Here is a 144179-nt window from a genome sequence, read left to right as displayed (position 1 = left end):
ATTTGCATATCCTTTCGCCGCATCTCACCATGGCTTGGTAATCACTATACATAGCTACATTAAGAGGAACATTCAACTAGGGGAAACATTGATGAGTACTTGCAGCAAATTCAAGACATCAAAAACTTGTAACAAACTCAGAACATCATATCCAACAAACAAAACTCAACAATCACAAAAACCACACATTGATCGCTTAACGGGATTCACAAAATATGATGGATGATTTTCTGAAGTATCAAATGTTGCATCTTGCATAAAGGTTTGACTATTTTTTCACTTGAACTTTTTGAATTATTAGATCCTCTACATTTTCTCAACAAATGCTTCACGCTAGAGAAAGTCGTGTGGACTCCAATATTTTTTTTTACTTTTCTATCTGTGAGGCGATCATTTGTACTGTGCAGATACTTGTCTTGAGATGTGATTCAAAGCATATCATTAAAGACATGATCCCACATTGCGCATACAAATAGTTTAATCTTGTCTGTTTATACGCAATCCACACTCAGGTCATCCTGGTTCAATTATACCTTGATGCTTGTGCTATCTTGCAAAATCAAAAATCATGTAAATTTTTCTCAAGTCATTATGGTTCAATTATACCATTATGCTTGTATAAATTTTCAACATATCCTGGCAAACAAATCAATGCTCAATAATGATATCTACAAAGAAAGCAAACAACATGTGGCTATACAGGGATGACCAATGTAGAATGAGACTGCTCAAATCAATTAGTTGCATATCATTTTATATAATTAGTTGCATATCATTTTACAATTAGTTACATATCATTTAACAATTAATTGCATATCATTTAACAATTAGTTGCATATCATTTTACAATTAGTTGCATATCATTATCATACATCTCATTTTCAAGATACCTCTCACATCATATTATTATCATACATCTCATTTTCAAGATACATCTCACAGCATATCATTATCATACATCTCATTTTCAAGATACATCTCACAGCATATCATTATCATACATCTCATTTTCAAGATACATCTCACAGAATATCATTATCATACATCTCATTTTCAAGATACATCTCATAAACATTATGCATTAACACATCATACTCAACGCACATATAGCTAAGCATCACATCAACATCATAGAAAAATTAAAAATCATATAGAAAGCATAATCCATAACACGTCACATGAGGATCAAGGAAAATGGTGTCATATATATTTCAAAAATGATCAATGTACAAAATATGTCATGTATGTGCCAATACAACAAAATAATCAAAATACAATAGAGACAACGTCTCTCAAGTATGACTATCTCCTGAAGGAGACGGTCTCGCTACAGATGTCCCAGCACCCGGATCTCCAAGTGGATCATGTCTAGGAGGCCTTGTCACGCCTATGCTCTTTGTCCTCGACCCAGTCTCTCGAGATCGACTGGATCTCGATGCTGTGAAACTCGGCACTCAGCGCTCCCTGGGCACCGCATCCTCATAATGCCTCCTGTAGTACTCCGCCTCCTTGGCTCTCAAAGCCATCTCTCTCAAAGTGTCTCGCATTGGGCTCCCTGTTGTTGCTCTCTGCAAACTCTCTACAAGCTCCTCTGCTCGACCCTGACGCTCTATCTCTGTATCCCACTCTGTGGTCTGCTGAGTAATCTAACGTTGATGCCCCAATAATTGTGTCTACAACTACTGCACTAACAACTACAAAGATCTAATATGTGTATCCTCCCGATGCGTCAGAATTTGCATCTGCAAAGGTACCTGTGAAGGGGTACCCCATGTCCCTTTGCCCATCCTCGATGTTGGTGGAGGTAAAACATCTGACCTCCTCCTCTGGGCCGGTTGTCTAAAATCATCATGCCCTCCCACTGCTGCTATCACCTCTCCAACCCTCTCCTCACCCCTAGCTCCGATAGCCAAACCTCCTCTCCCTCTATCCACCACAGCCTACCGCACTACTCTCTCCACCCGTATCCCTCTGTCACCACCATCTCCACCCCTATCTCCTCTCCTCCCCCGATCCAATCTCCCCCTATCCCCTCGCCGACCTCGGCCACCTCCACCACTGTCTCCACAATCACCTCCTCCACCATCACCACCTCCCTCATCCACCTCCTCACCAGCCTCTTCCCGTCTCCCTAGCCTCTCAGGCTGCTCATCCTCATCATCATCAAAAGCGGGAATCATCTCTGTTGGATTTGATATCCTGGCCACTACATGCGCTGCAAAGAGTGCTGCAAACTCATCAGTCATCCTTGCATCCACTATCTCAGGGGCATAGTCCCATATCTGGTTGGCTAAGTGAAAGAACTCCTCAACTACCACCACACTATCAATAGTGAGTCCCCACTCTAGAACATCCTATCTCCGTCGAGCATATAATCACGCTCCCTGTGGTATCCCCTGCTGTCGACCATACTGCCACAACACCCGGCTATGAAAAAATCTCTCAATAATAAAGGGCATCTGCCCTATCAGATATCTGGACATGTATACATAGGGCATCTCCATCCCATCCTCTGCCCATACCTCACAACCTGTATATGGTCGCCAGATGACCGTATCAATATCATCCAAAACTCTCCTCCAGTGCTCTAGTTTGCCTAGCTTACGCTGGACAACTACCCCTCGATATCCATATGCATAAGCACACCCAACATGCCTATCTTTGTCCGCCAGTGGCCTGGCTGTGGGAGTATGCTCCCACGCCCATACCTGTAGCAGTGTAACTCCAACAGATAGACTGCTATACCCCAAGTACACCACCTGATGCAAATCCCTGTATAAGTGGGCCAACATAGCCGACCCCCATGCAAATGGGTGACCCTTTGTCACCATGTCCTCCAGGACCAACCTCCATCCTATAGCCAGTCCCTTCGACCTCCGGTCGGGACATAAGAAACCACTTATGAAACCTACTAGCACTGATGGTAGAGGAGCATAATCCAAATCTAGGACTTCCTACCAGGAGATCTTGTATCCACAAACTGTATCATCCTGAAGAATCTGGTGAAGCACCTCTATCCCACCCTCCTTAGTCTTCTCATAGGTTAACAAGGCACCTACCACAGGAATCTGTAGAATCCGGTAGCAATCCTCAAGCGTCACTGTAATCTCGCTTGTCGCCAAATGAAAGGTGTTTGTATCACTATGCCACCTCTCAGCCAACTCTGTCAATAAACCCCGGTTAACAATAAACCGGGGCATCTCTAACAAAGAGGATATGCCACACCTCTCAATAATATCCCTGTTAGCCTGTGTCAATCGTCGTATCAATGACCACAGTCTTGGAAATCGCTCTCGTGACTGAACAACTCCAAGGCACTCCTGTCACAAACAAAACAAGTCCAATATCAGTTTCTTCATCAAATCCATTCATATCAATACACAATTCATATCAACTTGAAACTTTGAAAATCTAATCAAGTTCCACATCATATCAATCCATTTTCATATCAAATCATATTAGCTTGTAACACAACTCAAGTTCCACAATCAAATCAACTTGTAAAACAACTCAAGTTGCACAATCAAATCAACTTGTAAAACAACTCAAGTTCCACAATCATATTAACTTGTAACACAACCCCAGTTCCACAAACCATATCAGCTTGTAAAACAACTCAAGCTCCACAGGTATATCAACTTGAAACAATGCAAATCAAATCAAGTTCATATCAAAAACATCCCTATCAAAAACCACATCATATCAAATCAGCATCAAATAATTATCAACTTGAAACATTGGAAATCAAATCAAGTTATATCGAAACTCTTATTGAACAACTTATCAAAACAACGACAGCAGGCACGCAGACTGACACTTTGCACTCATCCCGACAAAACGAGCAAAAACTTACCAATTTTTCTTCATCCAAAAATCCTTCTTTACCCAAATTTTTCCCTCATGCGCTAAACAATCTTGTCTACCTGATAAACTATTGGTTATGTGCTACCCTATCCTCTCAACACGCTACACCATTCACCCTATGCGCTAGCTAGAATCTATGTGCTACCCTATCCTATTTTCGTGTCACCTAAACTACCCTAAGTGCTAAAAACCCCTCTGCAATGTCTTATTTTGGTCTTGCGTTGCAAACCTAACCCTATGCGCTAGGGTATACCTACGCGCTACCTATGCCTACCCATGCAACCCCCTAGGAACCTTATGCGCTAGGTATCTCTTATGCACTACCCATTTTTCCCTATGCGCTACCCTGTTCTCTCAGTGCGCTAACCTAATCCTAAGTGCTACCCTAACCTATCGTTGCACGATCTTAATCTTCTCAGACGCTACCCTATTTTATTAAACCCTACGCGCTATGAAACCTATCGTATGCTCTACGCTTTGACCTCGACATACCAAACCGATTAATCTGCGAGACAAAATTGAAAACATGATAAAAAAATGTCAAAATAAAAAATCCAAAAGGTGTCAAAAAGGCTGACTTACCTTTGGTCCATACACGATGGGCGTCCGATACCTCTACACACGCTCGAATCGATGAGAAGCATAAGGAACCGACATGTTGACTTTTATCCAAGTGTCACTTTCTCTAAAGTCAACAAGCACAAATGAGACAAAAAGAAATCACTTTTTCCCTTTTATAGGGTAAATTGAAATTAGGGTTACATGGAGGAACGCGTAAGTTGCTCATAGGTGTCTCATACAACCCTACCAAACATCATTATCAGGAGATGAATCAAATAACTGCAATCAACGTAGCCAAAATTTTTACAATGCAATGAAATTTATCAAATTTATCCAAAACAAATCAAATGTTCAAATTTTTTGATTCATCTCCAGAGAGGGCATTATCAACATCATTTATCAAAACTGGGACATCATTTATCAAATATGGGACATCATTTATCAAATCTGGGACACAACATGAAAATCTCAAAATGACATAAAAACTAATTGATGCTCTGCAAGAAGGATTAGCAAATCTGTTTGATGGCAACACACACAAGAGCACAAGAAACAAACGTTAGTGTTAGCAACAAAAGATTATCCTAAACAGGCATATCAAGAGAGATATTAAGCATGAAATAGAAAGCATACAAACATAGAATAGATAAACTATACTCCTCCAAATGCTAATCAAGATGCTCATAGTTGCTCCTCCCTTGTTCCTCTCCTCTCCAAGTCCCAAATGAGTGTAGCTCTCAACTTTTAGCACTAGCCATGGATGCCATATGGAGATTCAAGATGGTTGAATATGATAAGCAAATCCTATGCAAGTGTAGATAGTGATGCTATGAGAAAGCTCTATGCTAATGCCAGTATAACAACAATACTCTAATGCTTCCTCCTTTGCTTGAGGAGAAGGGTTCTATTTATAGAAGAAATGGGGAAATGAAGGGTTAAGATTGAGCAATCTTAACAAGGGTTAGGATTGAAAGATATTCAATCCATGTGAAACTTTCAACCCAATCCCATGTTGACAAGTGTCACCATGAGGAGGCTTGAGAGGAGAGATAAGGAGCATTAAATGCTTGAGGGGACATGATGTTTACCCTAGTCAAAGAAATAAATGCTTTGAAGAGACACATGGGTTACATGAGGGTTAAGTTAGGGGTCAAAGTCCTTAACCATGGGTGCAAGTGGAATTAACCATTAATGGTCATGTAAGAGCCATAAGTGGTTTGGAAGACTTTAGAGGTTAATTTGTTGAACACACAAAGCATTAATTGCTTTTCAAAGACTTTGGAGTCTTTGAGAAGTGACTCCAATTTGCTTAGGAATGTGACAATATTTAGGGGATGGATTAAGTTAATTAGGAAGGGTTTAGAAGAATCTAGAAGGGGTTTAGGCATGCAAGTGGATTTTGTAGGAAAATGCAAGTGGGAGGAATTTTGGTAATTTCAATTAAAATAAAATCATTTATTTCAATTAAATGGTGTAATTTGCATTTGGATAAATATTCAAATTTATTTAAATGAGAAAAAGGAAGATAAAGCATTAAAATGCTTGAAGACTTTGAGGGAAACCATTAAAGGCTTGAAGACTTCAAGAAAAACCATTAAAGTCTTAAGAAGACTTTAAGAGAAGCCATTAAGTTTGAAGACTTTAAAGCCATCAAGTTTGAAGACTTTAAGGGAAACCATTAAAGGCTTAAGAAGACTATAGAAGGAAGCCATCAAGTTTGAAGACTTTAAAGCCATCAAGTTTGAAGACTTTAAGGGAAACCATTAAAGGTTTGAGAAGACTCTAGAAGGAAGCTATTGAGTTTGAAGACTTTAAAGCCATCAAGTTTGAAGACTTTAAGGGAAACCATTAAAGGTTTCAAGTGGGTGAGGATAAATAGGATTTTAAATAAATAATTTATTTAAAATAGTTGTGCAACTTGCTTTTGTAGAAAAATACAAGTGGGTGGAGGATAAAGGTGATTTAAATAAATTATTTATTTAAAATAATTGTGCAACTTGCATTTGTAGGAAAATGCAAGTGGGTGGAGGATAAAGGTGATTTAAATAAATTATTTATTTAAAATAATCGTGCAACTTGCATTTGTAGGAAAATGCAAGTGGGTAGAGGATAAAGGTGATTTAAATAAATGTTAATTTATTTAAATGTGAGAGGTGGGATTTTGGGGGATTTAAATAAATATTAATTTATTTAAATGTGAGAGAGTATTTAATTAAATAAATATGATTTATTTATTTAATTAATGGTCTGAATTTGGTTAAGTGAATTAAATCAAATAAATTGAATAATTTATTTAATTAATAGGAGAAGAGGGTTAAGATGAATTAATTAAATATTAATTTAATTAATTATTAATTGATGGTTAAATAATTAAATAACTATTAAGTATTCATTTAATTAAGTGGACAGATTTATGTGACTACACTAATCATAACTAAATCATGACGACACATCATTTTCTTTGAATCAACATGTGCATACACATCACTTCAAAGAGGGGCAAAATGTAGATATACAAAAATGACCATATTCCTAAATGAATATTCAATGTTCATTTTATTCTCATTCCCATATTTAGTTAAATCTAATTTAATTAAATCACCCACATTCTTCTATTTAATTAAATAAATTATTCAATTTATTTAGTTAAATTCACTTAAGCCCTTTACATCATTTAAAATTGAATAAATCATTTTATTTAATTAAATCCCCTCTCCCTACTTTTTAATTAAATTTACATTTAATTAAATAATTTACCCCAATTAAATAAATCTAATTTATTTAATTTCCCAATTTACAACCAAATTGAAATAAAACAATTTATTTTAATTAATCCTATTATCCCTCATCCACTTGCATTTTCCTACATCTCCCACTTGCATCCTAACCCTATTCCTAATTTATTCTAGAGTCCATCTAATCTTAATCAATTAACCTAAATCCATCCATTATCCCTTTTCCCTAAATTTGAGGAGGTCACTTCTCAAATTTGGAGTAAAGTCTTCAAAAGGCATTAAAGCCTTTATCCCTTCAACAAGCTAACTTGTTGAATACCCCAAAATTTGAAAGGACTCTTACAAATTTGTCCCCAAAGTCTTCCAAACCATTAATGGTTAACTAACCCTTAGTGGCATGGTTAGAGACTTTTTGCCTAACTTAACCCTCATCTAACCCAGGGGTCTCATCAAGCATTCATTGCTTTGACCATGGTTATCCCTTTAACCTTTGCACAAGAGTTTATCCCTTGGGTAAAAGCTTTATCCATTGGATAACCCTAACTTAACCTTAACCCTTACCTTCTAAGGTAACCATGAGGTCTTCTCAAGCATTTAATTCTTCTTTCATCTCCTCTCAAGCAGTCTTATGTTGACAATTGTCACCATTTCATTGGTGAGAATTGTAAACATGGATTGATAACTTTCAGTCCTGACCCTTGATTAACTCCTTCAATCTTGACCATCCATTTCCCTATTTTCACTATTAATAGTGCTCTCATTCCTCCATTTAAGGATCCATGCAAGCTTTAAGTATCTCATTTATGCTAAAATTTATCAATACATCTAGCTTCTCTTTGTAATAGGAATTAATCTAATAAGCATTTTAGAGTATTTCCTTTATCATTAGCGTAGATCATTAACTAGTATATCATGTTAGGATAGTATTGCTACTAACCTTGTCATCTTATAATCTAGTTTACTTCATTTGTAGAATCATGCATAGATAAGATGCATTTCATGGTAAAATTAATCTAAAGCATCCCTCGTTCTTGCATTTGTCATCCCTAAGCCACTTTGCTCAGTGATCTGAGAGAAAAGGCATTGGCTTGAGGGACCTTGTGAGATAGAGAACCATGGAACCAACCTTGGGAAGTTGAGTCATTCTTCATGACTCCATAGCTTGCATCAAGAAGTCCTATGGGTGTGTGAACCAGCTCTTTGAGACCACATTTTCACATTTTAAGTTTCATTGGCCCACTTTTCCCACTTATAGGATTATTGTTGTAGAAACAATTCGATTAATTCTTCAAAAGTTTTAATTCCCATAGGTAGGCTTGAAAACCACTCCATAGCTTGTCCTCTTAAACTCCTCGGGAAAAGGTGCATGAGATGTGTTTGTTCATGCATGAGCTCCATACATAAAACACAAAATTCTCTGACATGGTCTTGAGGATCTGCATTTCCATCATATTTGTCAAACTTAGGAATCTCCACTCTTGAAGGAAATGGAGGCATGTAGATGTTTTTGTCAAATGGAAACGGGCATATTGTGTCCAAAGAATATTGCTTTGATGATTTATCCTTGTTTTTCAGTTCTGTGATTTCACTTTGTAACGCTCGCAATTGTTTGTTTACCAACTTGAAATGTGTCTCTTCCTCTTTAGTGATAAGGGTTTCAATGTTATAATCAATAGGAATTTTAGCGCCTTGCTTTGTTAGCGCTAGAAAATGTTCTTCCTTTTCTCTAGTCATGATGATCTTCATCATTTTTCAGAAATGTTTATCCTTTAGACAACTATTTATAACAACTTTTGTAGGTTCAAAGGCTTCAGAATCGCTCGATGAGGAATCAATGTTTGTAGCATGGGTGCTGAGGTTGTCATAAGTATTGTGTTTAGCAGCTTGTCTTCCTTGCCTTTCTCTAGACATGGTGGGAGATAAGGGTTGATAAAAAATTGGTAGATTTGTTGATGAAGATTTATTAGAGATGAACTCTTCTATAAAGAATGGATTGTATTTTGATGAAAAGGATGGTCCTTTACCTATGTCAGCTTTCTTGCGAGAACTTCTGGTTTGAACAGGCATTTATGACTGATATCACCGAGAGCTAGATGTGATGCAGAAGTCAAGATCAAATTGAAGCTAGTTGTTCGTTTAGCACAGTGATTGAGAGAAGTAACTAAGATTTAGTCTGGTCTCAGGAAAGATCTATCTTGTATAAGACATGATCTGAGTAACTTAGTTTTATTTGAGAGTAGTGACTAAGACTCAGTATGCTTTCAGGGAAGATCTATCATGTGTAAGACATGGTCTAAGTGACTTAAGTTTTGTGAGAATTTGCCAAGATCAAGGGCACAATGAAAAGCATGAAAAAAAGAGACAATAGAATGACAAGAACAAACTGTATTCTCATCAATATGCAAATGATCAACTGGATTAACCAATATAATGAATATAGGCTTGCTTATATAGGCAAGGCCATATGGATGTATGAGCACACAATCATGACATGTGGCTCAATGAAAAACAAGGGTAGGTAAGAAATACTAGGGATAGGTAGGAGAAATAATATAATATTCCACAAGAGGTGGATGACCCACCAAATGTGGAGTGTAACAACAAAACAAGACCACAAAAGGTGGAATTTCTCCTACAAGCTCTATCCCTATGTGCACACTTCCTTAAGTGTCTCAAATCCAAACTATGAAAAGATGCATTATCCTAAGTTAACTTAAGTAAAGTGTAATAATATCCATAATGAATATTTATTTACACCAACACCCCCCCTTAAGTGCAACTTAGGGGAATGAAGACTCAAGTCAACAATGCAAGATGGGTCCCGACTACTAGGCCATGATAGGTACCCATGTACAATATGCAAATGCAAGGAAAACTATGCAATGCAATCTCTCACAAACAGAGAAAGGGAGAAAAACCAGTGGGAAAAAACTCCCCCACAAAAGAGAGATGAAAGTACAAAAGATTCTCAAAGAAGAAGGACAAAACCTCAAAGAGGAAAAAGTCCCCCCATAAGAGAGGAAGGAGAAGTCAAATAACCCCCCCTAATGACACATGCCACACCCCCAAGAGAGCTTGCAACTATTGGAACTTACTCTTGGTGAAAGGTTTGGCGAATATGTTTATAACTTGCTCCGCCATAGGACAATACTGCAAATCAATGATCTGCTCCTGAATCAACTCTCAGAAATAGTGCATATGAATCTTGATGTGTTTGGTCCACTTTTAAATGTATGCTTGGTTGAAAAGCTTTTAAATGTATTATGTTATGTTATACATCCCCTTGATACATCCTCTTTGGTCATCCCCTTAAGATATCCCCTTAAAACTGTTAGGTCCCGGAGACATCTGAGAGGGGGGGGGGGTGGTGAATCAGTTGTCTAATAAATTCAAACCAAAACCCATTTAACCAACTTAATGCTTAATATCGGTAAACCAGTTAAGTATGCCGGTAGATAGTGTTAACAGTAAATTGCTATACCGGTAAAGATTAATGCATGAAACATAAACATAAAGTCATCCACAACACATAACACCAATATTTGTACGTGGAAACCCTGTAAGGGGAAAAACCACGGTGGGAAACCTTACCCACAATCAGATGATACTACTACAAATAGTAAGTGTACATAAATGGGGTCTGCACATGCAGAAAGGCCAACAACCTAGAGCTCACTTCTCAATCATAAAATGGGAGTCACACTGACTACAATTGGATGGTTAAATCTAATAAGAATGTACTATACAAAATAAAATCTTCATATGCTGGATTCAGTACCGGTGTAATGCTGATAGGCTTCTACAAAAACTAGGCTTCACCTTCAAATGATGTCTTCGTGTACACCTCTGCTTAATCTCGTATATACCTTCTCACAATTCTTCTTCACCTTTCACATTCGATCTTACAAATAAGATCTTACATTTATACCATATCCTAAGACCAATTTTAGTAGGTCGGCTCTACAAGTTATTAAAATAAAAACATTTTACAAACAATATAATATCTGATGTAATAACTGATTGAACATGTTGGCTTATTGCATTTAAAACAATAATAAATCATCTCCATAGCGTGCCATGCTGATCTGGAAAAGATAAACCTGCCGGTGTAACCCTAGATAACCTTGGATCTATTTGTTGGTAAAAGAAAATATGCAAATATGAATATACCAATGATTAATTCTTCAAAACAAAGTGTCCACATGATGTCTTTGACATTACCAAGTGTCTTCCATATCATTCCAAGTGTCGGTGAACATTATATTCTGCCGGTGAACCATATACCAGTAACTGTGCAATAGTTACTTGCTTGCCGGTGAATGTTGCTGGATCTCCAAAGTGCTAGTGTTCCAGTAGGTGTTGACATCAATGACAAAACCATACCAAAATACCAACAATCTCCCCCTTTGGCATTGATGGCAACACAAGATGGAAAAACCATCAAAGTGCCAAAATAGAAATGCCAAAAACCAAAAATCAACAATCTCCCAAAGAGATCATAACCAGAAATCAAAAATACATAATATCTCTCCCCAAGGAATAAAGTCTCTCCCCCTAGGAATAATAGGTGTTATCCAGGTGTTTTTCCATAGATATCTATCCCCCTTTGACATCAAATGCCAAAGTAATACAAAACCAAATATAATTAGTTTAAAGAACTTATCACAAAATACCAACTCATTCAATATACCAACTACTCCCCCTGAGGAGTAGCTTCCTCATCAAAGACCGGAGTAAAAGATTTGTCTTTCAATTTTGCCGGTTGATGACAATCATCAACTGTCTAAGTCTCTACCGGTGGTGGTATGACTCCAAGCTAATCTCTGAGATATTCAAAAGTTTCCTTAGGCAAAGGTTTTGTGAAAATATCTGCCAGCTATTCTTTAGTATTCATAGAAACTAGTTTTATCTCCTTTTCTTCAACTTTTTCCCTTAGAAAATTCAGTTTGATAGAAACATGTTTTGTTTTAGAATGTAATACCGAATTCTTAGATATATCAATTGTTGCAGTGTTATCACAATATATAGTAATAGGTGTAAACACCCAAAATTGTCCAGTCTAATTAAATAAATATTATTTATTTAATTATCTAAGCTTAATTCTTCTATTAATTAGATAAATCTTTATTTATTTAATTAATTCATTTATCCTCTTCTAGCCTTATTTCTCATTTAAATAAATACATTTATTTATTTAAATTATCATTTTTCTAAATTAAATAAATATCTTATTTATTTAATTGATCTCACTCCTTCTATTAATTAAATAAATCTTTATTTATTTAATTAATTCATTAACCTTTTCTACCCATGACACATGTCATTCATCTCTTAATTCCTACACTACCTACCCCTTTCATTATTTTATTATTTCTTTTACCTACCCTCTAATCATAGCCGACCTCCTTTTACACCTCTCAATCTTATCCCTCCATTTCATATTGTGTCTTCTATATAAGGAGATACTTCCTTCATTATCAAACCCTAATCAATTTTATGCACTTGACTACACTACACTTTGCATATGCGATCCTAGTTGCAACCACATTCCGTTCTTTGTTGAGCTCTTGTGCACATAAAATCTGAGAGCAAATATATCAAGCAAGATCAATGGAGATAGGAAGAATGGAGATCCAAACCCTATTGGACATGTGATGGTATAATCTTTGTGATTTCATTTGATTTGCATTGTCTTAGGTAATCTTCATATGTTATGGTGGATCTTTGTTGTTGTTAGGCTAGGGTATTGTGGTTGAATTCATTTAGCCTTTCAATATCATTATTATTGTTATCCATTTTCACCATATACATTTTGGTATGCCCGGTGGGACTCTTGTCCCTTTTTGCATTTAACATCCTTGTGGTAGATTTTGTGTTTTGAAGTTGCAGATCTGACATTTTCGACAACATTTTGATATTTTCGCGTCTACATACTTTCGGATCGCGTTTCTGATTTTTTGGTGCGTCTGCGACATCTGGAACCGCGTCTATGTTATTGACAGTATTTTATTCTGCAGATTCCGAAAACTGCGTTTGTGTTCTTAAGGCGCGTTTGCAGTGTTTTTAGATGCGTATGTGTCCAGAAGTCACGTTTGGGTTCTAGAGATGCGTATGTGTCTCACAGAACCGCGTCTGCATCACAAAGTCGCGTCTGTGTCTAAGGTAATCGCGTATGTGTGCACCGGTTTCAAATTTTGAGTTATTGATTTAGTTTTGGGTTTTGCATTTAATGTTTCAGATCTGGTTTATTTTGAATTAACATTTTTAGATCTAGCTAACGAAATTGGTGCAGCTTGTCTTGAAAGCAAAATTGTTTTATTGAAGGCCCCTATTTTCACAAAGTCTTTTGTATTTAAAATTTACCTAACTTATGTGCTTGTAGGAAGGGGTGATTATTTGAAACAATCCAAACTACTAACAACTCTTTGTTGCAGGTCCTTGGCAAGGGTTTTTATTGTGTGCCTTGCTTTCATAGACTAGCAAACACTTCAATTGGTGCACTAAAATTGAATCATTGTCTTTTGTGTCTTGAGCAATAGGCTCTTTTTGTTTAATCTTTAGAGGGTCTGTCTTCCCGTGTGGTCATTAGGACTACTAGTGAGAAGAGAACGACCCAAGTGGTAGCAAAAGAAAAGCCATCTTCTTCCAAACCACTATAAATAACTGTATTCATGGTGAAAACTATGAATAACGTGTGCTGATTAGTTCATACTGACACTATGTCTCCCCATAAACCCGTTTGATCAAATTTATTTGATCATTTGTAGGGCATAACCCCTACTGGCTGGGAGCCTTCTGTATTTACAGAGCTGAAAGTGCCACATGTATGGCCACACGAGCGGATGCCCTTACTAGCACCTTTTTGTTTTAGAAGCCCAAATCCTTCTATTTGTTGGGGCAAGAGGTTGGACCTCTAGTAGCAGCCCACACACATACGGTTCTTAGTAGAGATACAAAGTTTGCCATGGGGAGTTTTCGTGGGGACTGATGCTTGGCTGACCCAAGAAGTGAGTGTCGAGGGTGGAGCTAGTGAGGTCAAGCATCTAAGTATCCGCTCTGAATAGCGTAGCCTCGGGGGTAAAACCCCATGTGGGATCAACAACTATTGTCTTGGCCAACCATAACAATTGTCATTGACTTATTTAAACATTCAAAACATTCAAGACCAAACAGCAAAACATTGTGTCTTTTGTGTCTTCAAGTGTATGCAAAACAATTTTACATCAAACAACATACTTTTTTTTGGAGTCTAGACACTTGCAAACATTGGGTCTTCATCAACACTGTGTCCTCTTGTCACGAAAAATAGTCAAATAGTCAGATTTGGTCACAACAAAAATGACTTCATAGATTGGAAAAAATTGCACAAATTTTCCAGAAACGTGTCTGTGTTTGATATAATAGCGTCTGTGTTGTATAACCGCATCTGTGTTGTATAACCGCGTCTGTGTTTCTAGAATCAACAGTGCACTTTACAAAAATCTCAGAAGCGCATTTGTGTTAAACAGAACCACGTCTACGTCAGGAAATCGCGTCTGTGCAGTATACAGGTGCGTCTATGTTCAGAATTGAAAAAAAAAAAGAAAAACTTTTACAGTCCAACAAACAAACATAGTCAGTTTCAGAATTCTTGAGCTTCCTAGGTCATTTCTCCAGGGTTTCATTTAGCATTCAACCTGTCTTTGGGTCTCACAAAATCCATCATTGCTTTACACCTCACATTGCATTCACATTTGTCTTAACTTGAGTCAAAAGGTCACTTGCTTGTCCTCATCATACTTTGTCAACACACTACATACAACAACATTTTGCTAAGTGGTCCCTCATCAAGGTCTATCACCTTTGGATCTCATTTGGTCTTACTTAGAGTCAAGGTCAACTTACCTCATCAAGAGAAACTATCCTCTTTTTGGAAGTCACACCTACTCTACTACATACATACTTGGTCTTACACTTTGGACATTGCAAGTACACTTCAGATTCATTTACATTCCATCCAACCCTTGGTCTTCCATACTTTTTCCATTTTCATCTAGTCTCACACATCTTGGTCAATACCTAGTTCATGGTTGAAACCCATCTTCAAAAATCTAGGAGAGAAACTAAAGAGGCTCAAGAGTCCACAAACATGAGTTCTTATGAGTGACAATGATATCTTTTTCAATTCTGATCATACTACATTACCTGACATGGATGCCTATAGAAACATTCCAAATGTTGAGAACATGGACACTACAAACAACAATGATACACACAATGATGATATGGACAACTTTTTAGTACATTCAGCAGATGTGGAAGAATCCATTATGGACCCCTGCTTCAATCGACTGATTGAGGAAATAATGAGGAGAGATAGACAATACTTCTTACAAATGATGGCACAAAGTGGAGCCAAGATCCCTCATGATTTCGACATGTCTCAAATAATGGAACATAGACCTTTGCAACAAACTCACTCCAACATGGATCAAAGAAGGCCTAATAGTGGAGGCAATAGAGGACCACATATGGTACTTGAATCACCATCATCTTTGTTTCAAAAACCAGAGGTCCTACATACACATGGTCAAGCATATGATACTCACCTTCGCAGACCATTATGGAAGTCTTATGCAAAAAGATATGCTCAATCACATACCAATGCTAAGGATCAACCACCAAAGCAATTGGATACTCAAAGGCATGCTTAAAATTTGGACACAAGGAAACCCCGTGTCAAATATGGGGGCAACACATTAGAACATGACATGCCTGTAGAGTATGGTATACATGGACAAAATAGATATGGCGTTCCTCAACATGAATCTATACCAAGTGGTCCATATACACAGCATCATTATAGACCTCCTCCATATGAACATGTGTATGATCAATATCATCCATATATGCAACATGCTCCTCCTCCAATTGGTGCCTCAAGCATGGGGTATGGTCCAAGAAGTCGATCTCCACCTAAGAACAATTTGGAGCAACAAATCAGGGACTTACAAAAGAAAATGGAGGACATAAATACACCAAAGCCAACATATACAATGAGAGACATATGTCCTTATCCATTTGACAAGAGCATTCCAATGCCTCCATTTCCTACACACTTTGTGACACCTAAGTTTGATAAGTATAGAGGAAAAGGGGATCCTAAGGCACACATAAGACAATTTTTCACAACTTGCATTGAGGTAGCAGCAGAAGAGACATATTTGATGAGATTATTCCCACAGAGCCTAGGTGATCAAGCTATGGAATGGTTCTCCCAACTTCCACCTGGTATTAAGTCATGGGGTGACTTAGCAGAGGCATTTATTCAACATTTCTCCTACAACATAGAGACAGACATATCAGTCACTACTTTGTGCAACACCAAGCAAAAAGAGGGAGAGTCGTTTGCATCATTTTTACAAAGATGGAGGAATCTAGCCAGCAAATGCTCTTGTGAAATTCCACAAAAACAAATGGTAGAGATGTTCACCCAAAATGTTAACAAAGACATTGGTTAAGACTTAAGGAAAGCTTGTTTGTCCACCTTCAAGGATGTCATTGAAAAAGGCTTAGCGATAGAAAAGGTCCTAATTGAACAAGGAGTCATTAAGATATTCAAGGAAAACAAAGATGACTTTAAAGGAAAAGACAAGCCAAGATTTTGGAATAAAAACAAGAACATAGTCAATGATGGTGTTGTTGATGCCAATACAGTGTGACCCAAATTCATTTATTTTGGATCAAATTAGGTGAATACTCAAACAACTTCTAAATCATGAAGGAAGTACACTCCATTGGGAGAACCACTTGAGTCAGTTTTCAAAAAGCTAGTGGCAAACAAGGTAATCACTATTCCAGATTTTCCTCCATATGAACCAAAGGTTAAACCAAATTGGTGGAATGATGATGAATATTGTGAATTTCATAAGAGCAAGGGTCATAAGACAGGAAATTGCCATCGACTGAAGAACATCATACAAGATCTCATTGATAGAGGTGACATTGAGATTGAAGGACACTCATCCAATCAAGAACATGAGATGTTTAAGGAACCATTCCCAAAGCATGACAAGGGAAAAGCTAAAGCCACAGATGACCAAACCAACTATACCAGAGCAACCTATAACTATGATTCAACTATCAATCACATTTCAATGGACAATTATGTTTCTACCATTATCATCAAGGACAAAAACCCTGAGAATTCTACCCGAAGACCCAAGATTGTCCTAAAAGGTGTTGGATCTTCTTCCGAACCTACGTCTGAATGTCATGTTACAACCCGTCGAGGTAAATTCACTTTGCAAAGTGCTCCAGCTGAAAATACCCCATCTTCATCAACCAAGCTTGAGTATGACCTTGTAGAACAATTAGGGAAACCACCCACGCTCATCTCCATTCTTGAGCTCCTACGCATATCCCCCGCACATAAGGCCATTCTTGACAAAATCTTGAGAGACACTGCCATTCCTACTGATCTGAACGTGGACCAGTTTCAAACCATGGTGGGATACCTTTCCATTCCACACTCCCTTACTTTCACAGAAGCTGATGATGCCTCCATAAGTCAGCCACATAATGCACCTTTACACATTGAAGCCTTCATACCCAAACATCAAATAAAACGAGTCCTGATAGATGGAGGAGCTGGTCTAAACATTTGTACATTGAGCACAATTAAACAATTGAGATATTTTGATAAAGCTATGAATTATACAAATCAAATCACTATCAAGGCATATGATGATGAAGAGCGTTCATCCAGGGGCACAGTCACCTTACCTCTCAGAATTGGGCCAGTTACGAAGGATGTGGTTTGTCAAGTCCTAGATCTAGATCTCACTTACAACATATTGCTAGGGCGTCCTTGGATTCATGAAATGAGGGCAGTCTTATCTACATATCACTAATGCATTAAGTTTCCTCACAATGGAGTGGAGTTAACAGTTAATGGTGATCCTAATCCGTTCATATACTGCAATAACTTGAGATCAAAAACTAAGACCATCATTCCCAGTAATCGCGAAGCTGTTCCTTCTTTGACATACATTGATCCTAAGTCATTAAAACCTTCGACATCAAAACAAGGTGAGCTTAAAAGCAAATTTCAGGACAAGGGCATGGGGGAATACACTTTAAATCAGACCATGTACTGACGACAAGTCATGAGTTCACCAAAAGAATATGGAAGACCACATCCTAATAAGCAAGTATCCATCATTGTACTTAAATGGGACCCTACTACCTTTCAAAGATGGGGAAAACTAGAAGAGGGGGACTTATACAAAATGCTTTACAAAGATCTTGAAAATGATACACAAGATCACATCAGTCTACCATGTGAGAAATATGGCAAAGGTTTCAAGATCCTACAAAAATTTGGGTATGATGGAAAAAGCCCTCTTGGGTCATGAAAGGAAGGCATCTTGAACCTTTACAACCTGAATTGACTTTCAAAAAGGAACGCTCGAAAGGACTTGGTTTCTTGACTTCCAAGGTCCACACTCAAAGGACAGAAGAGGCCTTACAAATCAAAGCTGCCAAAATTCAACAAGAGGGTCGCTATTCCACAGACTCCAATGAATGGGAATGGGGTTCAGACAAATCCTCTAGTGACTACGAGCTCACCGAGATATTCAGAGAGCCAAATGAACCCACAAAAGAAGAGGAATTTTATAAAAAGTTTAAAGTTGGTCAAGAAACAACCCATGAGGATTCCACACAGTCCTTGTCTCAAGGTCCTAGGTTGAAATCACATAGGATGAGAACACCTGTCCCAGAATGTGCTACTAGTGATGATAATTTGGATTCGTTTGTGATCGAGACTGATGAGGAGAGTGCCATCGATGACCTTGATAATTACCTTGACATACCTGAATATAACTGCATCTTCACTCTTAGCCCTGCTAACTTCGAAGACATTAAAGGCCTTCCCCTTGTTCACCACCAACTCATTGACTGGGATCATGAAGGACCTGCACAGTTTGACACATTCCAAAACGATGAAGCTTTTATTGACTATCTTGGCATACGAGATGATCTTCCCCCTGGGGACAATAAAGCAGGATACACTATAGAACTCAATAGCGTGGTATATTTTGGTGAGGGTGTCGGGCCTTCCAGTCGCAAAAATGTGAAAATAAGAACAAACCAAGGGTCTTATGGCGAAAACCACACTGTGGCGCTGTCTGACCCCAAAAAAGTAAAAAGAAAGGACGTATCTGAGAGCGAAAACCTCTCTGAGGCACCCAAAGATGGAAGGCTCGACATTCTCCCAGCATCATATGAGGAGAAATCATCCATGTTGGTAGAAGAGACTATCAAAACAAACATTGGTACAGAAGAGGTTCCACACAACATATTCCTGGCTCAATCGTTGACGGAGTCAGAAAGGTCAAAATTCATAAGTTTCTTCAAAGAATGACAAATCAACTTTGCATGGTCATATGCTGATATGCCTGGATTAGATCTGGATTTGGTAATGCATCATTTGACAGTTAAACAGGGGGCAAAACCAGTGAAACAGAAATTAAGAAAGATGCATCCACAAGTTGCATTACTAGTCAAAGTAGAACTTGAGAAATTATTGGATGTCGGATTCATACGCCCAATTGATTATCTTGAATGGATCTCCAACTTAGTGCCTGTCAGTAAACTAGATCGCAACATCAGAATATGTACAGATTTCAGAGACATTAACAAAGCTTGTCCAAAGGATGACTTCCCATTACCAAATATTGACTTGATTGTCGATCTCACAGCAGGTCATGAAATGTTATCATTGATGGATGGATTCTCTGGTTATAATCAAATAAGGATCGCGCCCGAGGATCAACACAAAACATCATTCACTTGTCCTCGGGGAACTTTCTGCTGGAATGTCATGCCCTTCGGGCTAAAAAATGCAGGTGCTACATATCAAAGAGCCATGACTACTATCTTTCATGATCTCATGCACGTAACTATGGAAGATTATGTCGATGACCTCTTGGGAAAATCAATAGATAGAAATACACATTTGGACATACTTTCAGTCGTCTTTGATCGGTTGGAAAAATACAAAGTAAGATTAAACCCCAAGAAATGTGTTTTTGGAGTAACCTCCGGGAAGCTCCTAGGATTCATTATATCCAAAAGAGGAATCGAAGCTGATCCAGCAAAAGTCAAGGCCATCTTGGAGATGCAACCACCAAAAAATATCAGTCAACTTTGGTCTTTACAAGGCAGACTTCAGTCCATACGAAGATTCATAGCGCAACTTGCAGATAAGTGTAATCCTTTTTAGCACTTGCTACATAAAAACATCAAATTCAAATGGGATGATAAATGTCAATAGGCTTTCCAAACACTCAAAGATTATCTTTTGAATCCACCAATTTTGATGCCATCAATTCCAGATCAACCTCTGTTACTATACATATCAGCTACTCCAACAGCACTAGGGGCACTCTTAGCACAACAAATTGCCGAGGGCAAGGAAAAAGTAGTATACTATATCAGTCGCACATTGGTGGGATATGAGCTAAACTACACACCAATTGAGTGTGCATGTCTCGTCGTGGTCTTTGCTTCACAGAAATTATGACATTACATGCTCACTCATAAGACTAAGTTGGTTGCAAGAATCGATCCATTGAAATACCTTCTCAATAAAGCAACACTTACTGGGCGACTAGCCAAATGGGTAATGATCCTGAGTGAATTCGACATCAAGTATGTGGACATAAAAGCAATAAAAGGACAAGCCATTGCAGGTCAATTAGCAGAGGCCCCCATGATAGATGATGTTCCTCTAAGTTCAGAATTTCTAGATGAATCCATTTTAACAATGTCACATGCAAAGCCATGACAACTGTACTTCGACGACTCATACACACAGCATGGGGCAGGAGTTGGCATCCTCTTTATAACTGCTCAAGGGGATTCTATACCAAAGTCATACTGCTTATCATTTCCTTGCACTAACAATATAGTGGAATATGAGGCATTAACAACTGGATTACGGATTGCAGTTCAGTGGAAGATCCAAGAACTTCGTATTTTTGGGGACTCTCAACTTGTAATCCGTCAAGCAACTGATGATTACCAAACAAAAGATGAAAAATTAATGCCTTACAAAAAAATGGTGGATGACTTGAAACAACACTTCACAAAGATATATTTTGAGCAGATACCAAGAGAGCAGAATCGAGCCGCAGATGCCATGGCTACAATTGCTTCACTGATTGATCTACCTCCAAATGAGACCTGCTATGAGTTCTTGGTGGATAACCTTTTGGTTCCTTCATATGAAATCATTCCTACTAAGATGATATGTGTTGTCGGTCCTGAGTCCCAGTTATATGGTTCCATTTTCACATACCTTCGTGACAATACCCTACTCCTGATCTATCAAATAACCAATGTCGCACTTTCATTCACCAATCCTCTCGATATGTCATTTTAGCTGATATCCTATACCAGCGAGGTCTAGATGACACTCTTCTTAGATGTTTAGAAAGCGACGAAGCTCAGATTGCGTTACATGAAGTACATGAAGGGATATGTGGTCCACATGCTAGTGGTCCTACCTTAGCCAAGAAACTCATCAGGACTGGATATTACTGGCCCAATATGGAAAAAGACTCATATCAGTTTGTCAAGAAATGTAAGCAATGTCAAATTCATGGAGACCTCATACATGCACCAGCGCAAGAACTTCAACCAATTGTGTCTCCTTGGCCCTTTTGTCAGTGGGGACTCGATCTCATTGGCAAGATTCACCCTCCTTCTTCCAATGGTCATAAATTCATTATCACTGTCACATAATATTTCACAAAATGGATTGAAGCCATGCCTCTCACACAAGTCACTGGAAAACAGATTGCTACGTTCATCCTCAATTATATCATTTGTCGATACGGTATTCTTGTTTCCATTGTCACTAATAACGGGCGTCCCTTCAAAAATCAGGATGTTCGTGAACTTTGTGACCGCTTCCATATTTCCCATCGTTTCTCCACACCATATTACCCCCAAGGTAACGGTCAAGCTGAGGCATCTAATAAGACAATCCTTAAAATCCTAAAAAAGATAGTCGACGATGCTGGCCGTAATTGGCATATCCAACTTAATCCCGCACTTTGGGCATATCGCACAAGTGTTCGCACACCTACAGGAGCTACACCCTATTCACTTGTCTACGGCGCTGAAGCCATCTTGCTTATTGAGGTCGAGCTACCCTCTTTACAAGTCTCTTTGCAAAACATTATTAGTGATGAAGACTATAGGGTCTCTCGCTTACAAGAACTGGAACTACTGGATGAACGAAGACAAACTGCTTTTAATCATCTCAAGGCTTATCAACAACGAATGAGTCGCAGCTACAATCACAAGGTCAAGCCTCGCACATTTGAGGTAGGTGATTTGGTTCTTAGAGAAAACCCCAAAAATCAGCAAGACAGAGAGAAGAAGGGCAAGTTCGAACCAAATTGGCTTGGTCCTTACATCATTATAGCAGCATATGGATCTGGGGCATATCAGCTCTCAACTACAGAAGGTGAACCTTTGGAGGATCCTATCAACAACATGCACCTTCGCAAGTTTTACACATAGCTCTTCAGAGTATCCTAATTCAAAAATACAAAAAAATAAAAAATTTCAAAAATACAAAAAAAATAAAAAAATTCAAAAATACAAAAAAATTATAAAACAAAAAAAATCGTTACTTGGTGAAAACTTGGCAAACAGGCGCCTTGTGACACAAAAAACATTGAAAAATCAAAAAAAGTAAAGAGAAATAATTTCGTCCAATGGTGAAAACCACTTCGATGGTGCATTGGGCAAGTACCATGGTGAAAACTGGGTCACCACCGCCATGCGTAGAGACATTGCTCCTCCCTCCTTCAGGATTCACTTTCATCCTTTCACTTTGCACACACTCACAACCTATTCATTCATAATAAACTTACCCATTCCCATCATGGCTTGTTATTGATCTACCCAAGATTGGTTTGCCATTCATAATAAACATTCCTTTTCATCCCTTTCCATCCATAATAAATTAGATCCTATCTATGGCTAAGGTAAATCCTATGTCTAGTGATGGGTGTGGAACTGAGAGCATCACATGTTTCGAGGAGTACAGTTTCTTCCAGCTTCCTTTAGTCTATCCGCGCACAATTCGCAATAAAGCAGCATCTACATCACCAATCCGCAATAAAGTATCAGTTTCATGGATTCAGTTAGTTTCAGATGAGACAACAACAACAATGGGCTTCAACAAATCAAATCTTTCAATAGACTCAGACAACATATGGTTCAGTGCTATCTATCCTTTCTGTGAAAGTAAACATTGTGACCACAATCAAATAAGACTTATACAAGTGATAAGAGACACTAAACTTGAGGGCTACAGTGGATGTTGGTGTCGAGTCTTGGTTTTCTTTTGATTTCATCTTTTTTTAGTGACATGTCTTTTAGCTTTTCCGAGATGTCTCTGACTAGAGATTCTATCTCTAGGATGTCTTTGACTAGAAAGGCAAGGATGGGGTATCGTCACCTATTTGTATTTGCTGTCTGTGGATTGTCTCTTAGTAATGCTATGACTTGTCCAAGGATATGAGGACACTGTGAGTCTAGTATGAACTAGGGCATTCCTTGTTTGTGACTATCTTATCTCCATGCAAATAGGTACATTGACTTTCTAGGTCGAACATATGCCTCGATTGTCATAACCTACTTGCCATAATAAAGCTCAATGATGATAACGCACAAGAAGCTCTTTCACTTTCATATCTTCTGTCTTTCATCCCCCTTTCTTGATTGACTTCCATCGTCCTTCTTGAGTCCGCGTAGCTTGCTATCACATGACTGAGTATAATGACACACCAAAAACATTTGCATCTCATGTAGCTTCACCTACATTATCACATGTTAGCATTCACATTTGCATTTGCATAACATATAAAACATAAAAGAAAAAAATATTGTCTTTCATCATGTACATATTTGCATCCATATCATAACCATCACATAGAAACATACATCATGGAACATCTCATCACATAGGTACACATGCATATAGCTGCCGCAAAGATGAATCATCTCATATATATATAAAGTGTCATGATACAATGATGTCAAAATCATATGGCTACAATCACTCGAAGGTGTCTACATCATCATACAAAAATGATACAATACTGATACATAGGGAGCCCTCTACGGCTATGATGAACTCCCTCCCTCGGAGCTGCCTGGCCTCGACGACATCTGAGCCCCTGAAGGACCTACCCTAGGATCATCCCTCCTGTCCCCTCTATCTGGTGGTGGTGGAGGACCCATAACCCCACCACTAGATGCCTGTCTCCTTCGGCTCCCTCCCGTAGTTGTCGCTGTCCGCGATGGTCTATGGAAGCTCCTCGCCCGCTGATCAACTGGTACCGCGCCATAATAGAGCTCTCGCCAGTAACCGATCTCCTCCCCTACTCACAGGACGAAGGCATATCCGGCCCCTGTGTCCTCTACTACCTGCCTCCCAGCCCTCAGTGCTGTCTCAGCCTCTATGTAGCGCAGAATGGCCTGATCCCGCTCCCGCTTAGTATCTCTGAGTTGCCTCCTGAGCCTATCCCTCTCCCTCTCTAGCTCCTAGATCTCATCTGCCTGTCCCTATCAGATCTCCCTTAGCTCCGTCAACTCATCCTCCTCTGCCTCAGCCCCCTGTGGCTCCCTCTGTACGGGTGTCTGCCCCTGTGCCTGTGCTTGTACTGGTGCATGTCCCTGTACCTGCACCTGTCTGGGACCCTGTGCTGTTGGTGTAGACGTATAAAAATGACCATATTCCTAAATGAATATTTTATGTTCATTTCTCTATTTAATTAAATCCAAATTATCCACATTCCTCTATTTAATTAAGAAAATTATTCAATTTATTTAAATTAAATTCACTATACCCATTTAATGAATAAATCATTTTATTCAATTAAATTTCCCCTATCCACTTTTAATTAAATTCAAATTTAATTAAATAGTTATCCTAAATTGAATAAATCTAATTTATTTAATTTCCCCAAATTACAACCAAATTGAATAAATCAATTAATTCAATTAAATCCTATTATCCCTCCATCCACTTGCAAAATCCTACATCTCCCACTTGCCTTCATAAACCCCTTTCTGATCCCTTCTAGACTCTTCTAATCGCTTCTAATTAGCCTAACCCATCTTCTAAACTTTGTCACATCCCTAAGCAAGTGGAGGTCACTTCTCAAATCCTCAAAGTCTTTGATAACCATTAAAGGCTTTAAGCCTTCAACCACTTAATTCCTCAAAGTCTTTGATAACCATTAAAGGCTTCAAGCCTTCAACCACTTAATTCCCCAAAGTCTTCATAACCATTAATGGTTAACTCAAACCCTTTTACATGGTTAAATAATTTCTTTTAACTCAACCTTCATCCAACCCAAGGGTCTCATCAAGCATTTAATGCTTTGACCATGATTATCTCTTAATCATTTGCACAAGGGTTTATCCTTGGATTAACTCTTAATCCAATGGGTAATCTTAATTTAGACTTAACCCTTACCTTCTAGATAACCCTAAGGTCTTCTCAGACATTTAATGTCTCCTACCCCTTCTCTCAACCCAACCCTATGTTGACATTTGTCACCATTTCATTGGTGCCAATTACAAACATGGATCCCCAACTTTCAAACTCAACCCTTGATCAACTCTTTCAATCCTGACCATCCATTGCCCTGTTTTTGCTATAAATAGAGCTCTCATTCCTCCATTTTGAATCATCCTCCAAATTTTTAGTATCATACTTATGCTCAAATACATTCAAGCTTTCATATCTCATTTTATACTCATCATTTTAGCCTCTTTTAAATCAGGAACTAGACTAAATATGCATGTTTAGAATAATTTTTTTATCATTTTAGCTCAATCATAGACTAATATATCATGTTAGGATAGTATTTATACTAATCTTGTCATCTTATAGCTAGTTTATTGCATTTCTAGAATCATGCATAGCTTAGGATGCATCTCATACTAAAATCTATCAAAGCATCCCTCGTTCTTGCATTTGCCATCCCTAAACCATTTTGCTCAATGATCTAAGAGCAAAAACATTGGTTTAAGGGACATTGTAAGATAGAGAACCATGGGACCCACCTTGGGAAGCTAAGTAATACTTCATTACTCCATAGCTTGCACCAAGAAGTCTTGTGTGTGTGTGTGGAAAAGTCTTTTGGAACATTTTTCACTTTTGAGTTCTATCGACCCGCTTTTCCCGCATACAGCTGGCACCTATAGTGGTAATCCACCGTGACCCCTCACTACCCGAGCTTGCCTGTCCTCTCCACCCTCCCTCCATGGCACCACCCTCCTCTCTCCAACTGCCCCCCTCCTCCTCCATCGGCCTCTACCCCCATCATCTCCATCATCATCCCCATCCCCACCACCATCTCCATCTAGTAGCTCTCCTGGGTTCGTCAAGCATGGGAATGGATGCTCGGCCTAGTATGTTGTGTATTCAGCATCCATGCTGGCATCCTCGATCTCTAGCCACATGTCCTAGGGTAGGGGCATCATCCCTACTAGTTGTGTAACAGCCTGATCATATGATAATAAGGGCCCAAACTATGCCTGATCCCTGACAGTCCGTGCATACATGCCTGAACCCCGTGGCATCCACTGAATCCTGTCGAACTGCCTATTGACCCTATCCACCAGTTGCCTCTACAGTACATAGGGCATCTGCCCAATCAGATACTTGCTTCAGAAGGTGTATGGTATCTCTACTGCATCATCCTCCCACTGCTCGCATCCCAAGTATGGCCTCCATATAACCATATCAATGTCATCAATCACCTGCCACTAGTGCTCTAACCTACTAGTCCGTGGCTGCAAAGTGATCATGTCGTACAAGTGTACGAAACTGTATCCGTGACCTCTGCCCCTGAAATGTATCGGTCTTGTCACTGGCAGATGCTCATAGGCCCACACTTGTAAAAATATGACACCGCAGCCCAATCCCACTGACCCGTGGTACACAAACTGATGCAGCTCGTAATATAGGTGTGCTAGCACACATGGTCCCCAGGCATATCTGGTGTGCTGTGTCACTAGTGTCTCCAATGCTCCTCCCCAGCCCACAGCCAACCCTCATGTCGCTCTATCAGGACACAAGAACCCACTGATCGCTCCTCTTATCACTGCTGGCAGCGCTAATCCTGTAACTGTCATGGTGTCCCAAGCCACATGCCCTGCCCTCATCTCCAGTCCTAGGTCCTAGAACACTCATCTCAGGGCCTCCCTGTCTCCATCTCGAATGTAAGGAATCAACTCCCCATCGATCGGTATCCTCAGGATCCTGTATACATCCTCGAGGGTGACTGTCATCTCCCCCATCAATAAATGAAAGGTGCAAGTCTCAGAGTGCCACCTCTCCGCCAGTGTAGTCAGTAATCCCATGTTCGCCCGAAACTCAGACACATTCAGAATATGTCTCAATCCCATAGCCTCAATCGTAGCTCGGTCCTCGGCTATCAACTCAGGTCACAACCTCTGAGTCGATGGGAATCTCTTCCATGACTCCAACATAGGCAAACACTCCTACAGTCACACAAATCAATCATCTCAGTCCTAGTGACACTCACTGTTCATCACAAAGTGTTGCTTCTATCTTAGTGGTACTCTCTGTTCATCACAAAGTACTACGTGTTTGGCACTCCCTGTTCATCACAAAGTGTTGCTCACATTTGCACTCACTATTCATCACAAAGTGCTGCTCATATTTTAGTACTCCTTGTTCATCACAAAGTACTATATCTTGGTACTCACTATTCATCACAAAGTGCCTTGATCTATCCTATCCTAGGGCCTCTGCTTGAGTGAATCCTCTTGATTAGTTTCCTAATTGGCAACGTATGTTCTATCACAGAATTGTCAATCCTAGCCCTATTTGTTATCCTAGTCTTCCCTAGAGGACCTGCTTGAGTGTATCCTCTCAGCAACTTATCCAATCGACAGCGTATGTTCATCACAGAACTACCGATTTGACCTAGAAGACAAAAATTCACATTTTTGGACACGAACGCGCTTTCCTGACATAAACGCACATTTATTACATTACCTAGTATGCATTAATGACAACAATATATGCATCAAAGTACAAGGAGGTTTTGTGGTACTTACTGGCTCTCCTGCCTCTGCTGGCCTCTGGAATCGGCGAACGCGGTCAAATTTGTGAACAAAGGCCATCGTTGCTGAATGTTGCTGCTCTATTCTCGCTCTGCACTCTAATCTCTTGGATGTGTGGATGACAATGAGGATATATTTCCCTCATGGTCTATCTTATAGACTGCCCTAGCCCTCATTTCCCGAGTCAGTCTTCATAATCCCGTGACTCTGTCACTTTATCCTGTCAGTCCATTCTATCCCGTCTTTCTTATCGAGAGATTGTTTGCGATCTTTTCAGACATTTTCATCCAATCTCTCGAGGGGGCATATCATTCCCCATCTTGGGGCAACTCTGTATCAGTTCATATTATCTTCTTTGAAACAACGTGACAAGCCGCATTGTCTCAAAGAGGGGCAAAATGTAGACACCCAAAATTGTCCAGTCTAATTATTTATTTAATTATCTAAGCTTAATTCTTCTATTAATTAGATAAATCTTTATTTATTTAATTAATTCATTTATCCTCTTCTAGCCTTATTTCTCATTTAAATAAATACATTTATTTATTTAAATTATCATTTTTCTAAATTAAATAAATATCTTATTTATTTAATTGATCTCACTCCTTCTATTAATTAAATAAATCTTTATTTATTTAATTAATTCATTAACCTTTTCTACCCATGACACATGTCATTCATCTCTTAATTCCTACACTACCTACCCCTTTCATTATTTTATTATTTCTTTTACCTACCCTCTAATCATAGCCGACCTCCTTTTACACCTCTCAATCTTATCCCTCCATTTCATATTGTGTCTTCTATATAAGGAGATACTTCCTTCATTATCAAACCCTAATCAATTTTATGCACTTGACTACTCTACTCTTTGCATATGCGATCCTAGTTGCAACCACATTCCGTTCTTTGTTGAGCTCTTGTGCACATAAAATCTGAGAGCAAATATACCAAGCAAGATCAATGGAGATAGGAAGAATGAAGATCCAAACCCTATTGGACATGTGATGGTATAATCGATTCCTTTTGTTGACCACCAAGATCGAAATTTTGCTTTGTTGACCAAATTATTTTTCTAGATTAGAAAATCATTGCTTTGAAGGAAATAAAAAGAACACCATGTTTTCATGGAGCAACAATCTCCATATAGATCTTAGAAAATCATTGACTTGAAAGATAAAAAGAACCTTGTTTGCCTTGTCTCGAAAGTAGAAGGTATATGCTCTCCCCTTAACTGGGTGATCAAAAAGCTAGCCTACTCTTACACTTTCAGTCATACTGCATTTAAATCCTTTAGCAGTCCTGCCTTCCCGAGGAGTTGAAATCAACTCTTAAAGCCGTTTATGGCCGGTGTGAAGGGAATGACCTAAGTGGGGAACGACTTTGATGCCAAGAATTCCAACCCACTATAATCAAATGTGGAAAGTGACGAAAGTCCTTTTCAACGGTTGCGCGCAATGATTAGCCTTCCCCTAGTATCCTTGAGATACGTAAAGCCTTTGTTCTAAAGGTTGGGAAGTCTCCTGAGGGAGTTTATCACTGACGACCGAATGGGAAGCCTGATTACAAACCATAGAAATAGAAGCTTTGAACCGAGTCAGTAACCAGACATTTATAACATCATAGTGCAAGGGTGGGGAAGAATCCGCCCCCAAGATTACTCACCATATATCTCCCAAGATAACCACTCAATTGTGAAGCAATTCACTTTGGGTTAATTTCTGGCAAAAAGCAAAAAAATGGGCGCCCTCTAGGGGGTGACACAGCTGTTTGAGCTGACGGAGTATCGAGACTAGTGGGCCATGATGTTATTTATGACCCTTGACTAAAGAGTCTTTCTGAAGTGTATTATTCGTATCAAAACCTGTTAAAACATTCAGGATTTGAACACATCCTCGCAGAACATACACTTTTTGTTAGATTAAGCAAAATGGTTGTACTTTTTGTGCCATGCTTGCATTTACCACTTCAGGAAATCATCCATCGAACTTGAAAATTTCACAACAAAAGTTCAAAATTTGAAAAAAATAAAACCAAAAGAAAAATCACGGTAGTTTAGTGCATAAGAGCAACTTCTTAGCGCGTGCAAACTTTTTGTTATCGCATCAAACCATTAAATTAGCGCTTCGGTTCCAAACAATAGCGTTTCATCTCAAAGCAAAATAGTGTGAAATCATTTAGCGCATCAAAGAAACAGTCTAGCGCGTGGAAGCATCAGCTTAGCGCGTAGAGGCTAAACATTAGCGCATCAGGTTCACAGGTTAGCGCATTGCAGGTCCAGGGTAGCGCATAGATTTTTCAAAACAAATAGAAAACATTTTTGAACCTTCAAAACTTTAGCGCGTGTCTGGGGGCAGCCTAGCACGTGTGGTCATTGTTTTAACGCGTGGGGTAAATTTTGTAGCGCATATAGTCTCTGTTTTAGCACGTGATCCAAAACACAAAAACAGAGGGCAAAACAGTGAGGAATTTTAAAAATTTCAAAAACATTTTCAGAAGCCTTCTCCATCAAACATCATTTTTCATCAAACAGAGTAGCGAAAACAAACCGTTAAGACTGTTTCTTAAGCTAATTTGTGTCAAAACAAACGTTGTAAAATCATAAACGAATCGCACGATAAAACATGTCTATCTTATCATAATCTGGAAACCTCATCATTAGTATCAATAGAATCCTTTAACATCTTACAGATTTTATCTCACAAAAACACTTGTTTAAAATTTTCAAGTTGTCAAATCAAGTTTCCATATCGGAAAGCTTTTATCCATATCATTTGACACACTTTGTCGTGAAGGGGCATCTAAACCTTCACTTTGGTAAAGTAAGATTTGAAATTTTTCAAACAAGATCAACTGAATCCAAACAAATCAAAGGAAACCATTGATCACTCATGCATGACTAATCCTCATATTCTGAGAAGAAAGAACTTTTATTGTAACATCACGTTGAAGAAACAACAACCTAGTTTTTCAAAATTCATCAAGAGAAACAAGTTCTTATACATCAATCGCCAACTCTTCAAATCTCATCGGGTATTCCTTCATCACGTCAAATGTTAGATCCAAACAAATCCAATGAATTTGACAAAGAACCCTTGAAGACAAGAGCATACTGTCAAAAGTTTGCTTTTAATCAAATCATAAATCGCGGAGGAAAAATCAATCCAGCATTCTTGCCCGACGGGTGTATCACTTATAACACATCTCGACCAAAACCACCCACCCTCGAACAACATATCAACGAGGCTTTTGTCCCTTTCATCACTAAGAGTTTCTACTAAAATGCCTATTACTCGCTCTCAAAGAAACCAGCAAAGCGAGACACACGCTGAGTCTAGTATGAATCAAAGATTGTGAAATCCTTTTGAAATTCTACACTTAGAAGAACCTGAAATTATTGAAGCACTTCTTCAGGAATGTTAGGAAAACCCTTCATTCCAAAAGCTTGTAGAAAAGCTCATGGAAAATGACAAAGAAAAATATTTACTCATGCTTACAAGTAAAGGCGTTAAACTTCCCGAAGATTTAGACTCAAACATCTTTAAAACTGGATCTCGACAATATGCATATCAAGAACAACAAAGAGAAGAAGAAACCCGTAACTTTGAACAACACATACCTGAGCAACACATTCTAGAACAACACATACCAGAAATGCATATACCCGAACTAGAAACACCAGAGCAAAATATACCATTTACCACAGCTTTTCAGGTGAGAACAAATACAAGGGAATAACTTTTCCCTCGACAAAACGACATACCTTTGGCTGCCCTTACTCAACAAATGCAAATGTTGCAAAGGTAAATACAGGATATGCAACAAGGAACAACAGTGCGGTACTCTTTAAATGAAATCTGTCCTTATCCATTTGACAGAAGATTAAACATGGTGCCTTTTCCTCCAAACTCAGACGTTCCCAAATTTGATAAATATGATGGGAAAAGTGATCCCTGGGATCATGTTTGAGAATTTTGCACAATGAGCCTTGAATTTGCTCATGATGACACCTATTTGATGTGGTTATTCCCAAGAAGCTTGGGAAGGCAAACCATGGAATGGTTATCCAAAATTACACCACCTGTCAGATCATTTGATGAATTGGTTAACAAATTCATAACCCAATATTCTTACAACATCCAGCATGCCATAACCATGCTAGATGTTTGCAACACCAAACAAAAGAACAATGAAACATTCATGATATTCCTTCAACGCTGGCGACGTATGATATCCAGATATCCTTGAGATATTTTCGAGAAGGAGAAAATGGAAATCTTCATCGATAACTTGAATAGTGAAATGAGTTACAGACTAAAACTTCAATGCATACCATTCGCTAAATTAATTGAGAATGGCATTCAAGTAGAAGAAGCATGTGTCAAAAAGGGAACACTCAAATTCTATAAGGAACAAACTCATCAAACTACAATAACCAGAACAATACCGACCTTGACAAATCTCAATTTTGGACTCGAAACAAAAACGAAGACAACAATGAATCATATGATCCCAAATCGAAGCAACCAGTACTCGCATTATCCGGAAATCCTCAAAACACGAAAAATCCTAAGAATGCTAATCCAAATGCTAACACATATGCACCAAACACCGATCAAGGACAACTCAACACAAACAACACCAATGATACTCAAAGCAAAAACATGAATCCAGGACCTAACAATAATTCACGCAACAACACAAACAATTTCCAAAAGCGTATCTTCACACCACTGGGGCAATCACTAGAATCAAAATTTAGAGAAATTTTGGCACACAAGATTCTTTCTTTGCCTCCAATCAGCAACTATGAACCCCAAATCAAACCACCTTGGTGGAATGATTCACACTATTGTGATTACCATCATAACAAGGGTCATCAGATGAACGATTGCATGAGGTTAAAACACGTGGTGCAAGATATGATTGATCGAGGTGACTTAACAATAGATAGTCTCAAAACAAATGATGATCATGGAGACTTTAAAAATCCTCTTCCAAATTACAAAGATGGAGCTTCAACCTCGGATAATACACGCGGAGCTCGTGTCAACCATATCTACAACAACACCATAAATCACATATCATCTGAAGATCATCAAGTAAATGTCATCACCATCCGCGATAAGCGTGATCATGAATCTGTCAATGTAACAACCCGAACTCAGAAATATGTCTTGAAAGGACATACTGCACCTACAACTACCACACCAAAAATCCAATATGACTTGGTTAGCCAACTCCATAAAACTCCAGCATAGATATCTATACTAGAATTGTTGAAACTATCACCAAAGCACAAAGACATATTAGAACAAGCGCTATTGGAAACCAATGTACCTCAAAATTTGGATACAGACAGATTTCAAGCCATGGTCGCCCATATGACTGGACCTCATAACCTCACCTTCTCAGAACATGATGATGCTTCCTCAAGCCATCCGCATAATACTCCTCTCAATATCGAAGTCATTGTTTGCAAACACCGAGTAAAAAGAGTCTTAATAGATGGAGGAGCCAGACTTAATATATGTACTTTAAAGCTTATCCATTTATTAGGCTTCTCAGAAGAATCTATTGATCCCTGTAAAAAGATTACCATAAAGGAATATGATGATGAGGAAAGATCCTCTAAAGGAACTGTGATATTACCCATTCAAGTAGGACCAGTGCAAAAAACTACTATATGTCAGGTCTTGGACATAGACCTTACCTACAATATTTTATTAGGGCAACCCTGGATACATGAAATGCAAGCAGTACCTTCTACGTATCACCAGTGTGTCAAATTTCCTTATGACGGACAAGAAGTTTCCATATCTGCTGATCACAATCCATTTCAACATTGCAACGCAATGGGGGCAGCCCAAGACAGTTTGGTTCCTCATAATAAAGAAAAGCAACGATCTTCAACATCAGATCAACAAACAACAAAATCCAACTCCTTATGGGGAGACTTCAAACAGAAAATGAAAATCAAAGACCAAGGTATGGGAGAATACTCTTTAGAGCCTTTATGTTTGGCCAAATTGCCAACATCACCTAGATCTCATGAATTGCCTACTACATCGACACATCTGGTCACTCAGCCCATCACCAAATTTGATGGTACCTTCATCCAATTGGGCACTCTGGCACATGAATCAGAAGACAAGGATATTCTTAGCTGGTTATACAAAGATGAGAAAGAAGATAATAGAGCAGCTGCTTTGCATATTTCTCTACCTACACACCTATATGGAAAAGAATACTTAATCATGCAACAAATGGGATATGATGGTAAAGGACCTATTGGGAAACGCAAGGAAGGAGTCACTGAACCTATAAATCTTCCTTCACAACCCCATAAAAACAAAGTAGGATTGGGTTGTGAGCTCACCTTCCTATTAAAAAGGCCACCCCACCTAACTACAAAACCTCAATGGAAAGTAAAGATGAAGTACAAAGAAGAATCCTGGCAGGAAGCACTCTTTGAATCAGCAGAAACAATCCGCAAGGCACGGGAACGTCAGGATCAGAAGTTACATCAGGAAAAATTTCTAAAACACAAAAGGGCCATATCTGCAGTAGTAGCTCATATTCAAACACCAATATCTCAAGAAACAATAAAATCATCTCTAGATACCTTTGTTTCTCCCTGAAGAAGCACAGTCTATGAACAAATACATAAAATAGAAGACGGATCTGACACAGAATCAACAAAAACTATCAAAATGGTATCTATCGTCAAAGATTTGTTTTCACCATACAACATACCAGTTTACAGCATTGATAGAATCTGGGATGACGCCTCAGAGACTGATTCCAATGAATATGAATGGGGTACATGCTCCAATGCTACTACAGATATCCCTAATGATACTGATTCTATATCTCTTTCTCAAGAAGAACATAGCGCAAGAAATAGACCTCTTGAATTTGGACCACAGAATATCTATGACGCCAAGGAAAGCGAATAGAAACATTATGAACAAGTCTATGTAGAGGATAATACTATCGAAGACCTAAATGAAATCCTGGACTTCTTTAAAACCAAGAACAATCATGATGAAAACTCTATCCTAACACTCATAGTAGCCGAACTTGATCCACCTAATGATTCCTTATCGCTTGTCTTTCCTGACCTCATTGACTGGGATGAACCTGAAATCCATGATATACCAATTTTCCCAGATGATGAATCTATTATCCATTACCTATGTACCGTAAATCCAAAAATAGGCTCTACCAGTGAACAAAATAACGATGTCTACAAACCAGGGAGTGCCAAGTCTCTCAGTCGCAAAAATGAACAAAATAAAGAATCTGATGCTGAAAACCAGTTAATGGCAGCTCTAGATCACAAAAAAGTAAAAATAAAGGACGCATCTGAGGGTGAAAACCTTTTTAAGGCACCTAACGATGAGAGACTTGACACTCTTTTTGAGCACTTTCATGAGCGATCACCCATATTGATTGAGCCCACTCAATCAATCAACATTGGTACCACGGAAGAAGTCAGAAACCTACACCTTGCAGAATCTCTAACAGAGGAAGAAAAATCAGCATTCATCATTTTTTTTAAAAAACAACAAATTAACTTTGCTTGGTCATATGCTGATATGCCTGGAGTGGATCCACACTTAATCATGCATCACTTGTCCATCTCTTCAGGAGTTAAACCAGTTAAGCAAAAGCTACGAAAAATGAATCCACAGGTGGCGCTCATGGTCAAAACTGAACTAAAGAAATTATTAGACATCGGATTCATCCGACCCATTGACTATGCAGAATGGATTTCCAACATCGTTCTAGTATCAAAACCAAATGGTAGTATCAGAATATGCACTGACTTCAGAGACGTCAAAAAAGCTTGTCCAAAGGACGACTTTCCTCTGCCCAGTATCGACATAATTGTAGATCTCACAGCAGGCCATGCAATGCTCTCACTAATGGACGTTTTCTCAAGCTATAATCAAATCAAAATAGCCCCAGAAGATCAAGATAAAACCACGTTCACCTGTCTTTGGGGAACGTACTGTTGGAATGTTATGCCTTTTGGCTTAAAGAATGCAGGGGCCACCTATCAAAGAGCAATGACGACAATATTCCATGACATGATGCACACATTTATGGAAGACTATGAGGACGATTCACTCGCTAAATCCTTCACCAGAGCAGAACATCTCAGCATCCTAACAAAGATCTTTGATCGATTGGAGAAATTTCAAGTCAGGCTCAACCCTAAGAAGTGTGTCTTCGGGGTTACATCAGGCAAGTTACTAGGCTACATTGTCTCAGCTAAAGGTATTGAAGTAGATCCAGCAAAGGTACAAGCCATTATGGACATGCCACCACCAAAGAATATCAGTCAACTCAGATCTCTACAAGGACGATTTTAATCAATCAGGCGATTCATCTCTCAGCTAGTAGATAAAAGTCTACCATTTAACCATTTACTACACAAAAATGTACCATTCAAATGGGAGACCAAGTGTGCAGAATCTTTTTACCAAATCAAATAGTACTTGATGAATCCACCAGTTCTAGTACCACCAGTCGCAGGAAAGCCTCTTATCCTATATATCTCAACAACATATATATCGCTGGGGGCACTATTGGCACAAGAAGATCAACAAGGGAAGGAACGCGCCATATATTACATCAGTAGGACATTGAATGGCTATGAACTCAACTATACATTCATTGAAAAGGCTTGCCTAACAGTGGTCTTCGCATCTCAGAAGTTCCGACATTATATGCTAGCACACACCATTAAACTAGTCGCAAAAATTGATCCTCTCAAATATCTACTCAGTAAAGCAGCTCTTACAGGCCGATTGGCTAAATGGGTCATGATTCTCAGTGAATTTGACATCCAATACACAAAAAGACGAGCAATCAAAGGACAAGCAATTGCAGATCAGTTGGCTGAAGCACCACTACCAGGCAAACACACCATGGAGATTGAATTTCCAGACATGGACGTTCTTGCTCTTTCTACCAGACAATGGACCCTATATTTTGACAGATCCTATATACAACATGGTTCAGGTGTCGGCATTCTGTTCATCACTCCTGAAGGACACACTATACCAAGATCATATAGGCTTATGTTTCCATGCACAAATAATGTGGCTGAATATGAGGCACTGGTTATAGGCATCAAAATGGTCGTAGAATGGAAAATCACAAAGTTAAAAGTCTATGGAGACTCACAACTAGTCGTCTATCAAATCAACAACGACTATCAGACAAAGGATGACAAGCTACTACCCTACAAGCGAATGGTGGATGACTTCAAATAGTATTTTGTGCACATCACCTTTGAGCAAATACCAAGATTGAACAACAAAGCAACTGATGCAATGGATACTATCGCTTCATTACTACAAATTCCAGAGCAACAGAGTCGTTACAAGTTCCTGGTAGAGCAACTATTCTCCCCCGCCTATGACCACTCTGAATCCCAGGTTATCTATGCCTTGACTGGTTCAGATTCTCCGTTATATGGACCGATATACGACTACCTCAAGCACAATATCTTACCAATTGACCAATCCCGTAACCAAAAATGTAACTTTATCCGACAAGCTGCCCGTTACACCCTTACCGCTGATACTTTGTATCATCAAGGTCTAGATGATACTCTTCTTCGTTGCTTTGATCGTAATGATTCCGATTCCGCTTTACATGAGCTTCATGAAGGTATTTGTGGCACACATTCAAGTGGTACTACTCTTGCTAAAAAGCTTCTAAGGATGGGATACTACTGGCCTACAATGGAGAAAGACTCATATCACTTTGCTAAGAAATGTCCTAAATGCCAGATCCATGGTAATCTGATACATGCACCAGCATAGGAATTGCAGCCATTTACAACATCCTGGCCCTTTTGTTAGTGGGGACTGGACTTAGTAGGAAAAATTCATCCTTCATCTTCAAATGGACACAAGTTCATTATAACAACAACAAAATACTTTACCAAATGGATAGAAGCAGTTCCCATGACCACAGTGACTGGAAAACAAATTACCTTTTTTATCTTCAATTATCTGATCTGCAGATATGGTATTCCAAGTTCAATCATCACAGATAATGGACGACCTTTCAAAAATCAAGATGTCCAAGAACTATGTGAAAAATTCAAAATCCAACATAGGTTCTCTACACCATACTACCCATAGGGAAATGGTCAAGCGGAAGCGTCTAACAAGACAATACCAAAAATCCTCAAGAAAACAGTGAATGATGCAGGCAAAGATTGGCATGTACAACTCAATCCAACACTTTGGGCATACAGAACTAGCATCCGCACACCTATAGGAGCAACACCATACTCCTTGGTATATGGATCAAAAGCCATTTTACCCCTGGAAGTAGAAATCCTATCTCTCAGAGTTTCTTTGAAAGGCTTAATCCCAGATGAAGAGTATCGAGTTAACCGATTGCAAGAACTTGAACTATTAGATGAAAGATGTCAGCATGCTTATACTCATCTCAAAGCATATCAGCAACGCATGTGCAGGAGCTACAATCACAAGGTCATCCCCCGCAACTTCAAAGTTGGTGACCTAGTCCTCAAAGAAAATCCAAGAAATCAGCAAGATCGAGAAAAGAAAGGGAAATTTGAACCTAACTGGTTGGGTCCCTATGTTATCATATCAGTCTATGGATTAGGTGCCTATCAGCTAACAAATTCAGAAGGAGATGTGTTCAACGAACCAACTAACAACATCCATCTGAAGAAATACTACACTTAAGTAGTCTAGTGCACGGAAAAAGCCAAAACAAGCAAAAAAAATTAAAAAAATCCAGAAAAAGCAAAAACATAAAGTACAATAAAAACAAATGGTGAAAACCTGGTAAATAGGCGCTCTTGTGAAAGAATGGCTCCTCTATCTATCTCCATACCATTTTATCCGTACAAACACTATCAGCCATCGTCTGACACTTAGCACATATCCATTCAGGACATACTTAGCGTAGTCACTATCCTGGTTTATCCATATATATCCTCTTACCACAAATCCACCATGGCTTGGAAATCACTGTACATATTCACATCAAGAGGCACACTCAGCTAGGGGCATTCAAATCGTCTAAATATTGCAAACATTCCAGATATCAAAGCTATTTGCAAAACTCAAAAGCATGACATCCAACAATCGAAAACTACGCTTCATCGCAAAACAAAACAAAACAATCCACAGACATACCAAGGATGGATGATTTTCTGAAGTGCTGAATGTTGCATTATCGCATAAAAAATCTTGACTAGTTTTGCATTTTGAACTTTTTAAATTATTGGATTCTCTTCCTTTTCTCACTAAATGCTTCAAAGCTAGAGATCATGAGGAACTTCCAATATTTTCTTAGTCTTCTGTCTGGGAGGCGATTACTTATACTGTGTGAATACTTGTCTCAAGACGTGATACATCGAATATCACTGAAGGCCTGATTCCACTTCACGCATACAAATGATCTAATCTTGTCTGTTTACGCAATACGCACTCAGGTCATCCAGGTTCAATTATACCTTGACGCTTGTGCTATCTTGCAAAATCAAATATCATGTAAATTTTTCTTAGGTCATTATGGTTCAATTATACCATTATGCTTGTATAAATTTTCAACATATCCTAAACAAATCAATGCTCAATGATGATACCTAAAAAGCAAACAAACAACATATGGCTATATCGGATGGTAAATATAGAATGAGGATGCTACCAAAAACATAGTTGCGTATCATTTTACAATTAGTTGCATATCATTTTACAGTTAGTTGCATATTATATCATACATCTCATTTTCAAGATACATCTCACAGCATATCAAATCATACATCTCATTTTCAAGATACATCTCACAACATATAAAAGCATACATCCTGCATCATATATTTACGCATTGCATCATCATGAAGAAATAACCCACATAACATGCATCCATATAAACACACCACATGATCAAAGAAAATGGTGCCGTATATATATATATATATATATATATATCTCAACAATGATCAAAAGGTACAAAATGTATCAAAACTGTGTCCAGTACAAAGAATAACAATGATAAAAAATACAAAAGAGACCACGTCTCTCAAGTATGACTATCCCCTGACGGAGATGGTCTAGCTCCAGATGCACTTGCCCATGGATCCCTAGGAGGGTCCTGTCTCGGTGGCCCTGTAACACCTCGGCTCTTAGACAACGACCCAGTATCTCAAGATCGACTAGATCTCGAGTGTGCAAAGCTCTGTACTCGCCAGTCCCTGAGTACCGCAGCCTCATAGTGCCACCGATAATACTCCACCTCCTGAGCTCTCAATGCTAGCTCTCTTAGGGTGTCTCTCATCAGACCACTCGCTGCTGCTCTTTGCATGCTGGATACCAACTCCTCCGCTCGCCCCCTCCGCTCTATCTCGGTGTCCTGCTCAGTAGTCAACTATGAAATCTGCCGCTGATATGTCAGAATATGTGCTTGCAGCTACTGTATAGTCACCTATAGGGTCTGGATCTGCACATCCTCAACATGTGTAGGGACCCGAACCCGTAGTGGTACCTGTGCAGGGGCAACCCCTCCAACCCTGCCTGTCCTCGGTGCTGGAGGTGGGAGTACATCTGTCCTCCTCCTCTGTACTGGTCGCCTCGCCTCATCAACACCCCCCACTGCAGCTAGCACCTCTCCCACTCTCCCCTCTCCATCGGCTCCAATAGCCAACCCACCTCTCCCCCTGTCTATCACCTCCTGTCTCACCACTCTCTCCACACCCCTATCTCCTCTCCTCCCTCTATCTCCTTGTCTCCCTCTGGCTCCTCTCCCTTGTCCACCTCCTCCATCCTCATCATCATCATCATCTCCCTCTCCCTCCTCCTCATCAGAATCAAAAGCTGGCCTCATCTCCTCCGGATCCGATATCTTGGCCACCGCTCGCGCAGCAAACAATCTGACAAACTCATTAGTCATGCCCGCGTCTAGAATCTCTGGGGCATAATCCCATATCTACCCTACCAACCTGACAAACTCCTCCACCGCCACTGCGCTATCAATGGTCGAGCTCCAATCCGCTACATCCTACCTTCGACGTGCATATAGGCACGCTCCCTATGGAATACCCTACTGGCGCCCAAATTGTCTCAAAACTCGGGTCACCACAAACCTCTCTATCACAAATGGGGTCCTCCCGATCAGGTATCTAGTCATAAAAACAAAGGGCATCTCCAGCCCGTCCTCTGCCCACACCTCGCATCCTGTATACGGTCGCTAGGTGACCGTATCTATATCATCAAGCACTCTCCTCCAATGCTCTAGTTTGCCTAGCTTGCGCTGGACAACTAGACCCCTGTATCCATACGCATATGCGCACCCCACGGGCCTATCTCTATCTACTAGTGGCCTCGCTGCTGGAATGTGCTCCCAGCACCATACCTGTAGCAGTGTCACGCCAGCTGACAAACTACCGTAACCGAGGTATACCATCTCATGTAGCCCCCTATATAGATGGGCCAACATAGCTGATCCCCATGAAAATCTCCACCCCTGTGTGACCATCTCCTCCAATACCAGCCCCCATCCCATAGAGAATCCCTTTGACCTGTGATTAGGACAAAGGAATCCACCAATGAACCCTGCTAGTATAGATGGCAGTGGTGCATAATCCAGGTCCAAAAACTCTTGCCACGGGATCTCATAGCCACAGACTGTCTCATCGTGGAAGATACGGTGCAGTGCCTCTGTCTCACCCTCCTCTGACTACTCATACGGTAGTAGTGCACCTACTACGGGAATCCGTAGGATCCTGTAACAGTCCTCTGGTGTGACAGTCATGTCTCCAGTAGCAAAATGGAAGGTGTTTGTGTTGCTATGCCACCTCTCTGTTAGTGCTGTCAGTAGCCCTCGGTTCACAGTGAACCAAGGCATATCCAAAAGGGAGGTCAACCCACATCTCTCAATGATGTCGAGATCAGCCTGAGACAACCATGGTATCAATGTCCACGGTCTCAAAAATCTCTCCCTCGACTGAACCACACTCAATCGCTCCTGTCAACAAGCAAAACAAATCCAATATTAGTTTCCACATCAAAACAAAGATATCAAAATCAAACTCACATCAACAACATGAAACAATTTCTCATCTACATCAAGTTCAAAATCCTATCATTTCATATCAACTTGTAAAACAACTCAAGTTATCAAAAACCATATCAAAACTTGTAACACAACTCAAGTCTCCACAATCACATAAACTTGTAAAACAACTCAAGTTTCCCACCCATATCAACTTGTAACACAACTCAAGTTTCCAACCCATACCAGCTTGTAACACAAATCAGGCTTCACACATTGAACTTGAAATGGGGTACGCAAATAAATCATATTTTGATCAAAACACCACATTGATATCAATACATAATTTGAGATATCGCAAATCAAAACAAGTTATATCAGCACTCATATTGGACAAATCTATAAAAACATAATAGCAGACACAACAAATTTACAAAACACCTCATCTTGCAAAACTTTTTCTAGATGCGCTAAAACAAACCCCCGCTGCGCTAAACTTTACCCACGCGCTAGGCTGTTTTACCTACATGCTAATCTATTTACCCTATGCGCTAGATTGCCTCTACGCACTAACCTTTCCCCCCATGCGCCACCTAATCTACCCTATGCGCTAAAACCTACCCACGCGCTAATCTATACCTCCCAAGCGCTACCTGTTTGACCCTATGCGCTAGGTTAGCCCTACACGCTAAACCCCCTTACCCATGCGAACCCCTGTGACCCCTATGCACTAGGTTAACCCTACGCGCTAACCTGCTGACCTAAAGCGCTACCCGACATTCGCTATGCGCTATTTTCACTATATGCGCTAACTTATATTTCCTGTGCGCTACCCTATTTTATTTCAGCTGCACCCTTAAAATAGACTTGATGCGCTACTTCAAAGTTCGTATGCGCTAATATACGACTTTGACACGCTAAAACGCTAAAACCGAGTTTTAAAAATCAAAAAATGATTAAAAATGACAAAATCAAAAATCAAAAAAGGGTCAAAAATGTTGACTTACTGGTGGTCCATACGCTGCAGGTCTCCGGTACCTCCGAATGCGCTCGAAACGGTGTCTGGAATACCGAATAGGCATTTTCTCTTCAGAGCAAATTCTCTTTCTCCAAAGTCAACAAAGCACAAATGAATCAAATCAAAGCTATTTTCCCCCTTTTATAAAAGGAAAATGAAATTAGGGTTAGCCCAACGGATCTGTAATATGGTCGTGGTCTCTCTTATACCCTACACGCTGTACATTATCGGGAGATGAATCAATTTACACAAATTTTACATCGACGAAATCCTACACATCACACACAACTCATCAAATCAAATCAAAAAATTTCAAAATATTGATTCATCTCCTGAGGGGGCATCATGATCAAATATCAAATCTGGGGCATCATGCATCAAATCAAATCTAGGGCACGACTTACAAGTCAAAAGAGTGACACAAAATGACATTTGATCATAAATCACGATAATGCATCATTTTCTTTGAAATAACATGTGCACACACGTCACTTCAAAGAGGGGCAAAATGTAGACATATAAAAATGACAATATTCCTAAATGAATATTTTATGTTCATTTCTCAATTTAATTAAATCCAAATTATCCACATTTTTCTATTTAATTAAGTAAATTATTCAATTTATTTAAATTAAATTCACTATACCCATTTAATGAATAAATCATTTTATTCAATTAAATTCCCCCTATCCACTTTTATTTAAATTCAAATTTAATTAAATAGTTATCCTGAATTGAATAAATCTAATTTATTTAATTTCTCCAAATTACAACCAAATTGAATAAATCATTTAATTCAATTAAATCCTATTATCCCTCCATCCACTTGCAAAATCCTACATCTCCCACTTGCCTTCATAAACCCCTTTCTAATCCCTTCTAGACTCTTCTAATCGCTTCTAATTAGCCTAACCCATCTTCTAAACTTTGTCACATCCCTAAGCAAGTGGAGGTCACTTCTCAAATCCTCAAAGTCTTTGATAACCATTAAAGGCTTCAAGCCTTCAACCACTTAATTCCTCAAAGTCTTTGATAACCATTAAAGGCTTCAAGCCTTCAACCACTTAATTCCCCAAAGTCTTCATAACCATTAATGGTTAACTCAAACCCTTTTACATGGTTAAATAATTTCTTTTAACTCAACCTTCATCCAACCCAAGGGTCTCATCAAGCATTTAATGCTTTGACCATGATTATCTCTTAATCATTTGCACAAGGGTTTATCCTTGGATTAACTCTTAATCCAATGGGTAATCTTAATTTAGACTTAACCCTTACCTTCTAGATAACCCTAAGGTCTTCTCAGACATTTAATGTCTCCTACCCCTTCTCTCAACCCAACCCTATGTTGACATTTGTCACCATTTCATTGGTGCCAATTACAAACATGGATCCCCAAATTTCAAACTCAACCCTTGATCAACTCTTTCAATCCTGACCATCCATTGCCCTGTTTTTGCTATAAATAGAGCTCTCATTCCTCCATTTTGAATCATCCTCCAAATTTTTAGTATCATACTTATGCTCAAATACATTCAAGCTTTCATATCTCATTTTATACTCATCATTTTAGCCTCTTTTAAATCAGGAACTAGACTAAATATGCATGTTTAGAATAATTTTTTTTATCATTTTAGCTCAATCATAGACTAATATATCATGTTAGGATAGTATTTATACTAATCTTGTCATCTTATAGCTAGTTTATTGCATTTCTAGAATCATGCATAGCTTAGGATGCATCTCATACTAAAATCTATCAAAGCATCCCTCGTTCTTGCATTTGCCATCCCTAAACCATTTTGCTCAATGATCTAAGAGCAAAAACATTGGTTTAAGGAACATTGTAAGATAGAGAACCATGGGACCCACCTTGGGAAGCTGAGTAATATTTCATTACTCCATAGCTTGCACCAAGAAGTCTTGTGTGTGTGTGTGGAAAAGTCTTTTGGAACATTTTTCACTTTTGAGTTCTATCGACCCGCTTTTCCCGCATACAGCTGGCACCTGTAGTGGTAATCCACTGTGATCCCTCACTACCCGAGCTTGCCTGTCCTCTCCACCCTCCCTCCATGGCACCACCCTCCTCTCTCCAACTGCCCCCCTCCTCCTCCGTCGGCCTCTACCCCCATCATCTCCATCATCATCCCCATCCCCACCACCATCTCCATCTAGTAGCTCTCCTGGGTTCGTCAAGCGTGGGAATGGATGCTCGGCCTAGTATGTTGTGTATTCGGCATCCATGCTGGCATCCTCGATCTCTAGCCACATGTCCTAGGGTAGGGGGATCATCCCTACTAGTTGTGTAACAGCCTGATCATATGATAATAAGGGCCCAAACTGCGCTTGATCCCTGACAGTCCGTGCATACATGCCTGAACCCCGTGGCATCTGCTAAATCCTGCCAAACTGCCTGCCCACCCTATCCACCAGCTGCCTCTCCAGTACATAGGGCATCCACCCAATCAGATACCTGCTCCGGAAGGTGTATGGTATCTCTATTGCATCATCCTCCCACTGCTCGCATCCCAAGTATGGCCTCCATATAACCATATCAATGTCATCAATCACCTGCTGCTAGTGCTCTAACTTGCCAATTCGTGGCTGCGAAGTGATCATGTTGTATAAGTGTACGAAACTGCGTCCGTGACCTCTGCCCCTAAAATGTATCGGTCTTGTCATTGGCAGATGCTCATAGGCCCACACCTGTAACAATGTGACACTGCAGCCCAATCCCACTGACCCGTGGTACACAAACTGATGCAACTCGTAATATAGGTGTGCTAGCACACACGGTCCCCAGGCATATCTGGTGTGCTGTGTCACCAATGTCTCCAATGCTCCTCCCTAGCCCACAACCAACCCTCGTGTCACTCTATCAGGACACAAGAACCCACTGATCGCTCCTCTTATCACTGCTGGCAGCGCTAATCCTGTAACTGTCATGGTGTCCCAATCCATGTGCCCTGCCCTCATCTCTAGTCCTGGGTCCTGGAACACTCATCTCAGGGCCTCCCTGTCTCTATCTCAATCGTAAGGAATCAACTCCCCATCGATCGATATCCTTAGGATCCTGTATACATCCTCGAGGGTGACTGTCATCTCCCCCATCAGTAAATGAAAGGTGCAAGTCTCAGAGTGCCACCTCTCCGCTAGTGCAGTCAGCAATCCCATATTTGCCCGAAACTCAGACACATACGGAATATATCTCAATCCCATAGCCTCAATCGTAGCTTGGTCATCAGCTATCAACTCAGATCGCAACCTCTGAGTCAACGGGAATCTCTCCCATGACTCCAACATAGGCAAATACTCCTACAGTCACACAAATCAATCATCTCAGTGCTAGTGACACTCACTGTTCATCACAAAGTGTTGCTTCTATCCTAGTGGTACTCCCTGTTCATCACAAAGTACTACGTGTTTGGCACTCCCTGTTCATCACAAAGTGTTGCTCACATTTGCACTCACTGTTCATCACAAAGTGCTGCTCATATTTTAGTACTCCCTATTCATCACAAAGTACTATATCTTGGTACTCACTATTCATCACAAAGTGCCTTGATCTATCCTATCCTAGGGCCTCTGCTTGAGTGAATCCTCTTGATTAGTTTCCTAATTGGCAACGTATGTTCTATCACAGAATTGTCAATCCTAGCCCTATTTGTTATCCTAGTCTTCCCTAGAGGACCTACTTGAGTGTATCTTCTCAGCAGCTTATCCAATCGACAGCGTATGTTCATCACAGAACTACCGATTTGACCTAGAAGACAAAAATTCACATTTTTGGACACAAACACGCTTTCCTGACATAAACACGCATTTATTACATTACCTAGTATGCATTAATGACAACAATAAATGCATTAAAGTACAAGGAGGTTTTATGGTACTTACTTGCTCTCCTACCTCTGCTGGCCTCTGGAATCGGCGAACGCGGTCGAATATGTGAACAAAGGCCATCGCTGCTGACTGCTACTGCTCTATTCTCGCTCTGCACTCTAATCTCTTAGATGTGTGGATGACAATGAGGATGTATTTCCCTCATGGTCTATCTTATAGACTGCCCTAGCCCTCGTTTCCTGAGTCAGTCTTCATAATCCCGTGACTCTGTCACTTTATCCGGTCAGTCCATTCTATCCCGTCTTTCTTATCGAGAGATTGTCTGCGATCTTTTCAGACATTTTCATCCAATCTCTCGAGGGGGCATATTATTCCCATCTTGGGGCAACTCTGTATCAGTTTATATTATCTTCTTTGAAACAACGTGACAAGCCACATTGTCTCAAAGAACGGCAAAATGTAGACACCCAAAATTGTCCAGTCTAATTATTTATTTAATTATCCAAGCTTAATTCTTCTATTAATTAGATAAATCTTTATTTATTTAATTAATTCATTTATCCTCTTCTAGCCTTATTTCTCATTTAAATAAATACATTTATTTATTTAAATTATCATTTTCCTAAATTAAATAAATATCTTATTTAAATAATTGATCTCACTCCTTCTATTAATTAAATAAATCTTTATTTATTTAATTAATTCATTAACCTTTTCTACCCATGACACATGTCATTCATCTCTTAATTCCTACACTACCTACCCCTTTCATTATTTTATTATTTCTTTTACCTACCCTCTAATCATAGCCGACCTCCTTTTACACCTCTCAATCTTATCCCTCCATTTCATATTGTGTCTTCTATATAAGGAGATACTTCCTTCATTATCAAACCCTAATCAATTTTATGCACTTGACTACACTACGCTGTGCATATGCGATCCTAGTTGCAACCACATTCCGTTCTTTGTTGAGCTCTTGTGTACATAAAATCTGAGAGCAAATATATCAAGCAAGATCAATGGAGATAGGAAGAATGGAGATCCAAACCCTATTGGACATGTGATGGTATAATCTTTGTGATTTCATTTGATTTGCATTGTCTTAGGTAATCTTCATATGTTATGGTGGATCTTTGTTGTTGTTAGGCTAGGGTTTTGTGGTTGAATTCATTCAGCCTTTCAATATCGTTATTATTGTTATCCATTTTCACCATATACAATAGGTTCTTTGCATTTTACCTTTATGTCTTTCAACATTTGCTTAAGCCATAGTACCTGTGTACAGTTAGTTGCTGCTGCAACATATTTTGATTCTGCTGTTGATAAAGATGTACAACTCTATTTCTTACTCAACCAAGAAACTAATATCTTTCCAAGAAAGAATGCTCCTCCAGTGGTGTTTTTTCTATCATCCACATCTCCTGCCCAATTTGCATCTGTGTATGCACATAGATCAAAACTTTCATCTCTAGGATACCATAATCCAAGATTTGTTGTGCCTTGTAAGTACCGGAAAATCCTTTTTACTATTGATTCATGATTTTCCCTAGGATTACTCTAAAATCTACAAACAATACATACTGCATTCATAATATCAGGCCTGGTTTGTGTCAAATACAGTAAACCTCATATCATAGATTTGTATCTAGTTGGATTAACAGGTGTAGATTCATCCCTTTGAGATAATTTGTCATTTGTAGTCATAGGTGTGCTTACCGGTTTAGAGTTCTCCATCCCAAATTTCTTTAGTAATTCTTTCAAGTACTTGGATTGACACAAAAATATGTTTTTATCAGTCTGTGAAATTTGCAATCCTAAAAAGAATTTTATTTCTCCAATCATAGACATTTCAAATTCTTGCTGCATTTTAATAGAAAATTCTTTACATAATCCACCTTCTCCTCCAAAGATTATATCATCAACAAATACTTCTGTAATTAAGATGTCATCATTAGTTATTTTGTAATATAAATTGTTGTCTGCATTTCCTTTAGTAAAACCAATCTTTAAAAGATACTTATCCAACCTTGCATACCAAGCTCTTGGGGCTTGTTTTAATCCATAGAGAGCTTTTCTTAACCTGCAAACCATATCATTGTCATCTGTCAAAGAGAATCCATCAGGTTGTTCAATATATACTTCCTCTTCAAGATCTCCATTCAAAAATGCACATTTAATATCCATTTGATAAACTTTGTAGTCCTTGTGAGCTGCAAAAGCCAAGAATAATCTGATTGCCTCAATTCTAGCTACTGGTGCAAAGGTTTCATTGTAATCAACTCCTTCTTTCTGAGAATATCCCTTACACACTAGTCTTTTTCTATTTCTGACAACCTTATCATATTCATTAAGTTTGTTTCAAAATACCCATTTGTTTCCAATTACATTTTTATCTTTAGGCCGGGGAACTAATGTCCAAGTATTATTTTTCTCAATTTGTCCTAATTCTTCTTCCATAGCTTTAATCCAAAATTTATCTTCACATGCCTCATTGATAGATGATGGTTCAATTTGAGAAATAAGACATACCTCTTCATTTGCCAATCTTCCTCTTGTCATAACTCCTTTAAATTTGTTTCCAATTATCTGATCTTCATAATGATTTAATCGTACATACCGGGTGTCTTAGTTTGCTATTGTTCTTCAATTATTATGGAATCCTCTGATGATACTGGGGTAACTAGATCTTCATTCTATACTGGTGGATTTAGTGTAGGTTCATTTGTCACAATTTCTGTTGCCGATTCAGAGTCTATATACCTTGAATTTCCTCTGAACTGTTCATCAATCTTTACATTTGTACTCTCAACAATTTTCTGCAATCTCTTATTAAAACATATATATGCCTTGCTCTTAGATGAATAACCAAGAAATATTTCTTCATCACTTCTAGGATCAAATTTGCCAATATACTCATCTCTTCTAATATAACATTTACTTCCAAAAATTTTGAAATACTTAAAGTAGGAGTATTACCAAACCATAGTTCATGAGGGGACTTACTGGTTTCACCTTTGATGTGAACTTTGTTGAATGTATAGACAACAGTGCTAACTTCTTCTCTCCAATACACATCTGGTAGATTTTCTTCAGATAACATACTTCTTGCTGCATCCAAGATACTTTTGTTTTTTCTTTCAACAACTTCATTCTGATGTGGTGTCTGAGGTGCTAATAACTGTCTTCTAATTCCATTCACTTCACATGATGTATTAAAGTCCTTAGATGTGAATTCTCCTCCTTGATCTAATCTTAAACATTTGATTTTCTTACCGGTTTCATTCTCAACCATTGCTTTGAATAGTTTGAACTTTCCAAGTGCTTCTGATTTTTCTTTGAGAAAAGTAACCCAACACATTCTAGAATAATCATCAATAATTAGTATGAAATATCTATCACCTTGTAAGCTTTTAGTTCTAGCTGGACTACATAAATCAGTGTGAATCAAATCAAGAGCACTATTTGATTTTTCTAGAATACTTTTGAAACTAGCTCTAACTTATTTTCCAAATTGACATTCCTTACAAATTATATTCTGAGGTTTCACAATTTTAGGTAGATCTCTAACTGCCTTAGTACCATGCAATCAAAGTTTACATGACATAGTCTCTTATGCCATAACCAACTTTCATCTATATGTGTAATCAAGCATGCCTTTTCATTGTTATTGAAATGAAAGATATTACTTCTAGTTTGATTATCGGTTGCAATTTCCAAACCAGTTCTATTCATGATTTTGCATTTTCCATTTTTAAATTGTAACTGAAATCCCTTCTCAACTAATTGACCAACACTTAAAAGATTATTCTTTAATCCTTCAACATAGTAGACATTGTCAGTGTTATGTTTACCATCAAGAGATATTGAACCCTTACCTTTGATTGAACAGGCTTTATCATCTCCAAATCTTACTAAACCTCCATTGTATTCTTGAAAGTTCAAGAATTTATCTTTGTCTCTTGTCATATGATGTGAGCACCCTAAGTCAATGATCCATTCATCCTTTACTTCAACTTTAGCTACTAGGGCTTGTTCTACCAGTTGAGCAGTAGGTGCTGGTTGATCTTCTGTTATAGCAACAAAAACCCATCCATTGTCTGTTGGATCCTCATCAGAATCATCAGTCACACCTTCATCAACAATGTAACAAGATTTGTCTTTGTTCTTCTTAAATCTGTATCTCTGATATTCAGGATTAGGCTTGTATGTTCTTCTAGCTTCTTCTCTTAGTCTAGCATGTCTATCAAGGCATCTCAAAGCCATATGACCAATCTTATTGCAATCGAAACATTTAAAGGGTGCTTTACCTTCATACTTACTTCCAACTGGACCTTTTGGCATTTTCAAATAGTGCTTCAAGTTCTTCAAGCTCTTCATTCTCCTTCCTAGTTTCTTCAAGTTCTCTTGCATAAAAGGCTTTCCAATATGATTTGTCAAATGATGGAGCAGATGATGTTGATGCTTTAAAGGCCAAATCTATATTTATAGTAGCAATAGGACCAAATTCCTCAATTTCAAAGGCTGAAAGTTTTCCAATCAATGTATCCCTAGTTACTGATGTATTAGGCATTGTTCTCAACTCATTTATAGCAGTAAGCTTCATTTTATATGCCGGTGGCAATCCTCTTAAGATTTTTGAAATAATTTCATGCTCACTCAGGGTTCCTCCACAACATTTAATACCCAAAACAATTTCATTTACTCTTTCCATAAAAGAAGAAATTCTTTCATCTTCTTCCATTTTCAGATGTTCATACCCGACTCGGAAGCTTTCAAGTTTTGCAATATTGACTGTGGAATCTCCTTCATTTAGTGTTTCCAAATGATCCCAAATAGCTTTAGCAGTAGACCTATCTGATAATCCCATGATTTGTTGATCTGATAATGCGCTCAAAAGTGCTTCTCTTGCTTTGCAATCATTCTCCTCATCTTTAGCTAAGGTGGTTGGAGCAGTCTGACCAGCTAAAGTAGCAGTATAACCATTCTTTGTAACTTCCCAGATGTCTTTACCAATGCAATTCAGATGTGTCTCCATCTTGATCTTCCATATCCCATAGTTGGTTCCATCAAGTTTAGGACTGTCCTTCCTGAAATAATTAGTAGACATTGGATCTCCTCAAGTTGTTAAACTTCTGCAAAAGAGGACTAGGCTTTGATACCAATTGTTAGGTCCCAGAGACAATTGAGAGGGGGGGTGAATCAGTTGTCTAATAAATTCAAACCAAAAACCATTTAACAAACTTAATGCTTAATACCAGTAAACTAGTTAAGTATGTCGGTAGACAGTGCTAACAGTAAATTGCTATACCAGTAAAGATTAATGCATGAAACATAAACATAAAGTCATCCACAACACATAACACCAATATTTGTACGTGGAAACCTTGTAAGGGGAAAAACCATGGTGGGAAACCTTACCCACAATTAGATGATACTATTGCAGATAGTAAGTGTACATAAATGGGGTCTGCACATGCAGAAAGGCCAACATCCTAGAGCTCACTGCTCAATCACAAAATGGGAATCACACTGACTATAGTTGGATGGTTAAATCCAATAAGAATGTACTGTACAAAATAAAATCTTCATATGTTGGATTCAGTACTGGTGTAATACTGATATGCTTCTACAAAAACCTAACTTCACCTTCAAATCATGTCTTCATGTATACTTCTACTTAATCTCGCATATACCTTCTCACAATTCTTCTTCACCTTTCACATTCGATCTTACAAATAAGATCTTACATTTATACCATAACTTAAGACCAATTTTAGTAGGTCGGCTCTACAAGTTATTAAAGTAAAAATATTTTACAAACAATATAATATCCGATGCAATAACCGATTGAACATGTTGGCTTAATGCATTTACTGTTACTACTTATCAAGTTGCCATTAGTTTTTATATTCAAAGTCATACTATATATTCTAGTCGGTTAGCACTACCGAATCATGCAGTCGGTACACATAGAGAAGTCAGTATGCACAGTCTAGTCGGTTATAGAGGAAAGCAATCACAGAACGCAGTATACACTGAGTTGTCTACCAAGTATCTTTTTGAGACTACCGAGTAGTAAAGATGACACACCAAGTGAAACGTGTTACCAGATACATTGAAGTTGGACATGCATATGAAAATGTGTTACAAGATCGAGGCACATCTAACTGTTATTACATTGGAAATTGCACCAGAAGATTGTGTATGATTACAAGGACAATCTAACCAATGAAATATTTTGTATAGTTATTCATTTGAAGAATCTTGTTTGTAAGATTGAAGCAATGAATTGGATCACCGTTTTAAGAGATCTATTTATACAACATTAGTTAAGGGTGTATGCATGTGTGTAAGAAAACTGTTATAGAGACACAGAGGTCACCGAGAAGGTTTTCAGAGAACAATTGAAGAACAAAGTAAACAAAAGGGTTTATCGAGTTACTATATGGGTTACCGAGGTATGCTATAAGCAAGGTAATCTATTCTAAGCACATAGAATCTGCTATAACATTTCAGATGTAAAGTTGCAGATATTTGTAATGATTTTATTGTAATATTGTGAAGTTGAAAGAGAAACCTTTAACAGGGTAAAAGACTCTAATCAAGTCTATAAATTGTAAAGCCTCTAACCAGGTGCAACATTTAGAATAAATGTTGTAAAATCCTTTAGCAAGGTAGATCTAACAGATCTTGTTACTCCTAATAGGGTAAGCTATTAGAAATAGCTAAAATGTAGCTCTAACCGAGCACTCTTTATTATTGCAGTAGTGAAGTTGTGGATGTCGTCTCCACCGCAGTTTTTCTCTCTAACCAAGAGTTTCTGCATAACCAAAATATATGTGTTATGGAGGGAATCATGTATGATTGTTATCTATTTGTTTTAACTTTATTTTATGTTACTGCACTATTCTGTTTATGCATAACAGTAAATTTATTATTCAAGAAAAGTTTTGGAGTACTGATTCACCCCTCCCCTCTCAGTACATTAGCTTTCCATTTTGGGCATAACAATTGGTATCGGAGCTTGAATCTTGGAAAAGGATTTAACTACCTAAAGAGAAAGATCTTATCAATGGAAGGCTATAAACAATCTTGGAGGATTTTGTATCTGCAAGAAGAGCTGGATCATGCTAATCAAGTGATTGCAGACATGCAAAGGCAAATGCAAAAATCTCTGAAAGTAAGAAGAAGATTATTTGATGACTTGTAGGATTCTCAAGAGTTAGTGGAACAAATTGAGAAATCATCTGAGAACAATATATCTGAAGAGACTGAAGAAATGATTGGAGTATTGAAAGAAAAGAACAAAGCATTGGCTGATCAACTAAAAGCAATGAAAAGAGAACATGAACATTTCAGTACATAGATGACTGAAAATCTAGATGCATTGAGGACAACAGAGGATAAAGCAAGAGATCTACAAAGAGAGAAACAACAAATTGAAGTCTTAATATTTGATAAGAATGATGAAATCATAAGGTTGACTGGGATTCAACAAAATATGACAGATCAACTAGGTTATGCACATCATGAAGCAATTCTAAAGAATGATGAAAATCAAGCATTAAAACTTGAAGTATCAAGGTTGACCAATGAACTTGAAACAAAGAAGAAATCCAAAGAAACATTGAAGAAAAGTTATGAAGCATCAAAGATGTTGGATGAGCAACTGAATACAAGAAGACCCAACAAAGATGTAAGACTCGATTACAAAGGAAAAGAATCTACTGAGAAAGGAATTCATACTACCGAGAGAGGAGAATCATCAAAGCAAGCTGAAAAAAGGAATAACATCAAAATAAAGAAGCCTATTTGCTACTACTATGGAAATCAAGGTCATACTACCAACATATGCCAAATCAGAAAAGGTAAGCAACCGAATATTACTAAGTCCAATGGTTATTGTTACAATTGTGATAAATATGGTCACACATCTAATCAATGTAGGACAAAGTCTGTTAACAACTATCAAAAGGCAAAATTCAAAGGGTTTTGTAAAAACTGCAATAGATATGGACATAGTACCGAGAAGTGCTGGCTTAAGCAAAAGAACTACATGTGGTCTGCACACCGAGCAAACACTAGAGGTTACTGAACTCACACAGATCCTTACTGACTATATGTAGCAGTACCATGGGATTACAATACAAGGATATGGTGCGAATGTTGTGGAAGATATGAACATATTAGTGCCAACTGTTTTATAAGGTTTAGAATAAACAACCGAAAATCATGGAGAAATCCTGGTATGGCATGTTTTCATTGTCACAAAGTTGGACATTTAGCTGGAGATTGCAGAGATCAACCTAGAGGAGACACTTAAGAGATAAAAGAAAAATTAAAGATGATTTGGAAAAAGAAGGAAATCATATCAAATGAAGAAAACACCTTACCTACAGAGTCAGGTGCACCTATTCCAAATTAATCAGCAAAGGTATGAAGGGATTGCATTCTCTGAAGGTTAAAATCATAACAGTTCATATTCTATTATGTACTAAATCCAAAATCTGCATAGCTAAGATGCATTAGTAAGTTTGAAATTCTATCAAAAGTACTTTACAGGAAGCCTGTCAAGTCGGTAAATGAAGGAAATTTGGTTACTCAGTTAAAATGAAAAAAAGGGAGTAAATCGGTTAAAGGTGAACCAAGTGCATTTAATGTTTTTGACCTAACCCGTACGGATCCTGATAAGGTATTTTGTGTACTTAAAGGTATTTTCACGGTCATTTTCATTCACCAAGTTTTCGAGAGAGCAGAACAGAGCGAATCAAGGCGATCAAACCTCATTCAAAGCGAATCCAAGGTATTTACATAAATCTTATATCACTGTTAAGCTAGTTTATCTATCTTGTCAAATTGCTATTATCTACTAAGTGTGAAGCGTCTGTCATTTGTAAACCGTCAAACCCTAAGGATAGTCTGCTAAGTTTTATCTGAAATTTACAAATGGCACCCAAGATCCAAGATCCCATAGTTGTCAAGAATGTGGAGAAGCCCTCACTAAGATACACTTTGACTCCTAAAGTCGCCTCTGAATCGGATGACAAAACTGCCTTTTCACTCATCCCAGATCGAGTCTTGTTAGTCGAAGATGTGAGATTCTTCACCAAATGTCGTGCTGAAGAACTCAGTCATGTTGAGATAAGTGACACATATGATGAGCTATGTACCGATGGCAAAATGGATAGCAAGTACGAGAATATCAAAATCAAGGGATTAACTAAAGCCCTAGCCTATCCCCATGTGTTCAAACCCTAGTGGGTTAAGTTTGTTTTGAGTAGAGTTCATGATGATTTCATTTGGCTAGAGGAGCAACCATTCAAAATCACTAAGGAAATCATTCATGTGATCACCGGTTATCTTATCTATGATCATGCACGAGCATAGAAGATGATATCACAGAAGGAGTTAATCAGTTTAACGAGAGTAGAATTTGATTACCAAGGACTAAAACTGAACAATGTCACTGATGCAGAACTTAAGTTTGCCATTAGAGTAATTGGTTACCATTTCTTCCAATCAACAAGGGAAAACAGTGTACCTTGTGCAGTAGTTGACTTAGCCTATAAAATTGTGAAAAAGGGAATGAAAGTAGATTTATGTGAAGTATTATTGAAGAACCTGTTTGAGAACCTGAATACAATAAGGAAGCCGAAGAAGAACAACTCGGCAAATACACTGAAGTTTGGTTCACTTCTTGTATGCATGTTTTTCTACTTTGAGAAATTCTTTCCATCAGTCGGTAAAGTAGTTTGGGAGCTACACTAACCAATCACCCATCAAATTAATGACTTTATTAAGAAATTGGGAGATAATTTCAATGATATAATGGATGATTATTTCAGCAAATTTCAAGAGAAGATGCACAACAAGTACTGAATTCCACCTGAACTGGTAGAGAAATATAAAGATGATATATGCTTTGAGGTAGACACCGATTACTGTTATGTGAATGTTGTGGAACCAAGGACTCAATCTTTGCCACCAATGGGTTACGAGATTGACTATGATATCACACAACAACAAATTGATGCATTTCTTACACTGCCAAGGCATGCTACCAAACTGAGATATGGAACTTATGAAGAAACTAATGAAAAGGTAAAAATGAGCATTGTAGTCTCCAAAGCTACAAGAAAGGCCACAAAGATGATTAAGGCATTATCTGAGAAATTTGGAGAAGACTCTTCCTCCACACCTATTAAAGGTACTCTTGCCATCACCGAAGAGGAATCAAAAGCTCAAGAGGCAGCAATAACATTAAGCATTGAATTGCCTAAGGGTAAAGTATTGAAAAGAAAGAAACAAGACATTCCAAAGGCCCTACCAACTCCTCCAACAAAGAGACCTAATACAAGAGCATCAGCTGCATCACCGAGTAAGAAACAAAAAAGTGTTACTACTCCCAAGGTAACCAAGACCTGCAAGAAATCTACTCGGAGACTCATTCTGGCAAAAGAGTCTAGTGATACAGAATCTGAGGATGCCAACAAATTCCAAATTGTCAAAAGCAAGAAGGTAAATATACATAGTGTTGAAATTTTTTGTGCCAATCTAAAAGAATATGGTGGATTTGGTTCCTTTAGATATGTCAAGTATGAGACTAGAAATAATGATGAGAAGCGACAAATTGAAAAAGCTGTCATTTGTACACTTCTAAAGTTTCGGCTAGCTCCATTAGAACTAGTAAAGTCACTTCCAAGTGAACTGTACTTACATATTGATAACAGGTGGAAATATGCAATGGACTCAGAGAAACAAATCAGAGAAAGAAGTCTAGTCCATCTATTTCCTGATATGTCTGTAGCAGAAATTAAAGAACATCTGACAACCTACAATTCTAAATTTCTTGTCAAACAGCGAGCCTTAAAATTGATGAATGGGCTATACATTGATGTAGAAAATGAGACAAAAGCAAAATGGCAGGAAATATTCAAAATAAAAGATGTCGGTGAACAATCTAAAGTTGAAATTGTTGATGTCACCAAACAAGATCCTGATGTCACCGAGCACGGTCCTGATGCTACCGAGCAAGACCCAGCTGACACTATTCAAATTGATGAAGATGTCATGGATACAGAAGAACAGGAGTAGGAGATGATCGAAGGCACTACATATGCAAAACTTGTATCTAGTGAATCTATGTTAGTATAAGTTCAGCCTTATCCGCCAATCACTCAACCTGTCTCTACTAAAGCTCCTAAGGATACAACATAAGGCACTGAAGGTCATAAGTCTGAAGTAGCAGAAGGTACAAATCAAGACCAAACCTCTCAAACACCGTCAAGCACTGAAAATGTAGCAGCTGAGACACCCAGTACTGAAACACCAAAAGACACCACAACAGCTATAGGAACTAACCAAAGTGTTGCCTCCACCGAGCAACCTATCGAGGGTCAGCAAGCCTCTCAAGCTATTGTCTTAGTTCACCTGACCAAAGGTAAAGAGAAGAAGGTGAAAAAGCATAGTTTCAAAGTTGATTTGACTAAACCGATCGTGTTGCCCAATGTGGATATCTCAAAATTAAATGGGCAAGAACTTATTGATTTTGGTGAACTATGCAAAGCAAAGGCCGAACAAGAAAAACAGATGGCCATTCAAAAGAAGAATAAAGTACTTCAGAAGGTGAAGACACTACTAACAGATATGCTACCTACAGCTACAGTGTCAACCGATGCAGCCATCCACATTCAACTAGATGAACTCCTTAATCAAATAGAAACATCTGGAGTTGACGCATCTGAGTACCTGAGTAAGCTCAAAGACAAGGAGCTTACTGCAAAAATGATAGAAGAAGTACAAAAAGCTCTAGTTATTGGAAAAGTCAAGCTTGTCAAATTCATTGCTGAGTTGTCCCCTCAACTCAAGCATATTCTTTATTTATTTCAGAAACTTTGCACATTTTCCATATTCATTAAATATATCAAGAATAAAACTGATGTAATTGAGAAAGAGATCACCGATCTCTCAAATAAGTTGACTCCTGAGCCCAATTCCATTCAAAAATTTTATACCAAGCTTCAACAGCTCATGGCTCAATAGTTAGAAATAAGAAATGAAGAACATAAGATCAGGATGGATATAATGACACTCCAGACATTATTCCTTCCTCATCTTTCATCAGTTTAAGAATAGATTAACCGAGCTACATGCCTATCTACTATACAAGAGGGAAGCACTCTTGATGGCTTAATATCACTATTGGCTGATATTCAAGCACAAAATTCTTTAATGGAAAGTATCAAAGATGCACTCTCTATCGCACTCACCAACGCCCGGAAGAAGTATAAATCTATTTTTGATCAGTTACCACCCCCAGATGGAAATTAATTTTTTGATGTTTGTCAAAAAGGGGGAGTGATACTACATAGGGGGAGATACAGTTTTGGTAATACAATTTTGTAATATAGTTTTGATACAGTATTCAGAGTATTGTATACAGGGGGAGTATACCGAGTAGAGTATGTAGACTATCCAAGGACAGTAAGCAGAGTGCACAAGCACATAACCGAGCATGCAAAAATCAGAGTTATGTACAGTATAATGATAAGGGGAGTATATCTGAATATACTATTTCATTGACTACTGTATTTACTGTTAAGGTATAGTCATTTTGCAAAGTATATAGATTTTTGAGTTATGACTTTGAAAGTAGTTTTTGTCAAACATCTCAACTAATGTCAAAAGGGGAGAATGTTACTACTTATCAAGTTTCCATTAGTTTTTATATTCAAAGTCATACTATATATTCTAGTAAGTTAGCACTATCGAATCATACAGTCGGTACACATAGAGAAGTCGGTATGCACAGTCTAGTCGGTTACAGAGGAAAGCAGTCACAGAATGCAGTATACACCGAGCTGTCTATTGAGTATCTTTTTGAGACTATCGAGCAGTAAAGATGACACACCGAGTTGACATACACCAAGTGAAACATGTTACCAGATACATTGAACCTGGACATGCATATGAAAACATGTTACAAGATCGAGGAACATCTAACTGTTATTACATTGGAAATTGCACCAGAAGATTATGTATGATTACAAGGACAATCTAACCAATGAAATATTTTGTATAGTTATTCATTCGAGGAATCTTGTTTGTAAGATCGAAGCAATGAATTGGATCACCGTTTTAAGGGATCTATTTATACAACATTAGTTAAGGGTGTATGCATGTGTGTAAAAGACTGTTACAGAGACACAGAGGTCACCGAGAAGGTTTTCAGAGAACAGTCAAAGAACAGAGTAAACAGAAGGGTTTACCAAGTTACTATATGGGTTACCGAGGTATGCTATAAGCAAGGTAATCTATTCTAAGCACATAGAATCTGCTATAACATTTCAGATGTAAAGTTGCAGATATTTGTAATGATTTTATTATAATATTATGAAGTTGAAAGAGAAACCTTTAACAGGGTAAAAGACTCTAATCAAGTCTATAAATTGTAAAGCCTCTAACCAGGTGCAACATTTAGAATAAATGTTGTAAAATCCTTTAGCAAGGTAGATCTAACAGATCTTGTTACTCCTAACAGGGTAAGCTATCAGAAATAGCTAAAATGTAGCTCTAATCGAGCACTCTTTATTATTGCAGTAGTGAAGTTGTGGGTGCCATCCCCACCGCAGTTTTTCTCTCTAACCAAGAGTTTCTGCATAACCAAAATATATGTGTTATGGAGTGAATCATGTATGATTGTTATCTATTTGTTTTAACTTTATTTTGTGTTACTGCACTATTCTGTTTATGCATAATAGTAAAGTTATTATTCAAGAAAAGTTTTGGAGTACTGATTCACCCCTCCCCTCTTAGTACATTAGCTTTCCATATTGGGCCTAACATTTACAACAATAATAAATCATCTCCATAGCGTGCCATGTTGATCTGGAAAAGATAAACCTGCCGGTGTAACCCTAGATAACCTTGGACCTATTTGCCGGTAAAAGCAAATATGAAAATATGAATATACCAATGATTAATTATTCAAAACAAAGTGTCCACACAATGTCTTCGACATTACCAAGTGTCTTCCATATCATTCCAAGTGCCGGTGAACATTATATCCTACCGGTGAACCATATACCAGTAACTGTGCAATAGTTACTTGCTTGCCGGTGAATGTTACTGGATCTCCAAAGTGCCTATGTTCCAGTAGGTGTTGACATCAATGACAAAACCGTACCAAAATACCAACAATATCCTAATGGGTCCTAATTTTAGATCCCCTTATGGACTAAGTATGCTAAATTATATATACATTGTTATTTAATTTTTCATGAGTTCACATGCATGTAAATTCCTTTCTTTGATACATTAGATTATTAGTGATTATTTATATTACTTGAATTAGATTATTAGTAATTATTTATATTGCTTTATTAAGAAATTATTAGTAATTATTAGTAATTAGTTATATTTCTTGATTAAGAACAAATAAATAGTCATAATTGCATTATTCATATTTATTAGTGATTATTTATATTACTTGATTTACAAAATACATTTTGATTTTCATTGACATCCCCTTAAGACATCCTCTTCAAACATCCCCTTAAGACATCCTCATAAGAAAATTTAGGTATAGTCTTAGGATGCAGTCTTAAATAATGTTAAACTCTAGATTAATATCAAACTTAGCTCTTAGTTCAGTACTAGTTGTGAAGAAAAGCAAGCATCCCATACTACTTGTGGTCATCACCATTAAAGTAAGTGTTACAACAAACACAACATGTAATATTATTAATAATATTTCCACAACCAACTAAAATGATCCATAAACCTATATAAATACCAATACCAACCATAAAACCTAGTATATATCATTTGCATATCAATCTAACTGAAATGTAGAAATAATTTGCATATCAATTTGTTGGTGTAAATAAATATTCATAATTGATATTATTACACTTTACTTAAGTTAACTTAGGATAATGCATCTCTTCGTAGTTTGGATAAGAGACAGTTAGGGAAGTGTGCACATAAGGATATAGCTTGTAGGAGAAATTAACTAGTATATCATGTTAGGATAGTATTTCTACTAACCTTGTCATCTTATAATCTAGTTTACTTCATTTGTAGAATCATGCATAGATAGGATGCATTTCATGGTAAAATTAATCTAAAGCATCCCTCGTTCTTGCATTTGTCATCCCTAAGCCACTTTTCTTAGCGATCTGAGAGCAAAGGCATTGGCTTGAGGGACCTTGTGAGATAGAGAACCATGGAACCAACCTTGGGAAGTTGAGTCATTCTTCATGACTCCATAACTTGCATCAAGAAGTCCTCTGGGTGTGTGAACTAGCTCTTTGAGACTACATTTTCACATTTTATGTTTCATTGGCCCACTTTTCCCGTATACAGGAGTATTGTTGTAGAAACAATTCGATTAATTCTTCAAAAAATTTAATTCCCATAGGTAGGCTTGAAAACCATTCCATAGCTTGTCCTCTTAAATTCCTCGGGAAAAGGCGCATGAGATGTGTTTGTTTGTGCATGAACTCCATACATAAAACACAAAATTCTCTGACATGGTCTTAAGGATCTACATTTCCATCATATTTGTCAAACTTAGGAATCTCCACTCTTGAAGGAAATGGAGGCATGTAAAGGTTTTTGTTAAAAGGAAACAGGCATATTGTGTCCAAAGAATATTGCTTTGATGATTTATCCTTGTTTTTCAGTTCTGTGATTTCACTCTGTAATGCTTGCAATTGTTTGTTTACCAACTTGAAATGTGTCTCTTCCTCTTTAGTGATAAGGGTTCCAATGTTATAATCAATAGGAAGTTTAGCGCCTTGCTTTGTTAGCGCTAGAAAATGTTCTTCCTTTTCTCTAGTCATGATGATCTTCATCATTTTTTGGAAATGTTTATCCTTTAGACAACTATTTATAACAACTTCTGTAGGTTCAAAGGCTTCATAATCGCTCGATGAGGAATCAATGTCTGTAACATGGGTGGTGAGGTTGTCATAAGTATTGTGTTTAGCAGCTTGTCTTCCTTGCCTTTCTCCAGACATGGTGGGAGATAAGGGTTGATAAAAAATTGGTAGATTTGTTGATGAAGATTTATTAGAGATGGGCTCTTCTACAAAGAATGGATTGTATTTTGATGAAAAGGATGGTCCTTTACCTTTGTCAGCTTTCTTGTGAGAAATTCTAGTTTGAACAGGCATTTATGACTGATATCATCGAGAGCTAGATGTGATGTAGAAGTTAAGATCAAATTGAAGCTAGTTGTTTGTTTAACGCAGTGATTGAGAGAAGTAACTAAGATTTAGTCTGGTCTCAGGAAAGATCTATCATGTATAAGACATGATCTGAGTAACTTAGTTTGATTTGAGAGAAGTGACTAAGACTCAGTTTGGTTTCAAGAAATATCTATCATGTGTAAGACATGGCCTAAGTGACTTAAGTTTTATGAGATTTTGCCAAGATCAAGGGCACAATGAAAAGCATAAAAAAAGAGATAATATAATGACAAGAACAAACTGTATTATTATCAATATGCAAATGATCATTTGGATTAACCAATACAATGAATATAGGCCTGCTTATATAGGCAAGGCCATATGGATGTACGAGCACACAATCATAACATGTGGCTCAATGAGAAACAAGGGTAGGTAAGAAATACTAGGGGTAGGTAGGAGAAATAATATAATATTCCACAAGAGGTGGATGACCCACTGAATGTGGAGTGTAACAACAAAACAAGACCACAAAAGGTGGAATTTCTCCTACAAGCTCTATCCCTATGTGCACACTTCCCTAAGTGTCTCAAATCTAAACTATGAAGAGATGCATTATCCTAAGCTAACTTAAGTAAAGTGTAATAATATCCATAATGAATATTTATTTACACCAAGAAGTTTGATAGGTAGTTGATTGAACTAGTTGAGAGATGATCGACAAAATCATGCAACACAACGACAGGGGTACACTATCAAGATTGTTTATGCTCAAGATTACAATGACCAGTTTTATGCTTGTTGTAGACTGATTTAGGCAAGTTTGATTGTTCTAGACTAACAAAATCAGGAATTCGTACAACAAAATTTTCAGACCTAGACGATAGTTTAGCAGCTCCACGACGATAAAGATAGTTTCTTGTACGAGTTGCTGCCTAAACTCATACGATAGTTTGGTGGCCTCCAGATGACAATCTATTAATTATGATAGTTATTTGTACAACAATATGTTAAGGGCTAGATGACAATTGTGCAGACTTGTACGACAATTTTAACAGAGACAAATGACAAACTGATAGGATCAATGATGAGTCGTACGACAATTCGTATGTAGTAGGAGGAAAATTCAGCAGACTCGTATGACAGAAGACTTGACAGAGATAAGATTCTGACAGATAGAGTTTTGACACCTGATAGAGACTAGTTTTTGATAAGGACTGTGTTTTTGATGACTGTCAGAGACCAGTTTTGGACACGACAAAGTTTTGATCCTTGAGTTGTTTGATGTTTTTGATTTGTTTTCTCCAGTTTTAGTATTTCAGTTTCAGGGATGAAAACACAGTAAACACACAAGATGTATAATGACTTTCAAACATAGCATGCTAACCCTACGAAAGTTGGCTTAGAGAAGAAAACCTTTACTTGCAGACTTAGGTACACACCCAATAGCTAATCATAATATGGTTGCTGATTCTCATGCAATGGATTCTCAACACTGTATTAGTTGACTCTAAACGCTAATGGGGGCATGATATGGCAAGTGTCTTGGGAGAGTTACTATCTCTCTTGCACAAAGATTATCCCCCTTTTGGAGGTGAATCGAGTAGCCTCTATCTTATACTTCTTAGTTAGGAATTTCATTCAAAATTACCCCTTGAAGTCACGCAAGCATGATTGAGGCCTATAGCCTGACAAGGTACCAAAACAAGTTGTAGTCACGTAAACGTGATTGGGACCATGAGGCCCTACAAAATGCCCGATATGAGAGATCTCAAAGAGAAAGCTCAAATAATCTCGTCATTTGAGCTTTAATCACCAGAGGCCTATTTATTATAGTGAGTTGGAATGCTCAGGTCCAGTTGTACTCACTTAGGTTGTTCTCAGAGGGTGATTACTTTTTCCCACTGTGACAAGCCCGCTAAAGGTACACAAATCTTAGATTTAGAAAAAGCCTCAAGGGTCTAGATTTCTGATTGTCTGTCAAGAACAAGAGCATACTCTCCTACCTTTTAGATTTTTCTTCAAACACAAAAGATAGATTTGTTAATTAACCAAATAGCAATTTAAGTGCCTATGAAAATACTAAATGAATACACAATGTTTAATTGATTCTCCTTAGGCAACTTGCAAAAACAATTCATTAGTAGTCATTTTGTTTTTGATTCTTTGACAGGCATATGTTCGATTGATTACTTCTTTGACAAGCGTTCTGCAAAAAACTAGTTAGGCTATGAAAATCTCAGGTAGACATAAGACAGACCAGGGTTAGCATCAGAGTTAGTAAAATCCAAATTTCATTCATGAAAAACCCTGAAAAGTATATTGTTTTTGAAATGATAAAACTGAAATTCGTACGACAATATATACCTTATCATATGAGTATTCCCACAGACCTGAACGAAAAAACACAAAATCAAATATTCATAGCAGAAACTCATACGAGTATTCTCGTTGAACCGAATGATAAAAGACAGGACTTGACAGAACTTTGTATGATGAAGGATAGATACTCGTATGACCTTTCGTAGAGGTTGTATGAACGAGACCTGAAAAACAAAGAAATGATTTTGAGGCCGAAGGATTGAATTTCGTGCCCCATGGTGGGTGCCAAAAATGTGTGTGTGAAAAGTGGATCGTATCTGTATCTGGAATACACAACACTTCAATTAAGTCATTAGATGCATGGTTAGTAGATTAATCAACAATGAACAATAAACCATCACAAAGCGACCTATTGCCTTCTAGTAGATGCGAGTTTAGTCTTGCTCTCAGATTTTTATATGCAATACCAGTGACTAGACAACACCTAAACGAAGGATTTAATCTATATGAGTATGAAATTGAGCTAAATGGATGCAAGATTAAGGTAGATAAGTGAAAGATATGTAAGATTAATGGATATTAGGCTTAGATGATTAAGCTATGAATGAATATTTAAGCTAAATGGTTTAACAAATATGCAATAACTAATATACAAATATTCTCAATATGAAATCTTAATGAACCTAGAGCAAAAACAACATAATAACAATATATTCTCTAGGATCCTTGATTAAGAGATGAGAGCTTCAATTTATAAAAAATTCAGAAAGGAACCAATGATCGAGATTGAATGATGATGAGCAGTCAAGATTTTCCATGAAGAAGCACAACTCAGGTGAAATGATGTGATTGGCTGCTTTTCTCAATTTTAAAGGAAATTGAACTAAAATTAAGATAAAATTAGAAGACAAAAAAATCGATTTATTCTCTATTTCATTCAATTTTGAGATTTAATTGTTTTAATTGCTTTTCTGAGATTTCTTCAATTTTTAATTTGATTTTCAGGATTGTCTTCATTTGATTTCTTTTCTTAAATTTTAATTCTTTTTTTTTCCAATTAATTCCTTTTTTTGTGATTTAATGGCAAATTGATTTATTTAATTAAATATACTAGGATATTTAATAAAATAAATAGGACAATTGTTTTAAAAATGATTTACTTGAAATGATCAATTAATTAGATAAATATTTAATTAATTCAGAGTGATTAATTTGCCATGTGACATTTGATGGTTTAAGAAATTAATTGTGTGCTCAAGATTGATTTTAATTGCCTCTGGTTAGGACCTTGGTGATGTTGTCAAGATTAGGGGCCCATGGTTTAGATGACTAGTTTTAGGGTATTACAGTCATCACATCTCACATCCCCGCTTCCTCATCATATCAATACATTAGTGGTGGTGGTCAACCTTCCACGACTCATCCAATTCTAGGGGCAAACATAATTCATCATGTCCAAAATCCACAACAAGACCTCATTAAACAAATCCAGAACATGAAAAACATTATCAAAAACATGAAGGAAGGGACTAACAAGAGAAAATCTTACTTGTTTGAGGAATTTTGTCCTTGTCCTTATGATCCGTCTATATCAGTTGCACCATACCCACTAGGGTTTGAGATGCCTAAGTTCATGAAGTATGAGGGAAAAGGGGACCCCCGAGACCATGCTCGTGAGTTTCAAATATTATGTCAAGAAGTCTCCTATAATGACTTATACCTTAGAAGGCTCTTCCCTAAGAATCTCATGGGACATTTTCTTGCATGGTTCTCATCCTTACCTCAAGGTTCTATCACCTCCTTCCCAGAATTAGCAGAAAAGTTTGTGACTCACTATGCCTACAACATTGCCAATGATGTTTCCATGATAGACCTTTGTAACATGAAACAAAGGCTTGGAGAGACTTTTTCTAACTTGTTGCAAAGATGGCAACATCTTATCAAGAAATTCTAGTGGGAAATGCCAAAACAACATCAAATTGAACTATTTCAAAAGAATCTAGTGCCCGAACTATCAAGACCTTTGACATCTCAATGTATCAAATCTTTCCAAAAATTGACTGACAAGGGCCTAGCCCTTGAAATTGTCTTGTTAGAGGAAGGAACCTTAAAACATTACTAAAAATCAGGTCAAAATTCTTCCTCTTACCATAATGATAAACCAAAATTTTGGTCCAAAAATAAGAACGTAGTCAATGATGGTGTGACTGATGCAAAACGGGTCCAGACCGTGGCCACTCCTCCAAAGCCCACCACCACAAATAGCCAATTCAATAATCAAAACAATCAAAATCAATCTCAAAAACCCCTTAACACTGTCTCGGTCCAGGGGTGACCACCCCAATCCAATAACAAGACTCGGAGAGATTTTACTCCTCTTGCCGAGCCCATTGAAGTTGTGTTTCAAAATCTTGTCCAAGCAGGTGCAGTGGTCTTCCCAATAACTCACCCGTTCGACCCCAATCAACCCAAACCTAGGTGGTATAATGAGAATGAGTATTGTGAGTGTATATGGTAAAAATGGATAACAATCATAACAATATTGAAAGGCTAAATGAATTCAACCACAAAACCCTAGCCTAACAACAACAAAGATCCACCATAACATATGAAGATTACCTAAGACAATGCAAATCAAATGAAATCACAAAGATTATACCATCACATGTCCAATAGGGTTTTGATCTCCATTCTTCCTATCTCCATTGATATTGCTTGATATATTTGCTCTCAGATTTTATATGCACAAGAGCTCAACAAAGAACGGAATGTGGTTGCAAGTAGGATCGTAGTGTAGTCAATTGCATAAAAGATGATTAGCATGAATGATTAGAATGATTGATTAGAATGAATGATTAGACTTTGATAATGAAGGAAGCATCTCCTTATATAGAAGACACTATATGAAATGGAGGGATAAGATTGAGAGGTGTAAAAGGAGGTCGGCTATGATTAGAGGGTAGGTAAAAGAAATAATAAAATAATGAAAGGGGTAGGTAGTGTATGAATTAAGAGATGAATGACATGTGTCATAGGTAGAAAAGGCTAATGAATTAATTAAATAAATAAAGATTTATTTAATTAATAGCAGAAGTGGGATAATTAAATAAATAAGAATATTTATTTAATTTAGGAAAAGGATAATTTAAATAAATAAATGTATTTATTTAAATGAGAAATAAGTCTAGAAGAGGATAAATGAATTAATTAAATAAATAAAGATTTATTTAATTAATAGAAGAATTAGGCTTAGATAATTAAATAAATAAAATATTTATTTGATTAGACATGACAATTTTAGGTGTCTACATTTTGCCCCTCTTTGAGACAATGCGACTTGTCGCGTTGTTTCAAAGAAGATAAGATGAACTGATACAGAGTTGCCCCAAGATGGGAATGATATTCCCCCTCGAGAGATTGGATGAAAATGTCTGAAAAGATTGCAGACAATCTCTCGATAAGAAAGAAAGGCTAGAATGGATTGACCGGATAAAGTGACAGAGTCACAGGATAAAGAAGACTGACTCAGAAAATGAAGGCGAGGGCTAGGGTAGGCTATAAGATAGACCACAGGGGAAAATACATCCTCATTGTCATCTACACATTCACAAGAGCATATTGCAGAGCGAAAATAAAGCAGGAGCAGTCAGCAGCGATGGCTTTCAATCACAGATTTGACCGTGTTCGCCGATTTCAGAGGCCAGCAGAGGCAGGAGAGTCAGTAAGTACCACAAAATCTCCTCGTACTTTGACGCATTTGATTTTGTCATTAATGCATGTCGAATAGGGTAATAAATGTGCTTAGAATAGGGTCCAAAAAGTGTCAAAAAACATCCAGGCGCGTCTGTGCAGAGCATAGGCACGTCTGTGTCAAGAAAGCACGTCTGTGTTTTTCAGGCACGTCTATGTAGTCTTTGAGCGCGTTTATGTTATGTAAGCACATTTGCGTTTGTAAAGTATGAATTTGCATCTTCTAGGTCAAATCGGCAATTCTGTGATGAACATATACTGTCGATTGGATAAGCTGTTGAGGGGATACACTCAAGCAGGTCCTCTAGGAAGACTAGGATAGATCAAGGCACTTTGTGATGAACATTGAGTACCAAGATAGAGTACTTTGTGATGAACAGGGAGTACTGAAATATGAGCAGCACTTTGTGATGAACAGGGAGTGCAAATGTGAGTAACACTTTGTGATGAACAGGGAGTGTCACACACGTAGTACTTTGTGATGAACAGTGAGTACCACTAAGATAAATAGCAACACTTTGTGATGAACAGTGAGTGTCACTAGGGTAGATAGCCATATGCATTTAGATAGCGAGTAGCATTTTGTGATAAATAGTGAATGCCACTATAACTGACATGATTGAGTTGTTTGACTGCAGGAGTATTTGCCTATGTTGGAGTCACGGGAGAGATTCCTGTCGACGCAGAGGTTGCGATCTGAGTTGTCGCTCGAGGACAGAGCTGCCATCGAGGAGATGGGTTTGAGACATGTGTTGTATGTGCCTGAGTTTTGGGCAATCATGGGTTTGCTGACTGAGCTGGCTGAGAGATGGCACTCTGAGATGTGCATGTTTCATCTGCCGATGGGTGAGATGACAGTCACCCTGGAGGATGTATATAGGATTATGCGGATACCGATTGATGGGGAGCTGATTTCGTACGATCAAGATGAAGACAAGGATGCCCTTAGACAAGTGTTCTAGGATCCAAGACTGGAGATGAGGGTGGGACATGTGGCATGGGATACCATGACATGGATAGGATTAGCACTACCAATAGTGTTGGTAGGAGTGATCAGTGAGTTCCTCTGTATCAGTTTTGTACCATTTTGTATAATGATGTAGACACCTGCGGGTGATTGTAGCCATATGATTTTGACATCATTGTATCATGACACTTTATATATATATATATATATATATGAGATGATTCATCTTTGCGGTAGCTATATGCATGTTTACCTATGTGATGAGATGTTCTTATGTGATGCTTATGATATGGATGCAAATATGTATATGATGCAATGCAATGTTTTTTTTTTTTGTTCGTTTATGTTTTATATGTGTATGCATGATGCAAATGTGAATGTAAGTAATATAGATGAATATGATAATACAAATGTAAATTGTGCTAACAGGTGTTGTGTGCAGGATGTGATGCAGTTGTGATATCTATATGTATGTATGAAATGCTTATATGTGGTAATGTAGATGCAACTACATGAAATGCAAATGTTTTTGGTGTGTCATTATACTCAGTCATGTGATAGTAGGCTACGCGGACTCGAGAAGGATGATGGAAGTCAATCAAGAAAGGGGGGATGAAAGATAGAAGATATGAAAGTGAAAGAGCTTCTTGTGCGTTATCATCATTGAGCTTTATTATGGCAAAATAGGTTATGACAATTGAGGCATATGTTCGACCTAGAAAGTCATTGTACCTGTTTGCATGGAGATAAGACAGTCACAAACAAGGAATGCCCTAGTTCACACTAGACTCACAGTGTCCTCATATCCTTGGACAAGTCATAGCATTACTAAGAGACAATCCACAGACAACAAATACAAATAGGTGACGATACCCCATCCTCGCCTTTCTAGTCAAAGACATCCTGGAGATAGAATCTCTAGTCAAAGACATCCCGAAAAAGCTAAAAGACATGTCACCAAAAAAAAGATGAAATCAAAAGAAAACCAAGACTTGACACCAACATCCACTGTAGTCCTCAAGTTTAGTGTCTCTTGTCACTTGTATAAGTCTTATTTGATTGTGGTCACAATGTTTACTTTCACAGAAAGGATAGATAGCACTGAACCATATGTTGTCTGAGTCTACTGAAAGATTTGATTTGTTGAAGCCCATTGTTGTTGCTGTCTCATCTGAAACTGACTGAATCCATGAAACTGATACTTTATTGCGGAGAAGATGAAACTTTATTGCGGATATGTGATGCAAATGTTGCTTTATTGCGGATTGTGCGTGGACAGACTGAAGGAAGTTGGAAGAAACTATACTCCTCAAAACATGTGATGTTCTCAGTTCCACACCCATCACTAGACATAGGATTTGCCTTAGCCACAGATAGGATCTGATTTATTATGGATGGAAAGGGAGGTGAAAAGGGAGGTTTATTATGAATGGCTAACCAATCTTGGGGAGATCAATAACAAGCCATGATGGGAATGGGTAAGTTTATTATGAATGAATAGGTTGTGAGTGTGTGCAAAGTGAAGTGATGAAAGCGAATCCTAAAGGAGGGAGGAGCAATGTCTCTACGCATGGCGCTGGTGACCCAGTTTTCACCATGGTACTTGCCCAGGGCGCCACCGAAGTGGTTTTCACCGTTGGACAAAATTATTTCTCTTTACTTTTTTCAAATTTTCAGTGTTTTTGTGTCACAAGGCGCTTGTTTGCCAGGTTTTCACCAAGTAACGATTTTTTTATTTTATAATTTTTTTTGTATTTTTTTATTTTTTTATTTTTTTGTATTTTTGAATTAGGATACTCTGAAGAGCTATGTGTAGAACCTGCGAAGGTGCATGCTGTTGATAGGATCCTCCAAAGGTTCACCTTCTGTAGTTGAGAGCTGATATACCCCAGATCCATATGTTGCTGTAATGATGTAAGGACCAAGCCAATTTGGTTCGAACTTGCCCTTCTTCTCTCTGTCTTGTTGATTTTTAGGATTTTCTCTGAGAACCAAGTCCCCTACCTCAAATGTGCGAGGTTTGACTTTGTGATTGTAGCTGCATTATTTCTTGACTGAATGATGTGTAGCTCGAGTGACTGTCTTCCTTAATAAAGGAATTGAGATAGAATTACTAGTGTGTGGACTACACAGGCCCATATGTGTGTCACCTGAAGAAGTTTGGGCATCACTGATAGCAAAGTCCTTCGAGGAATCTCCATTAAAGGTCCATGATGTATCACTAGAAGGGAATGGATGTGTGAAACAAGTGGATGATTGATGAAGGGTTATGATTGCGAAAAGAAGTGAAAGTAGGATAGCATGATGGAGACTTAGGATCAACAAGTAATCTTTTTGACTTGCAATTGTAGAATTTTTGCCCCCAGTTATTTTGATATTAGGGGAGATCAACTCTTGCTCTTTTTCTTTCATTGGATTTTTATCCTTGACCTTGATTTTTGCAGAGTCCAATAGCTTTTGATTTTGATTTGGACTAAAGGACTTTTCTTTATTATTGACTTTTAGATTTTTCTTTTCAAAGCTTGATTTTTGACCCCCAATGAGTAAGGGCTTTTGTAATTCTTGTTGATCCAAGTCTGGAAGTGGAGTGGAAATGGAATGAGTGGATGAAATGGTAAAGCTATGTGAGTTATCAAGAGGGCTGGTGATATGCTCAATAGATTCTTCTCTGGAACCACTCTTAGGACTATTGATACCAAGAGGTGCTTGCACCACTAGAGGAGATTTGCATTTAGACTTAGTAGCCACAACACTAGGTGGTTCACACCCAATTCCTTGGCATTGCAAATTGTTTGTAGGTTGTTCATGTTGACAGAATACCTTAGGAGATAATGGGAGTTGATCAACATGAAAGATATACTCACCACATCCCATGTCTTTAAACTTTAACTTTTCTTTGAGCTCTGCTTGCTTTGATGTAGAAGGTTTCAAGGATTCTGGATCCACATATGCTGATGAAGGAATAGCTTCTCGATTGACCGGAATTGTTATTTCTGATCTAGGTCGCAAATTGTTGCAATATATGAATGGATTTGGGTCAGCTTTGATGGTCACTTGAACTCCACTGTGTGGAAACTTGATGCATCGATGATATGTAGATGGTACTGTGTTCATCTCATGAATCCATGGGCGTCCTAGCAATATGTTGTATGTGAGATCCAGGTCTAGGACTTGACAAACCACATCCTTTGTAACTGGTCCAACTCTGAGAGGCAAGGTGACTGTACCTTTAGATGAACGCTCTTCATCATCATATGCCTTGATAGTAATTTTGCTTGTAGAATTCACAGCTTTGTCGGAATATCCCAATTGTTTAATAGTGCTCAATGTACAAATGTTTAGACCTGCTCCTCCATCTATCAGGACTCATTTTATTCGATGTTTGTGTATGAAGGCTTCAATGTGTAGTGGTGCATTATGGGGCTGACTTATGGAGGCATCATCGGCTTCTGTGAATGTAAGGGAGTGTGGAACAGAAAGGTATCCCACCATGGCTTGAAACTGGTCCACGTTCAGATCAGTAGGAACAGCAGTATCTCTCAAGATTTTGTCAAGAATAGCTTTATGTGCGGGAGATATGCGTAATAGCTCAAGGATTGAAATGAGCGCGGGTGTCTTCCCTAACTGTTCTACAAGGTCATACTCAGGTTTGGTTGATGAAGAAGTGGTGTTTTTAGTTGGAGCACCTTGCAAAGTGAATTTACTTCGGCGAGTTGTAACATGACATTCAGAGGTAGGTTCGGAAGAAGATCCAATACCTTTTAGGACAATCTTGGGTCTCTGAGTAGAATTCTCGGGCGCTTTGTCCTTGATGATAATAGTAGAGACGTAATTGTCCATCGATATGTGATTGATAGTTGAATCATAGTTATAGGATGCTCTGGTATAGTTGGTTTGGTCATCTGTGGCTTTAGCTTTTCCCTTGTCATGTTTTGGGAATGGTTCCTTAAACATCTCATGTTCTTGATTGGATGAATGTCCCTCAATCTCAATATCACCTCTATCAATGAGATCTTGTATGATGTTCTTCAATCGATGACAATTTCCTATCTTATGACCCTTGCTCTTATGAAATTCACAATACTCATCATCATTCCACCAATTTGGTTTGACCTTTGGTTCATATGGTGGGAAATCTGGAATTGTGATCACCTTGTTTGCCACTAACTTCTTGAAAACTGACTCAAGTGGTTCTCCCAACGGGGTATACTTCCTTCGTGATCTAGAAGTTGTTTGAGTATTCACTTGATTTTTTGTAGAACTTGATCCAGAAAAAATGAATTTGGGTCGCACTGTGTTGGCATCAACAACACCATCATTGAATGTGTTCTTGTTTTTATTCCAAAATCTTGGCTTGTCTTTTCCTTTAAAGTCATCTTTGTTTTCCTTGAATATTTTAATGACTCCTTGTTCAATTAGGACCTTTTTTGTCACTAAGCCTTTTTCAATGACGTCCTTGAAGGTGGACAAACAAGCTTTCCTTAAGTCATAACCAATCTCTTTGTTAACATTTTGGGTGAACATTTCTACCATTTGTTTTTGTGGAATTTCACAAGAGCATCTGCTGGCTAGATTTCTCCATCTTTGTAAAAATGATGCAAAAGATTCTCCCTCTTTTTGCTTGGTATTGCACAAAGTAGTGACTGATATGTCTGTCTCTATGTTGTAGGAGAAATGTTGAATAAATGCCTCTGCTAAGTCACCCCATGACTTAATTCTAGGTGGAAGTTGGGAGAACCATTCCATAGCTTGATCACCTAAGCTTTGTGGGAATAATCTTATCAAATATGTCTCTTCTGCTGCTACCTCAATGCAAGTTGTGAAAAATTGTCTTATGTGTGCCTTAGGATCCCCTTTTCCTCTATACTTATCAAATTTAGGCATCACAAAGTGTGTAGGAAAAGGAGGCATTGGAATGCTCTTGTCAAATGGATAAGGACATATGTCTCTCATTGTGTATGTTGGCTTCGGTGTATTTATGTCCTCCATTTTCTTTTTTAAGTCCCTGATTTGTTGCTCCAAATTGCTCTTAGGTGGAGATCGACTTCTTGGACCATATCCTATGTTTGAGGTACCCATTGGAGGAGGTGCATGTTGCATATATGGATGATATTGATCATACACATGTTCATATGGAGGAGGTCTGTAATGATGTTGCATATATGGACCACTTGGTATAGATTCATGTTGAGGAACACCATATCTATTTTGTGCATGTATACCATACTCTACAGGCATGTCATGTTCTATTGTATTGCCCCCAAATTTGACATGAGGTTTCCTTGTGTCCAAATTTTGAGCATGCCTTGGAATATCCCATTGCTTTGGTGGTTGATCCTTAGCATTGATATGTGATTGAGCATATCTGTCTGCATAAGACTTCCATAATGGTCTGCGAAGGTGAGTATCATATGTTTGACCATGTGTATGTGGGACCTCTGGGTTTTGAAGCAAAGCTGATGGTGATTCAGGTACCATGTGTGGTCCTCTATTTCCTCCACTATTAGGTCTCCTTTGATCCATATTGGAGTGAGGTTGTTGCAAAGGTCTATGTTCCATTATTTGAGACATGTCAAAATCATGAGGTATCTTGGCTCCACTTTGTGCCATCATGTGTAAGAAGTATTGTCTATCTCTCCTCATTATTTCCTCAACCAATCGATTGAAATGGGGATTCATAATGGATTCTTCCACATCTGGTGAATGTACTGAAAAGTTGTCCACATTGTCATTATGTGTAGCATTGTTGTTTATAGTGTCCATGTTCTCAACATTTGGAATGTTTCTATAGGTATCCATGTCAGGTAATGTAGTATGATCAGAATTGAAATAGATCTCATTGTCATACTCATAAGAACTCATGTTTGCGGACTCTTGAGCCTCTTTAGTTTCTCTCCTAGATTTTTGAAGACAGGTTTCAACCATGAACTAGGTATTGACCAAGATGTGAGAGACTAGATGAAAAATGGAAAGAGTATGGAAGACCAAGAGTTGAATGGAATGTAAATAAGTCTGAAGTGTACTTGCAATGTCCAAAGTGTAAGACCAAGTATGTATGTAGTAGAGTAGGTGTGACTTCCAAAGAGAGGATAGTTTCTCTTGATGAGGTAAGTTGACCTTGACTCTAAGTAAAACCAAATGAGACCCAAAGGTAAGAAACCTTGATGAGGGACCACTTAGCAAAGTGTTGTTGTATGTAGTGTGTTGACAAAGTATGATGAGGACAAGCAAGTGACCTTTTGACTCAAGTTTAGACAAATGTGAATGTAATGTAAGGTGTAAAGCAATGATGGATTTTGTGAGACCCAAAGACAAGTTGAATGCTAGATGAAAACGTGGAGAAACAACCTAGGAAGCTCAAGAAATCCGAAACTGATTGCTCTTGTTTGCTAGACTGTAAAATTTTTCCAATTTGTGAAGTTGTTGGTTGTGACCAAATCTGAATGTTTGACTGTTTTTCGTGACAAGAGGACATAATGTTGATGAGGAATCAATGTTTGCAAGTGTTTAGATTGACAATGACTCCAAGAAAAGTGTGTTGTTTGATGTAAAAATGTTTTGCATACACTTGAAGACACAAAAGACACAATGTTTTGCTGTTTGGTCTTGAATGTTTGAATGTTTAAAATAAGTCAAGCACAATTCTTATGGTTGGCCAAGACAATAGTTGTTGATCCCACATGGGGTTTTACCCCCGAGGCTACGCTATTCAGAGCGGATACTTAGATGCTTGACCTCACTGGCTCCACCCTCAGCACTCACTTCTCAGGTCAGCCAAGCATCAGTCCCCACGAAAACTCCCCGTGGCGAACTTTGTATCTCTACTAAGAACCGTATGTGTGTGGGCCGCTACCAGAGGTCCGACCTCCTGCCCCAACAACTAGAAGGATTTGGGCTTCTAAAACAAAAAGGTGCTAGTAAGGGCATCCACTTGTGTGGCCATACATGTGGCACTTTCAGCTCTGTAAATACAGAAGGCTCCCAGCCGGTAGGGGTTACGCCCTACAAATGGTCAAATAAATTTGATCAAACGGGTTTATGGGGAGACATAATGTTGGTATGAACTAATCAGCACACGTTATCCATAGTTTTCACCATGAATACAGTTGTTTATAGTGGTTCGGAAGAGGTGGGTTTTCCTCGCTACCACTTGGGTCGTTCTCTTCTCACTAGTAGTCCTAATGACCACACGGGAAGACAGGCCCTCTAAAGATTAAACAAAAAGAGCCTATTGCTCAAGACACAAAAGACAATGATTCAATTTTAGGGCACCAATTGAAGTGTTTGCTAGTCTATGAAAACAAGGCACACAATAAAAATCCAAAAAACCCTTGCCAAGGACCTGCAACAAAGATTTATTAGTAGTTTGGATTGTTTCAAATGATCACCCCTTCCTACAAGCACACAAGTTAGGTAAATTTTAGATCCAAAAGACTGTGAAATAGGGGCCTTCAACAATGCGTTTTGTTGACCAATTCAAAGATCTGATTCCTCATTAAAAAAGACCTCCTATAAAATTTCAAGAGATTTCCAGAAATGTAAGAAAATCCAAAAAAATTACTAATTTGCTCCAAACATTAATTTTTTATGAAAAATCATAAAAAATTCATATAAAATGCAAAATTGATCCAAAAAATCTGAAATTTTTACTGGAGATTTTTGATGGTCTTTCAAACCTTCCAAAAAAAATTTCTACAACAAATCCAAGCAGTTTGTGAGATATGAGTAAAATAATGCAAAATCCTAATTTTCAAAGATCTAATTTTTGAGGAATTATTTTGCATCAAATTTAAAATCACAAAGAAAAAATCCTATTTATAATTATGAGAGATTTCCAAATATGTAAGAAAATCCAAAAAATTCACTAATTTGCTCTCAAAATTAATTTTTTATGACAAATCATAAAAAATTTATATAAAATGCAAAATCGATCCAAAAAATCTGAAATTTTTACTTAATCTTTCTAGTAATTTTCTTGACTTGCAAAAAAAATTTGATGTCAAAATTCAAATCTATTTGTGAGATCTGATCAAAATAAGGAAAAACCCTAATTTTTAAAGATCCGATTTTTAGGGAAATATTTTGCATCAAAATTAAATTCACAAAGAACTGATCCTATGTGTAATTATGAGAGATTTCCAAAAATATAAGAAAATCCAAAAAATTCTCTCATTTGCTCTCAAAATTAATTTTTTATGAAAAATCATAAAAAATTCATAGAAAATGAAAATGTGCTCCAAAAATTATGAATTTTGGATTGAGAGCTCCTGATACTTTCTTCAACCTGCAAAAAAATTTGGTGCAAAATTTCCTATCCGTTTGTGAGATATGATCGAATCTCTCCAAGATCTTGATTTTGTGTCCAAAACACTAGTTGCACAAGGTTATTCTCCAAATTGTTTTACAAAATAGCAATATAGGGTTAGAAAAATCTGCAAAAAACATAGATCTAAGAAAAATCCATGTCCCACGGGGTGTGCCAAAATGTATATGGTGAAAATGGATAACAATCATAACAATATTGAAAGGCTAAATGAATTCAACCACAAAACCCTAGCCTAACAACAACAAAGATCCACCATAACATATGAAGATTACCCAAGACAATGCAAATCAAACGAAATCACAAAGATTATACCATCACATGTTCAATAGGTTTTTGATCTCCATTCTTCCTATCTCCATTGATCTTGCTTGATATATTTGCTCTCATATTTTATATGCACAAGAGCTCAACAAAGAACAGAATGTGGTTGCAAGTAGGATCGTAGTGTAGTCAATTGCATAAAAGATGATTAGCATGAATGATTAGAATGATTGATTAGAATGAATGATTAGGCTTTGATAATGAAGGAAGCATCTCCTTATATAGAAGACACTATATGAAATGGAGGGAATAGATTGAGAGGTGTAAAAAGAGGTCGGCTATGATTAGAGGGTAGGTAAAAGAAATAATAAAATAATGAAAGGGGTAGGTAGTGTATGAATTAAGAGATGAATGACATGTGTCATAGGTAGAAAAGGCTAATGAATTAATTAAATAAATAAAGATTTATTTAATTAATAGAAGAAGTGGGATAATTAAATAAATAAGAATATTTATTTAATTTAGGAAAAGGATAATTTAAATAAATAAATGTATTTATTTAAATGAGAAATAAGTCTAGAAGAGGATAAATGAATTAATTAAATAAATAAAGATTTATTTAATTAATAGAAGAATTAGGCTTAGATAATTAAATAAATAAAATATTTATTTAATTAGATATGACAATTTTAGGTGTCTACAGTGAGTATCATCATATCAATGGGCATGATACACAAAAGTGTATGAAGCTTAAAATCTACATACAAGATCTCATTGATAGAGGTGATATTGAGATAGCAACTTCAAAACCTTGTAACAACAATGACAAACTCAAAATGTACCAGGAACCCTTCCCAAAACATGATAAAGGTAAAGGATCATCATCTAACACTGTGAACTATGATTATACCAACCACATAATAGGTTTTGACTCCTTAGTAGGTCGCATTGAGCTTGTAGATACTCATGTTAATGTCATAACTATACAAGGAGCTAACCATCCCCCGCCCCAAAATAGACCCAGGATCACTATCCAAGGTGGTCCTGGTCATTCCTAGCCAGAAAGTCAACCTAATCCCTCCAAGATAATCATTCAAGGTGCCACACCTCCCTTTTCTCAGAATGACTGTAATGTAACTACCAGTTGTGGGAGAGTAACTGTCTAAGGAGCCCATCCCCCACCAAACCCTCCCCCCATGTCTTCCACCCCTAGATATGACCTCCTTGACCATCTTGTAAAAACCCCCGTCCAGATCTCCATCCTAGATCTTCTTAAGACTTCCCTTGTCCACAAGGATATTTTGGAACAAGCCCTCCTTGAGTCTCGCATTCCTGATAATATCAATGCTGCCCATTTTCAAGCTCTCATCAGAAACCTTGCCGCTCATCAACACCTTATGTTCACTTCCAATGATGCTCCTGCAGATGAAGACCATAATAAACCTTTGCACATAGAAGCCCTTATCCAAAAGAACAAGGTTAAACGTATCTTGATAGACAGTGGATCTAGACTCAATCTGTGTACATACAAGTTAATAAAACAATTGGGGCTTTCTAAGGACATGGTAGATACATCAGGAAGAATCACAATAAGAGCATATGATGATGCAAAAAGAGTTTATAAAGGCATGATCACCTTCCCTCTTCAAGTGGGCCCTATTACAATTGAGACCCCTTGCCAAGTCCAAGATCTTGATCTCCCTTACAATATTCTCCTTAATTTCCCATGGATTCATTCCTTGCAGGTTGTCCCTTCCACTTATCATAAATGCATCAAATTCCCCTTGAATGGAGGAGAGATCACTATCAAAGGTGATCTACAACCCTTTCAATATTGCAGTCTCTTAGAGAGGAAACATCCATATCATTGCTTATTAAATAGACCCTCTCTGACTCTTCCATTTGATAAATCAAAGGTTGCCTCCACCTCATCACAAGCAGAGCCCAAAATCAAGATCTTGGATAATGGCTGCATAGAATACAAACTGGAGGATGTCTTATTAATAGACAATCTTCCCATGTCTCCCAAGTCATTCGGAAAATCAAAAGAAATAATAAAAGATCAAAAACCTATTATACAATGCAAAGATACCACCTTTCAGCAATGGGGTCCAGTTGATGAGGAGAGCCTTGAGACAAATGCCTCTTTATGGTTGTATTGGGAAGAAGATGAAGACCCAACAAAAATACCCAAGAAAATGTATCTAAAAGCATCAACTATAGTAGAAAGATGGGGTACAAAGGACATGACTTGGGACCAGAGGAGAAAGGAATAAAAGCACCGATAAATCCTATCTCATACAAGTATAACAGGGGCTTGGGGTACACTCTAGTGCCTAAGATCACTATCACTGGTGTCCCTTCAAATCCTTCTTTGGATGTCAAAGACTTCGATGAAGAGGAGTTCCATGAAATGCCTTTTGAACATGAAGATGTCATCTTCTTTGACACTCACATCAACACCATCACTCCCATAACCCCTCCCATTCCATATGAGCTACATCTTATCCATCCCGAACTTATAGACTGGGGCCATTGAGACAAACCTGCTTTAGACATCTCTTCGATGATAACACTTTCATAACTCTCCTGATTATGCATAATTTGGAAGACTGCAATAGAGTGCATGGGATTCAACTACATGAAAAGGGATACTTTGGTAGTCAAGTCAATGCCCTTAGTCATAAAAAAGATAATAAAAAGAAAAACCATGATTCCCTGGGTGAAAACCTCTCTAAGGCACCTTTGGATGAGGAAAAAGTAAAAACAAAGGGCATATCTGAAAGTGAAAACCTATAAAAGGCACTTTATGATGAGGGACTTGACCTCCCTACCATTGGTCCTCCTCCACAAGATAGGTCAAACTTGTTAATAGAGCAGACATATACTATCAATATGGGCACCAAAGATACCTCAAAGAATGTGCTCATCACCAAGTCCCTAACAGATCAAGAAAGACAAGTCTTCATCAATTTCCTCACAGAAACAAAAATCAACTTCTCTTGGTCCTATGTTGATATGCCAGGTCTAGATATTGAATTGGTGGTTCATAATCTTGTTGTTTGTCCAGATGCAAAACCAATAAAGCGGAAGTTACACAAGATGCATCCACATATTACACTCCTAGTCAAAGCAGAACTTCAAAAGATGTTGGATGCAAAATTCATCAAACCAATAGACTATCCCAAATGGGTATCCAACATTGTATGTGTCGGCAAACCTACTAGGGGCATCCACATGTGTACTAATTTATGAGATCTAAACAAAGCTTGCCCTAAGGATGATTTCCCATTCCCCAACATAGACATGATTATAGATCCCACAATAAGACATGAGATGCTATCACTTATGGACAAATTTTCAGGATATAATCAGATCAGGATCACAGAGGAATATCAATACAAAACTCCATTCACAACACCATGGGGGACTTTCTATTACCAGGTCATGCCTTTTGGTCTTAAAAATGTTGGAGCTACATATCAACGTGTAATGACAATAATTTTTCATGACCTATTGCATAAAATCATGGAGTACTATGTGGATGATCTTCTCGACAAATCAAATACAAGACATGAGAACATCCCTATCTTAAGGAAGATCTTTGAAATATTGGAAAAATACAAACTGGGCCTCAATCCTAAGAAGTGTGTCTTTGGTGTCACATCGGGAAAACTGCTAGGTTTCATTATTTCCCACAGAGGCATCAAGGTTGATCCTGCAAGGGTGAAAGCTACCATGGAAATGCCTCCCCTAAAGACCCTCAAATAGCTATGCAGCCTCCAAGGGAAACTCCAATCTATCAGGCGCTTCGCCTCACAGCTTGCAAATAAACGCCATCCATTTGCACACCTGTTGCACAAAGACACAAAATTCAAATGGGATTGCCTATGTCAAAATACTTTTGAAAAACTTAAAGAATATCTGGCATCACCTCCAGTTCTTATGCCTCCTAATCCTGGAAAGCCTCTTCTTTTGTACATATCTGCTACTACAGTGGCATTGGGGACATTATTGGCACAAACAGATGATCAAGGAAAGGAGCACGCTATATACTACATTAGTCGAAAACTCATAGGGTATGAGCTCAATTATACCCCCATTGAAAGAGCATGCTTGGCACTTGTCTTTAGTACACAAAAACTCTGGCACTACATGCTCAACAACAAAACAAAACTGATTGCTAAGATTGACCCTCTCAAATATCTCATGTCAAAGGCTACCCTCACTAGCAGGACTGCTAAATGGGTCATGTTGTTAAGCAAGTTTGACATTGAATATGTGGACAAAAAAGCAATCAAAGGACAGGTAATCATAGGCCAACTGGTTGACACTCCACTTCCAAGTGACCTTATGATCCTTACAGAATTGCCAGATGAATTCATAATGACTATCACCACATCATCCACATGGCAGTTTTACTTTGATGGTTCTTGCACCCAAAATGGATCGGGGGTAGGAATACTGCTGATCACACCTCAAGGAGATTTCATCCCAAAATCATACAAGATAGCCTTTGCATGTACCAACAACATCGCAGAATATGAGGCACTGGTTATTGGGCTACTCTTGGCTATCCAATGGAAGATATTGAAATTTAATGTCTATGGTGATTCCCAACTTGTCATAAAACAAGTCAATGATGAATATCAAACAAAAGATGACAAGCTTCTTCGCTATCATAGTATGGTTGAAGATCTTAAGCTTCGTTTCACAACAATCAAGTTTGATCAAATTTCACGAACAAACAACAAAGCTGCAGATGCAATGGCCACCATTGGCTCCCTCCTTCAGATGCCAACACATAGTCAGAAGTGTGAGTTCTTGGTCGAGTAATTATTCATATCGACATATGATTTACCAGAATCTGAAAAGGTGTGCGTACTCGTTGGTCCTGAATCCCCTTGGTATTAAGAGACCTTCACTTAGTTAACATACAACACCATTTCCCCACACCTTACCAAAACCAAACAACAAAATTTCATCCGCTGATGTGCTCGTTACACTATCCTTGGATACACCTTGTTCAGAAGGCATTTCGATGGTTCCCTCCTAAGGTGTTTAGACAAACAAGAGGCTAAACGGGCACTACATGAAGTGCATAGAGGCATCTATGGGGCACACTCAAGTGGGCTCACTTTGGCTAAAAAAACTCTTGCAAATGGGATATTACTGGCATATAATGGAAGTAGATGCATATAATTATGTAAAGAAATGTATCCCTTTCCAGAAACATGGTGACAAGATCCATGCACCATCATAGGAATTGCAATCATTTATTATGGCCCTTCTCACAGTGGGGGCTCGATCTCATTGGGAAAATCCAACCTACATCCTCCAATGGCCACAAATTTATTGTCAGCACCACTTAATACTTCACCAAGTGGGTGGAGGCTATTCCCCTTACCTTCATTACCGGTAAACAAATCTCCAAATTCATCTTGAACTATTTAATATGTCGATATGGAATCCCCAAAGTCATCATCATAGATAATGGTAGACCATTCAAAAATCAGGATGTTAAAGAGCTCTGTCAGAAATTTGACATCCAACATCGCTTCTCCACCCCATATTACCCACAAGGTAATGGTCAAGCTGAGGCTTCTAACAAAACCTTAATCAAAATCCTCAAAAAGACAGTCAATGAAGTTGGTCGTGATTGGCACCTCCAACTCCACCCTGATTTGTGGGCTTACCGCACCTCCATCCGCACACACAATAGCACCACTCCATATTCCCTGGTCTTTGGCTCTGAAGTCATCCTCCCTCTTGAGATTAAGATCCCCTCTCTAAGGGTGTCGCTATAGGATATCCTCCCAGACGAGGAATACAGAGTTGCCAGACTATAAGAGCTAGAACTGCTAGATGAAAGGCACCTCAAGGCCTTGAACCATCTCCAGGTATATCAGAATCACCTATGCTTGAGTTACCACAAGAAGGTTCAGACCAAAGAATTTGAAATTGGTGATCTTGTCCTCATGGACAATCAAAGAAACCTTCAAGAAAGAGAGAAGAAAGGCAAGTTTGAGCCTAATTGGCTTGGACCATATGTAATCACAACAAAGTAAGGATTAGGGGCATATCAGTTGGCTAATCCTAAAGGAGATCCTTTGGATGATCCAATGAATATCATGCACCTAAAGAGATTCTATGCCTAGTCCTCAAAAGGTCATCAATTGTCAAAAAATAAAATAAAAATAAAAAAAATCAAGAAAAATACAAAAAAATGAGAAAAAAGATCCTGAAAAAAGATCGTCACTTTGATGAAAACCTGGTAAATAGGCACCTTGTGCCACTATATATATATATATATATATATATATATATATATATATATATATATATATATATATATATATATATATATATATATATATATATATATATATATATATAAAGAAAAAGTAAAGAAAAATCAATTCGTCCATTAGTGAAAACCACTTTGTGGCGCCATGGGAAAGTACCTTGGTGAAAACCTGCATGCAGGCACTAAGGTAAATAATCTAGATCCATCATCTATCAAGTCAGTGCTCAATCACCTCATATCCATCATCCTCACTATCCAATTTGCCCACCACGACATTCCTCCACTCCCGCTAGAATAACCACACGTGTGATGATGAGTCTTCCCCTAAATCATGAATAAAGATTGTCCCATCAAACTGAGCTTTTGTCTCCTATTTTCTAAGCTTGTGCCTCTCTGTGAGCTTCATTAGGACTTCAGGTCAATCTTGAGTCTGCAAGTTAGTCTTTGGGGTCATCTGGTCAATTTCCTAGTCCAAATCCACCCACCCTATCCTTTGCCCTAGGGATGAATCCTTCTCCTGCTTGGCAGTTTAATCCTTTATCCTAATCCTACTCTTGGCAAGAGACATTAGTTGGTCATGCATGGGTGACTTGTTTGACTTCTTGGATTTTCATTTTGACTTGCATCTTTTGTCCTACGACTGCATCTATCTACCTACGACTGCCTGGATCTTCCATATCCAGGTATGTTTACAATAGGTGCATATTGGGGCATTTTTTTTCATGGCATGACATGTTTTGGATCTCTCTTGTATGAACCAACGACCTGGTATTAGTGTTCATCAACACTAACCATATCATCTACAAGGGATATTGGTGTGCTTGAGGGTTTCCTTGCAGGTACCCACAACTTTGTACCAGTGTTCTTCAACACTTACATAGCTGTGTGTAAGGAATTCCTATTTGACTGTGAGTCAGTCCACGCCTTGGGTTTCTCATGACATCCTGGTTCCTATAATCAGTGGTGTGGGTTACCTAGGGCAATATTAAACTAGGTTGGCTCTCCACATCTTTTGTGCATAACTCCCCCCATCATTTCGTAAATTCGTAATTCTCCCCATCTAATAACCCCATGGAGTCTTTAATTTATCCCCCCCTCCCCCATTCTTCTATTTCTATCTAAGGTCATTGTATTATTATGGGCATATTCACAAAAAATATTTTCCAATACTTAGTTACACTACATTATTCATTCATTTCATTACCCACTTAGGTTGCATCATTCATTGCATTATTTAGATTGCATTATCTACTCATTTAGGTTACATTATCCATTCATTTCATTACACTATTCACTTAGATTACATTACCGATTAATCATTTTCACAAGCATTAACCATTTAGATTGCATTTAGGTTGCATTGCATCCTACACCCATCTTACATACGTCATTTAGGTTACATTATCCATTCATGTTAGATAGAATTATTCATTTATATTACAATCATTCACTTAGATTACATTCATCATCCATCTTGAATTTACATTGCATTATTCATTCATTTCATCATTCATTTAGATCACATTATTTTGCATAGCGTTAATCATTTACATTGCATTATCTGTATAGGTGGCATTACATTTGTCATTCATTCCTCATTTAGATTGCATTTATTACTCATTTAGACTAATTTTTCATTAATCATTTGCATCCACATCTATTATTACATTGCATATTCATTTTCTCACATAATCATATCTATTATACATTAAACATCCTCATATACAACATACATGCGCATAAAAACATTTCAAAAATATGTGCACTCTCATAATCACTCTTCTTTCATCCACAACATATCATACACACATGCACATGAATCCATCTTGCATCCATGAACATGTCAGTAACGCATCATAAGCATATATATAAGCATCCATCCTGCATCACATATAGGTCAGCACAATACATCCACAATCATCATCCATACATCACATCATAAAATAATAAATAGAGTCCATCATAATAAGATACAAGTATCATCACTACCAAAAATCATATATATATGATCAAAAGAATGAATATGTCTGTCATAATACAATGATAACCCGAAGGGTCAAAATATAACACATAAGCCAAAATGGAGCTAGCTCTCTCCACCTGTCTCCCTAGCCCCCTCCTCAGCACCTCCTCCCCTAGATCCTCTTGCTCCCCCTACTCTAGGTGGCCTAAAACCCATTGATCTGCTCTAGGGTTGTTGGTTGTGTGTCCTGTGAGATCGCACACTTTAAGTGTATGAGGTTGCTCACTGCTACGTAGGTACCACTTCGAGGTATAACCCCTATAGTAGTTTGCCTCCCAACCCGCCCTCTCCTCCCTCTCTCTCTGTTGCATCATATTTGAATACATCTGCCCAAGCCCTGCAGGGACCAACATCTGACATGCTGCATCCCTCTCCCCCCATAGGTGTGCAACATTTGCCTCTGCCCTTTGTACTTGGCCCCGTAACTCCTTTAGCTCATCATCCTATCAACGAAGAACATCTCGTAAAGCGCTAATAGCGGTCCCTAACCGTGCCTCCTCTAACATCCAATCAGACTCCTCCTTGTCCCCCCTTAGAGCATCTACCCCTGTCCTCATTGTATGGAGGCTCTTTGTCAAGTCTGATATCTCCCACCGCAACCACTCCACCTTTGCCTCTAGGCTTTGCCTCCTAGCTCTCTTTATCTGTATCTCATCTTCAAGCGAGTGTAGTCTCTCTTGAGTGGCGTCTCTTTGGTGCTGGAGTCTATCAAAATCAGCTTGTGACACTCCTCCCCTAGCCTCTGACCCTGTACCCTATACTTGTGCCTCTGGAATGGCCATAGGTATGACCTCCTCTACCCCACCATCCCCTCCCTCAGTTGCCTCCCCTACCGATGGTGCTCCTGCCTATCCCTGTCCCACCCTAGGATTTCTCCACCATACCACTCTAACCATCCTCTGTTGTCTGCCAGCACCCCTCCCTGTTCCCACCACAACCCTCTAACCAGGTGCATCAACCTCTCCACCGACTACCTCATCTACTATCGGCTACAACTCATCATCCTCCAAAACTCTAGGGATGGTAAGGTGCACTAGAAAATGTCCCTCCCACTAGCTCCTGTATCCTCTAGTGGTCCCTGGATCCTCTCCCACCCGAGGCTGCTCATCCCAAACCAAATATGGTGCCATCTGGAAACTGATCCTACCCTCCAATGGACTCACTGTCGGGCCCCAAAACCTATCCTCTCATGTCATCTGAGGATACAACGGTATGTCTCCCACTATATCCTGGACCAGGCCAAACTATCTCACTACTCTATAAGGGTCATAATACTCCATAATATACACATACCTGCCAAATAACCACATCTCCACTCCAGCCCATTGTAGTTGCCAGTCTGCCCTCCATATCTCATTGTTCAAAAATAGTCACCATGTGAACTGCAAAATCTCGTAAAAAATGTGACACCAAAACCATATCGATCTTATCCATTTGTAATGTACCAGGCCCCTGTACCTATCTATATATGGTCGTCGAGCCCACCTATCTTGTACACCTAGTGGCCGTGTAACTGCAATATGCTTCCAAGCCTAGATATGAAGAAGTGTAACTCCTGCAGATAAGATGACATACTCCCTATACACCACAAGATGCATATCATGGTACAACAAAGACAACATCATGGATCCCCAAGCATAGTGCACACAATCATGAATTATGTAATAAATGCATCTGCTCCATCCAACAGGAAACCCATGTCCTCCAAGATCAGGTATAATCTATCCACTTAGAAATCTGCAAATCACAATTACTAGATGAGGAATGTGTCGGATACCCATCACCCTACCCAAATACATCCTTCTCCTATCCAGCATCGACAATGCCTCATACTCATAAACCTCCCAGAGGTAAACATGTGTCACATCTAATCGGTACTTCGGGATGACGTCGCGAATGGGGATCTTCAAGATCCTCCATACATCTAGTAGAGTCAATGTCGCCTCGCCAATAGGTAGGTGGAAGGTGTTATACCTACTATCCCATCTCTCCACTAAAGTTGTCATCATCGTAGTGTAGGCTTGAATCCTTGGCCACACATTGACAAAATGTAACCCCACAATGGTTAGGATCTCCAACTCATGTGACCGCAATTGTCGATACAGTCTCATAGTCATCGGCCAGTACTCCCTCAACACCAATGGCCCCCAATCTTCCAGCATCCAACAATCCAAGTTATCATCTCATATCCATAAGTCCTATCCTATCCCCTGATGCACCTATGCCTTACCTCAAGCCAAAATTCTAAACCCATTTTCCCATCCCTTTCTTCCCTAGCATACACATTGATTTACTCAATGCTCGCGCCAAACCCATGGCGCTCACGCCATTCTACGGGTGCACACACCGACAAACCTCTACATGGGACCCCCAGACTGAACTAGTGCAAGTGCACACGTCACACTACCCTATTCTCCCTCACTGACCTAATCCTAATCTACCCTAGCACAAGCAACCACACTGTAATAACCCTTCTCCCTCCCTGACCTAATCCTAATCTACCCTAGTGCAAGCGCCTGCGTTGCGATAACCCTTCTTCTTCCCCAACCTAATCCTAATCTACCTGAACGCAAGTGCCTACGTTGCGATAACCCTTCTCCCTCCCCTACCTAATTCTAATCTTCCCTAGTGCGAGCGCCTGCGCACTACAATAACCCTTCTGCCTCCTCGACCTAGCCCTAACTTTCCCTAGCGCGAGCGCTCGTGCTACCCTTTCCCAACCCTAAACCTAACCCTAACTATCCCTAGCATGAGCACCTACTCCAAAGGTGTGTGCTCGCCTCAAAACCCCCAGTTATCCCCTTCAGCTAGTGAGTGCTCACGCTACCCTAGAGGCGTGTGCGCTGAAACAATGATCAACGCGTTTGCCTTGCTAGAATTTTTACCCTAATCTAAGCCCTAATTCTAGCCTAAATCTAGAAAATCATAGAGGAGAATAGTTGTACATACCGGTGGTCCATAGCCCTCAAGTCTCTCATACCGTCGGATCCTCTCGGTGCGGTGCTCACGTGTGGGAATACGATCCATCTCTTCTTCTCTTCTTCTAGGCTCTAGGTTGCTCCAATGCTTATGTGTAACAATGACCCTTCATTGGCCCCTATGTGGCTTATATAGAACCCCCCTTGTGGGCCCATTCCCTTCGTGTTCTCCCTCCTTCTATCTCCTCTTCTATTTTCTTAATCCCTTCTATCTTTCTTTCTCATTCATTTGTCACCCCTTCTTCTTCTTTCTTCTTCTTTTTGAGAATTTTCCATCAATTTTCTAAAAAAAATCTCAAGGGGGCATACACCACCTATGTTTTACACTGGGGCATCTTTTTTTCTTCTATCTTTTACCCATCGCCAAATTTTCCGATGCATAAAAGAGGGGCAAAATGTAGGCACTTAAATTAATTATTTTAATTTATTTATTTAATTTCCTCGCATAATTAATTTATTAATTATATCAATTCCTATTCCTTCTCGATATTAATTAAATATAATTAATGTTGTCACTATAATCTATTGATTGATTTATTTAATATAAATCAATCTACCTTTATTCTTCTAAAATCCCTAAAATTAATTCTCTCCATATCCCCCTTGTAATTAATTAATCTTAATTAATTAATTGATCCAGGTGATTCCTACAAATCACCTTTTCCTAATCCATCATTAACCTAATGAATTCTTCTAGAAGCACCCCTAATCTCACTTATCAATATTCTTCTAATTTTTAGATTCCTCCACTCATTCTCTCTCCTAGTCAAATCCACCTACAAATCCCATTTGTCCTAATCCCACATAATCACTCTTCTAATCCCTCTCCTAATGAGTTGCTAGTGGCTAATCCTCTTAATTAGCCACAAAGTCAACTCCTTGTCTCTTTCATCCAACCACCTTCCTTAAATGCTCCTTTCCTAGGTGATTGTCTCTAGATATCTCTTCCTCCAAGGAATTTTTTAATTCCTCTTTATTCCTCCAATCCCTATGATTATCCTATTTGAGGAATTTTAAATTCCTCATCCCCATCTCTCAAGGAATATTTTATTCTTTTCTCTTCCCTAGGTACATTGGGAAGTCTTCCCAATGAACCTTGAGGAGTGTGGAGACAAGAAAGGCCTTTATGGCATATCTCTTGGTCTCCACACTTGTCTCATCACCTCCTCTTGGGCTATGTGTGGACTCGAATGCAATCCTGACCCTTCATCTTGGACCAATCCTATCCCTCCATTTCTTCTCCTCTTCTCCTATAAATTGAGGACTCCATCCCCTTATTTCACATCTCTAGGTTATCCAAGTTTATGTTATCCAATTGGGTCTAAGAAATCATCCATAGCACCCAAACTCTACTCAAATTTTCATTTATCCATCACTTAGCCAAATCCCTCATCCATTCTATCTCATCTTATTGTGCACAATCTTGGAGAGCCATCCACATTCAACAAGGGAGCCAATCCAATCAAGTCAAGGAGGGGCGCATCTTTGGCTTCATCAAAGGCTCAATCTGAAGGCGAAGGTATAGATTTGCAAGGTATAAATAGTCATTTTGTGTTTTTATGTGTTTCATTTGAATACTATCATTGAATCTTGCCTTGCTTATTTTCCATTTCTTCACATATTACACGTCCACAATGCTTCTCTAAGATCCACAACACAAAATACTCAACACAACTAAATTGCCAATAAAATTACTATACACTCTATCAGATATCCTGTTCTTCTCACAGAACCTCACCAGACCTCAATCAATCTTCCAGTATGAGTCAATTATGAATTGCAGATTGGATATCTAACTCTAGTTGGCATCAATGACAACATCTGAACAACAATGCAATGTCTCTTGCCAACAATCTCCCCCTTTGGCATTGATGGCAAAACTTAGTGAAAAATGATCGAGTGTCGAACAAAACCAAGATATATACACTGCAACCAAAAATCTAACTTTTGAACTCCAAAAATCAACAACTCCCCCTAAGATTAACATTTTTCACTTATCTACTCTCCCACTTTGACATCAATGGCAAAGGTAGAGTTCCGAAAATAAAAAATTCAGGCTAAAACTGTTGTTTACATATGTACACACAGTCCTTTATACTCACAAAAATTTGAAGATGTCTGCATAAGAATTCTTCAAAGAATTTAGGTGGCTATCCGAGTCCTTCTTGAGACTCTCCGACACAGTTATAAGCCCACTAAATAAGTATGCAAGTGCCTTTGCTTACTTGATATCTGACGACTCCATGGATTTCATGGTACTTTGGGTTTCTTCCAAACCACTAATCATGATATCCAACTTGGGAGTAATGAGACTCCCAAGTTCACAGACTTTGTCAATTATTCTCCCTTTTTCCTGACTCAAACTCCTGATTTTTTCAAGCAAAGATATTACTTGGTCTTCGTGACTACTCAAGGAGATTGAGAAGGGATCAAATGACTGAGACATCTGGGCAAGTTGATCTTCATGCTCTTTAGCCTTTTTCTCAATATCCTGGGTGAACTTAGACAGTGCTAGGCATGATTTATAAATATTTCCTCCCTCGGATAGTGCATCCTGAATTCCCTTTACACAAGTATCTAGAGTGACTCTGTTATCAACAATCATCTTCTTTAGTGTTTGAAAGCTTCTAGCATTGAACTCATTTTGAACCTTCTCTTCATCAGATTTTTCAAAAGATTGAAAATGATTGTCCACAGAGTTGATTAAACTTTTTAGTTGTCTGAATGGAGTGTCTGATGAGTCCTTTTGAAATGAAGGCATGCTCCAGAACATCAGATGCCATAGTAAGTAGCTCACTATCCTCTGTGTGAGATTTTAGTAGGTCCTCACTAGCTTTGGCTTGAGAAAATGTAGCCAATTTAAGCACTTGGACAGGGGACATAGAAGCTAGGTTGATGGGGTCTTGAGTGAATTTTGGTTCCTCATAAATTTGCTTCCCCTTCACCGATTCCTCAATATCTCTTGCCTCAGTTTCAACCTTAACTTCTACCTTTTCCTTTTCTACATTCTTTGTATTTACTTCCTTCTCATGAACCAGAGGGTTATCTACATCCACCAGAGGGTTATCTACATCAACCGGAGGGTTATCACTCTTGTCCTTACCCTCATCTTCTTTCCCTGCATCCACTTCACCGTCAACATTAACCTCTTCTTTCTCAACATTCTGAATTTCCGGGACAAAAGTATCATCTAGCATGTTTTGCTCATCTGAATGAGATTCTCCTTGTCCTTTTTCCCGATTAACTTCATACTGATTATCTAACAAATTTTTTATCAAAAATTTCTTAGTTTCCTTTTCAACCTTGTCAATTTTCCCAAACATGATTTTATTTACTCCATACTTGCTCTTGATCTCATTCTTTTCTAACTAGAGAGATCTTTCTATCTCTTCCTTGGAAATTACTGAACACAGATTGACTAATATATATTCTTTCAAGTTCTCATCTTCTTTACTTGTCATTTATCTCCTAGCATCCAAAATTCCATACAAGCTCTTGGGTATGACTGACATAATTTCAATTAGATCCTTACTATATACATTCAGATAATCTATTGTTGCTTCCTTTGAAGTTTTGTTCCCATTCTCATCAAAATTATCATACCACTCTAATAGTGGCTTCAAGTTACCATTCTTAATGACTTCATTTACAATCTCATTCAAAGACATGGGAGGCTTAACTTAAAGTTTTGCTTTCTTTAATGCCTCATCAAGTTCAAATGGCTTAGTTTTCTTACCAGTTTTAACACCATCGATGGGCTTCTCCTTTGAGATCTTGGTGGCCTTAGCATCTTTGACTTTAAACTCCTTGACTACTTCATTAGACTCTATCTCTTCTTCATCAACAAGAATGAATACTCTGGCTTGCCCTCGATTTCTCTTTCCTTCACCAGATGGTTTGGGTTGAGGCTTAGGAGAACTAACAGGTTTCTGACCACCAGAGGAGGTTGCAAATCTCTTTGGTTGCATTGAATTAAGGGTCGGGACTCCAGTTTAGCCTTCTTTGGTTTTACAGTATCTTCTTCACTCAGAATGTTCTTCTCTTTAGCTCCCCTGACCGCCTCCTTAGTAATTCCCATGCTCTCCGCCAGCTACTCTACCTCCTTCCTAACCTTCTTTTGAATCTCAGGCTTCTTGAACCTAGAGTGTAAGTCCAAGCTCTTCTCCTCGTAGGTTCCAAACCTCTCCTCATATGTATCCACCGATTTTCTCTATAAGTGTTGAGAATATGTATCAAGAATATGTCCTTCAACCTCATACCCCATGGGCATGATGCATGAAGTTATTGGATCTACAACTTCCATAAGGCCATAAAATAGATTGTATCCTCATATTTCTCCACTATCTCCTCAGGAATTCTCTCTCTACTTTGCATCATGCTTTGAAATGTTTTTAAGTGTCCCCATAGATTGCCATTTGGGACTGTAGCATCTCCAAGGCCATGAAGTGTTTCTTTTATTTGCACTGTCACTAGCCTGTCATAGGCCCACTGAACTTTTCCCACTCCCAGAATCTCATTCATAAAATAGAAGTATAAACATATGATCAAGGTTACAAATTTGAATACATGCTTCTTATCATGTTTTATTTTCTTCAAGTTTCTCAATATCTCACTCTGGAGCACTTCACATAAATCATACTTCTTATCTTCCTTCAATATCTAATAGGCAACATATATAGCCGTACCGGATACTTAATTGTTTCGGCTATTTTGGCTAGAATGAGATATTTTGTATCCCATCACCATTGATGAAAACCTGACATCATATTCAATAATATCATTGATTTTCATTGACCTTTTGTCAAATTGAGAACCGGTTACCTATGTTACCATCTGATTCTTAACATTCCTCAAGGTAGGCATCTCACCGACTAAGCTCAAACAAGTCACCGCCTTAATTGCACTCTTGGTAATCTTGTGGGGGTTTTCAAGACGCATGAAATCATCATGCATCCTATTCAGAATGTACCATACCCACTCTAGTTTATCTAACACTAAAAATTTAATGAACTGCACGAAACCCTTCTCTTCAATCGACTTAAATTCAGGTTTTAGGTTGCCCATTTCATCAATCATGTCCTGCATGTATAGTTTCATCATTTGAGCACTCTCAAGTTCCTCAATATTGTAGTGGATGTAAGCCCTAATGTCTTCCACATGCAATACTTTGTATGGGACTGATGAAAAACACCACTCAGATCATCTTCCATTGACTTATATGGATGCTTCTTAAAAATAGGTCTTGTCCTGTAAGTGGCATCTGCTACCAACGAGGTCGCAATTTTAGAGGATGTCATTTTTGAAAATTTAAGCTTCAAATTAAATAAGTGTCAACTGATAAATACCTTTCAACCAGATGCTAGATCGCATGACAAATCTTCTTTTCACTCTGAATCTCTAGAAATTCTGCTTCATTGCACTCTTCTTCTCTCTTTCTTTGAATGCAAAGTGAGAAATGAAAGGTTAATTTTCTTTTTATCCTCCGCATACCTAACTTTTAGGTATAATATATTCTCTAAACTCTAATTCTTCTGGATACCCTGTATTCACATAGTTCTCCCAAAAGATCATCTACGGATCATCAAGCACTTCCGGAAAACCTTCCACCGAATCAATGATCATGAAATAAAACATCTGCAACCTACTAGAACTAGATACAAATCTCCAATAGGGGGTTTGCAAACTTATCATGAAAACCTCCCCCTAAGGCTGAATGCCTAGCTTAGTTACCGGACGAGGTTCCAACATCGAAATCAGGTGTGGACCCATTAACTACATTATCATCACTCTTCGTCACCCAAGTATTCTTCATCTAATCTCTTCAACTTTTTCTTTTCCCTTCTCATCTGACTTCGCATTCTTTTTCTTGTCTTCTAGACCTATCCTAGTCAAGTTTCTACTTCTACAATACTTAGCAATGTGACCAAATTTGTTGCAAGCATAGCAAGTAACATTTCCTTGCATAGCTCTAAAATTCATCTGATTTCCTCTTGATCTGTATTGATTAGCAACATGTCCAAATCTACCACATGCATAACCTAGATGACATTTCTCCTATTTTGGAAGTTTTTCATCATACTTTTGCATCCATTTGACTTATGACCATATTCATTGCATTTAAAACATTGACCGATAAAAGAAGGACCATTATTGATCATCCTATTTCTACACTAACTAGCCATATGACCAAACTTATTGCAAACAAAACAAATACCATTGAATTTATGATCATTAGGTTTCCTTACAGGCTTTCTTGAATTGTTCTTTTGTTAAGCTGATTTGAAGCTTTCGCCCTTCTCAAATCCAAGGCCTTGAGTGTCATTAGGATTCTTCTAACTTGCAAGCATTTCATCAAGCTTCGATAAGTTGACTTAGAACTTCTTCATGTACTCATTTTCAGCATCAAGATCATGTCTAATAAGAATGATCCACCTTTCAAGATCTTTCTCATTTTGTCTAGAGTCTTGTAGGTCAAGCTTTAGTTGTGCATTCTCACTCTCAAATCTACAACGTTCTTTAGATTTGTCTTTCAGGGACTGAGCAAGATTCTCCTCATTCTTCTTCCTTTCTTCCATCTCTTTTGTCAATCTCATCACAATGGCTTGCATCTCATTCTTCTGGACTGTATTATCTCTAGCAAGTCTCTCACACTCTTATGTATTTTCCTTCAGGGCTTCTTCATCAATTCTTTGACTTTCTTTCTCCTTTAGCTTATCAACAAGTTCCTTTATTTTCTCCCTTGACTTATTAAATTGATCCTTCAATGACTCAATGAAGTTCTCAACATCCTTAAGGTTTACTTTCACTTTCCGGACCTCATCTTGGGCTTGATCAATACCCTCAAGTGCTATAACAATAACAAGCTGATGTTTAAGACTACCAAAATCTATTGATTCACTTTCCTGGATCCTCCTCAAGCTGTTGGGATTCTTTCGAGGAACTAGGCTCTGAAACCAATTGTTGGAATCAAGGAGCACTAAGAGGGGGGATGAATCAGTGTTCTACAATTTTTAACATTCTTAATCTGTCCTTTAAACCACTTAACGTAACTAAATAAAAGTAGAGTGCAGAAACACAAAGCAAATAACCACAACACCATAGCACCAAGATTTTTTATGTGGAAACCTGGTCAAGGAAAAAACCACGGTGGGATTGAGACCCACAATATTAGTATACCTTGTTAGAAGTATAATTATATCACATGAGAGGAATGCACATGTAATTAGGCACACTACCTAGAGCTCACTGCCTTACAAATGATTACAGATAATAATTAGAATGTCTAAACTGATAAGCAACATCTACAAATTCCAAAAATAGTTCCTATTAAGCACAAAATACTCTGTTCTAAAATACTGCTTTGTTCAGATATTTTGTTGTATTCCAGAGTTCAAATCTTTCACTTGCACACATGAAACTACACACAATGGCCCATACACACTTCACACACATCTACAACACAAAAAATAATCAAATCAATTAGTCCTATATATCCACATCAACAATTTAGGTCTTCATCATGTCAGCCTAAAAATGCATAACACACAAATAAAACGTGTTACCCAAGTCAGTTCAATCCAATCCAAAATAATCATGCGAATCAAAGAAAATTGTCCACATGCTTCCCACATGTCGGCTTACTAACCTTAAACACACAAAAAATCACCAAAATCACACCACATGATCCGTATAATTAATCTTCACACGTTATTGCTGATAAGCATTGTCCTACTCAAAAAATGGATCTTCCAATTTACACAAGACTTAACACTGAAGACCATAAACCTAGAATAAGGCATATTACACATCCACAATGCTTCTCTAAGATCCACAACACAAAATAATCAATACAACTGAATTGTCAATCAAATTATTGTACACTCTGATGGATATCCTATTCTTCTCATTGGACCTCACCAGACCTCAATCAATCTTTTGGTATGAATGAATTATGAATTGCGGATTGGATATCTGAAGCTTTGTTTATATTCTAATATTCCAAAATAAATAGAAATTTGAAAAAGAAAAAGAAAATACTTTTATAAGTTTATGAATATGATATTGCACATGTTTTATGATGCACTGGAAAAGTTGAAATGGGATTTATTTCAAATATGCATCTTGTCTATGAAATAGAAAAAATGAAAAAAATTATTACTTGTATGATGGTAACCTATTTCTTTCACATGCAGGTTAAAACCTTAGTAAATTGAATGGGTAGAACAATTGGAATGTTACACATGGTATCAGAGCTACTATGTTCAGTTCCATCCAACATTAAATAAGTCTAATGTTGGAAATTCTTGTGTCGGGATGGTGCATCTCAAGATGATTATGAGGAAGTCAATAATTGAGAATGAGCACTACCTCAGGGTTAGGAAGGAAAAAGAAGCCATTGCCAAAACCATAGAGGAAATCAATTATGACAATGCAATTTGGTTGAGTGACAAAATTTTAGTCATGCCTCATCTGGTGTCCATCAAGAGAAAAATAGGATTCATGAAGCAGTTAGCTTCATAACTCTTATCTCTCCTACCAAGTCAGCCTCTTTACCGCTTTCCAAGGATATGCCTATGGAATGGAGTATTGGTCTTGACATGATTTGTAGGGACCCTCCTATACCCATATTATCTGAATTGATCTTTAAACCATCAATCGATGAATTAGAGGGATATATTCCTCACAATTATGTATCAAAAAATGAGTCTATAGGATATATACCTTCAATCACGAATGTGAAAAAAATCTGAGTGATATGTTCCACTAGATTAACGGAGAGTGAATCTGAGGGATATTCTCCCCTTGACTATTTGAATAGTCATTCTATGTAAATACAAGGATATTTGAAAACCTCACGAGAATAAATACAATCATGACATGACAAAACTTATACAAAAGTTTCTTTAAAACTTATACAAAAGTTTCTTTAAAACTTATTTGATCGAATTTATTTGGTGAAAATTTTGTAAACTTATAAAGAGTTACAAAAAGAGTGTTTCACGACAACACTCTGGATAATATCTCTTAGAAGGCAAGATACACTCCCTCCTAACTATAAGGGAAGACTCCCCCTTTCTATTGCAATTATTCTACTTTCTTCTACTTGCTAACTTTACACTAATCAAAGGTACAACAACAACTTAGTTCTCTTTTTTCAAAACCAATTCCATCTAATTCTCTCTTAAGAATGTACTTTTCCCTTAATTTAAATAACTTAAAAACTTGCAGTAATACTTAAACTAATTATTTTGGAAATTAAAGTGTCCATGAAAGAACAAAGTCTTTCGTTACTTTCCTTTTCTGAAAATGACCTAGGGACGGGAACTCGCACACTTAAGAACTCAAAGATTCTTTTTATGTATTATAACTCCTATCAACCACCATAAACCAAATATATCGTTAGCTCAAAGACTGACAAATCTATTTAAAGATATTCTACTTTAACTAAATAGTTTGCACAACACAAAGAATTCACTTCTATCTTTTTAAATTCTCGAGGGATAATTTGCAAAAGCACAAAGAATTAAAAAAATATTATCTTATTTAGATCCCAATTATTGAATCTTCAAAGTAACTCAAAGATTACTTGTAAAAATCCAAAGTTATTCAATATCTATCACCAATAACTTTCACCAACTTTAATCAATTGAGAGCATATGATACTAAATGATATAAGAACATCAATATCACACAAGAGATTGAATTCAAAACAAAGTTTGAATGCCAAGCTTCAATCCTTCTTGATTAAATTATAAATTCACAAAAAGAACACAAAGAATCAATTTGTTCTTCACTTGGGCAAATTTTTGTTGCATAAAACAAAGATGGAAACAGATCCTTATTACAATAAAAACCCTCATATATATAAGAGAGGGGTGCAACATAAAAATAGGAAAATATAAGTAATTCTATGACTAAGTCAAAAGAAGAGTTCAATTTGACTTAGGACTTGTGCACTCAACAGGTGCACAAGAGAAATTACAAAAAAGACACTTGAAGTGTCGCTGGATAAAACAAAAAGCCATTGAAGAATCATTAAAATGACTAAGTGTCGCTTTCCTTAGGTAAAATTATTCTTCTGAAATTCCTCAAACTTCTGGAAAGCATGCTTCAATTGAACTCCATCAGGTACCTGGATATTAATGATGATGATTTTGGCTCTAGTAATGGAATCCTCTAGATCTATACAACATTTCTTATGATTTCTTAAAATAGTATCTAAGAAATCTAGGACAAAGTGAAGGTCAACCAATTTATCAATTGAAGCTAAAGAGAAATCCTCTCTGTCAACTTTAGTAGTTACAAGTAAATTGAATTCTTTAATGATCTCATCTACTGGTAGCACTTTCCCATCCCAATCAAGGAACACAAATGGAATTTATGAAATCTTTGTAACAATCTCTTCCTTCTTGCCAACACATTCTATTAAAGCCTTCCTCATATCCTTTACTAGACATTCAAGAATGTTCATTTTATGGTCTAAGTCTTCTCGCCGCTCCACATATATGTGTCGTGAAGGAATAATATTATTCTGTTCGAGTTCATCAGGATCATAATCTTCAAATTTCAACCAAGCCTCAAAGTCTCTTTCTTGCGTTTCAAGCTCCTGGGAGAAGACCTATATAGTGTTATCTATCTTTGTCCCAATGGCATCAAGGTTATTGAAAATGGTACGAGTTGAACCTATGAGTCACTTGCCTTGACTCAAAACATGATCCATCCATTTTGCCATAGCTCTACTATGATATGTCACTTGCTTGAATATTTTAACAACCTGCTCATCCAAGGAAGAAGTTTTTGGTTCAACAGCCTCAGAAGACTTATTTACCTTGATCAATATTGAATTGAGTTGCTCTATCCTTTCTTTGAGTTGATCTTTCTTAATCTTGTCTTCATCATATCTGGCAACAAGAGCTTCGAAAACCGATATTGCATCTCCTAAAGTAGAATCACGAGTCTATTTTCCCAACTCAACCCTCTGAATAGTATAATCAACATCATGTACTTGACCAATAATTGCACCTTGGAGAGGAACACCAACCTCAACATACTTGTTCTTATCCTTATCGACCTTAACTCTTGACAGAGTCTTAGCTTTCTTGGTAGTTTTAGTATTGACAGGAACAAGTTGATTGAAATCAAAATCTTTGGGGGAAAAAACTTGCTTCTTCCTTTTCGAGGCATTAGAAAACAACCAAGGTGGCAAGGTAGAATCATCTTCCCCACCAACCACCACATATTAGGAAGGATTGATAGAATCATGAATAGTTGTAGTCACAAAAGGAGAGGCTATGGTGATCACATTGGTGGGATTTTATAATGAAGATTCATTTGACCTAGGAGTCGGCTCACTGACGAACTTATCAAAATCATCTAATATAGATGTAGACACTCCAGGCAATGTGGGAAAAGCCGAAAAAACATTCTCAATATTATCACAGGGTGTGTCTAGGGCTAACTCACTAGTCCTTGTGGAAGATACATGAATAATACTTGATGAAACAACACTTGCAAATATTGGAGGCTCGGGATCACAAGTAGAGATGGGAACTTGCAATGTAGATGTAGGAGAAGATACCTTGAGTAAAGGTTCATCTATTTGTGGAAACTCTTCTACATTCAAATCATCTTGTTCCTGATCACCCTCCTGTTCATTAACTAACTCTTCATCAGGAAGTTCACCCTCCTCCTAATCATTTGGTGCATCTAATTTTGATATCTCCTGAACATTAGAACTTGAAGGCTCTCCTTGAGATTTACCTTTCTTGGATCCACTGTGAATTTAAATTTAGGAGCTTTCACTGGAACCACAACATCATGTTTGTTCTTGGTTTCAATCTCAGAGCAATGTCATCATTAGAAATATAAAAGAAAGGTTTTAGGGGAACACCATGCAAAGATAGCCAAATATTAGTATTTGTGAGAATACTCTAAAAACGTGCTCTAATGGAAATACACTCCTTTTGTGACCATTGAATAAGAGGCAAAGGAGTAGAAGAAACCATGTTCTTTTATATAAAGGATCCAAGATATCACCATCCTCTTCCAAATCACCAGGAACATCAACAATACCAAAGTTCTCAATTTTCTCAACTGTCAAGCGACAATAATCAAGTTTCCTTATATCATGCTTGGATCTACAATCAAGCCAAACATCTTTGATTTGATGAACATGCACATAAGCCTTCTTCAGTTTGTTTCTCATAAGCCTTCTTCAGTTTGTTTCTCATACCCCTATAGTCAAAATCCTTCCTGGCTTTGAAGAATCTCATAGTGACTCTTCTCATCTCATCCTCCATGGCTCTAGCCTTGAAAATAGAATTGATAGAATATCTTCCAATGGAGAGAGAATTTCAAACCTTTCTTTATGAGACCCAGATTGGGACTCATGTACTGCATTCATTTGACGAGCAAGCTCCATTAGCACAATTTTGTCAAAAGGATATCTAGGGAGTATGAAAGGATCACCATTGAAACATCCAACCCTAATATAGGTAAAATTTGGAAACTGAAGAAACATGCATCCATATTGATTAACAACTTCCAATGCATGATAAAAAAACCCTCTTATTATGTAGATTTTTATCTATCATAACCATTTAATAACCAAAGAAGGCATCATTGACTCTTTGGAAATGACTATGAATTTCTTTCAAGACCAATTGGGTATAGCATTCATGTACCTCAACTTGCCTTCTATTGCTATTAGTAGTTAAACCAGGAAATTGTCTCATTGAAGCCACAATGTACACCAAGTAAGAAGTCATATAGAACCTAAGAGTAGTAGGAACCTTGGCGAGCTGGTCACAGATGGCATCACTGATTTGCTTTCCCTAAAATAACTTCTCTTTATTCTATCTGATCACATGGATGTATTGATACATCCACTATTGTAGAAAGTATTAGAAGTGGGAAATCCTTTAACTCTACTCAAAAAAGTTATCAAGTCATTGACTTGTTCAATGAAGACACACCTAGAAAGAGTTTCCAACCATCTGGCAATAGTTGGCCTTGGAGTTTTATGCCAATTGTCATTAATATTATGCCTACACTTGTCAGAATTCTTGTCAAAGTAGGCTACAATTGACTGTATAGTGATATCTGAATATCTCTGAATATTGGGAAATTTAAACATTGAATCAAAGAACTCTTCATCAAGCCCGATTAACTTCTTTCGAAATTCATCTTTCATGCTTATGCTTTCAGGATCAAAATGCTTCACCACTGCCATCACAAATTTAGGATCTTGTGCTAACATGAGAAAAGTTGCAACTAAGTGTATACCACTATTGATAATTGCTTCCATATCTTGATATGAAGGTGATTTCTTGATTCTTTTGAGAAATTCTTCTAGGTCAACATGACCTATCTCCGTGTCTCTAATATGATCAATATTAGAAGTAACTGAAGAAGAATGAAAAACTGGATGTAGGTCTTGCTTCTTGAATTTCATCCCTCTTTTGTTTGGAGACATCTCTGTCATTATTATGATAACAATAACAATACTGAGAGAAAAATAAATTCATTAGTATCAACATGGTACACTTGCTCAATTCATTTTTGTTCATATAATTTTAGCAAGTTCTAATGATAGTACATTTGAGATAATTAGGTTTTTGAAAAACCTATTTTTGATAACTTGATATTTCCAAAGTAAATGGAATGAAAAATTACTATTTACGTGTGTGCACAATAAATGAATTTCAAACAAAAACATTTAAAAAAATCCATTTATAAAAGTGTAGAACGAAAAACATAATTAGAATTCATTTAAAAATAATCTAATTACACTCAGAAAAATCCCAAAAACAAGTGTAGTTTGGGCTCATAAACCCAAAATACACATATTAAAGAAAAAGCACTGAAGTGTTGGTCAGGTCTATAGACCCACCATACACTTAAAAATTGCATGAAAACCGTATAACGTGGGGCAGGTTTATAATCCCACACTGCATTTTAAAATATTTTGAAATGGTGTCAGGCAAGGTCGTAGACCCAACATACACCACTTGGGAATTGTTGATAAAACTAGGGCACGACGGGGTGTTGGTCACGGTCTCTGACCTGTCATACACCACGATGTGGTGTATGGCAGGTCAAAGGCCCCAACCAACACCACAATAAAAATGTGAGAGAAAAATAATGTGGCAGGTTGACAACCGACCACACACCACACTGTGGTGTATGACGAGTCGTTGGCCCTCCACAACTCCACAATGGTATAAATACAGTGTGCAAATAATTCTTGGTGTCATGGCGAGGTCGTAGACCTACTATAAACCAATCAATGGTACGTGGTGGGCCTATGGCCCCACCACGACACCACAATGAATTAGATCAATGAATCAAAGTAAAACCCGACGGATCAAAGATCTGAATAGGTGAAAAGATATGAAGAACGATTTGATAAAAAAGTAAAAAAAAAAAAGGGTTACAAAAACCCTAAATCGAAGTGGAAAAATTCATACTTGAAAATGGAGGTTGAGAATCCTTCTCCTTCCAGCCACAAATTCGATCTCAAAGGGATTAAAATGGAGATTAAGGAGATAATTTAGCTTTTAAAGGAGGAAAATAGACTCCTAATCCAACAATTCAAAAATTCCACAAATAACTCAAAGTGTATTAAATAAGTGCAATTCGGGTTTATGAACCCGATTTGCACCTATGAAGTGTAATTTGGGTCTATAGACCCGAATTATACCTAAAAGGTGAAATTAGCCAAAAGAGGTGTAAATCGGGTCTAGGGACTTAAATTACACCTAGAAGGTGAAACTTGGTGTAAATAGGGTTTACGGACCCGAATTACACTTAAATGATGAAACTTGGTGTAAATTGGGTTTATGGACCCGAATTACACCTAAATTGTGAAATTTTTACAATTAACAAAAAAGGGGTAAAATAATGAAAAACACGCTTTTGACTACACAAAAAATCTCAAAAAGTGAACCATAGAGCAAGCAAAAATCATAAATGAGTAAATTTTTTTGGGTTACCCTCATTTTTGCTAACGCTAAAAATGAGTATAACATTATGTTTGTACTTTTTGAAAGTTTAGACAATACAAATGAAACTGTCAGGTAATTTTTTTTTTGTGATAAATGGTTAGGACAAGAACCAACTAGGAGGGTAGCCAAGAAGAAGGACAAGTGGTGCAGGAGCACCTAAGGGTTGAACTGCCCTTGAGCAATTTTGGCTTGTGAGACCTTCCAGTGGTCATGTATATACATAAGGACTAGCTCTAGTCCATTGGTTTAGTGGTTTGTTTGCAGTTTTTTGAAGTTTTTCCTTATCGGCAAGACCTACCCCGATCAGCAAGTCTTACCCCAATGAGGTCACCAAAGTTGGAGTATTTGTATCAGGTATCGGTGGGAGAAGTTTCAAGTTACCCCGACGACCCGATGAGAAAGCATAGGCGTGGAGTGGAGCCATCGGGTATCGGGGTGGAGATTGTTCTTGCTACACCGATGACCCAATGAGCCATCAGGTATCGACAGGAGTTGTTGCATGCTACTCCAATGACCCGATGGGAGTTATCGGGTATCGGGGAGAGTGGTTTCTTGTTATCCTATGGACCTGATAGGAAAGTGCCAGCCGAGGTGATAATCATCGGCCATCGGGCTAACATGTTTGAAGTTTTCCCGATGACTTGATGAAACCTTCTTGATCGGTTAACAAGTGAGCAAGTCCAGAAGGATCAGATGACTGTCGCTATATCGCTATGGCAAGTTGCACGAAGTTTATCTTCCATGACTTGGCGACCATGGTGGGACCTAGCAAAAAAGAAGAGCATTCTAGGCAGTTAGAGATGTCGTGCTAAGGTGGTAGGACAAAGACCCCAGAGCCAATCAGGGGGTGCCACGTGAGTAAGATCAGACGATCAGGCTAACATGTTTGGAGGAGTCCCGATGACCTAATGGAAATGCCCAGGAAGCAGAGGAAAGCATCAGCTATTGGACGAAGGGATTTCTTGCTATCCTGACACCCGATGGAAAAAGTGCGAGTGGAGGAAACTATCATTGGTCATTGGAAGTAAAGTTTTGAAGACTTCCCGATGACCCAATAGGAAGTGCGGAGCACAAAAAGTTGACAACGAGCATTGGAAGTCAGGTTCTGAGGCTACTTCGATGACCATTATGAAACTATTTTTCAGTTTGTAACCGTCTGTGTTTCATGACGAATAGAATGTTTAAAAGACCCAATGGGCATTTGTAAAATGTTAGATGTTGGATGGTTGAATACTATAGGAAATACATATAGTCTATTTTCTGGTTTCCTATCGCTGTGTGTTGTACTGTCTTGTTTTGTTAAGTTTTTCATTACAGTTTTGTAATTTTAGTTTCCTTTTTGTTTTTCATTTCGGTGTTTTGAATTCATAGTGTAAATACGACTCTATATTGAAACTCCACCGTGGGATCCATGTAGCCATTGGACTTCTTCAAGAAGAGCCAAAAATGTATAGTAAGAGTAGAGTAGTAGTAAGGGGAAACCAGGAAATGACAATTGTCATTTCTGCATATTGAGCCTAGGTGAGCTTGGTGATAGTCTGGCTAGGTTCCAGTAATCTAAAGGAGATAACTTGCAGGGGAAGGAAATTGCTGAGAACTGGAAGAAGATCCAAAACGCTACAAGCCTGAAATCGAGACATTGTGTAACCTTAGGGAAAGGCTTAATAAACCAAACAAGATGGGTGGTTTAGCAAGGAGAGAAAGAATGAGTGTGTCCTTCACCCCTGCAAGGATATAGTGAGCAAGCTTACTTTGTGAGCTTGGGGAAGGTGAGTTAAGCAAATAAATGGTAGGGAAGCCCTTAGAAGTATAGAGGGGTAGACTTGGAACCTGGAAAGGGATAGGAGCAGACCAACAAAGAAACCTAATTGTTGGTAATCTAGGTAGCCTACCTATCACCAAGGAGTGGAAAACATTGAGGAAAAACTGGATCGTATTCTGACTATGATGAATGCAAGTAGGCAGAGAATTGAGAACCTATAGAAAATGTTAAGGAAATAGATAGGGTAGGGGGAAAAGTTATCGATGATGAAGAAGGAGAGAATAATCATGATAAATCACAAGCAAGTGATCACGATAATGAGGGAACACAAACTAGAGTGAAAATGAGTACAAGAAGAAGGCTTGCAATTGAATTATTATATGATATGAAGAAAGTAATTCCTCTAAAGATTGAAGGAACCACTAGTGGGGATGCAGTTGAAGCATGACTCACTGAAATGGAAATATATTTTGAGATTACAAATTACTCTAAGATTACCAAAGTTGTTTGAGGAGTTTATCAGTTGGCTGGAGAAGCATCCAATTGGTGGATGAACAAGAAAATGGATCTTGGGTTGAGTTCTTTAAGCCTTACTTGGGGTGATTTTGTGGAAATAATTTGAAAATGGTGGTTGCCATAAATATTCTATGATAAAATTTGAATGAGTTCCAAAACTTGAGACAATGAGACCCCACGATGAATGAGTACTAGGAGAAATTCACCCATCTTATGTACCCATGCAACAAAAGGATGATTGGTTTCACATAAGGAAGTTTATCATGGGTCTTAATTCTTAGATTAAAGGAGAGATAGATGTACATGTTCCTTCTACCATGAACTTAATATATATTAAGCAAGAGAGAATGCTTAATTCTATCTCAAACTATCGAGAAATGAGTTGAAAAAAGTTTTAAATGGTCACAAGACAATCATTTTTCTAAGAAGCTAAGTGGGAGACAAGATTTCCAAAAGCAAGGACACAAGGGATATCATTTCACCTTGTAAAGCTAGTAAGATATCTAGAAAAGCTAGTTATATGGCAAAATCCTGGATTGTTGAATATGCAAACCAAACAAGAGATAAGGTGGAGCAATGTCTATTTGAAGCAAGGGTAGAACTTCCAAGTTTTTCTATAGAAGTGAACTTGTATGTATCCTTCCTAGGTCCTTATGATTTTATTTTAGGGGTGAATTGCCTATGGAAACATAGAGCCAAAGTGGATTGTCATGCCAAATCTGTAGAATGTCTAGATGATTTGGAAAATTGGGTATCTATTTAAGGAACTCCTAGAGAAGTTAAGTTGCCACAAATCTCTGCCATATAAATGCATAGGCCCAAGAAGAAAGGTTGTCAACTTTTCATTGTCAAAATGGAAAAAAATTGAGGAAAGTAATGAGTTTATAACTCAAGATGATGTAATTGATGAATAATGATGAATAACAGATATTGAGAGGGGGGGGTGAATTAGTATAGACAAAAACTTCTTCAACAACTTAAACTACAAAAACTGCACTAACTGGTAAACAACATCACTGATCTAAATCAGGACACTACTGGTAAAACATAGTGAGACTATGAAAGACATAAACTAGTAACATTTAGATCTTCACAAAACCTACTATCTCATTTCCACTTCACCCATATGATTAAACAAGTAATACATCAGAAATATAATGACCACTAGATCAACATGCATTACCGCTTGATAGAAAACACTAAAACATCACATGAAAAAGAATCACACATAACACACTAATTTTTCACATGGAAACCCAACTGGGAAAAACCACGGTGGGGATGAATACCCACAAGTTGTTCTTGAAATCTTCTGAAGTTCGCTCTGTTAGGAGCCTAGTTTGGTTAAGGACTTTACAACACGTTCTGCTGGGAACTGATCCTGCTAGGGATCACTTGGTTAAGGGATGGCTATATACCCGGTTAAAGGTTAGAACCCTGTTAAAGGTTACCTTGCAAGAGGATTTGAAGAACTCAATGATTTTGAGTCACCCTATTAAAGGATTTACAAAAAGCCTGTTAAAGCTACTCGGTAAAGGGATTTTCAACTACTGAAATGGTTAGAAGTCAACAGGTAATACACTAATCTAATAACAACACTTAATGCCAAGGCAGATCCACTTTAGTTCCTTCACATCTGCAATCACACTCTGCAGATCTCAACTCACTGCACCGGTCTGGCAAGAATCAAGTATCTCTTCACTTGGATACACACATAACATTTGCCAACAACTTCACAATGACAATCATCATCGACCTTATAGACAACAATTAGGTCGGTATCCAAAACCTAAAACCCTAAGCATCTAGGTTATCAATACAGTCGGTCCAATCCTGACCATTTAATCACATTGCATAGAGTAAAACAATCTTGAACAAATCTCAAGACGTTCTCCATTGTTTGTTCTTTGCCGCTTCTGGAAGTTGATGATGCATCACGTGCTCTCCACCGTTTGCTGAGATTTTGCACATTCTTGAGGTAGATAGAATCAATCTTCTTCATGCAAGATCCTCAAATAAATTATTCACGTGCACAAAGCTGATGTGGCAACACAATCTGATCTTAATTTCAATGCTAACTCATCATAGGATGTCATCGGTCGATTCACACAGACTTGAAATGCATCAACCGGAAACCCTGAAGCTAAGACTACCAACCGGTAGTCATATCAAATGAAACCCTGATACAAACTTTGCATATATTGGTTCACATTCCAACATACCGGTTCACCTTTTCGCATATATCGGTTCACATCATCATACCGGTTCACTTCATACCATCATACCGGTTCTTCAATATACTGGTTCATACTTCAACATATTGACATCAATGACAACATACAATATCATCATGTCATCAAACTCTGCACATATGCCAGCAATATCCCCCTTTGGCATTAATGGCAATATACAAAGATACAAAGATATCTCTCTGCTTCACATATTTTCCCCATATTATGTCTTCAAAACTACAGATATCTTCTCTGCTTCACATCTTCTCCCCCTTTGACAAAAATACCAAAGTTGAGGCACATACATCCATGTTCCACTATGTTGCTCCCCCTGAGGAGTAGCATCCTTCAACACACCAATCCTGAATTTTTTTGACAATGCAATACCTGACTGATGTGGAGCATATACCTTTAGTTCACCTCTTGAAGAGGCATCACCCCTAATTCACCTCTTAGATAGATAAATATAGCCTTCAGTAGAGGCTTGGTGAATATGTCTGCTAACTGCTCCTTACTAGAAACATGTTCCAATACAACCTCTTTGTTCTGAACTTTATCCCTCAAGAAATGATACTTGAGCTCGAAGTGCTTGCTTCTAGCATGCAATATCGTATTTTTGGAAATATTAATTGCACTTGTGTTGTCACAAAATATACTCACCAGTTTAGATACAGGGACTTTGAAACCACTTAATACATGCTTCATCCAAATTGTCTGAGTGCAGTTCATAAATGCTGCTACATATTTTTCTTCTGCTGTAGACTGAGAGATACAACTCTGCTTCTTACTCATCCATGAGACTAGTCTACCACCAAGAAAGAATGCACCACCGGTTGTGATTTTTCAGTCATCCACATTACCAGCCCAATTAGCATTGGTAAACACTTTGAGATTGAAATCTTTACTGTATGGATACCACAATCCATAATCTATAGTTCCCTTTAGATATCTAAGAATCTGCTTGATTCTACCAAGTGGGATTCTCTTGGAATTTTTTGAAAATGTGCAACAATGCCCACTGCATGTGCAATGTCTGGTCTGCTGTGTACTACATAGTGCAACTTACCAATCATTGACCGGTAATCTTTCTCATTCACCAATGCTGAGTCATCTTCTTTTGACAATTTACAACTGATCATCATTGGTGTACCAACCGGTTTGCTTTCTTCCATGCCAAAGGTCTTCAACACCTCTTTGACATACTTGGACTGAGTGATAAAGATACCATCTTTCATTTGTTGAATCTATAGTCCAATGAAGAACTTAATCTCTCTAATTAGTGACATCTCAAATTCCTTCTTCATTTCATCTGCAAATGTATGACTCATCTTGTCATTTCTACCAAAAATTATGTCATCAACAAACACTTCACAGATCAGAATCTGATCTCCTTCTGACTTCAGATGGATATTTCTATCTTCACTTGTTCTTTCAAATCCAATCTTCACAAGATGGGAGTGTAAACGTTCATACCATGTTCTAGGTGCCTGCTTCAATCCATACAAGGCCTTATGTATCCTACACACCATATCACTATCTTCTGATAGGGCAAACCCATCTGGTTGCTCTATATATACTTCCTCTTCAAGTATTCCATTCTGGAATGCAGATTTCACATCCATCTGATACACTTTGAATCCATTGAAGGCTGCATCTGCAAGAAGCATTCAAACTCCTTCCAGTCTAGCTACTGGAGCAAAGGTTTCTCCATAGTCTTCTCCTTCTTCTTGAGCATATCCCTTACATACCAATCTTGCTTTGTTTCTTACCACTGTGCCATCTTCATTCAACTTGTTTCTAAGAACCCATTTGGTGCCTTTATGTTTCAGACTAGGTATCAAAGACCATGTACCATTATTTTCTATCTGGTTAGGTTCCTCTTCCATAGCCTTAATCTAGTCTTCATCTTTGTGTGCCTCTTTAAATGTTTTGGGCTCAAATTCATAAATCATGCAAGAACTTTCTCTAACCTTTCTTCTTGTAAGAATTCTTGCATCCTTATCTCCTATGATTTGCTTTGGATCATGATGTAGCTTTACATACCTAGGAATGATCTTGACTAATTCCTCTTGCTTTTCCTCTTCATCCTCATCTTCATCTTCATCTACATTAGCAATTACTGGTGTAGAAGCATTGTTACTTGTACTTGGTTGTTTTGCAACCGGTTCCCAGAAGGTTACAACCGGTTCATCTACCACTCGCTCACTAGCGGTTTCCTTAGGTTTCTCAGAGGTTTCATCAACTATGACATTGATACTTTCAACAATTCTCTGAGTCCTATTGTTGAAATACTTGAGAGCTTTGCTCTTGGTGGAATACCCTAGGAATATTCCCTCATCACATTTTGCATCAAACTTGCTTTGGTGTTCACTTCTCTTAATATAACACTTGCTACCAAGCACTCTAAAGTAGCTTACCACTGGAGTTTTACCAGTCCAATACTCATAAGGTGTTTTATCCTTACCTTTCTTGATGAGTACCTGGTTCATAGTGTAGACTGCAGTGCTCATCGCTTCTCTCCAAAAAGTGTGAGCAACCTTCCCTTGAATCAGCATCGTTCTGGCTGCTTCAACTATAGTCTGGTTGTTCCTTTCTGCTAGGCCATTCTGCTATGGAGTCCGAGGGGCACATAGTTGCCTCTTGATGCCATTCTCTTCACAGTAATTGAATTCTCTAGAGGTGAACTCACCTCCTTGATCAGTTCTAAGGCTTTTGATCCTCTTACTGCTTTCCTTTTCAACTAGTGCTCTGAAGGCTTTGAACTTTCCAAAGGATTCAGACTTGTCTTTCAAGAATGTGAACCACATCATTCTTGAGCAATCATTAGTAAGAATCATAAAGTACCTATCTCCCTGAACACTCTTAGTTTTCATGGGACCACACAAATCAGGTGGTACAAGATCAAGTAAATTATCTGCTGTGAAAGATTTACCTTTGAAGGTTGAGGAAGACATTTTCCCTAGTTGACATTCTCTGCACAAAGGATTCTCTAGTTTGTTTAGCACAGGCAATCCTCTACCTTGATCTTACCGACCTTCACAATGTTATCAAAATTAACATGGCAGAGTCTCCTATGCCATATCCAACTGTCATCAAACTTAGCCATTAGACATCGACTGATATTTGTATTTAACTGAAATAGGTTACCTTTGGTCTGCATACCGGTGGCCATCAATTCACCATTCTTTCCTTTGATTTTGCATACTTCATCTTTGAATTCTAGAGTGAACCCTTTATCATTCAGCTGAGCGACACTCAAAAGGTTATGCCTGAGACCTTCTACCTAATACACATTATCAGCACTGATGAATACTAAGAGGGGGGGGGTGTGAATTAGTATATTGAAAAATACTAAACTTAAACACTTAAATAGTCTAGTAGTAAACCGGTAAAACAGTTTAACAAACAAATCGATTGACACACATGCAAACCAAATAGCAAATAAGGAAGTCACCCACAGGAGCAGTAACACCATAACACAAGATATTTGACGTGGAAACCCAAATGGGAAAAACCACGGTGAGATGAAACTCACAAGTAACTATCTGCAGAATAGAAACCAGACTGGTTAAGGTCATACAATGTTCTTTACTAGAACATATCCTGTTAGGAATCTCAATCTCTGTTAGGAGATAAGTCTGATTAAAGACTACCTTGCTAGAGGATTTTAGATCCACAGATGTGAACCACCTTGTTAGAGGATTTACAAAAGGCTTTATAGACCTACCCGGTTAAGGGCTTCAGACTTGTCAAAGATGTCAGTAATCAGCAAGTGAGTGATCTAGCAAATAGCACAGATTGTTTGGTTAGATCCTTGATAGCTCGTTCTTAATGCATTCCAGCATTACTTCAGTCTTCAACACATTCACACTCTGCCTTCTCCGCAGACCTAAACTTCTCTTCTCTGATCACACTTACAAAAGCTCATCAACCACTTTCAAAAACCCTTACAACCACCTAAAACCCTAGACATGATGTCCTTATAAAGGAATCTGATTTCATGTCGATCCAATAGGTTTACAATACAATTTCTTAGGTTTAGTGCATCTAGACATATTTGGTAACATGACACAAAAAGCACCGCCAAAGTGTCGGCACCGCCAAAAAATCGATGGATGGTAACTCATTGCAAAATGTCGGTTGGTAACTCATCACAGAGTATTACTAGTTCATACAAAATACTGGTTTACGCAAAATACCGATTGTCGGTTTGTCAAAAATGAAGACTGGGAAATATGTGTTCTACCGCTTTGACCCTTTGTGCCGCTTGAGATCCTCGAACCGCTTGGGGTCTTCATACCACTTGAGATCGGTAAACACTTTCTGCAAAACATCGATAGTCTAAAGACTAACACATGATACCGGTTTGGAACAATTACCAGTTGAATATAATTCATACATTCAAAAAGTGATCTCATAGCAAGTGTGTGACCATCAATGACAATTACAACATAATCATCAAAAATACCAACAATCTCCCCCTTTGGCATTGATGGCAACACTTAGGAAAAATTTGACATCTAAGTGTTTTACAAAATCATGCCATAAACAAAATTACTCCCCCTAAGCATATACACTATCCCTTTTGCAGAAAATACAATGTATACTACTCTTTATCAGAGATAAACATGAAACTATACATCAAAACATCAAAATTTATATACTTCTCCCCCTTTGCCAACAATGACAAAAACATTGCAGACTAACCCCTGTTTCATTAGTATTAAAATAATAAGTGTTTATGATAGTAAAGAGTAAAACTTGTCAAAAATTGATTGAAAGTCTTGCAAAAATTGCTTCATGGATAAGGACCATAACTCAAGTAGGGAGGTAGCCACCTCTTTCTTTGTCTGCATGTGGGAGACCTGTTCTTCCATGGCATCTATCGTGCTCATCTATTGAGTGACCGTTAGGGCATCAAGATTTAGATAGCATTTTTGGAGAATTTGCAGTCGTGGTAGTAGGATCAGTTGAAGTTCCTGCAAATTACGTGTCCGGTTGCTTATCTCTACCTCTATTCTTGCAGATTGGATTTGAAGTCGATGAACAGTTTGACCATATGTGGAAAAGCAATCATATGGCATCTTGAAGGTGCTAATAAATGACTGCATATCAGATTGCAGTTTGTCCTTCTGAGTGAGCACATCATCACAAAATAGATGAGGTTGACATATCTTGCTGAGTAGTAGTTGCCCTCATCCATTACATCTCAGATGTTCTTTTGTGTCTTCTAGAGTTTTGACCGAAGCTCATTCAACTTCTTCACCAAGGCAATGTTAAGAGCCTTTTCATGCTCCTTTTTGGCATTTGATTCTGCAACTTCTTCCAAGCTTTGGACCTAGTCATCCACAACTGTACATAGAAGCTTTAAACGGGCAAGTGAGGAATCGGTACTGGGGAGGTTTGTACTGAGTATCAAATTGGTAAGTGTTTCCACCGTAGTTTGGATAACATCTTCCTCCTTTTTCCTCCTTAGAGCATCCAATTGCTCTTGAACAAGCTTAATGCTTTGTAGCAACTCTGATTCATTTGCAGACTAGAGGTCAATAGGATTGGTAATGTTAGCCAGTTTGGCTTGACTACCGATTGCCTTTGGAGTCTCCATCTGAGTGCTCTATGCCGCTTCTTTTTTCTTGTCTTCTTCTACCTTCATTTTCTCCTCTTCTTTCCGCTTCTCCTCATCTTCATCCTTCTTCTTCTTCTCCTCTTCCTTCTTCTTTTTCTCCTCTTCCTTTTTCTTCTCTGCTTCCTTTCTCTTCTCCTCTTCCTTTTCTGCTTCCTTCTTCTTCTTCGCATCTTCCTGTTTCTTATTTTCCTCTTCTTTTCTCTTTTCTTCCTCTTTCTTTTTCTTCTCTTCCTCTTTCTTTTTCTTCTCATCCTCTTTGTTTTTCTTCTCTCCCTCTTTCTTTTTTTCCTCTTTGTTTTTCTTCTCATCTTCTTTCTTTTTCTTCTCTTCCTCTTGCTCCTTTTCCTGTTCTGCCTGTTTTGTCTCTTTTGTTTCCTGTTTCTTCCTTTCTTCTATTTCTACTTGTGCATCTGGAGTTACATTGTCACCGTTTAAGGGATCAACGTCATTTGGTTCCATTTGAGTGGTGACCAATTCTCCTTCACTGTTGTATACTTCATCCAGTTGAGTGATTTCTGGTTCTTGCTCTGCTTTCCTATTGGCTTCAGCCACTTCATGCAGTCTTAAAGCTGATTGAGCAAGGGAGTGGGTATCTTTGACCACTTCCGAAACTTTTCCTTCCAATAACAAGAGTCTTTTTCTTCTCATGAAGAAGAGGCCCTTATATTTCTCCACCACTTCATACAGTTGTGTTTTAGGTACATCAGGAAAGTATTGTGCAAATACTTCCTCTCTTATTTCTTGTTCTTTTTCTATGGGAATGCACCACTTGTTGTCTAAAGAATTATACAAAGAATCAGGCACCTGAGATTTAATTTCTAATGGCCACCAGTCATTAATGCATAAATAATTAATAACTTCCTGTTCAACTTCTTTCTTTTCATCATCATTAAAATCATCAAAGCACTCTTTTAAATCACCAAGTACTTTTCTTCTAATATTCTTAATTGTTCTTTGATAATGTGTCAAAGGTTTGTAAGAGGAAATATCAATATTTATCAGTGCAGATGATGTCAGTTCACTCTTTGTCTTTTTCCTCGTTTGCCTAGTCTTCTTAGGCAGTTTCTCTCAAAGACTTTGGTGGGTGCCGCTTCTGGTTTCTTCTTTGCTGGTGACCGCTTGGTCACTTTGGGACTTGCTGTGGTAACCAGTGCTGATGCTGAAGGCATTGCCTTTCCCTTCTTTATTGAGGGTTCTTCAACCGGTGTAACCCTTTCTAGATAGGTGTCGGTTCTCTTTGCCTTTGGATCAAGGGGTGAGGCAATTAGGGTAGAGGCATACCCATCTAACATGTCATTCATTTCCTCATATCCCATTGGTTCCACTTCTTCCTATCTAGGCTCAACCACATCCATTATGCACTCATCAACTTTGATGGTGAAGCAGATATCTTCCTCATACTTTTTGACTATATCACCAGATATTCTTACTCTTTGGTTCATTTTACATCTGAACTCATCAAAATATCTATTCAGCACTTCCAGATAGCCGGTTCCAACCACTTGTAGGCTTTTCTTGATTTGCTTTGTCACCGATTGGTCAGCAAACCACTAAATATCACCTACTCCTAGAAAGTAGCCTTGAAAGTAGAAGAACAACCCAACCAATAGTTTTCCAAACATAAATTTCAAGGCATTGTCCTGTTTGATTGACTTGAGGTTCAATAGGAGTTGTCTTTGCATACCGATGCACAAATCAAACGATGCATCTTCCTTTATCATCCTGTAGGCAACATTTACCGCTGCAGCAGAAACAGAGTTGATTTTGCTGGCATGGAATGTCCGGTATCCTATCACCATACATGCATATTTTACAAGATCATCCTTGATTGAATTGACAGTCATTCCTCGTGAATCGCTCATAGAACCGGTAAGCTTAGTCATTTTTGTCTTGCTAATCTTTCTTAGGGCTGGCACTTCACCAACATTGTAGAAACTAGTAATAATATGAATCGCTTCAGGTGTGATATCATGTGTCCGTTCTAAGTACATCTTATCACCATGTACCCTACTCAGAATAATTCGAATGTGATCATCCAAAAAATTCTTCAAGAAAATAGGCTGCATTGTGAAGTTTCTTCGTTTCTAGAATGTTGAATTCTGATTTAATCTTCTTATCCTTTCTGCAGAACAGACTCAACTGGGAATGGATCATCAGAGATCCTAGGTCTTCAATCTTGCAGTCAATGAAATCTAAAATGCCTTCTTCCACTATGACACCAACGAGTATTTGAGATAGGGCATTGTATTTTGCCTTCCGTTGAATGAAGTCTATAGAATCAACGGGTGCACTAGAGCTAGCATGTGATGTTGAAGCCATGATAAATAGGGAATTTTGAAAAATACCTTCGTAGATCAAAATTTAGGGCTTCGCAATTTGAACTTCGCTTCACACTCCTTCGGTTACTGAAATACTACTTTGCATTCTACACTTCTCCAACATATATTTGCTTCAGATTCTTCTTCAAGTTTTTGATAAATTCCTTGAATCACAATGTAAAACACTTTTCTTCACTTTGCACTTGAAAAATTCTTTGCTCGAGAAAATGATAGTGAGAAATGATTTGAAAATTCCTTTTAAACAGATTCTCCACCTACCATAATAAATGCTCCACTATTAGGGCGTAAACCCTAATTTTGCCTTATACTGTTTCTGGTCTTCTACCAATCTGACAAGTATATCATATCGGTTAAGGTCTTTTACCAATGTCAACTAGGGGTTCGAGATATTTCACAGTTTGCTCCCCCTAAGCTTTTCTGATGCTTAGTTTGCCGGTTCAGTGACTTCCACACTAGGTGCAGAAACCGGTTCTTCTTGAATCACTTCTTCAGGCTTCTTCTTCCAAGTTTTCTTCATGTTTGCCTGAACAATTTCAACATCAATATTTCCTTCCAGAGTGATTGGTATATCATCCGATCTACTCTTTCTACTTCTGCAGAATCTTGCTGAATGACCCGGTTTGTTGCAATGATAACAAACCATTCCAGGTGCTCTCCAAGGTCCATTATTCATGTTTCCATTCTTCCTTCTGCATGTTGCAGCAGTGTGACCATGACCATGACAAATCCAACAGTTTGCTCTCCATCCGGTTGCTGCTTGATAGCCATCACTACCTAACTGATGATTATAGGTATTAAATCGGTTTGGGTTCCGGTTCCCAAATGGTTCAGGAAAAACTCCTTGATTCCTTTGAGGATACCTTCCGGTATTGTGCATGACAGACCCGCATTCAAATGCTCTATGCCCAAACTTGTTGCATACATAGCAATTACCATTGAATCTATTGGATCTAGGCTTATCGTTTAGAAAATAAGGAAAATTATTGTAAGCCTTACTTCTACATACATTAGTAGTGTGTCCTTCCTTGAGATAGTTAAAACAAACAGGTTTGAACTTTTGCTTACCTTTATCCTTTGATGCCGGTGTAGACACCTAAAATTGTCATGTCTAATTAAATAAATATTTTATTTATTTAATTATTTTAAGCCTAATTTTTCTATTAATTAAATAAATCTTTATTTAATTAATTAATTCATTTATCCTCTTCTAGCCTTATTTCTCATTTAAATAAATACCTTTATTTATTTAAATTATCTTTTTCCTAAATTAAATAAATATTTATTTATTTAATTAATTCATTAGCCTTTTCTACCCATGACACATGTCATTCATCTCTTAATTCATACACTACCTACCCTCTTATTGTTTTATTATTTTCCCTACCTACCCTCTAATCATAGCCGACCATTTATCTTTTACACCTCTTAATCTTATCCCTCCATTTCTTATAGTGTCTTCTATATAAGGAGATGCTTCCTTCATTATCAACCCTAATCAATCAATCTATGCATCCTGACTGATCAATCGACTACACTACGCTTTCGAACTTTCATATGTGATCCTACTTGCAACCACATTTCCGTTCTTTGTTGAGCTCTTGTGCACATATAAAATCTGAGAGCAAATATATCAAGCAAGATCAATGGAGATAGGAAGAATGGAGATCCAAACCCTATTGGACATGTGATGGTATAATCTTTGTGATTTCATTTGATTTACATTGTTTTAGGTAATCTTCATATGTTATGGTGGATCTTTGTTGTTGTTAGGCTAGGGTTTTGTGGTTGAATTCATTTAGTCTTTCAACATTGTTGTTATCCATTTTCACCATATACATTTTGGCATGCCTGGTGGGACATGGATTTTTGTTAGATTTGTGTTTTTTGCAGGTTTTTCTAACCCTATATTGCTGTTTTATAAAACAATTTGGAGAATAACCTTGTGCAGCTAGGGTTTTGGACACAAAATCAAGATCTTGGAGAGATTTGATCTGATCTCACAAACAACTAAGAATTTTTGCATCAAATTTTTTTTGTAGGTTGAGGACAGTATTGACAGCTCTTAATCCAAAATTTAGAATTTTTGGAGCACATTTGCATTTTTCATGATTTTTGTATGATTTTTCATAAAAAATTAATTATGAGAGTAAATTAGCAAATTTCTTACATTTCCTTATATTTTTGAAAAGATCTCTGATTTATACACATGATTTGTTCTTTGTGATTTTAATTTTGATGCAAAATATTTCCCTAAAAATTGGATCTTTAAAAATTAGGGTTTTTCCTTATTTTGATCAGATCTCACAAAAGGCTTCGAATTTTGGCATCACAATTTGTTTGCAAGTTAGGAAAAGTATCAGAGGTGTTCAATAAAAATTTCAGATTTTTTGGATCAAGGTTTCATTTTATATGATTTTTTTATGATTTTTCATTAAAAATTAATTTTGAGAGCAAATTAGTGAATTTTTTGGATTTTATTACATTTTTGGAAATCTCTCAAAATTATACATAGGATCTATTATTTGTGATTTTACATTTGATGCAAAATCATTCCTCAAAAAATATATATTTGAAAATTAGGGTTTTGCATTATTTTACTCATATCTCACAAACTGCTTGGATTTGTTGCAGAAATGTTTTTAGGTAGGTTTGGAAGACCATCAGGACTCTCCAGTAAAAATTTTAGATTTTTTGGATTGATTTTGCATTTTATATGATTTTTCATAAAAAAATAATTTTTGGAGCAAATTAGCAATTTTTTTGGATTTTCTTACATTTATGGAAATCTCTTGAAATTTTACAGGTGGTCTTTTTTTATGATGAATCAGATCTTTGAATTGGTAAACAAAACACATTGTTGAAGGCCCTTATTTCACAAAGTCTTTTGGATCTAAAATTTACCTAACTTGTGTGCTTGCAGGAAGGGGTGATCATTTGAAACAATCCAAACTACTAATAAATATTTGTTGCAGGACCTTGAAAAGGATTTTATTTTGATCTTTATTGTGCCTTGTTTTCATATATTATCAAACACTTCAATTGGTGCACTAAAATTGAACTAGTGTCTTTTGTGTCTTGGGCAATAGGCTCTTTTTGTTTCATCTTTAGAGGGCCTGTCTCCTCGTGTGGTCATTAGGACTACTAGTGAGGAGAGAATGACCCAAGTGGTAGCAAGGAAAAGCCATCCTCTTCCGAACCACTATAAACAACTGTATTCATGGTGAAAACTATGGATAACGTGTGTTGATTAGTTCATACCGACATTATGTCTCCCCATAAACCCGTTTGATCAAATTTATTTGATCAGTTGTAGGGCGTAACCCCTACCGGTTGGGAGTCTTCTATATTTACAGAGCTGAAAGTGCTACATGTATGGCCACATGAGCAGATTCCCTTACTAGCACCTTTTTGTTTTAGAAGCCAAAATCCTTCTAGTTGTTGCGGCAGGAGGTCGGACCTCTGGTAGCGGCCCACACACATACGGTTCTTAGTAGAGATACAAAAGTTCACCATGGGGAGTTTTCGTGGGGACTGATGCTTGGCTGCCCCAAGAAGTGAGTGTTGAGGGTGGAGCCAGTGGGGTCAAGCATCTAAGTATCCACTCCGAATAGCATAGCCTTGGGGGAAACTCCATGTGGGATCAACAACTATTATCTTGGCTAGCCATAAGAATTGTGCTTGACTTATTTTGAACATTCAAACTTTCAAGACCAAACATCAAAACATTATGTCTTTTGTGTCTTCAAGTGTATGCAAAACAATTTTACATCAAACAACACACTTTCTTTGAGTCATTTTGAGTCTAAACACTTGCAAACATTGAGTCCTCATCAACATTATGTCATCTTGTCATGAAAAACAATCAAAAAATTTAGATTTCCTCACAACAAACAACTTCACAAATTGGAAAAATTTACAGTCCAACAAACAAGAGAAATCAGTTTCAGAATTCTTGAGCTTCCTAAGCTATCTCTTCAGGTTTTCATCTAGCATTCAACCTACCTTTGGGTCTCACAAAGTCCATCATTGCTTTACACATTACATTACATTCACATTTTTCTAAACTTTGAGTCAAAAGGTCACTTGCTTGTCCTCATCTTATTTTGTCAACACACTACATACAACAACATTTTGCTAAGTGGTCCCTCATCAAGGTCTATCACCTTTGGGTCTCATTTGGTCTTACTTAGAGTCAAGGTCAACTTACCTCATCAAGAGAAACTATCCTCTCTTTGGAAGCCACACCTACTCTACTACATACATACTTGGTCTTACACTTTGGACATTGCAAGTACACCTCAGATTCATTTACATTCCATCCAAACTCTTGGTCTTCCATACTCTTTCCATTTTCATCTAGTTTCCCACATCTTGGTCAATACCTAGTTCATGGTTGAAATCTATTCCCAAAAATCTAGGAGAGAAGCTAAAGAGGCTCAAGAGTCCGCAAACATGAGTTCTTATGAATATGACAATGATATCTTTTTCAATTTTGATCATACTACATTACTTGACATGGATGCCTATAGAAACATTCGAAATGTTGAGCACATGGACACTACAAACAATAATGATACACACAATGACAATATGGACAACTTTTCCATACATTCAGCAGAAGTGGAAGACACCATTATGAATCCCCATTTCAATCGATTGGTTGAGGAAATAATGAGGAGAGATAGACAATACTTTTTACAAGTGATGGCACAAAGTGGAACCAAGATCCCTCATGATTTTGACATGTCTCAAATAATGGAACATCGACCTTTGCAACAACCTCACCTCAACATGGATCAAAGGAGGCCTAATAGAGGAGGCAATAGAGGAATACATTTGGTGCCTGAATCACTATCATCTTTATTTCAAAAACCAGAGGTCCCACATACACATGGTCAAGCATATGATACTCACCTTCGCAAACCATTATGGAAGTCTTATGCAGAAAAATATACTCAATCACATACCAATGCTAAGGACCTACCACCAAAGCAATTGGATATCCAAAGGCATGTTCAAAATTTGGACAAAAAAAAACCCCACGTCAAATTTGGGGGCAACACACTAGAGCAAACTCATGACATTCCTATAGAGTATGGTATACATGGACAAAGTAGATATTCCATTCCTCACCATGACTCTATGCTAAGTGGTCCATATACACAGCATCATTATAGGCCTCCTCCATATGAACATGTCTATGATCAATATCATCCATATATGCAACATTCTCCTCCTCCACCTGGTGGTTCAGGCATGGGGTATGGTTCAAGAAGTCGGTCTCCGCCTAAGAGCAATTTGGAACAGCAAATCAAGGATTTACAAAAGAAAATGGAGGACATAAATACACCGAAGCCAACTTACACAATGCGAGACATATGTCCTTATCCATTTGAAAAAAGCATTCCAATGCCTCCATTTCCTACACACTTTGTGACGCCTAAGTTTGATAAGTATAGAGGAAAAGGAGATCCTAAGGCACATATAAGACAATTTTTCATAGCTTGCATTGAGGTAGTAGTAGAAGAGACATATTTGATGAGATTATTCCCACAGAGCTTAGGTGATCAAGCTATGGAATGGTTCTCCCAACTCCCACCTGGAATTAAGTCATGGGGTGACTTAGTAGAGGCATTTATCCAACATTTCTCCTACAACATAGAGATAGACATATCAATCACTACTTTGTGCAACACCAAACAAAAGGATGGAGAATCTTTTTCATCATTTTTACAAAGATGGAGAAATCTAGTCAGCAGATGCTCTTGTGAAATTCCACAAAAACAAATGGTAGAGATGTTCACTCAAAATGTTAACAAAGACATTGGCTATGATCTAAGGAAAGCTTGTTTGTCCACCTTCAAGGACATCATTGAAAAAGTCTTAGCAACAAAGAAGGTCCTAATTGAACAAGGAGTCATTAAGATATTCAAGGAAAACAAAGATGACTTTAAAAGAAAAGATAAGCCAAGATTTTGGAACAAAAACAAGAACACAGTCAATGATGGTGTTGTTGATGCCAATGCAATACGACCAAAAATCATTTTTTCTGGATCAAGATCTACAAACAATCAAGTGAATACTCAAACAACTTCAAAGTCACGAAGGAAGTACACTCCATTGGGAGAACCACTTGAGTCAGTTTTCAAGAAGCTAGTGGCAAACAAAGTAATCACTATTCTAGATTTTCCTCCATATGAACCAAAGATGAAACCAAATTGGTGGAATGACGATGAGTATTGTGAATTTCATAAGAGCAAGGGTCATAAGACAGGAAATTGTCATCGGTTGAAAAACATCATACAAGATCTTATTGATAGAGGTGACATTGAAATTGAAGGACATTCATCCAACCAAGAACATGAAATGTTTAAGGAACCATTCCCAAAGCATGACAAGGGAAAAGCTAAAGCCACAGATGACCAAACCAACTATACCAGAGCATCTTATAACTATGATTCAACTGTTAATCACATTTCAATGGACAATTATGTCTCTACCATTATCATCAAGGACAAAACACTTGAGAATTCTACCCAAAGACCCATAATTATCCTAAAAGGCATTGGATCTTCTTCTGAACCTACCTCTGAATGTAATGTTACAACTGGTTGAGGTAAATTCACTTTGCAAGGTTCTCCAGCTAAAAACACTACTTCCTCATCAACCAAACCTGAGTATGACCTTTTAGAACAGTTAGGGAAGACACCTGCACTCATCTCCATCCTTGAGCTCTTACGCATATCCCCCGCACATAAAGCCATTCTTGAAAAAATCTTGAGAGACACTTTTGTCCCTACTGATCTAAACATGGACCAGTTTCAAGCCATGGTGGGATACCTTTCCATTCCGCACTCTCTTACATTCATAGAAGCCGATGACGCCTCTGTAAGCCAACCACATAATGCACCTTTACACATTGAAGCCTTCCTACACAAACATCGAATAAAATGAGTCCTGATAGATGGAGGAGCTGGTCTCAATATATGTACATTGAACACTATTAAACAATTGGGATATTTTGAAAGGGCTGTGAATGCTACAAACAAAATAACCATCAAGGCATATGATGATGAAGAGCATTCATCCAAGGGAACAATCATCTTACCTCTCAAAGTTGGACCAGTCACAAAAGATGTGGTTTGTCAATTCCTAGACCTTGATCTCACATACAACATATTGCTAGGATGTCCATGGATTCATGAGATGAGCACAATACCCTCAACATATCATCGATGTATCAAGTTTCGACACAATGGAGTTGAAGTGACCATCAAAGCTGATCCAAATCCATTCATATATTGGAACAATCTATGACATAGATCAGAAATAACAATCCCAGTCAATTGAGAAGTTATTCCTTCATCAACATATGTGGATCCAGAATCATTGAAAGCTTCTACATCCAAACTATCAAAGCTGAAAGAAAAATTCAAGATTAAAGACATGGGATGTGGTGAGTATATCTTTCATGTTGATCAACTCCCACTATCTCCTAAGACATTCAGTCGACAGGAACAACCTACAAACAAATTGCAATGCCAAGGAATTGGGTGTGTGGCTACTAAGTCTGAATGCAAATCTCCTCTAGTGGTGCAAGCAACTCTTGATATCAATAGTCCTAAGAGTGGTTCCAACGAAGAATTTGTTGAGCAGATCACCAACCCTCTTGAGAAATCACATAGCTTTACCATTTCATCCACTCATTCCATTTCCACTTCGCTCCTAGACTTGAATCAACAAGAATTAGAAAAGCCCTTACTAATTGGGGATAAAAAATCAAGCTTTGAAAAGAAAAATCTAAAAGTAAAAAATAAAGAGAAGTCCTTTAGTCCAAATCAAAATCAAAAGCTATTGGACTCTACAAAAATCAAAGTCAAGGATAAAAATCCTATGAAAGAAAAGGAACAAGAATTGATCTCCCCTAATATCAAAATAACTGGGGGCAAAAGTTCTACAATTTCAAGTAAAAAAGAACACTTGTTGATTCTAAGTCTCCATCATGCTATCCTACTTTCACTTCTTTTCACAGTCATAAGCCTTCATAACTCATCCACTTGTTCCACACATCTATCCCCTTTTGGCGATACATCATGGACCTTTAATGGAGCTTCCTTGAAGGACTTTGTTATTAGGGATGCCCAAACTTCTTTAGGTGACACGCATACGGGCCTCTGTAGTCCACACACTAGTAATTCTATCTTAGTTCCTTTATCAAGGAAGAAAGTCACTTGAGCTACACATCATTCATTCAACAAAAAATGCAACTACAATCATAAGATAAAGCCTCAGACACTTGAGGTGGGTGACTTAGTTCTCAAGGAAAATCCTAAAAATAAGCAAGACAGACAAAAGAAGGACAAGTTTGAACCAAATTGGCTTGGTCCTTACATCATCACGACAGTCTATGGATCTGATGCATATCAACTTTCAACTCCAAGTGGCGAACCTTTGGAGGATCCTATCAACAACATGCACCTTCGCAAGTTTTACACATAACTCCTTAGAATATCCTAATTCGAAAATACAAAAAAATCAAAAAATTCAAAAATACCAAAAAAATAAAAAATAAAAATAAAAATACAAAAAAAATTATAAATAAAAAAAATCGTTACTTGGTGAAAACCTGGCAAACAGGTGCCTTGTGACACAACAAAAAAAAAAAAAAAAACAAAAAAAAAAAACATTTCGTCCGACAGTGAAAACCACTTCGGTGGCGCCTTGGGCAAGTACCATGGTGAAAACTGGGTCACTGGTGCCATGTGTAGAGATATTGCTCCTCTCTCCTTCAGGATTCAATCTCATCCTTCACTTTGCACACACTCACAACCTATCCATCCATAATAAACTTACCCATTCCCATCATGGCTTGCTATTGATCTATCTAAGATTGGTTAGCCATTCATATTAATCCCTTCTTTTCACCCTTTCCATCCATAATAAATTAGCTCCTCTCTGTGGCTAAGGCAAATCCTACGTCTAGTAATGGGTGTGGAACTGAGAGCATCACATGTTCTGAGGAGTACAAGTTTCTTCCAATTTTCTTCAGTCTATCCGCGCACAATCCGCAATAAAGCAGCACTTGCATCGCCAATCCGCAATAAAGTTTCGCTTTTTCTGCAATAAAGTATTAGTTTCATGGATTCAACCAGTTTCAGATGAGACACAGCAACAACAATGGGCTTCCACAAATCAAATTTTTCAACAGACTCAGACAACATTATGGTTCAGTGCTATCTATCCTTTATGTGAAAGTAAACATTGTGACCACGATCAAATAAGACTTAAATAAGTGACAAGAGACACTAAACTTGAGGACTACAATGGATGTTGGTGTCAAGTCTTGGTGTTATTTTGATTTTATCTTTTGGTGACATGTCTTTTATCTTTTCCAGGATGTCTCTAACTAGAGATTCTATCTTCAAGATGTCTTTGACTAGAAAGGTGAGGATGGGGTATCGTCACCTATTTTTCTTTGTTGTATGTGGATTGTCTCTTAGTAATGCTATGACTTGTCCAAGGATATGAGGACACTAAGATTCTAGTATGAACTGGGGCATTCCTTGTTAGCAACTATCTTATCTCCATGCAAACGGGTACAATGACTTTCTGGGTCGAACATATTCCTTGATTGTCATAACCTACTTGCCATAATAAAGCTCAGTGATGATAATGCACAAGAAGCTCTTTCACTTTCATATTTTCTATCTTCCATCCCCATTTCTTGATTTACTTCCATCGTCCTTCCTGAGTCTGTGTAGCCTGATATCACACGACTGAGTATAATGACATGCCAAAAACATTTGCATTTCATGTAGTTGCACCTGCATTATCACATATTAAGCATTTCATACATACATATAGATATCACAATTACAATTGCATCACATCCTGCACACAACACATATTAGCACATTTTACATTTGTATTATCATATTCATTTGTATTTCATACATTCACATTTGCATTGGCATAACATATTAAAAACATAAAAGATCAAAAATATTGCATTTCATCATGTACATATTTTCATCCATATCATAAGCATCACATAGAAACATACATCATAGGTGTTACTACTTATCAAATTGCCATTAGTTTTATATCCAAAGTCATTCTATATACTCTAGTTGGTTACTACTACCGAAATATTTAGTCGGTATGAACAATCTAGTCGGTTACAGAAGGAAAACAGTCACAAAGCCTAGTATACACCGAGCTGTCTACCGAGTGTTATTTCATGTCTACCGAGCAGTAAAGATAATACACCGAGTTGATATACACCGAGTGAAACATGTTACCAGATTCATTGAACCTGGACACACATATGAAAACATGTTCCAAGATCGAGGCACATAGAACCGTTATCACATTGGAAATTGCACATATAGATTTTGTATAATTTTGAAGTCATCTAATCAATGAAATATTTTGCATGGTTATTCATTTGAGAAATCATGTTTGTAAGATCAAAGCAATGAATCAGATCACCGACATAAGAAATCTATTTATACAACATGAATTTAGAAATAGAGATATGTGTGAATGAGAGAAATGTGTGTGCATATGTGTATGAAGCAAGACTTATGTGATACATGAGACATCACAGAGTATTATGACTGTTACAGAGACACAGAGGTCACCGAGAAGGTTTTTAGAGAACACTCAAAGAATAGAGTAAACAGAAGGGTTTACCGAGTTACTTTATGAGTTACCGAGGTATGCTATAGGCAAGGTAATCTTATTTTGAGCACATAGAATCTGCTACAACATTTCAGATGTAAAGTTGCAGATATTTGTAAAGTCTTATTGTAATATTTTGAAGTTGTAAGAGAAACCTTTAACAGGGTAAAAGACTCTAATCAAGTCTATAAATTGTAAAGCCTCTAACCAGGTGCAACATTTATATAAAGTGTTGTAAAATCCTTTAGCAAGGTAGATCTAACAGATCTTGTTACTCCTAACAGGGTAAGCTATCAGAAATAGCTAAATATGTAGCTCTAACCGAGCACTCTTTATTATTGTAGTAGTGAAGTTGTGGGTGCCATCCCCACTGCAGTTTTTCTCTCTAACCAAGAGTTTCTGCGTAACCAAAATATATGTGTTATGGAGTGAATCATGTATGATTGTTACTTATTTGTTTTAGCTTTATGTTATGTTACAACAGTTTTTGGTTTATGCATAACAATAAAGATATTGTTGATAAAAGGATTTGAAGTACTGATTCACCCCTCCCCTCTCAGTACATTAGCTTTCCATATTGGGCCTAACAATAGGAACATAAGCATCACATAGGTACACATGCATATAGCTACCGCAAAGATGAATCATCTCATATATATAATCATAAGTGTCATGATACAATGATGTCAAAATACATATGGCTACACTGCCAACCCTCGTGTCGCCCTATCCAGACAGAGGAACCCACTGATCACTCCTACCAATACTGATGGTAGTGCCAATCCTATCCATGTCATGGTATCCCAAGCCATGTGTCCAACCCTCATCTCCAGTCCCGAATCCTAAAACTCTCATCTCAGTGCATCCCTGTCTCTGTCTCGATCATAGGGTATCAAATCCCCATCGATCAGTATCCTCAGTATCCTGTACACATCCTCTAAGGTGACTATCATCTCACCCATCAACAAATGGAATGTGCATATCTCAGAGTACCATGTCTCAGCAAGTGCAGTCAGCAAACCCATGTTCACCCGAAACTCAGGCACATACATAATGAATCACAAACCCATAACCTCAATGGCAGCTTAGTCCTCAAATGTCAGCTTCAGTCGTAACCTTTGAGTCGATGGGAATCTCTCCCGTGACTCCAGCATAGGTAGGTACTCCTACAGTCAAGCAAATCAACTGTGTTAGTCAAAGTGGCATTCCTTGTTCATCACAAAATGTTGTTTTTAATCTTAAGTGCTTATGATACTATATCCTAGTGACACTCACTGTTCATCACAAAGTGTTGCTTCTATCCTAGTGATACTCATTGTTCATCACAAAGTGTTGCTTCTATCCTAGTGGTACTCCCTGTTCATCATAAAGTACTACGTGTTTTTGCACTCCATGTTCATCACAAAGTGTTGCTCATATTTTAGTACTCCCTATTCATCACAAAGTACTATGTCTTGGTACTCATTGTTCATCACAAAGTGCCTCGATCTATCCTATCCTAGGGCCTTTGCTTGAGTGTATCCTCTTGAGTATTTTCCTAATTGGCAATGTGTGTTCTATCATAGAATTGTCAATCCTAGCTCTATCTTCTATCCTAGTCTTCCCTAGAGGACCTGCTTGAGTATATCCTCTCAGCAGCTTATCCAATCAACAACGTATGTTCATCACAAAACTGTTGATTTGGCCTAGAAGACATAAACGCGCTTTCATTACATAAATGCGCTTACATATTGTACAGACGTGCCTGACACAAACACAGATGCACCTAGCTAACCCAGACGCGCCTGGCACCAACGTAGACACACCTACATGTTTTTTGACATTACCTAAAAAGCGCATTTATTGCCCTACCTAGCATGCATTTATGACAACATATATTGCAACAAAGTACAAGGAGGTTTTGTGGTACTTACTGGCTCTTCGACATCTGCTGGCCTCTAAAATCGGCGAATGCGATCGAATCTGTGAACCAATGCCATCGCTGCTGACTGTTGCTACTCTATTCTCTCTCTACACTTTGATCTCTTGGATGTGTGGATGACAATGCAGATGTTTTCCCCTCGTGGTCTATCTTATTTTCACCATAAACAACCGGTTGTTTCTTTGACGGTCCATCTTTTGTTCCAGAGGTCTCACCTTTCTCATAATTAGAGAAACCAAGTCCATTGGTATTCTTTACTGGTTTAGCTGATTCAAGCTTCTACTCTAGCTTGACAATGTTGTTATTGAATTTGGCAAGTATTTCTTTTGACTCAGTGAGTTCTTTGGAAATGGCAGCATTGGATTCCTTCAAGGTTGCATTCTCAGAGATAGCCATGTTTAGTTCACCTTGCATTTCTTCTTTTTCCATTTTTCTTTCATGAAGACTAGCAGTAAGTGCAATGATCTCTTGCTTCAGCTTGGAGATCTCATGATTTTTGTCTTTTACTAGATATTCAGCTTTCCTCCGGTTCTCAAGCTCTTAGCACATTCGGATAATCAGTCCTTCCAACTCTTTTCTCAGGTTGGAATTGGATTCATTCAGCTTTTCTACTTCTTGAATTAGGGCTTCCATGTCCGCTTCATCAGAAGAACTATTTTCAGATAGCTCCATCAGTTTTTCAGCATTCTCTCTTCTTTTTGTCTGAGAGGCCTTATATTTGACCATAAGTTCATCATAGGCTTACTCAGACTGAGTGAGCCGATGAGTAAGTTCCCTCACAATGTATTCCCCCATATCTCTTTCCAAGTGGTTAGACTTATAGAAAGGTTGGCTCTGATACCAATTGATGAATACTAAGAGGGGGGGGGGGTGAATTAGTATATTGAAAATACTGAACTTAAACACTTAAACAGTCTAGTAGTAAACCAGTAAAACAGTTTAACAAACAAACTGGTTGACACACATGCAAACCAAATAGCAAATAAGGCATTCACCCATAGAAGCAGTAACACCATAACATAAGATATTTGACATGGAAACCCAAATGGCAAAAACCATGGTGAGATGAAACTCACAAGTAACTATTTGCAAAATAGAAACCAGACCGGTTAAGGTTATACAATGTTCTTTACTAGAACAGATCCTGTTAGGAATCTCAATCTCTGTTAGGAGATAAGTCCGATTAAAGACTACCTTGCTAGAGGATATTAGATCCACAAATGTGAACCACCTTGTTAAAGGATTTACAAAAGGCTTTATGGACCTACCTGATTAAGGGCTTCAGACTTGTTGAAGATGTCAGTAATCAACAAGTGAGTGATCTAGCAAATAGCACAGATTGCTTGGTTAGATCCTTGATAACTCACTCTTAATGCATTCCAGCATTACTTCAATCTTCAACACATTCACACTCTCCCTTCTCTCGCAGACCTAAACTTCTCTTCTCTGATCACATTTACAAAAAGCTCATCAACCACTTTAAAAAACCCTTACAACCACCTAAAACCCTAGACATGATGTCCTTATAAAGGAATCTGATTTCATGTCGATCCAATAGGTTTACAATACAATATTCTAGGTTCAGTGCATCTAGACATATTTGGTAACATGACACAAAAAGCACCGCCAAACAATCGGTGGGTGGTAACTCATCACAAAATGTTGGTTGGTAACTCATCATAGAGTATTACCAGTTCATACAAAATACCGGTTTATGCAAAATACCGGTTACCGGTTTGTCAAAAATGAAGACTGGGAAATATGTGTTCTGCCGCTTTGATCCTTTGTGCCACTTGAGATCCTCAAACTGCTTGGGGTCTTCATACCGCTTGAGATCGGTAAACACTTTCTGCAAAACACCGATAGTCTAAAGACTAACACATGATACCGGTTTGGAACAATTACCGGTTGAATATAATTCATACATTCAAAAAGTGATCTCATAGCAAGTGTGTGACCATCAATGACAATTACAACACAATCATAAAAAATGCCAACAAGCACTGCTTTTTCCATTTAAAGAGATGGACCCTTTGCCTTTTACCATACAAGGTGCATCATTACCAAATAGGACTACACCTCCATCATACTCTTCCAGAGACAGAAACTTTCTCCGGTCACCAGTCATGTGGTGAGAACAACCACTGTCAATAATCCATTCATTAGAATTATCAAAGCGGGAGACAAGAGCCTTCTTGTCTGACACATCTTCCTTAACAGCTACAAACACTATGTGTTCACTTTCTTCATCTTCTAATTCATCATCAATGACACCTTCATCAACTGCCACAAGATAGTTTCTCCTATTTCTTCCTTTGAACTTTTTAAACTTCTTTGATTTGTCCTTATTATCACTATTGGGACAATTTACAACAATGTGTCCTATCGTATTGCAAGAAAAACATTTCAAAGGGAGCTTACCTCTGTATTTTCCAGTTCCCTTAGGAAGTCTCTTGGCAAGAAGAGCTTCAAATTCCATCAGGATCTCCTCATCATCCATATCTTTGCTTTGTCTTGGTTCACAACTGGTGTTGGCTTCTTTTCCCTTTCTAGATAGTGCAACAGATGCTTTAAAGGCTGAATTAGTCTTTTGAACACTGCCATCATAATTGTTTAGCTCATATGCAGTCAACTTAGCAATAATATAATCAAGGAGCACCTTTGTCTTGTCAATAGATCTCAACTCCTGAATAGCGGCAACCCTTATTGCATAGACTAGTAGTAAGGTTCTCAAAACTTTGCTAACAATGGTGGAATCATCCATTGTACCTCCTACACTTTTGATATCTCCAACAATAGTTTTAATCCTTATCCCATATTGTTGAATGGTCTCTCCTTCAATCATATGCATGTCTTCAAACTTTCCTCTAAGGCTTTCTTCCTTAGCACATGCTCATTACCACCATAGATAGACTCCAGAGTATCCCATACATCTTTGGGATTGTCTTTTTCTTGAACATCTATAAACTCAACATCAGATACATTGCTGATAAGAGCTTCCATGACTTGCCCATTCTCCTGAATTTCTCTTCTTTGATCATCGGTGAGAGTACTGGTAGGGACAACATAAGTATTCTCAACATAGTTCCAGTGTTGAGCACCCATGCTTTTAATGTATATCTTCATTATGTCCTTCCATATCTTAAAGTTATCTCTGTTGAACTTAGGACCTTCCCTCTTCATCATTAGAGTAGGATCTTTTCCTCAAGCGGTTAAGCTTATAACACAGAGGACCTGGAGGATGCTCTGATACTAATTGATGAATAATGATGAATAACAGATACTGAGAGCGGGGGGTGAATCAGTATAGACAAGAACTTCTTCAACAACTTAAACTGCAAAGACTGCACTAATTGGTAAACAACATCACCGATCTAAATCAGGGCACTACTGGTAAAACACAGTGAGACTATGGAAGACATAAATCGGTAACATTTAGATCTTCACAAAACCTACTATCTCATTTCCACTTCACCCATATGCTTAAAAAAGTAATACATCAAAAATATAATGACCATTGGATCAACATGCATTACCTGCTTGACAGAAAACACTAAAACATCACATGAAAAAGCATCACACATAACACATTGATTTTTCACGTGGAAACCCAACTAGGAAAAACCACAGTGGGGTTGAATACCCACAAGTTGCTCTTGAACTCTTGTGAAGTCCACCCTATTAGGAGCCTAGTCCAGTTAAGGACTTTACAATAGGTTCTGCTAGGAACCAATCTTGCTAGGGATCACCCGGTTAAGGGATGGCTAAATACCCGGTTAAAGGTTAGAACCTTGTTAAAGGTTACCTTACAAGAGGATTTGAAGAACTCAATGATTTTGAGTCACCTTGTTAAAGGATTTATAGAAATCCTGTTAAAGCTACCCGGTAAAGGGATTTTCAACTGCTGCAATGGTTAGAAGTCAACAGGTAATACACTGATCTGATAACAACACTTAATGCCAAGGCAGATCCACTTTAGTTCCTTCACATATGCAATCACACTCTGCAGATCTCAACTCACTGCACCGGTCTAGAAAGAATCAAGTATCTCTTCACTTGGATACACACATAACATTTTCCAACAACTTCACAATGCAAATCATCATCGACCTTATAGACAACAATTAGGTCAGTAGCCAAAACCTAAAACCCTAAGAATCTAGGTTATCAATACAGTCAGTCCAATCCTGACCGTTTAATCACAGTGCATAGAGTAAAACAATCTTGAAAAAATCTCAAGACGTTCTCCATCATTCGTTCTTTGCCACTTCTGGAAGATGATAACCCATCACGCACTCTCCATCGTTTGCTGAGATTTTGCACATTCTTGAGGTAGATGGAATCAATCTTCTTCATGCAAGATCCTCAAGGAAATTCTTCACGCGCACAAGGCTGACATGGTAACACAATTTGATCTTCATTTCAATGCTAACTCATCACAGGATGTTGTCGGTTGAATCACACAGACTTATAATGCATCATCTGGAAACCTTGAAGCTGAGACTACCAACCAGTAGTCATATCAAATGAAACCCCGATACAAACTTTGCATATACCAGTTCACATTCCAACATACCGGTTCACCTTTTTGCATATACCAGTTCACATCATTATACCGGTTCACTTCATACCATCATATTGTTTCTTCAATATACTGGTTCATACTTTAGCATATTGACATCAATGACAACATACAATATCATCATGTCATCAAACTCTGCACATATGCCAATAGTAATGTATTATGGACTTTAAGACTGTCAAGAAGATGAGGATGGTGAGATAAGGGAATTAGGAAAGTCATATATAGAAAAGTATCCTTTACTTAAGGAATATGTGGATGTATTTCCAAAATAATTACCCGGATTGCCTTCCAAGAGAGTGTTTGATTTCTTCATTGACATCATTCCAAGATCAAAACCTATATCAAAATTTTCATATAGGATCACCACAATAGAGTTAATGGAGTTGAAAACTCAATTAGAGGAACTTTTGTCTTAAGGATTAATCTGACTCAGTGTTTCACCCTAGGGAGCACCAGTGATCTTTGTGAAGAGGAAAGATGGTACATTGTGCTTGTGCATTGATTATCCATTGCTCAGTAAAGCGATGATAAAGAACAAGTACCTATTACCACGTATTGATGATCTATTTGATAAAATGCAAGGAGTGACAATATTCTCAAATTTTGATTTGCAATCAAGATATCATCAGTTAAGGATCAAGGATGAGGACATTTTTAAAAAAAAGCTTTTAGAACTAGGTATGGTCATTATGAGTTCATAATCCTACCATTTGGAGTAACAAATGTATCTGCAACATTCATGAACTTGATTAATAATGTATTCAAAGATTGCCTAGACAAATTTGTGTTGGTCTTCTTGGATGACATTCTCATTTATTCCTAGAATGAGGAGTATCTCCAACATCTGGGAATTGTCCTGCAACAGTAAAGAGAGCATAAGTTGTATGAAAAATTCTCTAAATGTACATTCTTTCAAAAGAAAGTACAATATTTGGGTCATTTGATTTCAGTTGAGGAAATTGCAGTTGATTCTGCAAAGATAAAAGCAGTACTTGAATGGCTACTACTAAGAAATGTATCAAAAGTTAGAAGTTTAATGGGCCTGGCTAGGTATTATCGTAAGTTTGTAGCAAAATTTTCCAAGATAGTAGGATAGTTTTTTCTATTACTTCATTACATTGGAAAGGGAAGAAGTTTGAGTGGTTAGAAAATTGTCAAGTAGAATTTGACCAACTTAAGGAGAAGTTGACTACAACTCCCATATTAAAAGTACCTAATCTAGATGATGATTTTGTAGTCATCACAGATGCATCAGGAGAAGTACTAGGTAGAGTTTTGATTCAAGAAGGGCGAGTCATACCCTATGAGTCAAGGAAGTTGAATCCATATGAGAAAAAATATGCTTCACATGATTTGGAGCTAGTTGCAGTTATCCATGCATTAAAAATGTGGAGACACTATATTTTGGGAAAACCTTTTGAACTAAAAATTGATCATCATGGTTTGAAGTATTTGTTCAGCCAACCAAATTTAAATGCTCGACAAAAAAGATGGTTGGAACTGATATTAGATTACGATTTCAATATCAATTGCATCAAGGAAAAGGAGAATCAAGTTGCAGATGCCCTTAGTAGAAGGAGACATATCTCCTCAATAATATCAATTCAAACTGATTTCATGGGTCAAGTATTGTAGAAATAAAAGTGTGATGAGTACTATGAGCAAGTCAAGAAGGCACCCTCAGATAATCCACAAGACCTAAGGTATGAAGGATTTCATTTTGAACCCAATGGGTTATTGAGATTTAAGGGAAGAATCTATGTACCTAACTCCGAGGAACTAAGGGATTTGATTTGGAATGCAGTTCATATATCATCGTATTTTGGATATCCCAGAGTAACAAAGTTGTTGACTGATGTTAAGCCATTGTATTTTTAGATAGGGATGAAAAGGGATGTTGCACGATTTGTAGCAAGTTGCTTAGAATGTTTGAGGGTAAAAGCATAACATCATCATCCAATAGGACTATTATATCCTCATGAAATTCCAGAAAGGAAATGACATTAATATGGATTTTGTATAAGGTCTACTTATGTCAAGGAATAAGCATAATGCCATTCTAGTAGTAGTGGACAAGCTTACAAAGGTAACACATTTTATTCCATGGAATATAACTGATGGAGTTGCTACTATAGCATGAATGTTTATTCAAGAGGTATTTAGATTACATGGAATCCTTGAGAATATTGTTTTTGATAGGGATTCATGTGTGATATCTAGGCTTTGTCAAACCTTATTTTCTTTGCTTGGGACTCATTTGAATATAAGTTCAACATACCATCCAAAAATTGATGGTCAAACTGAAGGGTAAACCAATTATTGGGATATTTACTAAGAATGTATTGCATGGATCAACAATACAAGTGGCAAGATTACTTACCCTTGGTAAAATTTGCATATAACAAATCTTATCACTTTGCAATTAAGATGGCTCCATTTGAAGCATTGTATGGAAGGAAGTGTTGAACTCCTATAAGTTGGGATAAGATTGAGGATAGGGTAAATCTTGGACCTAACATGTTAGTAAAAATGGAGGAGCAAGTTGGTATAATTAAGCAGAGAGGTTCTGCAATTCAAGGTCCAGTGGGATTAGTATGTAGAAGATTCTTCTACTTGGGAGGATTATGCTAAGATGTAGCAAAAATTTCCTCCTGCTTGAATATAAAAGTTCATAAAACAATGCTACTATGTTTATAGTTTATGCTTGATATTGTTGATACTGTTGCAATCATCGTTGTCATTACACCAAAAGCTCGAACTGTCAGTGAGCGGGTATGCGGCCAAAGTTAAGGAACCATGGGAGGCAGGATAAAGCCATGTCATGAATCCACAGGAGGTGTTGACCCATTGAACAACCAACAATACCCCCTCAACGACTACTGAGGATTCCAAGGGCAACTCCAGGGATTCAAATCCGTGACCCTACACTTTGATACCATTTGTTGGAATCATCGCTACCATTACACCAAAATCTCGCACTATCGGTGAATGGGCGTGCGACCAGTGTTAAGGAACCATGGGAGGTAGGAGAAAGCCATGCCACGAATCCACAGGAGGCATTGACCCGCTGAACGACCAACAAATACTTAAAACCATCAAGGACGATGATTCACAAAGCGGAGAATATGTTACACCCCATTGCGATGATACTATTTAATGTTACTTATTTTAGTTAAAATGCTTTAACACATGAATTTGTTTTAAATAAATTTATCTTGGTTGGGAATCAAATGAATGATTATGCAATCAATACACACACATATGTATGTATGTATATATATGTATGTATGTGTGTGTATGTATGTATGTATGTATGTATGTATATGTACATATATTTATGTATTTATATACATGTATGTATGTGTATGTATGTATATGTATATATATGTCATGTATGTATGTGTATGTATGTATATGTGTATATATGTATGTATTTATATACATATATATGTGTGTGTATGTATATATATATATATGTATGTATATGTATATGTATATGTATGTATGCACGTACACACACACACACACATATACATATACATTGTGTGTGTGTGTACTGTTGTGATGTGCTAAGTTGGATGTATGAAATGAACAAGCCTCCAGATGGGAGGAAGAGTATCACTCATGAGAGGAATTTGGTTCGGTAATCTTATATATGTACCTTATAAAGATATCACACACTCACAACTTAGTTGTTCAAGTTGAGTTAAATTAGTTGGGTAGTGGTAAGTTGCTTTCTGTCGAACTGGTAATTGTAGACACCCATTTCTGTCCATTTAATTAAATTAATATTCAATATTTATTTGATTATTTAGCCATCGTTCAACTATTAATTAAATTAATATTTAATTAATTCAACCTAACTATGTTCTTCTATTAATTAAATAAATCGTTCAATTTATTTGATTTGATTCACTTAACCATATTCTGACAATTAAATAAATAAATAAATGATATTTGTTTAATTAACCCCCCTCTCACATTTAAATAAATTAACATTTATTTAAATTCCATCTCTCACATTTAAATAAATAAATATTTATTTAAATTCCTGAATCTCTCACCCACTTGCACTTTCTAGAAAATGTAAGTTGCAAGTCAACCACCTTCTAATCATGTCTAAACCCCTTGTGTGCGAGAAATGAGGGCGACAAAAACATGAGTCAGTTTCAAAGGGCCCACACACCAATGAGACTCTTGGTGCAAGATATAGGAACTATATTGAATAACTCAGCTTACCAAGGGGTGTCCCATTGTTCTCTGTCTCAAAGGATCCCTAAAGTCAATGCCTTTTCTCTCAGATCACTGAGCAAAGTGACTTAGGAATGACAACTCCAATAACAAGTGATGTCTGATTATAAGCATGAATGCATTCCTAACATGTATATGATGATTAATCTAGCATAAAGATGATGATAATATTAGCTAATTACCCTAACAATGATATATTAGTCTAACATGGATATTCTATGATATTTAGAATGCTTCTAAATGCTATTATGATGATTTATCAAAGAGAGGCTAAAATTCTTAGTTAATTAGACTATAAGTTTGATGCATGAAGACTTGGATCCTATTAGCAAAATAACTATAAGTGTGATACACAAAGATTTCTATCTTAAAATGAGAGAATGAGAGCTCTATTTATAGGAAAAATAGGGCAATGGATGGTCAAGATTGGATAATCTTAACAAGAGTCGGGATTGAAAGTTAATCAATCCATGTTTTCAATTCTCACTAATGAAATGGTGACAATTGTCAACAAGAGGTTTCTTGAGAGGAGATGAAAGAAGCATTAAATGCTTGAGAAGACATGGAGGTTACCTTAGGAGGTAAGGGTTAAGGTTAAGTTCGGGTTATCTATTGGATAAATATTTTACCCAAGGGGTAAACTCTTGTGGATCCTGATTTTGCTTGTGTTATGGGTTAAGGTTAAGTTGGAGTCTGCTATTGTCAAGCTGATTGATTTTTTTATGTGGATCTTGATTTTGAGTTTGATGTGGATCTTTGATGTTTGCCTTTTGAGTTAATGTCTGATATGAGTCTTGATTCTTGATTTATGATATGATTCCTGAATTGATGCTTTCGATATGGGTCCTGATGCTGCTTGTGTTATGAGTCCTGATTTGATGCTTGCATTATAGATTTTTGATTTGATTGCTTGTGTTATGGATCTTTAATTGATTTCTCAATATGGGTCTTGATTTGATTCTTGAATTATGGATCTTTGATTGATTTCTTGATATAGGTCTTGATTTGATGCTTGCGTTATGGATCTTTGATTGATTTCTCGATATAGGTCTTGATTTGATGCTTACGTTATGGATCTTTGATTGATTTCTCGATATAGGTCTTGATTTGATGCTTGCATGATGGATCTTTGATTGATTTCTTGATTTGGGTTAGATATTCGATATGGTTCAGATTTTTGATATGGGTCTTTAATTGATGTTGTGTTCTTGAGATGCTTTGTTGTTTCAAGTTGATTTTGCTTTGATTGGATATATCAGATAGATTTGGGAACTAATGATGGACACTTGTTGTTTTGCAGGCAAAGCTTGGAGTGATTCAGTCTTGAGAGCGGTTTTAGAGACCACGGTCATTGATTCCACGCTTATCATAGGCTGACAGAGATGTGATTGAGAGATGTGGGTTGTCCTCATTATTAGACATGCCTTGGTATATTATTAATCGGGGTTTGTTGACAACTTTGGCAGAGAGGTGGCACAATGATACAAACACCTTCCACTTGGCTACGAGCGAGATAACAGTCAGACCAGAGGACTGTTATCAGATTCTGCGGATTCCTATAGTTGGGGCCTTATTTCCGTACGAGCAAACTGAGGAGGGTGGGACAAAGGCTCTCTGTCACATCTTCCAGGATGATCAAATCAACAGGTATGAGATCCTATGGCAGGAGTTTTTGGATTTTGTTTATACTCTGTTGTCATCTATCCTGGTAGGATTTATTGATGGATTTTTGTGTCCTGACTGTAGGTCGAAGGGACTTGTTGTGGGATGGGGATTGGTGCTGGAGGACATGGTGACGTAGGGGTGCAGGTTTGCATGGGGGTCTTGTATGTTAGCCCATCTTTATAGATATCTTCACCAGGTGGTATATCTGGGATACACGAGTTTATCAACCGGGGTGACATTGCTACAGGTGTGGGCCTGGGAGCATATTCATTTGTTAAAACTGCTTGTAGACAGGGATAGGCTAGCTAGGAGAGCTTATGTTTATGGGTATACAGGTGTAGTTGTCCAGCATAAGCTAGGCAAACTAGAGCATTGGCAGAGAGCACTGGATGATATCGATACTATCATTTGGACTGTATATAGATTGTGAAGTGTGGGCTGAGGACAGGCTAGAGATGCCCTATGTATATATGTCGAGGTACTTGATCGGGTGAACACCCTTTATTATTGAGTGATTATTGCATAGTCATGTTCAACGATAGTATGGTAGACAATAGGGGATGCCACAGGGAGCGTGTTTATATGCTCATTGGAGATAGGATGTGCCAGAGTGGGGACCCACTTTAGATAGCATACCAGTGGTGGAGGAGTATATGACGCTAGCAGGACAAATCTGGGATTATGGGGCTGGGGTTGTGGATGTTGTGATGACAAAGGAGTTTGTAGTGTACTTTGTGGCACATGCAATGGCATGCATATCAAATCCGACATAGATGTTGCCTGCCTTTGATGATAAGGATGAGTAGCCATAGAGGTGAGGGGGAGCCAGACAGAGAGATGAGGAGGGAGAGGAGGTAGGAGAGGGAGGTGGAGATGATGGAGGAGGTGGTGGAGGAGGTAGCGGAGGAGGAGATAGAGGAGGTGGGAGAGGGGGTGGTGGTGGAGGAGGAGATAGAGGATGTGGGAGAGGGGGTGGTGGATTAGATAGAGGATGAAGGGGAGATAGATGAGGTGGTGGATTAAATAGAGGGAGAGGGTTGGTTCTTGGTGCTGGTGGGGTTGGTAGGGTAGGTGCGGTGTTAGCTGCGGTGGGCGAGATAGAGGATGTTAGGCGATCCACCCAGAGGAGGAGATATGATGTTCTACCTCCACTGACACCTCAGACAGGGATAGGTATGGGTGGGACCATGACACAGGTACCCATTCAGATTAGGGTAACCAGCCATCGATAGGATTCACAGATCCGAGCACTACAGGTCATAGTGCAGGAGCTACAGGCATAGGTGCTAGCACAACAACGTCAGATTACGCAAATGATGGCAGAGCAGGATATGGAGAGAGAGTGTGGAGGTCGGGTAGAGGATCTTGCTGAGAGATTGGAGAGAGCGACGACCGGTGCCCTGATTCGGGACACGCTGAGGGAGATATGGTACACAACCATGGAGGCCGAGTATTACAGGCGTTTATACAAGGAGGTGGTCCCTAGAGATCACAGAGCTCCTAGCTATGCAGCCAGTCAATCCGGTCGTAGTCATACAAGGACAAAGAGTAGAGGTGTTACAGGGCCTACTCAACATGATCCACTTAGTGGAGATCCAGGGGCTGGGACATCCACTGCGAGACCGTCAGCCTCAGAAGATAGTCATACCTGAGAGACCTATCTCTGTGGTATTTTGATCATTCTATTGTATTTTGACATACATGATATCTCTTGTACATTTTGACCATTTGTGAGATATAATATATGACATTGATTTTCTCTAATCCACATGTGATGTTTTATTGATAATGATTGATGATATGCATTATGTTTTGATATGAGATTGATGCTTAGATGATAATGCTCTTGATTTTGATGATGATGTATGATTCATGCTGAGATGAGAATGGGATGATGTGTTTGCATTGATTACTTTGATTTATGAGATGTATGATAATGATAATGCATGATTTAAAATGATATGTAGCTAAAAGATATGCAACTAAATGCAATATTTAAAATGATATGCAACTAAATGCAAGATTTAAAATGATATGAAGCTAAAAGATATGCAACTAAATGCAATATTTAAAATGATATGCAACTAAATGAACACTTTAATTCTATCGTTGTCATTCCTGTTTAGTCACTTGTTTGTGCTCTGTTTTTGTTTCTCATCATTGAGCTTTTTATACGTTGAAAGTTTCTACAAGCATAATGGTATAATTGAACCATAATGACCTGAGTAAAACTTACATGGATGTTTGATATTGCAAGACGACACAAGCATTGAGGTATAAGTGAACCAAGACAACCTGAGTGTTGCTTGTATAAAATAGACAAGAGTTAACCATTTGCATGTGCAAAGTGGAAAATATCTTCAATGATATGTTTCCAATCATGTCTCAAGAAAAATTTGCATCGTACAAATGATTGCCTCATAGACAGAAAACCAAAAGAAAATATCAAATTCCTTCATTGCTTCTCTAGGTCAATGAATCCTCGAGTAGCTCAGGAAATATAATGATTAAAATTAAGATACAAAATAGTCAAAACTTCATGTCATATGTTAAAAAAGAATAATTCAGAAAATCATCCATCATGTGTGTGTTAAAGTTGTAGTTGGATAATGGTCTTGTTTTCTAGCCTAATGAGCAGTTGTTGACATTGTTTCCTTAGCGTGTTGTGATCCTTGTTGTTTGTTGTTGGGATGCTTAAAGTGAGAGGAATGTTTCCCCTAGTCACAGATATCTATCGATGTGAATATATACGTTGATCACCAAGCCATGGTGGGATATGATATGGATAATTGTATTTGGATAATCAAGGACAGTGACTATGCTAAGTATGTCCAGGATAATGTTGGGTGATGGTCATTAGCTGAGTCTTGCATCAAAGATATAAGTACTAATAGATAGAGGAGCTTGTCTCTCATAAATAGCACTTGTTGCCAGGTTTTCGCTACTTGTTTTTATTGCACTATTTTGATTTTTTTGCTTTTTCTGATTTTTTTTTTTTTTATAATTTTTTTTTTGCTTTTTCCATGCATTGGACGACTCAAGTGTAGAATTTCTTCTGATGGATGTTGTTGGTTGGTTCATCGAGCACGTCCCCTTCTGAAGTTGTTAACTGATATGACCCTAATTCGTAGGCTGATAGGATGACAAAAGGACACAACCAGTTAGGTTCAAACTTCCCCTTCTTTTCTCAATCCTGTTGATTTCTCAAATTTTCCTTT

This window comes from Cryptomeria japonica, chromosome 4 (assembly GCF_030272615.1).
Source record: "Cryptomeria japonica chromosome 4, Sugi_1.0, whole genome shotgun sequence".
Taxonomy (NCBI): domain Eukaryota; kingdom Viridiplantae; phylum Streptophyta; class Pinopsida; order Cupressales; family Cupressaceae; genus Cryptomeria; species Cryptomeria japonica.
Note: the sequence above shows the minus strand (reverse complement) of the source record.